The sequence below is a fragment of the Myxocyprinus asiaticus genome, chromosome 3 (assembly GCF_019703515.2).
Source record: "Myxocyprinus asiaticus isolate MX2 ecotype Aquarium Trade chromosome 3, UBuf_Myxa_2, whole genome shotgun sequence".
In the NCBI taxonomy this organism is placed as follows: domain Eukaryota; kingdom Metazoa; phylum Chordata; class Actinopteri; order Cypriniformes; family Catostomidae; genus Myxocyprinus; species Myxocyprinus asiaticus.
Window position 1 is genome coordinate 9,809,959 of NC_059346.1, and position 127,542 is coordinate 9,937,500.

Here is a 127,542-nt window from a genome sequence, read left to right on the forward strand (position 1 = left end):
CATGGATAGATATGCATTAAAATATTTTAATGCATGATTTGGAGTAAAAGAACCACACCTACGCAAAGCTTATAATAAGCAAACAAACAGAACAGTACCTTTTCTGATATTGTGAGAAATCAACTCCCTATCCACCTTTTTCCTGGGGTCTTAGTGGGGAAACGGATGTAGGTGCAATTTCTGCTGGAAGTGGTTCTATAGCATGCACTAGCTTTGGCTGCAGTCATTTTAGACCCTGTTTACAGCAAGTATTAAGACGCGTTTCGGATGATCCAATCGCAAATGGTCGGTGCTAAATATAGTTGTAAACGGGGTGCAAAATGTTTTGGTATTGGATCACATCACATTTGAGGTGTAAACGCCACCCTGAATGTTGCATCCTGGACAGCAGCAAAGTGCCACCAATCACACAACAGCTGCGGCGAACAAAAGTTTAAACTTACGGGTTTAAAAGGAAAAACCGTCCGATCGGACAACTTAAAAAAAGTGATTACATATCCAAGCATGAGTACTTCATGGCTCTTCTTCCGTATGTCTGTCTGATATCAGCATGCATGGTGACAAGAAGACAAGCATACCTGAAGCTGAACTAACAGAGACCCTCCACTAACACAACAGATAATTTTACTCGAAATGTTGCGTTTGTGCTTATATTAAATTTCAACTGCATCTGGGAGAAACAGTGCCCCGGTTTTGTTTGCGCTTCCTTTGTCTTTATAACTTTTTTGCAGTTTATTATTGTTCAGTAACACACTGACATAGTTACTGATGTACGTCATCATGAAATCAGACACCCTCTCGTAGAAGTCCCAACACCGCAACGAAAGAATAGTGAACGTACGCAGCAACAGCAACTGTGTTTGCTTAATTTCTTTAACGAACCAAAGAGAGCGCATGTTATACCACTCCTTGTCTCTCTTCACTGGCTGCCGGTTGCAGCATGTATCAAATTCATGGCTCTGATGCTGGCATACAGAACAGTTATTGAGTCTGCTCCAGCGTAACTAAAATCATTCCAAAATACAGTGGCTGTGATCTTCTGTAAAGCCTATTTTATTGCAATTTTGAGTTATTCCATCACAAAACCCTCGAGAAAAATGTGAAAAACTGGAGAGTGAATTTGAAAGCATGTCTTTTTTGTTCAAAGTACACCTTTTTTAACTGTCCAAAATGTGTGATTAACGTGACAATGTGAAATCTCACCTACAGATCCCAATGTTGCTACTGCACCTTCACAGTCTGAGGTGTGGACAGTTTTCCACATATTTCTGAATGAAAAATTAAGATATCAGTCAGCCTTTGTTCAGTAGTCAGTGCACTGGCCAAGGAGTCAGCCGTTTTTAGGGCTGCCCCATTGTCAAAACCGCTCTGGTGTACTGAAACGTTTGCTTCATTTAAATGACCAATATTTGCAGTCAGCTGCAAATATACTGGAAATGTTGTCATGTCAGATTGCTTGCACATGTGTAAATTTATGAAGAAAAAGCATAAAGTCTTTAAAAGGGATTTAGTTGATTTTGATTCCCTACTGTACACGAAAGGGAACTATTTTGTCTCATAGAAACACGATATACTTACATTTTGCTAAATGATTTTCACGTGGCTCATGGTACATATTGTGGCAGTTTTCTGGTGAAATTAAGATGCTAACGCAACAACTTTTATTCCCTTTCACACAAATCACATATAAAAGGGCAGATTATCAGTTCATAAACACATACTTTTTCTCCCTGTTCCAAACACAATGCTTACGAGATCACAACACTTTTAATATAGCGCATTGCATAGCACTTGTAAGGTGATACATTTTAACATTTGCATTACATAACCAACCACTTTTAAAAACTTGTTTGGGCGCAATTAAATTGTGCAGCTCAACAGCGTTGCACTTGCGAAGCATAGCACCAAGTACAAGTCGTGAACAGCACTTGAGTCTACGTGTAAGTCGAAAATGTCACAGAAGCACGAGAAAATGATGTGGTTGCTTCAACAATTGAGTTTTTCTTGTCACATTTGCTTTTGACACTATCGGTTAGATTTAGGTTTAGGGTAGGGAGGTAGGTTAGATGATTTACAACTCGATAGAGTATTGATCTTAAAAACCTCATCTGTTTGGGAGAAAATTGAACCTACATTTACCACCATTCTGTGGACATTTTACCTTGGAACCGCCTCTGTATACATAACCACGCAATATAATTTTGAAAATATAAATGTTATCTTGAACGTATAAGATGAAAATGCATGATGGCGTCTTACACGGTGATGTTGTTATAAAATACCTGCTACGCTTTAATGTGCAACCTCATAATCGTATTGCAGGTCTTTAGTGTCCTAATTTTAAAGATTTGTGGATCAACGCTCTTGCTAGTTCCTGAATATGTGTTCACGATATAGTGATTCATGCCATAGGAACTAAAAAACCAGATGAGACACCGCCTAAGACTGCATATCTGTGCATGAGGAATCATGGCCTCTGCGAACAGCAGTGTTTTCTGTTCTGTGTGCTCCCTCCATTTCAGAGAACCAGAAAACAACGCAAAGAGCTTCACCCACACTAAATACTTCCATCTCTAACAGTACTCCTCCAGACCCAGACTGTGGTCACTTCAGGAAATTCTTAGATGGGAACATGCTGTGCACAAAGCTAACTTTATCTCCGCAATCCAGGGTTGTTTCAAGGAGAAAATATACCATTATATGAAATATGGGTTTCGCGGCACTCTTTTCGAACTGTTAATCTTGTAAACATTGAATGGAAACTAGGTGAGTCTAGGTTCACAGGAACATGTCAGTGGGGTAGTACATTACACTGGTCATTTCGGAAGAGAAAATACATGCTGTATTTATTGCATCATAGATCCTTTGTTATTGAACCCAAATAACCTTTTTAAAATGTAAGTGTTAGAATAGATTTTTTTTCAATCAAAACAAAGACTATAAAGGTCAGGCTGAAATTGAAAGGTTTAAGCATGACCCTGTCATTTATGATAACAAAAAACCATGTCTAAATAAATATTTAACGATCCCCAAAATGTTGTAAGATGCTTATTTTCATCCTCACTTTATGCTGTTTGGGGGACTGTAGGAAGAATGTTTTACCATGCTGTCCCTCCTAGCAACCCAATTGATAAACAATGCTGCAGCACTAGCATTTGTGCTACAGATGTACGATTATCAAAAGAGAGTATATTTCACCATGTTTTGAACACCTGTCTCTGCAAATGTTTGCTAACCAAGCTTTAATATAATGTAATGTATGAACTCATTTATCAATATTAATTAAAGGGTCATGAACTGAGAAATCAAAATTCACTTGATCTTTTGACATATAAAAGGTCATTGTACTATAAAAACATCCTGTAAGTTTCAGAACTCAAAACTTTCTCGTTAGTCTAAAAACAGCTTATATCGAAGCCAATCTGGCAAAACAACAGTATGTTGAATGTGCCACTTTATTACGTAATAGTGTGGCTAAACACCACCTCCACAGAAGAAGATCAACGCCTGCTTCTACGTCACTGCCTGTTTAGCCCCACCCACCGATTTACGCATGTAGTAGGTAAATAACGAGAGAGGCAAACGCAGGTCTACGCAGAAACTAAATGATAAAGATGGCTCCGAAGACAACAAGATGCTGTGCATTGCCAAGTTGTGGAAAAACACAGTCTTTGCATTGCCTTCCTTCTGATCCCAACATTAAGAAAGAGTGGATGAACTTTATTTTTAATGAAGTTCCAGACCACGTCAGTAAGAACTTGGTCCTTTGTTCACTTCATTTTACCACGGATTCGTTTACAAACAAGGCACAATTCGACGCAGGATTTTCAGAAAGATTGAAACTAAAAGATGATGCTGTGCCGACTATATTGGACCCGACAGTAATGTCGCACCACACAAGTGTGAGTAACTGTTTTTATTACGTGGTCACTATTGCTTTATCTGTTATTACAGATTGTTTGATATGTACTGAGTATTTATGCATTTTTAACCTAAATCACAGCAATGTCCATCTATGAAGGATGTAGGCTGTCAAACATACATGCAGAAGTTTACATTGGTGGGCGCACAGCTGTCCTTTGAAACTTTGGGACCTAATCATAGAAGCAAAGGTTTTTTAAATATGCAAAACTGTTAGCCAATCATACCAGTGGGCGTTTACTTCCACGTCTACAATCCGCCACGCCTATTCAAATGGTGTGTTACGATGAGGGGGGTCAAAACAGGACAGAACATAGCCTATTACTTCTAAATTATGTTTTTTGACATAAAAATCTTGATAACATTATAAATGGACCTCAGAGAACAGTACAAAATAAAAAAAGGCAGTTCATGACCCCTTTAATTAAAGTGATTGTTTATTACTTACTTTGTATAACTCCCTGGGTGCCAACAAGTCACGCACCTGCATCCCGGCGAAATCGGAGTTGAACATTTTCACATGAGTTTCCAAGTTGGAATTATGACTTCAAGAAGCATTCCATTGCACTTTACCTAGTAGGAAGTTGGAAAATCCAACTTTCCGAGTTGAATGAAATGCAGCATTATGGCTATTTAAAATGTAAGTAATGAGTCATTGAGTGATGGCACGTGAACTGCTCTTTATGTGTGCAATGAGAGCATTAAAGATGCAAGTTTCTTCATTCCTGAATTGGTGTTGTTGACTCTTTATTTATGTCCTCTGTTAGTCAAAGTTACTCGGAAACATAACAAAGTGGAGATGAGGGTTTTAAAAAGGACCTGTGTGTGAATTGCTGAAAATCAGCGTAAAAAGGGGGTGTTTGAAATCTTCATGAACTCTATGCTGTGTGACTCAACATGGGAAGAAAACATGGCTGCCGTCATAGGAAATATCGGACAAATGTGGGTGTGAAAATCACGCAGACATTGTGGCAGTGTTGAGCATGCACTTCTCGCCCAAACCATCAGTGATAATGGAAAGATTCCGGTTTCACAAGATAAATCAGGAGGAGGCAGAAAGTGTAACAATGTTTGTGGCTGCTCTTCAGAAACTTTCATAATATTGTGAATTTGGGGATGTGTTGAATGATACAATCAGGGACAGGCTCGTGTTTGGATTTAGAACGTCCTGGTTACTTTCATAACCTCCATTCCCTGATGGAGGGAACGAGACGTTGTGTCGATGTAGTGACACTAGGGGTCACTCTTGGGAGCCCCAAACACCTCTGCTTTTTTGAAAAAAGGCCAATGAGAATTTGCATGCCACTCCCCTGGACATACGGGTATAAAAGGAGCTGGTATGCAACCACTCATTCAGGTTTTGTGCTGAGGAGCCGAGACCAGGTCCCGGCCATTTCAGCGGGTAGTTCAGTGTTGTGGCAAGAGGGACACAACATCTCATTCCCTCCATCAGGGAATGGAGGTTACGAAAGTAACCAGGACTTTCCCTATCTGTCACTCACTCGATGTTGTGTCGATGTAGTGACACTAGGGGTCCCTATACAAAATGCCACAACTAGCTGAACTGTGTTACGTGAACTGGTGGTGTGTGACAGGCAGACTGCTGTGTGCCTCGAAGCCAGCACACCAGGCCATCACGTAACCTCCCCCAATGCTTTTATGAGCGTCGAATGGTCCATCAGGAACAAGTCGACTGCCCAACTTTTAGGGACAGGCTAGCCCAGCCGAGGCCTCCTTTCCCTCTCTTTTCTCCCCAAAAAGAGTGGAATTTGTTAACTGACTGGGAGCCATAAGTGTCTGCGTCGGGGGGTGTCCCTACCAAGGGGAAGACACCACGGAGACCAAACCCCGCCCAAAAAGAGGGGGGGGTATTCTGAGTGGAATACGTCACATGGCCTTACCGAGTCTTGTCAGAAGTATGTCATGTGGAGAGGTCCCATGGTAGGTCCTACCCGAAGGGGGAGGAGTTTCTACAGAGCATGGCAACCGGGGGCAGAGGGGCCTCTGCCCAAGGAAGACGCAGTTTGCCATCAGGGAAACAATTTTGTGGAAAATATCACATGGGGTCGCCTTTGGGGAACCAACATATGTGGAGCACCTACCTCAGTACAGGGGCTCATTAGCGCACGTACTGGGCCGGTCAGTGAGTTTCTCTGCAAACTCAGCTGCCAGAGGGCTAAGGAGGAATGTCATCCAGGGATCACAATCTGTGAACACGACTGGGAGTCAAGAGCGCACATCTTCACCTCAAGGGAGGGGAAAGGCGCTATGCACAAACGGTACACCCGGCCAGTTGTCCCGGAACTTACCTGCTCGTGCCTGCCAATACACGTGACGAGACCGGTTCAACATGGAGATTGTAGAACCTCGCAAAGGTGTTGGGTGTTGCCCAGCCCGCTGCTCTGCAGATGTCTGCCAAAGAGGTGCCACTGGCCAGGGCCCAGGAGGCCGCCACACTCCTGGTGGAGTGGGCTCATAACCTTGCACAGGGTCTGTGAAAGTAGGCTCACTGGGGGAAACGCGTATTTGCATAGTCCAGGGTGCCAGCTGTGTGCCAGCGCATCTATACCGAGGGGTGCCTCGGTCAGGGCATACCAAAGCGGGCAGTGGTAGGATTCCCGGGAAGCAAACAGGTCTACCTGTGCTCGACCGAATTGACTCCAAATCAGCTGGACCACCTGAGGGTGGAGTCTCCACTCTCCCCTGAGGGTAACCTGACATGACAGCGCGTCCACTGCGGTGTTGAGGTCGCCCGAGGTGTGAGTGACTCATAGCGACTTGTGGCGCTGCTGACTCCAGAGGAGGAGACGGCGGGCGAGTTGTGACATGCAATGGGAGCATAGACTGCCTTGGCAGTTGATGTATGCTACTGATGCTGTGTTGTCCGTCCGGACCAACAAGTGCTTGCCCTGGATCAACAGCCGAAACCTCTCTTGGCAGTTGATGTGCCAACACAGCTGCAGGCCAGTCCAGGAGCCAGCAGCTGTGTGCCTGTTGCATACGGTGCCCCAGCCCGTCTTGGAGGCGTCTGTTGTAAACACGATGCGCCTAGAGACCTGCTCTAGGGGAACCCCTGCTCGTAGAAATGTGAGGTCGGTCCAAGGGCTGAAGAGGCGGCGACAGATCGGTGTGATGGCCACGCAATGTGTCCCGCGGTGCCATGCCCATCTCGGGACTTGAGTCTGAAGCCAGTGCTGAAGTGGTCTCATATGCATCAACCAGAGCGGTGTGGCCGCCGCTGAGGATGCCATATGCCCCAGGAGCCTCTGAAAATGTTTCAGTGGAACCGCTGTTCTCCGTCTGAATGCTTTCAGACAGTTCAGCACCGACTGTGCGCGCTCGTCCGTGAGGCGGGGAGAGCTTGCTCTTTTCCCAGTTGACCCGAGGCCCCAGTCGGCTGAGGTGCCGGAGCACGAGGTCCCTGTGTGCGCACATCAACTCTTGAGAGTGAGCTAGGATTAGCCAGTCATCGAGATAGTTGAGGATGCGGACGCCACTTCCCTTAGCGGGGCAAGGGCAGCCTCTGCGACCTTCGTGAAGATGCGAGGGGACAGGGACATGGTACGCCTGGCCTTTGAAGGCAAACCACAGGAAGGGTCTGTGTTGAGGTAAGACTAAGACGTGAAAGTACGCGTCCTTCAGGTCTACCGCCGTGAACCAATCTTGATGTCGGATGCTCACTAGAATGCGTTTTTGCATCAGCATCTTGAACGGGAGTCTGTGCAAAGCCCGGTTCAGTACTCTCAGGTCCAGGATTGGTCGTAACCCACCGTCTTTCTTCGGTATGATGAAGTAAGGGCTGTAGAACCCTTTCTTCATCACGGCTGGAGGGACAGGCTCTATCGCGCCCTTGCACAGAAGGGTAGCAAGGTAGCGGCGTTTTCGCCCTTCACCGAGGTGAAGCGGACGCCGCTGAACCTGGGCAGGCGCCTGGCGAACTGAATCGCATAGACGAGTCGGACGGTCTGGGTCAGCCACAGCGACGGGTTGGAAAGCGAGAGCCAAACTCTGGGCGAGGGGGACCAAGGGAATGATCACGTCGGACGTACCGGCAGGTGGAGCCTCGTGGCGGGACGGAGCTCGAGGTGCCATGTCAAGGGAATTCGAGCCCCGTGGCTGTGCTGAGTCCAGGGACATCGAAGCACTTACCTGGCTCCTGCCGCCCACCATAAGATTGGCCGAGGAGGGGGGAGGAGGAGTCTCATCCCCGTAGTCCACTGGACCCAATCCCGTGTGGGCTGTGACCTTCGTTGCCCGGAGAGTGAGGTCGGTCGCTGAGCGCAGTTCCTGCATCAATCCTGGGTCAGAACTACCCTTGTGCAGTTCTTTTAGCTACGTAGGTTCTAGCCATCAGTGATGACGTAAACCTACAGGCCCTGAACAGGAGTTTCGGGCACCCATGCCAGGTGGCGGCGCTCTGCAGACACAAGTGCACCGCGAGCGCTTCATCCACCTGGGGGATCACCGAATACCCCCTGGCCGCTCCGCCATCGAGGGTAGCGAGAGCGGGGGAGCTGAAAGACCAGGACCGGGCAGTAAAAGGTGCCTCCCACGATCTTGTCAGCTCCTCATGCACTTCCGGGAAGAAAGAAACGGGGGTGGGGCGTGGCTGTGGCCGGCGCCCCGAGCCCAGGAACCAATCGTCGAGCCACGAGGGTTCAGGGGAGAGCGGAGGGTTCCATCTAGCCCGATGCTCGTGACCGCCCGGGAAAGTATGTCCATTATTTCCACGTCGGCCTGGGACTGGGCGACCATTCCCGAAGGAGGAAGCCCAGTCGAAGCCTCTGCGCCCGACAGGACGAGCCCACTCTCCGATGCTGCGCTCGATACCTCGTCTTGTTCCTGGGCTCTGAACGAGATGTCGAACTCACCCTGATACGAGCCGGCGATCTCGTCCAAGTGCCTGACCGGGGCAAGCAAGCGTGCTGGGGAATGGGAGGTCCGTGGGGGGATACCCGGCGGAGGTGGTCCCATTGAGGTCCCCAAATCGCCCCCAGTGCTAACCAGCATGGCCTCATACCCGTAGGTAGAAGGACCGAGGCGGGGAGCCGCTGGGGTGGCTTGCTTTCTTACGAATGCAAGCCGTGACCGCAATGTTGCCAAGGTCATGTTCTCGCAATGAGGACAAGACCCATCCACGAACGATGTCTCCGCGTTGGCAGCACCCAGACACGTAAGTCAGCGATTGTGATTGTCAGAAGCGGAGAGATATCGACCGCAACCAGGAATAACACACAGACGGAAAGGCATCTTTAAAAAGACGTTCCGTGTGTGCCTCTCTTTTAGAAAGAAAATATACTCTTTTTAGAATATACTCTTTTAGTTGTTTCTGCCGAAGCACTCAGGGGTGTTCTCTGCACTCCATGGGTGCAGAGGGGGAGAAGCCGCTGAAATGCCCCGTAGAATCCAGCAGATGAGGTGAATGAACTTCGCAGATGAATTCAGCTTTAATGAATAGAACCGTTCTGCTCCGAAAAGAAAATCTGAATGAGTGGTTGCATACCAGCTCCTTTTATACCCATATGTCCAGGGGAGTGGCATGCAAATTCCACTCACCAATTCTCATAGGCCTTTTAAAAAAAAAAGCAGAGGTGTTTGGGGCTCCCAAGAGTGACCCCTAGTGTCACTACATCGACACAACGTCGAGTGAGTGACAGATAGGTAAGCAAAGCCATTAAAAAAAATTACTGTTAAGTAAAAGTAAATTCACAGTGCAGAAAGCCACAGAAAGTGTAAACATGGATCTTGTTGCAAAAAAAGCACAACACTTTAGCTCAGAAAAAGGGCATAAACCATTAAGTGTCTTGAAAATGCCCCAAAATTCCACTTGTAAATCACCCAAGAATGCAACATGTTATAGATGTGGCAAAGTTGGACATCTTACATCTGAGTGTTGGTGTAAAGATTTACAATGTTGTTGCTGCGGAAAAAAGGTGATGTGGAATGCGCTTGCCAAAAATTCAGCAAAGTTCCATACACATCAAAGCAGAAAAAAGGGCATGCAATGCAGACAAATAAGAGGAACCAATGACACAGACTCCTCATCAGAGGAAGTGAAATTAAAAATTCTTGCCTTGGAAGAGGATTCCAAAGGCTACTGGGTGACACCGGTCATTGAAGGACAGTCTGTGCGAATGGAATAGACACTGGCACTGCCATTTTCATCGTGTCAGATAATGTGTACCTTAAAACATTCAAGCATGTCTGTCTAAAGCCTGCCAATATAGTGTTGAAAACATACTGGAGAGCTGGTGGCTATGAGAGGAATAAAGGATGTGGAGGTTGAACTAAATTAAGGGAATTACCCAGCTTTACTCAGACGAGCATGGCTGGACAAAATAAAACTTGACTGGCCAGCAGTGGGAATGGTTCCAAAAGGAAACACAGAGCTTAGTATTGTTGTGGACAAGTACTCTGTTATATTAAAAGACGAACTGGGTACAATGAAAGATACATATCACTGCCAAACTTGACATCATGCCTGATAGTAAGCCTAAGTTTTGTAGAGCCCACTCTGTGCCATATGACCTCAGACCAAAAGTTCAGACTGCTCTGGAAGATCTAATAAACACTGGAGTGGTTGAGCCAGTGAGTAACATTGACTGGGCTACATCTATAGATCCAGTGCTTAAAAAGGATGGGTCCATTCAAATTTGTGGTGACTTCAAAGTGACAGTGAACCCTACTCTATGTCCTGAACAGTATCCACTCCTTCTGATTGATGACCTGTTTGCTGGTTTAGCAGGGAGCCAGTGTTTCAGTAAAACTGATTTGAGTCAAGGCTACCTACAAATAAAAGTGGATGGGAACTCTACGGAGTTACCTAACATTGTCACCCACAAAGGACTTTTGAGATCCCATTGTCTTCGGAATCACTTTGGCATCTTCACTGTTCCAGAGAGCCATGGATCAGGTGCTAAGTGGCCTGTCTGTGGTGCAGTGATACCTAGATGACATCTTGTTAACAGGAAAGACAGAAATGGAGCACCTGAGTAATCTAGAAGCAACCCTCCAGCGCCTAAAGGAGTATGACCTGAGATTTCAGAAAGATAAATGTGAGTTCTCCAAACAGTTAGTGGAGGACACTCACTGAGCACTTTATTAGGAACACTATTGTCCTATTAAAGTGCATAACGTGGTGTTCTGCTGTTGTAGCCCATATGCCTCAAGCAGTGGCGGTTCTATCTTGTATGGCGCCCTGTGCAAAACCCGCTTCAACACGCCCCCAAAGTTGTTGACCGGGGGGGGATTGAATAAAATTTGTTGTTGACCGGGGGGTGGGAGATTGGTGGCTGTATGGCGCCTTGGGCAAAACCCGCTTCAACATGGCCTCGAAGTTGTTGACCGGGGGGGTGGGGGTGTCTGTATGGGTGCCTCGTGCCGCCCCCCCGCAAAATCGCCCATGCCTAAATCCACCCATGCCTAAATCTGCTACTGGCCTCAAGGTTCGATGAGTTGTGAATTCTGAGATGCTATACTGCTCACTATAGTGCTCGAGTTACCATAGCCTTTTTGTCAGCTCGCACTACTCCATTGACCTCTCTCATCAACAAGGTGTTTTCATCTGGAGAACTGCCGCTCACTGGATATTTTTTATTGTTGGCACCATTCTGAGTAAACACATTGACAACCATTTTCAGACCATATATGGGTGTTCCCTCTCTGGCAGAAGGCTGAATGCAAAGATGGGCTCTGCTGTTATCAGCACACACATATGAAATAAGATCTCGGAAGTCGGAGTTGCATGGAAACGAAGATGGTCTATCAAGACTACCCTTACCAGTGACATGTCCTCCGAACAAGTGGAGATGGCTCCTGTGACTTCAACACAGGTGCGAAGGTGCAGAAGAAACAATCCAATTGTGTCCAAAGTCTTGGAAATAGTTATAAAAGGGCATGTTCCTAAAGACACAACCAACCTGAAACTCTACCTGTCCAGGTGAAATTAACTGTCAGTCCATTCAGGGTGTCTTCTCTGGGGATGAAGGGTAATCATTCCTCTTCTTTGAGAAAGATGATTCTACAGCAGCTCCAAGTGGGCCTTTATGGTATAATCCGAATGAAGGAAATAGCATTTTTTTATTTTTGGTGGCCAGGACTAAAGGAGGACAATGAAGGGAAAGCAAGGTCGTGTCACTCTTGCCAGAAAGTGAGAAATGAACCTCAGTTGGCCCCATTAGACCCGTGGGACTGGCCAAAGACCCCTTGGCAGCGTGAACACATTGACTTTGCTGGTCCGACCGAAGGGAAAATGCTTTGAGTGGTGGTAGACGCACGTAGCAAGTGGCTGGAAGTTACTGTCATGCATTCTACAACTCCTGAGAAAACAATAGTAAAGCTTGGAGAAATATTGGAGAAATATTCAGCTGTTTTGGCTACACTGAACATCAGCTCATCAGTGACAGTGGACCACAGTTCAAAACACAAGAGTTTGCTGCTTTTTTACAAGTTTGTGGTGTACAGTTTGTTAAGTCAGCTATCAGCCACCATGATTGCTCAGTATGGCCCAGTGTCATATACTGTTCAAACATCCAACAATTTTGTCTGGAAAAGACACTTGGATCAAATGTTGCTGGGATCTCACAATGAGGCTGAGTCTTCTGTTGCCTCAACCACATCTTGTTCTGAACCTCCAGAGTTCCCAGAAGTGAGTGTGGACACACTAGGGAGAGAAGTCCTCCCACAAGACTTGATTTATAGTCAGTTCTTGACTGACAAAAAGGAAGAAGTTCTGACTGACTTGTTTTAGGGGCCATTTACACGAAAACATTTTCAACTAAAAACGGAAAACTTTTTATGTGTTTTGGCTGTTCGTTTACACGACAATGGCATTTTGGGGCCTGAAAATGCAAACTTTTGAAAACGGGTTTCAAAGTGCAAGTTTTTGAAAATGATGCCGTTATCGTCTCCGTGTAAACATACAAAAACGCGAATTTGTGAAAACGATGACGTCATACGCACATGTATTATGTGTTCAGTCTATAGGCATGAACTTCGAGAACTTCGTCCTTACCTGCAGGGCAAACAGACCAGCATGAGATCACCAGTTGGAGTCCTTAAAAAGGTGCCGTGCTTTATAGTCCAAGATCACTTGTAGTAATAAAGCAACCTCATCGTACGTCCAGACAAAATTGCTCGTTGCTTTCGCCATCTCCATTGTTTGTATTCACTGCTCTGTGGAAAAATGCTTATGTGTGCAGGTGCACAGTGTTTCTTAACAAAGTGACATCACCAACTACTGGCCTGGCATGCATAATACAACGTTTTTAGTCGTTTTTGCGGATCCATGTGAACGGGGATCATTTTGACAACGTTGTCGTCTGTATGCGAAACTTTTCAAAAACGCAAAGGAAAAACTTTTCCATTTTTATTAAATCGTTGTCATGTAAATGTACCCTTAGAGTTTCAGTTCTTTCTTTCAATTCAGTTAAGTGATTGATTGGCAGTTTACTTGACTTGTGAATTTTTTTTTTTTTTTTTTTTTGACAGTTAATACAGTGGCATGTGAGAATACTGGTTTCTGAACTGTTTGGTGTTATTTCTTACAGTCAACCTGAAAAAAAAGAGAATAGACATTCTGTTTAAGGGGGAGGAGTGTTATGTATGGGTAAACACTGATGGCTACTTAATATGTAAGTAGTGGGTGGATTCATTGAGTGATTACACATGAACTGCTATGTGAGTATGTGTGCAATGTAAGCATTAAAAATGCAAGTTTCTTTGTTACTGAATTGGTGTTGTCGACTCTTCATTTATGTCCTCTGTTATCAAAGTTACTTGAAGACATAACAGGATCTATCTGTCCGTCCGTCCATCCGTCCGTCCGCCCATCCGTCTAAATTAGTGACACTGGTAATAGATAAAGGTGGAGAGATTAATGCAAGACACATTGGTTAATGCAAATGTATTATTGTATGTTTCATCTGTGTTTCAGTGGTGGTTCTAGACCATTTTGACTGAGAGGGCCATGGTGGGTCCCAGTGTGCTTGTAGGGGGCCATCTGTATTATACCTTAAATGTCCCTTGTACACACATAAAACATAATTTGCGGTTTTAATATTTGCGTACATTATTTATTTATTTATTTTTATTTGAAAATATATAAACAAACAGGCAGTACACCCTAACATTCTGGTTTTACCCACAAACTTTAAGCCATGTTGCCATGCTGTTCTTTAGAATGATTAATGCAATAAAATTCTTGGGTAAAATGAATGATAGGCTACATCAAGATTTTAGGCATGTGGTCTTGTAAATGGTCACCATTTCCTTTAAGATTCTTTTAAGAATTTTTAAGCACATTTTTTATTTAACTAGTTCATTTTAAATGGTCCAGTGTAACAAGTGCATTTTTAAATGTATCTATCTCAATTACTATGAGTTTAAAAAGGTTGCATACATCATATTTTAAGTGACCAATAAGATGGCTTAAATGTGTGTGGTTTTTTTTTATTTATTATTATCATGTCTGTCAGTGTCTATATGCATTCCCTATTGAGCGAGCTTGGTGTGCGCCTCTTATTAGAGAATGCAGTTGCTAATATTAAACTCAATTCTCCATTATTGAGCACACGTATGCCTCTCCCTTGTGATTGGTGTGCGTTAAGTATTTGATTAATAAATGATTTTTATAAAGAGGACGTTCTGTTTGTTATTTTCTCTATAAACTATTTAGTGCTTCTCTTGCATTTCATTTGTAAGGATCAATCCTGCAGCTTTGTTTTCTCACTCCTGGTGAGTTGCGCATTTGCTTTTTATTCTTGTTCCTGTACCCAACTGTAATACCTCAGCCCATGAACAGTTCATCCCTCCACCAGAGGGAGCCGTCACCTGAGTTTTAGTGGCACTTTCTGTTTGTAGCTTTATAAGCCATGTGCTTCACTGAACACGTTGCGAAGTATTGCCAGCTAACCCCTGTCTTACCAAGCGTTTTCCATTGCCTGCTGTTTATGTCTCACGTTATGACCATTGTGCCTGTTTATCTGGATATCGTCTTTTGGATCACTGTTTTGCTTTGTTTGCTTTGTTGGACTGCTTGCCTTTTATTGAATCACTGCCTGTTATATCGACTACATCTCTCTGCTCAGCGATTTGGATTTGTTTGCCTGATTTGTTTAATAAACTTCCTGCATATGGATTCTAAATCTGCCTCCATGTCAAGTTCATCACAGAATACTTGCCAGACCAGAATCCAGCGGAGGTTACACAGCTCAGAGCCACGATCGCTTATCAAATTGATGTACTACAGGGATTTCAAGAACAACTTGTGAATCTTTGAGCTGCTAATGAACATTTGACACGCTATATCCAGTCAATGCCTTCCCCATGCCCCGACACGGTAAGACTGGCACTGCCTGAAAAGTTTGATGGATCTGCTGAAAAATGCAAGGGATTTCTGAGGCAATGTTCAATATATTTCACTCACCAACCCGACTCCTTTAATCAAGAGACAGCTAAATGTGCTTTAATGTTGAGTTTGCTTACCAGAAAAGCATTAGAGTGTGCTTCGGCAGTTTGGGATAATGATGAACAAAAGTCCTTCACATATTTCTCACAACAGATTAAGGAAGTTTTTGTATACCCTGCAGGGGGAAGAGACATTTCTGTGCAGTTATTTCATCTACGCCAGGAGAAATTATGTTCAGCCGATTTTGCAGTACAATTTCGTACTTTAGCAGTGCAGAGCGGTTGGAACGATATTGCTCTCAAATCAGTATTCTGAGAAGGTTTAAATCCCACACTGCAAGCTGAGCTGGCATGCAAGGATGAATCATTAACTTTGTCTGAGTACATTAACTTGACCGTTAAAATCGTCGATCTCATGTGCAATCAGCCATGATCCAGTGCACTCAAGCATTTATTTGCCACTGCCTCATCTTCTGTTACTTCATCAGCCGAATCGAATTAACCCATGCAAATCGGGCATGTGAGGGTGCCCGAGGAGGAACGCCAGTGAAGATGAGATGAGGGGTTATGTTTCTACTGTGGCCAACCAGGACATTGTTTTAACACATGCCCACATAGAGCCAGAGCCTCAGCTGGATCTTCTCTAAGGGTGAGCATCACATTTGATTCAGTTTCCAGTCAGAATTTTACTTTTCCTGTGACCATTTTTATTGAAGATAAGCAATTAAGTGTTACAGCGCTAGTGGATTCAGGAGCTGCATTGAACCTCATTCATCATAAGATAGTTACCAAATTCAATATCCCTACAATACCATGTAATCCTCCCATCCGAATCACTGCAGTAGATAATGCACCCATAGGCACGGGGCAGATAACCCATAAACCATCCCTATCCAGATTCAATTAGGAATTTTCCATGTCGAAACCTTAACACTCTATGTCATCACATCTCCTCGCCACCCCATTATACTAGGATACCCATGGCTATCACTCTATGATCCCATTGATCTCCTGGAGAAAAGGGGAATTGCTGCATTGGTCTCCATTCTGTCAAGAGCATTGTCTAACCACCGAGTTAATAGTACCATGCCTGACCACAAGTGTGGAGAGCCCCCAGACTAACATCCATGCTCACATCCCCAAGGAATATTCTGAACTCATAGAGGTATTTAGCAAAGACAAGGCCACCCGATTACCACCCCACAGACCTTGGGACTGTGCCACAGATTTGCTACACAATTCATCTCCCCCTAGAAGCAAGGCAATTCATCTCCCCTCTATCCCTCCCTGAAACGCAGGCTATGGAGGATTACATCGAGGAGGCACTAGCATCGGGCTTCATCCGTCCCTCTACGTCACCAGCCGCAGCTGGATTTTTCTTTGTGGAAAAGAAGGATGGTGGACTCCCGCCATGTATAGACTACAGGGGTCTGAATGCCATCACAGTTAAATACCGCTATCCCCTGCCATTAGTCCCATCTGCTTTAGAACAACTAAGAGAAGCCAAGATTGTTACTAAGCTGGATCTCAGAAGTGCCTACATCTTGGTCCGTATCAAAGAAGGGGATGAGTGGAAGACTGCATTTATTACCACTAGGGGGCACTATGAATACTTGGTCATGCCCTATGGCCTTGCCAATGCACCTTCAGTTTTCCAGTCATTTGTCAATTAAATTTTCAGAGACCTTCTCAACAGCTGTGTAAAAGTTTACATTGATGATATCCTTGTTTACTTGAAGACCAGGGATGAACATATTCAACAAGTCAAGACAGTGCTCAACCGTCTACTCCACCATCAGCTATATGTGAAAACAGAAAAATGTGAGTTTCACACCACCACCACAACCTTCTTAGGATATAACATCAGCCCCAAAGGAGTAGAGATGGATGATTCCAAAATCAAGACAGTCATGGAGTGGCCAGCCCCCACAACCATCAAGGAACTACAAAGATTTCTTGGGTTTGCAAACCTTTACAGGCGATTCATTAGGAACTACAGCATCGTTGCAGCCCCTCGCACTGCATTACTCAGAGGAAAACCTAGGAGGTTGACTTGGCCTGAGAGTGCACAAGATGCTTTTAAAAGACTCAAGTCTATTTTCACCACTGCTCCCATCTTGAAACACCCAGATCCAGACCTCCCCTTCATAGTGGAACTGGATTCTTCAGACTGTGGCATCAGAGCTGTACTCTCCCAGCGTCATGGTTATCAGGGTAAACTGCCATGTGCCTTTTTCTCCAAAAAACTCACCTCTGCAGAGACTAATTACAATGTAGGCAACAAGGAACTGCTGTCCATCAAATCTGCCCTAGAGGAGTGGAGGCACTGGTTGGAGGGATCCAGGCACCCATTTCAAGTCATTACTGACCACAAGAACTTGGAATATATTAAGAACGCCAAGAGAATGAATCCACGACAGGCCAGGTGGGCGCTCTTCTTCACCTGATTCAATTTCACTGTTACTTATCATCCAGGCAGCAAGAATGGCAAAGCAGATGCCCTGTCACGAAGACATGATCCTGTTCATTCATCACCTCTCCCAGAACCCATTCTGCCACAGTCTGTCGTCATTGCACCCATACGTTGGTATATTATGGAGGAGATCCATTGTGGACAACAAGATGAACCACCACCATCGGAATGTCCTTCCAATAGGCAGTACGTTCCCCAAAATCTCAGACAGAGGGTCTTACGGTGGGTTCACACTTCCCTAGGCTCTGGTCACCTAGGAATTAAAAGAATGGCAACGTTGGTATGTAACTTTTTCTGGTGGCCCACTCTTCTCCATGATGTGACTAATTATGTTACTGCCTGCCATGTCTGTGCACAAGTTAGAACCCCCCATCAACTCCCTGCAGGGCTGCTGGAACCTCTGCCCATCCCTCAACAACCAGGGTCAAACCTAGCAGTAGACTTTATCACCGATCTCCCTAATTCCAATGGTTTCACTGCCATCTGTGTCATTGTTGATTGTTTTTCTAAATCATGTCATCTGATCCCCATGAAAGGTCTACCCACAGCTATGGAGACTCCAGAGGCCCTGTTCAACCAGGTTTTCAGGGTGTATGGACTCCCAGACGACATTGTCACAGACCAGGGACCACAGTTCACATCACGGGTATGGAAGGCCTTTTGTCATCATTTAAATATCAATGTCAGTTTAACCTCTGGCTATCACCCTCAGGCTAACGGTCAAGTGGAGAGAGTAAACCAAGAAATTGGATGCTAGTTACGCTCCTATTGTAGTCGTGAACAGCACCATTGGGGCACTTTCCTGCCATGGGCTGAGTACGCGCAGAAATCCCTCAAACATTCATCCACAGGACTAACCCCTTTCCAGTGTGTTCTGGGTTATCAACTACCACTGTTCCCTTGGTCTGGAGAACCATCAGAGGTGCCGGTGGTGGACAACTGGATTAGGAGGATGTGAGAGGGTGTGGGACAGCACCCATGTCCGGCTTCATCGAACCATCAGGAGACAGAAGATTCAGGCCGACCGCCGGAGGCGTCCCCACCCTAATTACCAGCCTGGCCAGATGGTATGGCTTTCTATGAGGGATCTATGTCTGAGGCTACCTAGCAGAAAGCTCAATCCAAGGCACGTAGGTCCCTTTAAGATACTAAGACAAATCAACCCGGTGACCTATAGACTAGAGCTTCCTGCTGATTATCGTATCTCTCCTTCCTTCCATGTATCCCTCCTGAAACCTGCACACCCTGCACTGGAACCTATAACCACTGAATCAATGCCACCTCCACCACTGGAGATCGATGGATCCCCTGCCTAACTCGTCCGGGAGATCCTAGATTCCCGAAGGAGGGCTAATCGACTACATTACCTTGTGGACTGGCAGGAATACAGTCCTGAAGAGAGATCCTGGGTAGCAGCCTCAGACATTTTGGATCCCTCAATCATCAGGGACTTCCACCATGATCATCCAGACTGACCGGCACCCAGACCAAGGGGACGGCCCAGGAGGAGAACACCTGGGGGTGTTCCTAGAGGGGGGGAATCTGTAATACCTCAGCCCATGAACAGTTCATCCCTCCACCAGAGGAAGCGGTCACCTGAGTTTTAGTGGCACTTCCTGTTTGTATTCTCACTTTTTGTTTGTAGCTTTATAAGCCATGTGATTAACTGAGCAAAGTATTGCCAGCTAACCCCTATCTTACCAAGCGTTTTCCATTGCCTGCTGTTTATGTCTCACATTATGCCTGTTTATCTGGATATCGTCTTTTGGATCACTGTTTTGCTTTGTTTGCCTTGTTGGACTGCTTGCCTTTTATTGAATCACTGCCTGTTATATCGACTACGTCTCTCTGCTCAGCGATTTGGATTTGTTTGCCTGATTTGTTTAATAAACTTCCTGCATATGGATTCTAAAGCTGCCTCCATTTCAAGTTCATCACACCAACAGCACCAATATTAATCTATATATATTATTAGGTTGAAGTGCATTGATGTGGTGAGCCTAGTGTATAAGAGCCTTTCTCACTGAAGGAAACGCATTTATTTGGGCTTTGGTGGGGTGGTTTATAAAGGGTTCCAGTATTATCTTTTAAGTGTATTCATAATAAATTTGCCATTGCAGATGGCCCTGTATAACGCTAGCTGCAGTTTCTTCATATCGGTTTCTTTACATCTGTTCCAGCATGCTGCTTCGTCAGTGTCACTTCATTTGTTTGTTGCATTACATTTGTCTTGCTTCTGCATTGTACAGTGCAAAACATGAAATTAAAGATGGTGAAAATACCTCACTATAAATAACATAAGTGTGTACTGTATGATGTTTGAGAAATGAAAACCCAACAGATACACATACAAACATTTTATATAATGAATGCTTGCCAAATCGGGTTTCGTGATAATAATAACTTGGGAAAATTGCGCTATAAAAGTAATTTAAACTTACATTTACACCAGCATGTAAAATACACATTTAAGTTGAATTGAAAATGGAGCAGGCATGTCCAAAGATGCGAAACTAACACTGAAACTTCTACCTTATCTCCAGAAGTTGGTTGTTGGCTCATTCGTTTGATATTCAGTTTCTCCTACACATGCTTTCTGGAGCCGAACATTTTTACAATGGCATCATTAGCACATTTAGGTTAAAGAATATATGACTATATCATACAGACATAAAACATTGAACTCTTTCATTGACTAGCGCTTGTAATGGGCCATCTGAATATTCACACTAAAACGTCAGAGGTGTCCAAGTATACATTCATTAATTCAATTAAAAAGTAATTTATGCATACAATTTACAACATTTTGAATGTGTAAATGTGGCCCCTCACTATAACCGCCCTTGCTGTTTACAAATAAAAAAAATATTACAATGACAGAAATAATTATCTGATTTTGGAAGAATAAAGAAAATGTGGTAACCCCTTTACTATAAGTTCCATTAGTTAACATTAGATATTGTATTAGGTATCATGAACTAACAATGAACAATATATTTTTTACACCATTTATTAATCTTTGGTAATGTTAGTTTACAAAAATATAATTGTTCATTGTTAGTTCATAGTGCATTAACTAATGTTAACATACATTTTAACAGTGTATTATTATATGCTGAAATTAACTTTTACAGCAATTTGTCATCTTGGTTAAAGTATTGTTTTTTTTTTTTCCTTTTTCACCCAATTTGGAATGCCCAATTCCCAGTCGCGTAGTGATTCGCCTCAATCTGGGTGGCGGAGGATGAATCCCAGTTGCCTCCATGTCTGAGACCATCAACCCGTGCATCTTATCATGTGGCTTGTTGAGCGTGTTGCCACGGAGACAGCACGTGTGGAGGCTTCACGCCATCCACCGCGGCATCCGCGCTCAACTCACCACGCACCCCACTGAGAACGAACCACATTATAGCGACCATGAGGAGGTTACCCCATGTGACTCTACCCTCCCTAGCAACCGGGCCAATTTGGCTGCTTAGGAGACCTGGCTGGAGTCACTCAGCACACCCTGGGATTCGGACTAGTGAACTCCAGGGGTGGTAGCCAGCATCTTTTACCACTGAGCTACCCAGGCCCCTTTGGTTAAAGTATTGTTCATTGTTAGTTCAAGTTAATTAATGAAGTTAATTTTAACAAATGGAACCTTATTGTAAAATGTTATACATTTTTTTACTATGCCCCGTGTAATATTGAAAGCACCATTTCAAAGAATGTGGTTGCTGATGCTTCTAACTGTGGTTAGGACACATGAATAGCTGACAATGTCAAGAGTATTATGAGTTCTCGATAAATTGGTCAAATGTTCGGGAGATGACCCATCAACCAATATCATTTCAGTGGAGGTTTCAGTTTATCAATTGTAGCATGTAAACAGCAGATTAAAGAGTCAACTGCATCTTTGTTCCATACAATGAAAGTCAATGGTGACTGAGGCTATCATTCTACCTAACATCTCCTTTTGCACTATTTGCATAATTATATATTAATGATCACAATATGATTTTGTTAAGAGCAATATGGTGCTGAAATGTAAACTGTACTGTTAAGTTCAAGTGAGTGCTTCACTCTTCTTTCTTCCTCTGTTGATTGAGCCATCTCCGTGAGTGAGCAATGTAGCCATGTAGATTAATCATTAGGAGAAGTTAATGACCAGGAATGCCATGCTTCATGGTAACCCTCTTTTTCAACATTATTGTGGTTGGTATGTGGACAGTCTTAGCTCTCCTTACACTTCCTATGAGTCTTCGCTTGATAATTACACTCTCTCTGTTCACAATGTGCTGATGAACATTTTCTAATGAATGCCTTTCTTAAAGAGAAAGAAGCTCATCTGCTTGCATAATCAGAGGAATGTGTTGTTCTTACACTGTTTCTAAGCATGACTTGCACATCTCTGTCTTTTGTTGACAGAGGAGCAAGGTCCTTTGAGTAGAATGTGCATATTCATGTGAAAGTAGATGAAATATGAAAATAAAGCTATCATCCTAAGTACAGTTTCTTTTTTGTGTGGGGAACAATGTTTCTCAGCTATGTGAATAGAAAAGAAAAACTATTCAACAGAAACTGAATAGGAGTAATTCTCTGGAAAACTAGTTTTCAACCAATTATACACATTAGACTAAAAAGTGATACAAGAAAAGCAAGTTATCCATCGCTGACAATCAGAAAAAAACTATGATTGAAATCAATATTGAATATTCACATGCCTCATCCGCTATGATTTTTCCTCTGGCATGAAACTCCAGTACGCTGTGATCCTACCATGTAGGAACCCAGATGGGACTTGTGACAAAATCAAAGTACTTTGTGGTCTTTGACATAGAATTTAATTACCACAAAAGCATGTTGAATCTTAAATGCCAAACACATGATACATGGAACTGATTAGAGACCACTGCACAGGTTGTTGGAGTTCTCCCGTGCAAGCAAGTTCTGTCAACGCTCAACTCAAAGTTCAAACTTTGAGACTACTGTAGCTGACCATTCGAAACATCAGCTAATGATTACCGGACAATTCAGATGAAGTATCATTACATGGGAAATACCAGCGCTAAAAGGCAGAACAAGACATTGGTAGTGTTTGAAATGGCAAAGTACCATACTACTTTTACTATTTCTGCCATACAGTAAATAGATATGCCAGAAGCAGTAGGAGTAGTATGGGTAGAATGCCATTCTGAACTCGGATGTTCTCTGCAGTGCTTCTCATGTGAATTTCAATCTTAAAAGCTAGCTTGACACTGGCAAGGTGGATACCCACAGCCTGCTGACCCATTAATATTGTGTATGATGAGGGTTTAAGAGATTTTGAATGTGCATTTGTATCGATAGCCAGCTGGTAGCTAGCTGTGCAGTGTGTAAACCTCACTCGGGGCGAAGCAAGAACAAGGGAACTGAGCTCGGGGAAAACAGGGAATGTGGACCCAGTTGCAAAGAATGCAAGGAAGTCAGGGATAAAACAAAAAAAAGTCTTTAAATCCAAAGGAGAACTCAGCAGCAATGCCAAAAAGTAAATCCAGTTAAACAAAGTTCATGGCAGTAAAAATCCACAGGGTTTCAAAGAACATAAATCCAGAAAACAAAAAATATTTCCAAACAAAAGCAGTCGGTAATCCACAGAGTATCAGGAGCAACAGAGAACAGGTCAGGGAAACTCAAAAACTGAGCAACAAATGAACAAATACAGCCAGCTTAAATACAATCACAGAAACACGAGGCACAGGTGAATGATCAACAACAAGCGTGGGAAACACAAAACAACACTGGGACATTCAAAACAAGAACTGACCAGATCAAAACACTGACAAGACCACCCAGGAACATCTCCTGATGTTCCCTCCCAGACGATCTGGTTGACGAGAGTGGAATTGTCTGATCAGTTCTGGATCCAAGATGTCTCGAGAAGGGACCAAGGAAGATGATCAGGTGGCCAGGGAGGTGACCACAGGGCAGGGACTGGATCAGGAGGTCTGGGGGGCAGCCTCAGGGCTGGGATTAAATCAGGAGGCCTGGGAGGCAGCCACAGGGCAGGAACAGGGTCAGGAGGGCCTGGGAGGTGGCCACAGAGCAGGGACAGAAGGCCTGGGAGGTGGCCACAGAGCAGGGACAGAAGGCCTGGGAGGCAGCTCTAGGAAGGGAACGGGGCCGCAGGAGGTGGAAACTTAGGGAGCGGAGCTATAGGCGGATCCAGAGGTGGAGCAGCAGGAGTAGGGACTTGAGATCCCAATGGCAGAGCTGGAGATGGGTCCAGAGACAGAGCCACAGGAGGATGGAGGATTTGGGTCTCAAGAGGAGAAACCGGAGGAGGAGCAGGCGGAGCCACAGGAGGATCAGGGCTTGAGACTTAGATGGTGGAGATAGTGGCGGAGCGGGCTGAACCGTAGGAGGTGGAGTTTCAAGAGGTGAGGGCAGAGCCGAGGGAGGCTCGACGAAGGCAGACAGAGCCGAGGGTGGCTCGATGGGCGGAGCCGTGGGAGGCGGAGCTGTGGAAGGCTCAAAAGACAGAGCCGTGGAAGGTGGAGCCAGGAGATGCCTGAGGGGCAGAGCCAAGGAAGGCAGAGCCACGGGATGCTCGAGAGGCGGAGCCATGGAAGGCAGAGCCACGGGAGGTTCAAGGAGCAGAGCTGGGGAACTTGGTTTCCGGAGAGTAGCCAAAGGCTCGGAGGTCCAGGGTGGAGTTGGAGGCTCGGAGGACCAAGGTAGTGCCAAAGGCTTGGAGGACCAAGGCAGAGCTGGGGGATTGGAGGACAGAGGCGGAGCCATAGGGACTGAGGACCAAGGCGGAGCCGTAGGGGAGGAGGTCCCTGGTGGAGCAGAAGGATCGGAGAGCCAAGGCAAAGCTGGAGGATTGGAGAGCCAAGGCAGAGCCATGGGCAGCTCAAGGGGCGGAGCCATGGAAGGCTCGAGGGACGAAGCCATGGAAGGCAGAGCCGTGGGGGCTCGATGATAGCCTTGGGGAACTGAACAGGTTTGTCGACAACCACAGTGTTCAGGAGTGCTGGCAGCGACAGGGAAATGGCCTTCATGGCCGTGGGCACTGGCGATGATAGGGGAACGGCCTCCGTGGTCATGGTCACTGGCAGTGACAGGGGAACAGGAGCCCTCCTCCTCTTTCAGATGGCTGGAGACACTGCTGTGGAAATGGCCTCAGTGGCTGAGGATGTTGGCACTAGGATGGGCGAGGCTTTAGGCGCTGGCTCTGGGACGGATGAGGCTTCAGGTCAGTTCTTTGCTGGGTCCATGAAGTGGCTCAGTTTTTCTGTCATAAACTCGAGGCGAAGCAAGGTCAAGGGAACTGAGCTTGGGGAAAACGGGGAATGTGGACCCAGTTACAAAGAACGCAAGGAAGTCAGGGATAAAACAAAAACAAGTCTTTAATAATCCAAAGGAGAACTCGGGAGCAATGCCAAAAAGAAAATCCAGTTAAACATAAAGTCCATGGCAGTAAAAATCCACAGGGTTTCAAAGAACATAAATCCAGAAAACAAAAAGTATTTCCAAACAAAAGCAGCCGGTAATCCACAGAGTCTCAGGAGCAACAGAGAACAGGTCAGGAAAACTCAAAAACTGAGCAACAAATGAACAAAAACAGCCAACTTAAATACATCACAGAAAACGAGGTACAGGTGAAATGAATGATCAACAACAAGCATGGGAAACACAGGGAAAGCACAATGGGGACATCTAGTGAACAAAAAAAGAATTGGCCAGATCAAAACACTGACAGGTTCGAGCAGGACCAGTTACACATTGCAACTAAACGTAACCTTTGGGGACTTGTTCTTTCAATTAGTCAACCTCCTACTTTGACTTTAGGCAATGTTTAAAGGGGTCATGACATGAGGAATCAAATTTTCCTTGATCTTTTGACATATAAGAGGTCATTCTACTATAAAAACATACTGTAAGTTTGAGAACTCAAAACTTCCTCCTCAATAGAAAAAGAGCATTTATTTAAACCAAGCTGCAAAAACAGCTCGTTTGGAATTTGTGGATTTGGTGATGTCACAAGGACCAATACGTCAGCAAAAGACTGCCTCGACAGCAAGACATCGACACCCACTTTTACAACGTTGCATCCTTGGCCCTGCTCACAGGCATATAGTAGCTGCTTTTCCACTATTGGGCCAGTGCGAGCCAGGACTATCAATTGGCCAGGGGACCTCGATCCACAAGACCAAAATCGATCTGCCTTCCCACCATGGGGCCAATAGTCCAGCAGCGTTGCCCTAAAACCCACCCTTAATATGCCACCTTGATACCAATGTCACACACCCCTCCCATTTCATAAGCAAGAGGGAAGATCAAGCTGAGGTATGCTATCTAGTTATGTAGAATATCGAGTTTATATTTTATGTAAACATTAGCTAGCTTGCAAGATAAGTTAGCGTTGACAACTCACCGACTCTAACTGCCATGGTCTCCGGAATGGTTTCTCCACCAACAGTGGGATGATATCCCAGCACAACTTCCATAATATCAAACCATGGAAAGTTCTTGCTTTGAGCACCGTTTTGTCCATTTTTTTTTGTACTGTGCATGCAATTGTTATTTTTTTCCTGAACCTGCACCATTGTGCGCTGGATACACAACTTGGCAAGTTTGCCAATCTTGGTAATCTTCTGACCCTCAGACCTGACTCAGCGAAACTCCGTCTTTGACATGGACCATGCCTCAATCCCCAGTTGGGCTTTTTTGGCCCAAGGGTAATCGGCAGGCCAAGGGTGCTTGTCCGTTGGCCCCAAGGAAGCCCCGAGGAGGCATGATGAAGCCCCGGAAGTGACAGTGTGAACACAACTGGCCCTGGCCCTAGTATGCCCTCATTTGGCCCGATAGTGGAAATGCGTCAAGTCACACAGATATCAGAAACGAGTCATATCTTCAGTGAATGTAAACAGGCGGGACAAAAAATAAAATAAAATAAAAAATAAAAAATAAAATAACTTTTATTGTCACACAACCATATGCACAAGTGCAACAGTGGGTGAAAGTCTTGGGTGCAGTTCCGAGCAACACAGCAGTCAGTGATGACAGTGATGAGACATATACCAATTTACAATAAACATCAGATTTACACTACACAATTTACATATCTAATATACACATAATTACACAACACAATAATAATATACAGTGTACAGTATACAATACACACAATATAGAATATACATAATATAGAATATATACTATTTTTATTGTATGTGTAAAGTATATATAAAATATACAGTGGGTTGTATTGTACTGTATCGACATTCAGGCTGTCGGTTGATAGTCAGTTGCCAGTGTGTTGTTAAGAGATAATATAATTTGTGACAGTCCAGTGTGAGATAATAAGATTACAAAAGTGCAGTGCTGATGTATATTGATTGTGAGAGATCAAGAGTTAAAAAGTCTGATTGCTTGGGGGAAGAAGCTTTCATTGAGTCGGCTGGTGTGGGTCCTGATGCTGCGATACCGCCTGCCTGATGGTAGCAGTGAGAGCAGCCCAAGGCTTAGGTGGCTGGAGTCTCTGATGATCCTCTGAGCTTTTTTTCACACATCGTCTGGTATATATGTCCTGGAGGGAGGGAAGCTCCCCTCCGATGATGTGTCTGGCAGTTCGCACTACCCTTTGCAGGGCTTTGTGGTTGTGGGCGGTGCTATTGCCGTACCAGGCAGTGATGCAGCCAGTCAGGATGCTCTCTACAGTGCTGGTGTAGAACCATGTGAGCATGTGGTGTCTCAGGAAGAAGAGGCGCTGATGAGCCTTCTTCACAATGGCCTCAGTATGGACGGACCATGTGAGTTCCTCTGTGATGTGGACACCGAGGAACTTGAAGCTGCTGACTCTCTCCATCGGTGCTCCATTGATGTTGATGGGGTGGTGTTCTCTGTCTTTTCTCCTGAAGTCCACCACAAGCTCCTTAGTCTTGCTGATGTTGAGGGAGAGGTTGTGCTCCTGACACCAGCGTGTCAGAGTGTGCACCTCCTCTCTGTAGGCTGTTTCATCATTGACAGTAATCAGACCTACCACCGTCGTATCATCAGCAAACTTAATGATGGCATTGGAGCTGTGTGTTGCCACACAGTCATGTGTATACAAGGAATACAAGAGTGGGCTGAGAACACAGCCCTGTGGGCTCCAGTGTTGAGGGTCAGTGATGAGGAGATGTTGCTGCCCATTCTAACCACCTGGTGTCTGCTTGACAGGAAGTCCAGGATCCAGCTGCACAGTGAGCTGTTTAAGCCCATAGCCCGGAGTTTCACATAAAGCTTGTAGGGCACTATGTTGTTGAATGCTGAGCTGTAGTCTACAAACAGCATTCTCACATAAGTGTTCCTTTTTTCCAGGTGGGAGAGAGCAGTGTGGATTGTAGATGTAATGGCATCATCAGTGGAGCGGTGGGTACAGTGAGGCAGGCAGCACAGAGCAGATGTAATCTCTGATTAGCCTCTCAAAGCATTTGCTGATGATGGGGGTCAGAGCAACAGGATGCCAGTCATTTAAGCAAGTGATTTTGGATTGCTTTGGTACAGGCACAATGGTGGACGTTTTGAAGCATGTGGGGACTACAGAAAAGGAGAGTGAAAGGTTGAAAATGTCCGTAAAAACACCAGCCAGTTGGTTCGTGCACGCTCTGGTGACGCGGCCCAGAATGCCGTCTGGACCCGCAGCTTTACGGATATTCACCTGTTGGAAGGATCGGGTTACATCTGCTACAGAGACGGAGAGTGAACTAACCTCTGTAGCTTCGGCCGTGAGAGCTCTCTCCGCGAGGGCGGTGTTATTTCCCTCGAAACGAGCATAAAAATTATTTTGCTCATCCGGGAGAGAGGCAGCGGTGTTCACAGCGGAGTTTTTATTCCTTTTGTAGTCCGTGATGAAATTAATTCCCTGCCACATGCTTCAAGAGTCGGTGGTGTTGAACTGTCCTTCAATCTTGTCCCTGTACTGGCGTTTGGCTGCTCTGATAGTTTTGCGGAGGGCATAACTGGCTTGTTTATGCTCCTCGGCGTTCCCGGAATTAAAAGCGATCCACACTTCTGTCTTTTGTTACTTAACTTCCGATTTGTATGGAAGCTACTGAGAAGAGTCGAACAAAAGTCGAACAAAATGGATTATGTGTGGGTGCACAGAAAGTATTTTTTACCAAGAGATGATGTTGTGAGTCTTCACCACCCCTTTACTACGTGAAAATGCTAGTGTGGTGTTTTGCTGTCACTGTAAATGTTCATTATTCCAACACCAATGGAGGTAAATTGGACTTGGCAGATCACATTCAGACAGCTATGACACACTGCACTTTTTTATGAAATAAGCGTTTGATTATTATATGTATACATTTGTTTAATTTCTTAGGATTTAATTTGTGTTAAAATGTGTAGTTGACATGTAATTTCAAACAGTGACAGCTCTAATTATTTCACAGGCAAGTTCATAACATTAAAGGAAATTACATTAGTACTTCTTAAAATGTATTTGTCACCCCACATTTTTAAAAGGCTTAAATGTTATAAAAATAGTTGTAAACGGATTATAAAATAAAATGTACACTTTCACATGTATGTAGTGTGTGTATGTGTGTTTCTCTGGCGCATAAGGTGAATAACCTTGGGGTTATTCCAGAAAGCAGGTTAAGCAACTTACCCGGGTAAGTTTACTCCAAGTAATTGGATAACCTCAACTTTCGGTTCCAAAAACTGAAGTAACTTTCAGGGTATGTTAGTAGCAATATGTAGCAGGTGTGCATTTAGATGAGAATATTTTGTGATTCCACTTGCCATGACCATATTTGGGTTTCCTCTTTCTCTCTTGCCACCACACTGATTTGGGGAGTTTGTGCACTTTACTCCTTCCCAGTCTGCATGAGTTTTCACTGTGCGCGTTAAGCATTGCTGCTGCACACTGTTTAATTGCTGCATGAGTCCTCAAATGCCTGTTTATGTGTTGCCCAGATTCAATAAATGAGGCCTTGATGGCAAGGACTTTGGAGTTCTGAGAGTTTATGGTCAACAAAACACAACGCAGATAACACACCACTACAACTGGTGCCGTGATCGTCGCTTCACTCCTTGAGGGACTGGCTGGGCAGTGGAGGAGTGACTGGGGTTATATGTATATGAGTGTGTGCTGCTGCAACGTGACTGAGTGGATGAGAGTTTCGACATTTGAGCATGATATGAATTGTGAACTGAAATATCTTTGAGATAGAGGTGAATAATTGTTAGTTAAGGATCTTAAACACTGTTTTCAGAGAACTTCTAAAGTGTTTAATGGACTGAAATATCTTCTTAATTTAATTGAATTAATTCTCACGAGAACTTCAAATACTGTTTTGGGATATTCTAAAGTGTTGACTTTTTCTTGGAATTTTGAATTATATTGTTGATTTTATTTTACAGATTTTTTTTTTTTTCTCTGCAAATAGTGCAGTGGTATTTTGCTTTTTGAAACACTGATACTGATATGGAGGTTCTGATAGTCAGATGAATATAGGTTGAGGGAGAGGTGTACTAAGATTTATGCAGGTGCATCAGTAAGGTGGGGCTGATAAAAATGGTCCACTTTCTTCAACCCCCATCCACACAAGAAGTGTTAATGTGCAGACACCTACTATGTCTCAGTCTTGTGCTATTTCTGATGATTCTGTATAATTCCCTGATCTAAATGCTGTGCCAGTGAACATGATTAATGACATAGTGAAACAGATAGTCAGCAGTATTGGCCAGAACATTGTCACCTGTCTTGAGTCTGGGATTTTTGGTCAAAACAAGCAAAATGATTTGACTGTTAATATGAGTGAACTGTCAAAAGTTAGCTTAATTGTTAAGCAAAATGTTACTGATCCTCCATACTTCAGAGGTGATGGGGAAGATACATTTCTGTTGATGAGTGGGTGAAGACAGTAAAGTGTATTTAAGAAAGCAAGAAATGCCTTTAAAAGACCAAGCTGATGAAGTACTGATAAAGTTGCAGGGCAAAGCACATGATGTAGTGAAGGTGGGACTGAGAAGTAACCCAGTGATTAACCTCAGTGAGGGTCCAACTGACCTGCACAAACAACACTGTAGTGACACTGTGTATTAGTGCATGCCTTTGGCAGATTTCTATGCCACTTTGCCCTTATGAAATAAGAAGCCATTCGACTACTGGATTTGGCTGTACAAAGCTATTGATATTGCTGAGGAAGAATTGAAAAGACAGGGAAAAACTCTTGATGACCCTTTTCGTGAAGTTACTGTAATGTTCATTCAAAACTGTCCTGATCCAGAGCTGGCTCTTACATTCAAGTGTAAGCCATTGGATTAATGGACTGCAGCTGATGTGCAGTATAGACTGGATGAGTATCAGAGGGAGAATAAGCTCCAACAATGCCTGTCTAATGCACATTACATGTCATGCTCAGTCCACAGAGATTTTGTGTGCTCATGGCCGGGGCTTTGAGAAAGCTACTGCTGTAGCGCCACCTCAGGTTACTGAACAGTGTACTCCGAACCAGTCTTTGAGTCGTATGACCCATCTTTTGGAACAAGCTTCTTGTCAGCATTCAACATGATCGTACAGACCTCAGCAGAATGTAAGGGGTGGTGGAACTAAACAAAATGTAATATGTGAAGTATGTGGTGATGTGAGTCATGATACTGTTTCACACTGTTGTATAAGCTTTCTGAGCTTTAACTGTCATTCCTCAGCTTGTTCTGCTGGGACTGCCCAGAAAGCACATGTCCAGCAAAGCAGTGCTGGCTCTGGTCAGCAGGAAAACTAGATGGCCCACATGAGGAGGGGACTAGTGGAGGGTTGTGATGATATTTATTCAAAACTCTGTGGTGAATCAACTATTATTGTGCTGCATTCCGTTTTGCAATGAAACACCCTGGCATTATATCTTTAAAGCATCCTTTATTAAAGTTCAAATAATAAGGAAGCGGATTATGAAAATAAACTCTGAAACTGGCATTTCACTGCGCGGTCAGCGGCGTGTCTGAGTTGCGTGAAGTGACCGGGGAAGAGATTTAATCTTCTCCCGTCTGATACACACTCTGGCGAGGGGACGCTCGTCACTCACGTGCGTTTGTTGCAGCTAGATTATAACATGAATCATAATATACAATGATCAGCCACAACATTAAAACCACCTGCCTAATATTGTGAAGGTTGTCCCCCTCGTGCTGCCAAAACAGCGCCAACCCGCATCTCAGAATAGCATTCAATAGCATAGCTAGTCTTCTCACCACAATTGTACAGAGCGGTTATCTGAGTTACCGTAGACTTTGTTTGTTCGAACCAGTCTGGCCATTCTCTGTTGACCTCTCTCATCAACAAGGCATTTCCGTCCACAGAACTGCCGCTCACTAGATGTTTTTTGTTTTTGGCACCATTCAGAGACGTTGAGTGTGAAAATCCCAGGAGATCAGCAGTTACAGAAATACTCAAACCAGCCTGTCTGGCACCAACAATCATGCCACGGTCCAAATCAGTGAGATCACATTTTTTCCCCCATTCTGATGGTCGATGTGAACATTAAGCTCCTGACCTGTATCTGCTTGATTTTATGCACTGCACTGCTGCCACATGATTGGCTGATTAGATAATCACATGGATGATTGTTAGTGTCAGATTGTTGTGGCTGATCGGTGTATGTGTCACATTCACTGTGTGTACCTTATCATGAAGAAAATCGGCAATACAAATCTTTATTGGCTTGTTTTCCAAAATAATATCTAAAACTCCTTTAAAGCAACATACATTTACTTTAGGAGCTATACTGCAGAAGAAAATGTTTTTATCGGAGAATGTTGAATATTTAATCAGGGCTCAACATTAATGCTTGACAAGTGGATTTTTGAAAGGGCAAGTGAAAGAGAATTTTAACTACTCGACTGGACAAGCAGACTGATTAAAACATCAAAAACGAAAAAATATCCAGCTATATTTGTGATAGCTAGGCATGTGTCACTTATTAAAAAGTTAATATTCTTTTTCTGCTGTTGGAAGTAATCCAGAGCATGTCATTTTATAATTCGCTAGTGATCTACTATCAGCTGTGCCCTGTTTGATTGACAGGCGGCATGTGTGTGTGCTGAACATGCGTGTGTGTTCCCAGAATGCTCGTGCTAACGTGCACCTGAACGGTCAAATACATTTCAAAATTCTGCCAAAATGCCCGTCTTGGTGAAGTATTCATGTAAACACAATGAGTTATATCTAAAGTGAGCATAAACAGCAGAGAAAAAAGCGGATTTGTATTAAAATGTTGGACTTGTAAGTGTAAATGTAAGCTAATAGACCTGCTGCTGTTTAGTGTGTCATTATAATACTCAAACAACCATAACAAGAAAATGAGAAAACACTCACTGCTCTTGACTGAGTAACTTTAGTAGCTTTAAAAATTATTCATGTTTTCTAATCATACAGTGAAGACAAGTAATAGTTTTATGTTGTATTTCATTCTGAATGTTTCCTTGAATACTTGATAGCCTATTGCTGTTAAAAGCTGTTAAAAAAGCCCTTAATTTTCTTAATTTGTATTTTTGGTTCTATTATTTTTAATCTATTTCTATTCATTGCTGATTTTTTTATTGTTATTTTATTACTGACTGTTTACTAGTCTTGAATAATTACTTTAGAACTTTAAACCACTACCTTCTACAGAAATTTTGGTATCGGGATAATGTATTTGTCACATCATCTGCTGTCTCTTCTCCTAGCCAGTTCACACGGTCCTCATCCCCTGAATACTAATCCCTCAATGGACTACAACCCCCATCATGCATTGCCTCCCGCCAATAACTCTCACACCTGTTCATTATTGCTCATTATCTGTGTATTTAAGCCCTGGGGTTCTACCATTCTGTGTGAAGTCTTGTCAGTTCTTTCTTAGTCTGCAGTTCTCCAAAATTATTCCTGTTTTGGATTTTTACCTGTGCCTGTTTATTGTGGATTTTTGCCTCTGTTCCCCATTTTGGATTTGTCTGCCTCGCTGGACTGTTTTCTGGTTTTGACCTAATGCCTGCTTGATCACTCTATTAAACCTACATATGGATTCTACGTCTGCTTCTCAGTCTGGTTCGTTACAGTATTGCCTTTTAATGTACATGGTAGATCTTGCTGCAATAAACATGATGAAAAGTAGATCTCATTCCATAGAACTATGAGCATCCCTGCTGTAAATGATGGCAATGGAGGCTTTTCTTTATTTGACTACCATACGTAACATAAATAATTATCATATGACAATAGCCACCTCCCTTACCCAGTGCAGTTTACATTTCAAGTTCAAGGAACAGTTAAAAAGACATGTTTTTTTTTAAAGTTCAATAAATGCATGATGTTTCCAAAGTCAATGAGTAATCATGCTAAATAACTGTGATCTCAATATTGACCAAAATAATTGTGGTTATGATTTTTGCCATAATCGAGCAGCCCTAATTCTGAGCAGCAGTAGACAACAAGAAAATCATGTTCAACCATATATTTACCTGCTTCTGCAGTTAATTGAGTCGATGATTCCATCTCAGTTGTTGGATGCTCCAGTGCTGTCAAGGCAGGAGCTGAGGGTGTTATAACATGCTGATCCTTGTCTGAGCAGAGTACATTCTTTCATAGAGTGCAAACGGAGGCCTTCTAGGAGAGAGCGGACAAAGGAATCACCTAATTTGCTTCATTTTCTGAGACACTGGGACAAACTATCAGTGAGAATGGGCTTACTGTATCATGTCTCCAAAGATGCCATCACAAAGAAGACCTTTCAGTTTGTTGTGCCTGCTGCCCTTTGAGATACAGTGCTTAAGGGAGTGCATGACAAAGCTGGACACCAGGGTCAGCACAGAACACTTTACCTCACCAGACATCGGTTCTACTGGCAAGGGATGAAAAAGGATGTGAAGGCGTATGTGTGATGTTGCAGAAGGTGTGTTGTCAGTAAATCACCAGAGCCTGAGGCAAGAGCTCCGCTTAAGAGTATCAAAATATCAAGACCACTTGATCTGGTTTGTGTGGATTTCTGGTCTGTTGAAGACTCCTCAAACAAGTCTCTGGATGTACTGGTCATAACGGACCATTTTACCAAGGTGGCACAGGCTTACCTTTGTCCTAATCAATCTGCAAAAGTGGTTGTGAAGCAGCTATGGGACAACTTCTGCATCTACAACTTTCAAGAGCGAGTGCATTTTTATCAGGGAGCCAGTTTTGAAAGCAGCCTGATTTCTGAGATGCTTCAGCTTGCAGCATAGGTAATGGGAATGTTTAGAGATTCAACCGCATGCTGGGCAACATGATTCATGCCTTACCAAGTGAAGCACAGATGGCCACAAATGTTAATGTCTCTCAATGTCTGTTATAATGCGACAATTCATGAGACAACCAGTTTTCCTCCATTCCAGTTGATGTTTGGTAAGACTCCCAGGTTGCCCATTGACATTATGTTTGACTTTGTACTCCTTAATGATCAGGTGGTTGACTATGATGAGTATATGTGTTCCTTCAAAGATTATCTAGCAAAGGCTATGAAAATTGCCCAGTGCTCAGTTTCCAAACAACAGAAGAGACAAGCAAACCTCTACAACAAAAAGCTCAAAGGGTCTTCGGTGAACATTGGCGACAGGGTGTTGTTGGCCAATAGGAGGGAGCGTGGTAAGATTACTGATAGATGGGAGGGTCACATCTACATTGGACTCAAGATGGCGCCGAGTATGGCTGCTGCATTGCGAGCTCCGACACAACATTGTAGTGTTTTGTTTTTGTTTACAGTTCTTATGTTTTTTTTTTTTTTGTCTTGGATATTGTCTGCCTTATTGTCTACGACAGACAAACACTTTTGGACGTTGGTTCTGCAATTACACACCGTAAACCAGACTTCAAATTCCTCAATGCCGACCCGCTGTTTACAAACACGCCAGCGGAGCCCTTTGTCTGGGCAGCCCGGCCGCGGAAACACAAAAGGAAAAGGGGAAACGGAGCCGGCGTTCTCATCAGAGTAAGATGTCGTGCAAATCGACCCCCGCTACCCAGTATTCTACTGGCAAATGTTCAGTCTCTGGACAACAAGTGAGCTGAGAGTGTGGATCTCTTTCCAACGAGAGACGAGGGACTGCTGCATTTTCTGCCTTACAGAAACTTGGATGTCTGCGGAGATTCCAGACTCAGCCATTGAACCTGTGGGGTTCTCTGTGCACTGAGCGGACAGAGCGAAAGACCTCTCAGGTAAAAGCAGAGGTGGTGGTGTATGTTTTATGATCAACAAATCCTGGTGTGATCAGAGGAACGTACATTCTATCAAGTCTTTCTGCTCTCCTGATCTGGAATTTCTCATGCTTCTGTGTCGACAAGTCTGGCTACCGAGGGAATTCACAGTGGTCATTATCACTGCTGTGTACATCCCGCCACAAGCCGACACAGACCGGGCACTCAAGGAACTGTATGGGATTATAAACAAGCAGGAAACCGCACACCCTGAGGCTGCGTTCATTGTGACCGGGGACTTTAACAAAGCCAATCTCAAATCAGTCGCACCAAAATACCACCAACATATTAGTTTTAACACACGAGGGGACCGGGTTTTGGACCATTGCTACTCTCCCTTCTGGGATGGCTACAAATCCCTCCCCCACCCACCATTTGACAAATCGGACCACTCTTCCACTCTGCTTCTGCCCGCTTACAGGCAGAAACTGAAATAGGAAGCACCCACCCTCAGAACGATCCAGTGCTGGTCAGACCAATCAGACTCTATGCTACAAGACTGTTTTGATCACGCAGACTGGGAGACGACATCGAGCTTTACACTGATAGCGTAACCTGTTTCATCAGAAAGTGTGTAGAGGACGTTGTTCTGAGCAAAACAATACGGATCTATCCGAACCAGAAACCTTGGATTAGTAGCGATTGTTCGTGCGGCACTTGATGCATCTCCGCTTTTAATTCCGGGATCACGGAGGAGCATAAACAAGCCAGTTATGCCCTCTGAAAACTGGAGAACAGCAAAACATAAGTACAGGAACAAGATTGAAGGACAGTTTAGCACCACCAACTCTAGAAGCATGTGGCAGGGAATTAACATCATCACGGACTTTAAAGGGAATAAAAACTCCGCCATGAACACCGGTGCCTCTCTCCCAGATGAGCTAAATACATTTTATGCTCGTTTTGAGGGAAATAACACCGCCCTCGCGGAGAGAGCTCTCGCGGCCGAAGCTACAGAGGTTAGTTCACTCTCCAACTCTGTAGCGGATGTAACCCGATCCTTCCGACGGGTGAATATCTGCAAAGCCGCGGGTCCAAACGGCATTCCGGGCTGCGTCATCAGAGCGTGTGCGAACCAACTGGCTGGTGTTTTTACGGACATTTTCAACTTTTCCCTCTCTTTGTCTGTAGTCCCCACATGCTTTAAAATGTCTACCATTGTGCCTGTTCCAAAGCAATCCAAAATCACTTGTTTAAATGACTGACATCCTGTTGCTCTGACCCCCATCATCAGCAAATGCTTTGAGAGACTAATCAGAGATTACATCTGTTCTGTGCTGCCTCCATCACTGGACCCATTGCAGTTTGCTTACCGCAACAACCGCTCCACTGATGATGCCATTGCATCTGCAATACACACTGCTCTCTCCCACCTGGAAAAAAAGAACACCTATGTGAGAATTTTGTTTGTAGACTACAGCTCAGCATTCAACACCATAGTGCCCTACAAGCTTGATGAGAAACTCCAGGCTCTTGGCTTAAACAGCTCACTGTGCAGCTGGATCCTGGACTTCCTGTCAAGCAGACGCCAGGTGGTTAGAATGAGCAGCAACATCTCCTCATCACTGACCCTCAACACTGGAGCCCCACAGGGCTGTGTTCGCAGCCCACTCCTGTATTCCCTGTACACACATGACTGTGTGGCAACACACAGCTCCAATGCCATCATTAAGTTTGCTGATGATATGACGGTGGTAGGTCTGATCACTGACAATGATGAAACAGCCTACAGAGAGGAGATGCACACTCTGACACACTGGTGTCAGGAGCACAACCTCTCCCTCAACGCCAGTAAGACAAAGGAGCTTGTGGTGGACTTCAGGAGAAGAGATAGAAAACACAGCCCCATCACCATCAATGGAGCACCAGCGGAGAGAGTCAGCAGCTTCAAGTTCCTTGGTGTCCACATCACTGAGGAACTCAGTGGTCCGTCCACACTAAGGCCGTCGTGAAGAAGGCTCATCAGCGCCTCTTCTTCCTGAGATGGCTGAGGAAGTTTGGAATGAACCGCCACATCCTCACACGGTTCTACACCTGCACTGCAGAGAGCATCCTGACTGGCTGCATCTCCACCTGGTACGGCAATAGCACCGCCCACAACCACAAAGCCCTGCAAAGTGTGGTGCGAACTGCCAGACACATCATCGGAGGTGAGCTTCACTCCCTCCAGGACATATATACCTGGCAGTGTGTGAAGAAAGCTCGGAGGATCATCAGAGATTCCAGCCACCCGAGCCATGGGCTGCTCTCACTGCTACCATCAGGCAGGCGGTATCGCAGCATCAGGACCCGCACCAGCCGACTCCATGACAGCTTCTTCCCCCAAGCAATCAGACTTCTGAACTCTTGATCTCTCACGATCAAAATACATCAGCACTGCACTTTATTACTCTTATATCTCACAACGGACTGTCATAAATTATATTCTCTCTTAACAACACACTGGCAACTTACTATCAACCGACAGCCTGAAAGTCAATACAGTACAATACAACCTACTGTACATTTTATATATACTATATATACTATTTTTATTTTATAATGTGTATTCTATATTGTGTGTATTGTATAATGTACATTGTATGTTATTATTTGTATATTGTGTTGTGTAAATGTTATGTGTAATGTGTATATTAGATTTTAAATTATGTTGTGTAAATCTGATGTTTATTGTAAATTGGTATATGTCTCATCACTATCATGACTACTATGTTCCTTGGAACTGCACCCAAGAATTTCACACACTATTGCACTTGTGTATATGGTTTTGTGACAATAAAAGTGATTTGATGTGATTTGATTTGATTGACATAGTGACAGGGATGAATGATGCAGTTCATACACTAATGGTCAAAAGTTTTGAAACACTTGACCGAAATGTTTCACATGACTTTAAAAATCTTTTGATCTGAAGGCGTGTGCTTAAATGTTTGAAATTAGTTTTGTAGACAAAAATATTGTGCTACCATATTAATTTATTTCATTATAAATCTAAAATTTAATTAAAAAAAAAAGTTTGTGAAATTGATGACTTGGACCAAATAATAAAGAAAAGCAGCCACTAAGTGCCCAGCATATAGATGGGAACTCTTTCAATACTGTTTAAAAAGCATCCCAGGGTGATACCTCAAGAAGTTGGTTGAGAAAATGTCAAGAGTACATTTCTGCAAATTCTAGGCAAAGGGTGACTACTTTTCCCATAGTTCCATTTATGTTATTCCATAGTTTTAATGACTTTACTATTATTCTAAAATGTGAAAAAAAAAAAATTATAATAAAGGATGAGTAAGTGTTTCAAAACTTTCGACTGGTAGTGTACATACCGCATCAGAAAGTCGTTCTTAGGAATCTCATAATGCCGGTTAACTTCCTGCCTCTTCAGAATGAGGTTTCTGAAGTTAATTCTTGAGAGGGTATTGTCTCTAGTGGGTCAAGTCAGTCTGTGAGTGAAAATGCAGAGCTGAGATTGCCTGTCAATGAACCAAATGACAGAACTGTGGCATGGATGTCTAAACTTCTAGTTTCTGAGGAAGTAAGTCTGTTTGAATCTGTGACTACCACATATTACAAGCCTCAATGGACAGAACTTTGAGACAGAATGCAGATCTTTGACTTGTGAATCAAAAACAGACACGGACATGAACAATGATGTTAACGGCATGGACATTCCAACTAACCCTGATCCTACTAATACAGATGTACATGCTGACACAGTGTTCTAGAGCTCCTTCTACTCAGGGTGGTTCATTAACTGCCAAAACCAGATGTGGGAGTGTGGTTAAGCCAGTTATTAGATTGATCCAGAATATGCACCAGAAGGTCTTGTTTGGGTTGTAGTGTTATTTTGTGATACAAATAATCAAATTCAGTTATTGATGTCTGTGAATGTGGTACCTTGAAGGAAAGGAGTATAAGAGTGATCTACCAGAATTAATTGAAAAAAGAGTGAGTTATGAAATGCTGTGTAAAAATGACCACTAAATGAATGTAATTTGTAACAGGCATGTTATTCCTACGAGTGTTTAGAGGCTTTGCAACCCTCTTTCATTTCTAATTCTGAAAAGAGTAGTCTTGTGACTGGAATGTTTGGTGTTTCATGTAACACACGGTATTGTACCTTGGTACTATAATACAGATTTTTTTCTTCTTTTTCTATTACAAATGTGGTTATTTATGCCTGGTTATTTTGTTCTTTTGAGTGACTTTTTGATTTTTATTTGTTTATTTGTGTTTTATTTTGTCATGTGTAAGTGGAAGTCAGCAGGGGAGAGTGTAGCAGGTGTGCATTTAGATGAGAATATTTTGTGATTCCATTTGCCATGACCATATTTGGGGTTCCTCATTCATTCTCGCCACCACGCTGATTTGGGGAGTTTGCGCACTTTGCTCCTTCCCAGTCTGCGTGAGCTTTTGCAGTGCATGTCATGCATTGCTGCCACACGCTGTTTAATTGTTGCACAAGTCCTCAAATGCCTGTTTATGTGTTGTCCAGATTCAATAACTGAGGACCTGATGGCAAGGATTTTGGAGTTCTGAGAGTTTGTCAACAAAACACAACGCAGATAACACACTGCTACACGTAGCAACTTACTCTAGACATAACCTGCTCCAGAGTAGGTTATGTTCCAGAGTTAGTTTATTTCAGGTACATGTCAGTAAGTTTCAGAGGTTGTCAGTGCATGCGTGCCCTTTTGGTAGCAACAGAGTGGGCGTGAAAGATCAGATTACGCACATGATTATACTTTTAAAGCATTATTATGGTAAAACGCAGTCTTTACTTTACCTCCCAAAACTACTTCTCCCCGGCATTTCCAGTCTCACACACCGCAGATTTGCATTCAAAAGTTAACAAATTGTGTACATTGTGCTTTTTCTTTTAATGAGAAGTTTTTAATACTGTAATATTTTTAAAAGTAGAACACATTGGAAAGGCCTCAACACTCTTCACTGTAAAGAAAGGGCTTTTTGTACAGTATTTATATTTAGCTTTTCTAATAAATAATTGTATTTCATGATATTAATTTAATGAATATATCTATAAATATCAAAGAATAAAATTATTATAGCACCCACATTCATTTGCAGTTCATTCAGTCAATGAATATTCATGTTATTTATAACATTCCATTCCATAGTATCAATATGCAGGTAATGTCTGCCAATTCAAAGCTTAAGCAATTAATCATTATACTTCTTCTTTAACTAGATAATATGTGATCATTTCATAGACCACAGAAATAGCATAGAGGTTAGAGATTTGATTCCTTATCACTTTAATCCATGTACTGTACATATAAATACAACATTTCCAGACTTGTTCATTGTAGTCTCTTTATTACCTGAAAATATAAATGAGGCATGCTGTCATTTAGAGTAAAACAGCTAACAGTTATTCTGTCGGCTGTTCTGAGTCAGAACTAGTGATGCCCGATTCGCAAATGAACAACTCCTTTGAGCCAGTTCTTTTCAATGAAAATGTAAAGCAATAACGGTATGATCATTCTGACTGTTCACTTACAGACTGAATCGTTTGAAGCGATGATTTCTCACTATTTTAGAACCCAGACAACAAATAGAGCGCAGGATGAAGTGGAGTATTTACCTACAGCCCATTGAAATGAAACCTGCAAATGCATTGTTTTCCAGTTATGAAGAAGGCCTTTATTGAGTTCTACATTTGCATGTGCAACTTGTGAACGACTCTTTACTGCAGGTAAAGACATTTTCCAATCGAGAGAGTATCAGTACACTAACAGTACAATTAAAAATGACTTAAAGCCACAAATTGTTAGGTACCATATTGTTACCATGTTTTTTTGGACAGGAACCTTGAAGATCTATGTAAATATTATGGTACATGAATACGGTAATCACTTAGAATGGCATTACAGTACCATGGTATTCCTATATGATATCATGGTACTGTTACAATGATTAAATAGCTAGAGAGGTAAGTCTGGTTCCTCCCAAAGGTTTCTTCATTGTCCTGACTTACCATCTTAGGGATTTTTCTTTTTGTCTCAGTCACCTTGGCTTGCTCATTAGTCACCGTGCTCATTAGCATTATGTTCTAAAGCTGCTTTAGAGCATTATTTATTGTGAAACATGCTATACAAAATAATTTACAAACAAAGGAACGAAATGTCATACCTCACAGGACCACGGTGCTACATATATAGATATACACATATCTAGCCTATATAAAAGAGTAATTTAACTAAACATATACTTTTACTTAAATGTAACTACACATAGTGCAACAATACAAACCGTGCAAATAGGGCAAACATTGCAAAGGACATTAAGGGCCATAAATACACAATGTATACAACACAATAACAGAAAGGGCAATAGATTTTTCAGGAAGAAGCTGTTGAGCAGTCTGGCAGAGCTGGCTTGGATTCTCCAGTACCATCTTCTGGAGCTGGAAGAGACTGTGGGAGGGATGGGTAGGGTCCTTCACAATGCTGGTGGCTTTGCTAGAGCACCGTGCAAGGAAAATGTCCATGATGGAGGGGAGAGGGACACCGATGATCTTTGCAGCTGTATTCACTGTCCGCTGCAGGGTCTTGCGGTCTGCGGTGCTGCAGTTTCCTTACCAGTTGGTGATGCAGCTGGTCAACACACTGTCAGTGGTGCCCCTGTAGAATTTGGTGAGGATGGGTAGAGGGAGACTTGCTCTTTTCAGCCGGCGCAGGAAGTAAAGGCAATGCTGGGCCCTCTTGGAGATTGATGTGGTGCTGGTGGTCCAGGTGAGGTCCTCTATGATGTGCACTCAAAGGAATTTAATGCTGCTGACTCTCTCCACGGTCGAGCCATTGATGGTCAGTGGGAGGTGGTCAACGGAGTCTCTCCTGAAGTCCATCACAACCTCTTTTGTCTTCTCCACATTGAGGGACAGGTTGTTAGCACTACACCATACAGCCAGTTGTGCCACTTCTTCTCTGTAGAGTGTTTCATCATTGTTACTGATGAGGTCTACCACTGTTGTTTCATCCACAAACTTGATGATGTGGTTGGAGCTGGGCTTGGCTGTACAGTCATGTGTCAGCAGTGTGAAGCCAATGAAATACAGAGAGAGCGCAAGAGGGGGGCAAGTTATTAGGAAGCAGAAGAGAAAAAATAAAATAAAACTTCACCCACATCTCTCTAATTGCCGTCTTTATTATTTTCAGCTTATTAAACATATTTATTATGTTTCTTTTTGCAAATTAGTGCAAATACACAAGGGCAAGAGCCATTCTTTAATGTTTTTTGAAAGAGCAGAGTAAGGTATTGGGTAGCAGGGGACAAAATAATAAGAAAATTAAATAAAACCTCATGCACATCTCCCTATACTCGCTGTTTTTATTATTATCAGCTGTTTTTATTTTTCCTTTGCAAATGGTGGCAATAAGCACAAAATCAGATGAGAGCCGTTCTTTCATGTTTGCTGACATAATCAAGAATAAACTGCGAAAGACTGTAAATTAATTTCATTATCTTAATTTTACGATGCATTTTGGGTGATCCTTTAGAAATGTGATGATGCTAAAGGCAGCTGAAATGGCCGGTTTTTCACCGGTTACGTGTGGATTTAAGGGAAATAAGCATACGATGTGAAAATTTAAAAAAGCGGATACATGAACATGCACAATAGGGACACAGACAGGTACGAACAGCACGCACATTAGAAATGTCTTTTACTTTTTTGTGCTTTATTATTTAGTAAAACACAGACATAATGATTGATGTATGTCCTCTTGAAATCAGAGACTCTCTCCTTGAAATCCGAACACAAATGGTCAAAAAGAGATGACCAGATGTTATGGTGATGTCTTGCTTGCACCTTTGTGATTGGAACTACCAAACGCATCTTAATACCAGTGTATACATGGTCTCAGTCGGGGACGAATGGTCGTGTAGTTGATACACTACAGTCCTGAAGTTTTCACACCAGCACAACAAAAACCGGACTGTGAGTTGCAGAGTGCAGTCTGAAAGTTGTGTAGTTTAAGCTTGGCTTTAGTCTCAGTCACCATTCACTTTCATTGCATCTTTTTTATATAGTGAGAGTGAATGTAAAGTGAGTGAGGCTGTCATTCTGCCTCATTTCCATTCTGCAAACTGTTCTGTGTTCCACAGAAGAAAGAAAGTCATATGGGTTTGGAACAACATGAGGGAGTGTAAAAGATGACAGAATGTTCATTTTTGGGTGACCTATTCTTAAAGCCCTGAGGACTGTTGCACAAAGCTACTTGAACAAACTCAGTTTCAGAGTAAGTTTCAGGTTGAAAAAACTAGATAGAGCCAAACCGGTTTAGATCAGGTTCAGTGATCTCAAGACGCTCGCTATAAATGTTCTCTGTCAACTTTGATCTTGATCCCGGCATGATTTACTTCTCAAAAGAAATTCAGCATGATTTACGCCTCGGCTGTTTATCAAGAGATCATTGTGAATATAAAAGTTTGAAGAATTTTAACATTTACACTGCATGAAGAAACACCACAGCTGCAGTGGAAATTTGAGGTGACTGCTGGAAAAAATATCTGAATATAATGTGTAATTGAATATATTTAGGTTCACAAAAAGAACAGTACAGGTTTATTCATTTTAAAGGCATAAAAATCTATATAGTTCTCTAAAATGTAATATTAATATTCATTAAAATAATGAAGTGCAAGTCATGTCATTTTACAACTGTGGTTCTCGACCTTTTTTAAGCTTTGGACCCTCCATCATATTTCTAACCATTCTCTTGGACCCCCTCCCTTCCCCTCACTACCCCACCATAACAGACATTTTACCTAAACATAATTAGCTACATACAGGTTGCTAATTAATTATATTGTTATTAGATTTATACTGATTAATGGATTTACTAATGGATTTACTTACATTTACCATTTACAACATGAATAACTTTAATATTATATTAATAGTAGGCCTCAATTAATTTCAAAATGTAATTGTCATTTAGCCTTGCGAGTCCAGACACTTTTCCCAGCTTTTTTTTTTAAATAAAATTGTTTAATTTGCACATTTTATGACCATTGATTGCTATACATTTTTTCCATTATCTACTAACCATTACATCAAAGCCAGCTTGTGATGTTTTGGGTCTGTAGCCTATTATTTTAAGTCATCTTTTGTTTTTAAAGCACACAGTTATACCAATAGTATTATTGTTCTAAAATGTTTTAAAAATAGCCAATGCAAGTTCAGTTTTAATAGGCCTACCAACTGATTTCTGTTGAAAATAAGGTGGGAAACTTTTTACTGTCTGTTGCTGATTTTTAGCCTCCTGTTGGTGAATAATCTGAGGTGATGTGCTGCTTCTATTGTAGACTAAGTGTTACTTAAATACAGATTTTGCAGTATGCATAGGGCACCAATCCCCAAGGGGGCACCAAAAAGTCCACCGCAGTTGCAAACACTAACCCATCGAACGATAGCCTCACATGGATGCCCTATTATTTTTTACGCATTAAAGAAGAAATTCCAGCCATTTTATTATCCTGTGTGTCTCAAATAAATGTTTTGATTTATCTTACAAATATCTTATGCATCAATTATCTTTCCATAAATTTACTTTTTATGTTTAAATAACTGCTGACTATTACATTATAGCCAGCTCGTTATGTTATAATGGATTTCCCATTTAAAGTAATATTCCGGGATCAGTACAAATATGAGCTGTATAGTTGTTTAAATCATTATTTTTACAGTCATTTTTGGGATATAGGGTTTGTTAACATTACACTGTCATGGCAACTAAGTTGTAAATTGGTTAATAACTTTACACAGAAAAGGTTAGTAAATGATTTGATCACACTAAAATCATGTTAACGCACATATTGTTTGTCTTGTGGCTATACTTTTGAAATTGTAAGTATTTTAATGTTTACGAATTGACCCCATTCATTTCCATTGTAAGTTCTTCACTGGAACCCACATTTATTTTTATTTTTTTTAAAGAAAATGAGGGGCAAGTCAAAATGTATTTTTGTGGTAATCAATATTATGCCACAAATGCTGCGATTGAGCTTAACTTGTATTAAATCTGGAATATTCCTTTAACTGTTGCTGAATTCAAGCATCAAGCTCACTGCTGACTGTTCAGTTGTTGGATAATGTTGTAAGATGAAGTGCAGTTTTGACATACAATTTTATAGACAGCATCCCATGTCCAGTGTTGATAGGGTGTTTTATACAAACCCCCTGCAATTATGGTTCAGAGACATTTGTCTACAATATACACTGATGAGCCAAAAGCCTAATATGCTGTTGGTCCTCTGCGTGCTGCTAAAACAGCGCCGACCTGCCGAGGCATGGACTCTACAAGACCCCTGAAGGTGTTCTGTGGTATCCGGCACCAAGACATTAGCAGCAGATCCTTCAAGTCCTGTAAGATACCAGGTGGAGCCGCCATAGATTGGACTTGTTGGTCCAGCACATCCCACAGATGCTCAATCGGATTGAGATCTGGGGAATTTGGAGGCCAGGGCAACACCTTGAACTCTTCATTATGTTCCTCAAACCATTCTCAAAAAATGTGTGCAGTGTGGCAGGTAGCATTATCCTGCTGAAAGAGGCCACTGCCATCAGGGAATACCACTGCCATGATGAGGTGTACCTGGTCTGCAATGACGTTTAGGTTGTTGGCACGTGCCAAATTGACATCCACATGAATGGCCGGACCCAGGGTTTCCCAGCAGGACAATGCCCAGAGCATCATACTCCATCCACCGGCTTGTTGTCTTCCCACAGTGGATCCTGGTGCCATCTCTTCCCCAAGTAAACAGCGTACATGTACATGGCCATCCACGTGATGTAAAAAAAAAAAACTAATCCACTGCTCCAAAGTCCAGTTCTGACACTCAGGTGCCCATTGTAGGTGCTTTCGACGGTGGACAGGGGTCATTATGGGCACTCTGACTGGTCTGTGGCTACGCAGCCCCATACACAGCAGGGTGCGATGCACTGTGTGTTGTGACACATTCCTCCTATAAACATCATTAACATTTTCTGTGACTTGTGCCACAGTTGCGCTTCTGTCGGTTCAGACCAGACGGGTTAGCCTTTGTTACCCTCATGTATCGATGAGCCTTGGGCGCCCTACACCCTGTTGTCGGTTTGTGGTTTGTCCCTCCTTGGATCATTGTTGGTAGGAACTCACCACTGCTGACTGAGAGCACCCCACAAGCCATGCCATTTCAGAGATGCTCTGACTCAGTCGTCTGGCCATAACAATTTCAAAGTAGCTCAGGTCTTTACTCCTACCCATTTCTCCTGTATTCAACATGTTGACTATGAGAACTGATTGTCGCTTACCATCTAATTTACCCAGACCTTGATATGTGGCATTGTTAGGAGAGAATCAACGTTATTCGCTTCACCTGTGAGTGGACATTATGTTTTAGCTCATCTGTGTAATTTTAACAAGTGTATTTGTTCAAGTGGAAAGACTCATCACACAATAAATGCGTCTTTAAATTGTGAGAATCACCTTACAAAAGTTTCTACAAACAGTATTTTTTCCGAGGTTCTCAGCATCATGTAAGATGTGAAAATTGTAAAGAATGCAAAGAAACTCGATAATTTTTTTTTAATGTGCTGCTCAAAAGATACAAAGCTCCTGATCTCTCAAATAAACAATCTTATAATATCTTAATATATAGGTCTAATATATTAAATCTTAATATATAAATCAGCATTTATTAAATATATACATTTCCCTGTGAAGTGTGCTTTAATTTGGAGTGAGAAATACAGGGGGAGTGACTTTATTGCATCAGAGATGTCACTTTACTCACAGCTGATTGGTTCAGTATCTGTTTGTGATCTGTCACCCAGAATAAAACCAGCTCTGTAGCAGGTTAGCCATGTAGCGTAAGTTGCTGTGGCGATGACATCCAGTAAAAACCGATCTGCCTTCTTGAGACTGAAAAAACAAGAGTTTGCTCAAACTAAACTCAGACTTACCTGATGTAATGAACGTATCCAGCTTGCATACCAAAGGAAAAATGGATTACAGAAAATAACGATATAGAGAGAGAAGAACAAATTATTATAAGTATAATTTTATTCTAAATGTATACATGTCTTGCACAACAACAACAAAAATAAAATAACAATAATAATTTTCAGTGGCACATTCAGCTGCAGGATCGGATGTGTTAAGGTCTTTCGTTGACCTCTTTTAAGATGAGTGCTATCCAAACCTGTCTAGCAGTTGATTATCTACCAAAACAACAATATAGAAAGCATTCGTTATCTCTCTGTGTGGCTTTAAAAAGGGTGTCAAATATGAACCGCACACTCTGTATCCATGGTTATCCATATAAAAAAGGTGTGCGGTGATCATTTGGCTTAAATGCACCACAGAGCACCAATTTCTGTCATGTGTTTGGAAACGTGTGACTTTGTGTGATTGAAAGTTCTTGTGGAGACCAGGGAATTTTCACTGATGAGATTTTAAATGGGTGCCATTGTTCTTTCCACTAAGCTTGAGACAAAGCTGAAATAGGTAGTTTTTACAAACATTGTATAGGTAACTGATTACATACAGAATAAATGGCTGGCTCCATATCATATATGAAATTCATATTTTGCCTAAATTACAAATGTTACTTGTGTCTTAATATTTGCAAACAGTTCTTCCATTGCCAGTGCCATAGTGGGGTATTGTAAGAAAGCTTTTAAAAAAAAAATAAGCATAAGGTGGGCAACCTCACTTTTTAGATGGGCTAAATATCATCTACAGAATTGCATTCTGATGGCATTTTTTTTTTTATTTTATTATTATTTAAGCTTGTGTATTATTGTAGTGGATGAGACAGAGAGAACATTATACTTTCCTTTAATCTGTACACTCTTAAAAATATATAATACCCCACAGTGCTGTAATTAAAATTAATAAAAAAAAAGATAAAGGAATTTTCACAAAAAAGCACAAATCTGGGTTACAGTGAGTCACTTACAATGGAAGTGAATGGGGCCAATCTGTAAACGTTAAAATAATCACTGTTTCAAAAGTATAGCAACAAGGTGTAAAAATACGTGTGATAACATGATTTTAGTGTGATATAGCCAGTTTTACAACTTTGTTGCCATGATGTCAACAAACCCTAAAATGACAACTTTACAGCTAAAATAATAAATGAGTTTTAACAGAAGAATTAATGTAAGTGCTTTAAAAAAATTACAAGCTTCACATTTCTGCCTTTATATGCTCCAAAAATTTGCCCCATTCACCTCCATTGGTGCTTCATTGTATCTTCTATTTTTGCTTTTAAAGAAAAGGTGGGACGAGTCGAAAATATTTTTTGTGGTAATCAACATTATGAAACAAATGCTGTTGATTGAGCTAATCTTGTAGTTAAATTGGTATATTCCTTTAAGCTTTAGATTAATAATATTAGATAAATACTTAATCACAAAAATATGTGTTGCTTTTGTCACAAAACCAATAAAACCTAATTCCCAATTCTTAAACTCTAAGAAGGTGAAATCCAATAAGCCAATGTTTGAATGATCTTATGAATGATTTTATGCACTGCACTGCTGCCACACGATTGGCTTATTAGATACTCGCATGAATAAGTATGTGTACAGTAGGCATGTAACGATACACAAATTTCACGATACGATACGATACGATGCAAAACCTCACGATACGATACAATAAGATACAAGAAGTTATTCAAGGATTCAATATAAATGTCTTTTAAATCATAAATGCCACAAAAGTGTCTGACATTGGCAACAAAAAGCAGAATTCTAAGTAACTTAAACAACAGCACTGCATTTATTTTGTTTGATTGTTGAGAAAAACGAATACAAGCTCACAATTTTCATTTTTTCTTGAGAAAATAAGTTTGTCTACACCAGTGGCAGGCCATGTATTTAAAGTCTAGGCCTTCGGTGTGATTAATGCCATTAAGAAAAGTTTCACAGTTTCACAATGAATAAGACACCCTATGCCTTTTGGCATTATACATTACGTTGCAGCTAACTAGTAATACCAATTGACATTTTAAAAACACATCCACGCACGAAAGCCAGAACTTGAAACGACACTTAATGCTCAAGCAAGCCTAATTTTAACTGCAGCATGACTGAACAGACATTCAAAAATCATAATTTTTATATGAATCTACCAAGGAGGTCTATAATACCTGGTAAATCTATCTAATAATATCTGCGATTTAAATGTTGCTTGCAATAAATTTCGTTTCATCAGGGTACACAGTTATGCTGCGTTCCATTCAAGTTGAATGTGGGATATTCCTACTTGATATCTCATAAATGCATTCCATTCCCCAATATTTGGAACTGCAACGCTCCCGTTAGCTTAGCAGGGGTTTGACTCTCATTAGAGATGTCTCCAAGCAACCCATCTGATAAACAATGCTGCAGCGCTAGCATTTGTGCTTCAGGTGTACGATTATCTAAAGAGATTATAATTTACCATGTTTTATACACCTGTTTCTGCAGGCGTTTTTTAAACAAGCTTTAATATCATGTAATGTGGAAACGAAATCATTTATCAATATTACTTAATAAAGTGAATGTTTATCACTAACGTTGTATATCTCCCTGAGTGTCGACATGTTTGTGTGACATCATGCCTCTGCATCTCGGCGAAATCGGAGTTGAGAATTTCTGCACGAGCCTACAAGTTGTAATTCTGACTTCAAGATGCATTCCATTGCACTTGTCCTAGTAGGAAGTTGTAAAATCTGACTTTCATAGTTGAATGGAATGCAGCACTACTTTTCAAAACTTGATCCGACACTGAATGCTCCAGCAGCCTAATTTACACTTAGAAAACTCCTGATGTTGCTATAACAATGCAAAAAGCACTTACCAATTTACTTGAAGTGAAAATCAGTCCTCCTTTCCTGTTTAATAAATTAAGCAATCACACGGTCATGCAGAGCATCTCGTGTTTTTAAATCCATAAGGATCTCTTTCTCAACGGCAATACCAGCAGTGATAACAGCCAACTCGTCAGACAGCTTGATCTTACGCTTTTCGCTCTTGAATTACTTGCATAACTTAAAGCATGATTGTGTCACTCAAGGCCAGCTAGAAGGCTTCGACAGGGACATATCCTAAAGATCACACCCACCAAGAACAAATAAATCAATCTGATTGGCTGATGAATCTGACAATCTGCCTTTGTTGCTCATTCATTTGCACTGTTGAGGGATTCTGTGGAAATTCTGAAGGCCTGACGGGTGGAGCTCAGACTCACACACTGCTTCGGGCATGCGATTTGTGAATCAGCTGTCACACTTTGCTTGTAAACATCAAGGAATAAATTCTGCCTGGATAAACTTTTTGTTTTTCTCTGTTTGTTTGAAGATTAATTAAGAGTGGAAAGTGATTAAAAATACATAGGCAAAAAGGTGATTGAGAATGAAAGGATGAAAAATATTTATTTATTTGACATGTTAGGCCAGCAGAGAAGGCTTTGCTGGCCCTGAGAATTCGCCATTTATATTTGTATAGCACTTTTCACAATACACATCGTTTCAAAGCAGCTTTATAGAAAATCATGCCTTGTTGTATGAAAGCCCCCTGTGAACAAGCTGAAGTGACTGTTGCAAGGAAAAAACTCACTTCAATGTAATTTAGTGGTGAAAAAAAAATGGGAGGAACCTGACCTCTGGTTTTACGATCTACGTACATAATCCAATATTATTTAGCGGCTTGAGCAAAAACCAATCAGCACATGTACTTTTTTTTGCCCTCTTCCCCCTGTTTCACTTAGCAGATCATTATAAGTCTCATGTAATCACTGGTTTCTTACATTGTCAGTTTTTTTGAATAAGCTGTTTTTTGATAGTTATGACTGATAACTTATGAGTGTCTTGCTATGCATGTCATGCTCAGTGATGGCTGTTAAACTTACTGCTGCTGTTTCTGCCTCACAAATCCAATTGCACGGTGATGCCAGCGTAAATAAAGCTAAATGTTTGATGTAATGTAGCACCAAGACATGTCAACATTGTTTGTCAAATTCAACAAGCTGTACCGCTACAGTGCAATCTACTTATCGGTATCCATCGATCTTCTTGCCTATGTACTGTAAGTGTGTTGTTCTATTTTCCTGTGAGCGCTCAGCTCCACCTCTCTGGGGAGTAGACTGTTCCGCAGCTCTCAAAATTGTGCTGCTTGGTTTTAATGACACTATAATATGTTTGTATAGTGAGCGTCATAATGTACAATACAACATGATATGATTTTGTTTTTACACTCCTAGTGTACAGGTGTTCCTAATAAAGTGCTCAGTGACTGTATGGCCAAGTGCAAAAAGGACAAACAAGCATCGACTTACGTTACTCCAAGTCTTCTGAAGACATATGGTAACTTTACAGAAATATAACAGTAACAGTAATATAACGGTAACAGACAGAAATATAAGTCACAATTATCTGAAGATTATCAATTAATATGCCTTAAATTTTGGTCTGTTCCTCATTCAAAACTGTCAACATGATTTCACAGAAACTCAAAATTGTATTAATATTGATACCGATTATACCATACCCCTGAAATCGACACCATTCTGCCGAGTTACTGACAAGCGCTGTCTTTCATCAGACATCTTTGCATCAATTAAAATGTGTATACCTCTTCCAGTGGTACGACTGATTGCGTGTCATTCTAGCAACTTTAAAGACGGATTCTGGTCTTCACAGAAACTAGGAAGTAATCGCATCCAGATAATCAAAGATGAGCGCAATTCAGATTGCATTTTCCCTCTAATATTACATTTTTACTCCACTGACAGTTAGGTTTAGGGTTGGGGTTTGGGTAAGGGCATATGGTTAAATATGAATTCCTTCTGGCTGTATTTCACCATTTACAACTAAAAAGCAACTCGCTTTAAAACTTGTTTTTGGCGCTAGTCTATAGACAATTTCATGCTGAAACTGGAGCTTTCACAATCCCAAATGTTCAACAACACTTTCAGCTTCGGCCACTGGGGGCATTGGTTTGAATTTCGGTAAGCACAGACCATTTTCAGTTGAAGAACTTTTGACTCGAATTCACAGTGAGTTCAGTCTGAAGCTATCAGATGACTTCAAAATGCTTAAAAGTTCACTTATATTTTTTTCCAATTTAAAAATTTTTACTTCTAAAGAAATGAATAATAATTTTAAAACATATGTATAAAATCATGACCACTCATGTAAGATAAAGAGTTCAGTCATATCAGTAACCTAATAAAAGCTCTTTTATTCTACATTGGACAGGGGCACCTCATGTGGTCAGCCATGTTAGCATCACATGACCAGCTGAATAATACTTGCTTAATCTGAGTAACTACCCTGTTATTGGACACTTTCATTCATGGATTAAATTAATCCTGGTTTACTGTGCATAGTGAATTTCTAGAATGGCATTTGTAACTGAAAACAACTGTGTTTGAATGATGCAGTATCCAGGCCACTAGGTGTCAGTGTAAGCCATTGTAAGCCACTTTGACATACTTCAAAAATTACGGTGTGCATCTTTAAGTATTACTTTATGGTGCATTTTTGTCAGTATAAATCACCATCCACTTTTGTTGTATGGAAAAGAGCAGCTCGGACATTCTGCCTATCATCTCACTTTGTGTTTCACTGAAGAAAGAAAATAATACAGGGTCAGAATGACATGAGGGTGATGACAAAATGAACATTTTTGGGTGAACTAATCTTTTAGCTACAGTTTCTCTCTCTCTCTCTCTATCACACACACACACACACACACACACACACACACACACACACACACACACACGTTAGTGTGGCTATCCTTATGAGGACTCTCCATAGACATAAAGATATTTTTATACTGTGCGAACTATAGATTATATCCCTAACCCTAAACCTACCCCTAAACCTAACCCTCACAAAAAACGTACATTACATCAAAAAAACATTGTTTTGTATGTTTTTTAAGCGATTTGAATTATGGGGACATTAGAAATGCCTTCATAAACCACATTTATAGCATACCACCCTTGTAATTACCAGTTTGTAACCTAAACAAATTTCCTCATAAACCACCCAAACCCGTACACACACACACACACAATTATAAAAAATGTATGGGATGACAGAGAGCTACAACAGAAGACAGACAAGCTCAGACAAATTACTAATAACTCAAGAGGCTTTCTGAGTATATGATTCAATGGTAGAGCATCCTTCCGTCATTAGCCAATCAGTCCGTGTTTGATTTGAGCAATCATCTTAATGGGCATATTTGTGTTGTTTCTGTAGGAGACTCTTTTGCTATCAAGTCTATTGTGATTTAGGGTGCTGTACTCCATAATCTGGAGGTGCCAAGTTGCCATACAGGTACATCAAAGTTGTTGAGATAAGGGTCTGACAGATGAGTCACTGCTGAAGGTGTATCAAAGCTATTGTCCTGGGGTATACATCTGTACACTGCTGTCTTATTTGTCTTTCTCTATCCCTCTCTTTCTTGCTTGCTTGTAGAGATTTGTGCCACATTTTCACATATTTAACATATTTAAGCAATATCATCAAGACTGTATAGAATGAGATGGGTCACTGGTGTACTTGCAGTATGGCCAGTTGTTTAGTCTCTTTTTGCTCAGCTGAAAAAATATAGTTAACAACAAAGCCAAAACATCAACTGTTGTGTGTGGCTGAGCAATGCACAGAGTGACAGACTGTGAATATGTGCAGTGATACAAACAGTGAAGCATCCCTGTGCTGTTATAATAAATAGGGGTCAGCTAAGGGGTCCTCTGACTACCAGGGGCCTCAAGATGAGAGAAACCAAGAAACAAGCTACAACTTGTGAAACTGAGATGACAAATAGATGAACAGTGCATACCAGTGACTATTGGCACAATGAATGACCCAAGGAAATGAGAAATGTTATCTGTTTCTGGCCACTCCTCATCACTTACTTCTTCTGAACATTTGTTATTGCAGCTTTGATATCAGATACTATTCATGTAAATTGTTGAATATTTTGCTATGTATGACACAGATGTGTATTCTCATTACATCTTTCAGTCTTCAGTTTTCAGTTGTCTCCTCCAAGGAGGCTGGCGCCCCGGGGCCTCACAGAACCATAATCCTTCCTTGACTAACCTTTTTTGAATACCTTATTGCAGTTTTGATGTTGCTAATCGTGATACATTGTCACATTTGCACATTTCATTCTCGTAATTGCAACTTTATTTCTTGTATTTATGACATCTGTACTGTACATCTCCCAAATTACTTTTCGTATGTGCACATCAGTGGATTTTATGTCCGACAGTGATTGTCTTTAAATGTATTGTTGATGTAGCGATTTGCTGTAACAACAGAACATAAAAAGACTGAAACCTATAGCATTAAATAGACAAAACATCTTGGAGAGGGTTTTACTGTGCTGACTGTTATTCACTGTTATCATCCTGCATAAATGCTCTCTAAGACCCAGTTTCCACCTGATATTAAGATGCGTTTCCAGCAAGGGCATCACTTTGTTAAAAAAAGTGGTGAGGACAGTTGTCATTTTGCTTTGCGATTTAACTGGACAGCAGAGCAAGTAGAGCACACGTTTGAATGCATGAGAGAACATCGCCACCCGCAGTCACTCAATGCCACTGATAACAGCCATAATGAGCACTCATTATAACATTAAAAATAACAAACTCCAGTGCTTGATTGCCATTTATTATAACACACATTAACAAATGGAAACTACTGCTCTTACTGGAGATGTTCCTTCTGCATTAGACACTTACCTAATGAACGATATTTCAAAAAGCGGTGGGAACTAAATTCGCAAAGGCAAAAAGTGGTAGGGACATGTCCCACCATTAAATAATGCCTATGGTTTCCGGTGATCCAATCACATGGTCAGCCCTAAATACATGTTTAAATGGGGTCTAAAACATTTTGTGATTGGATTACAAATACCACATACGAATGTGGTAAAAAAAAAAGCATGTGACCAAATCCCATCTGAGGTGTAAACGCTAATCGTCCTGTATATGTCCCGGCAGCAGTGAAGCGCCACCACTCACTTGTCAATCAACCAGTGAAATCAATAAAAAACAATAAACTCAATTCAGAGATCTATAAAAGGACACTTGATGGTCCATGCCTATGTAATATACAGTATATCTACAGTATAAATAAGATAAGGGATTAACGCAAGAAGCTCATTGGTGCAATACATCTTAAATATTACACTCATATGCAAAATACAATATTAATATTAGGGATGTGCCAGGGTGGTCCATCCAACAAGTTCCACTGCTTGAGACTAGACGTCAAAAGCTTGGCATTGGACTTGGTGAGACCAAGATCTCTAATCAAGTCGTTGAGGTCTTTTTGGTTGGGGTAGTGTGGGTTTCTCTCCTCAGCTCCACCTCTGAAATCCCTCAAAGTCCATATCCTTGATGCTCATCTTGATAAATTCAAGGAGGACATGGGAGCGTACTCGGAGGAACAAGGCGAGCGCTTCCATCAGGATATACTGGACTTTGAACGCCGCTACCAAGGACAGTATAACGAGAACATGATGGGAGACTACATTTGGGGGCTGATTCGTGAAAGTGATTTACAGTATATCATAAATCTCGAAAAACTACTCACTTCTAAATCTTTTGTAGTAATTTTTTATTACTTTAGTATAAATACATGTTAATTTGGATTCATATGTTGTTTTTTTCTGACTTTATGTGAACGAAAAGACACAAATTTGCCCGTTTTCTCATTGGAAATAGGTCAATTTCAAAATATCACTGTCCTGGTCACAAAAGCAAAGTTTGTGGGGAATAATAGCCATTTTCTATACTTTTGAGGCATAAGCAATTAGGAAATAACACTTACTACCCAGGAACCAAAAAAAAAAATAAAAAAATACAAAAATAAATGTTACACAGTGTAATCTTCCACTCTGCCGAAGTTCTGACATTTCATCCATGCTTGAATAGTTGTATTCAGATTTTTAAAAAACAACGTGCTAATGCATCATGCCAGATTTGGCATCATTGATATCATACACTTTAGAAATATAGAATATTTAGAACATTTAGAAACATACAGAATATTTTTAATAGAATTTCTGTTTTAAACATTAATCCATAGACCCCCTGGAGTATCTTTGTGGACCCCACTGAGTAAAGACATTTTGCTGTGAGTAAAGACTGTACTTTCAGAGAAAGTCTTTGTATATGAATAATATTTTATGCACCAAGAAGTGTGTTAGTTCCATAGATGTCCAGCAAAAAATCTGTTAAAATCTAAAGAAAAAATATGTACACTGAAGGAATTTTTTTTAATTTATTTTTTTGCAGCTTTAAAGCAAAGAGACTTATTTTCACCACTGCACACCCTTGTATTGTTCAGGCTTCAGATGTTTGAATAATTTTGGTTGTTTGTCTATTTGTCTGCTTGGCATAGTTGTTAAAGGAACTGTTCACCCAAAAATTTATGCAATCAGCAAAGAAACTTTTTTAAATAAGTATCCACCTTCTGCCTGACTTCTCCATGGGTGGCGTCATTGCAGCAAGAAACTTCCTCTCATGCTCCACACTTCTACTTAGTTGTTGTCATCAGCTAGACTAATGTTATATTCCAGAAAGCAGGTTATGCGACATACCTGGGTACGTTTACGGATAAGTTAACGGATAATCTCAGCTTTCCGTTCCAAAAACGGAAGTAACTTTCAGGGTATGTTATTAGCCATAGCAACTTACTATCTAAACATAACCTGCTCCGGAGTATGTTATGTTCCAGAGTTAGTTTATTTCAGGTAGATGTTAGTAAGTTGCAGAGGCTGTCAGCACTTGCGTGCCCTTTTAATAGCGGCACAGTGGGCGAGAAAATTCAGATTACGCACAATATTATACTTTTAAAGCAATATTACGGTAAACTGCAATCTTTACCTCACAAATCTTCTTTACTCCAGCATTTCCAGTCTCACACCGCAGATTTGCATTCAAAAGTGAACAAACTGTGTACATTGTGCTTTAACTTTTAATGGGAAGGTTTTAATACTGTAATTTATTTTTACACACAACACATTGGAAAGTCCCCCACACACTTCACTGTGAAGACAGGGCTTTAAGTATTTATATTTAGCCCTTCTAATAAATAATTTGTATTCTATACATTTCATAGAATAAAATGACTATAGCACCCACATTCTATTTACAGTTCCTTCAGTCAATGAATATTAATGTTATTTATAAAATGGCATTCTATAGTATCAATATGCAGGTAATGTCTGCCAATTAAAAGCTTAAGCAATTCATCAATCGTTATTCTTCTTCACTAACTAGATAATATGTGATAATTTCACAGACCACAGATATAGAGGTTAGAGATTTTATTTCTTATCACTCTTAATTCATGTAGGACACAACATGACAACTTTAAATGCCACATCAAATGTGAAAAGAACACAATGGACATGTAACTCCTATCACTGTCCACCTCTGTTACAGCAGATCTTCATCTTATAATGCACATGAATAATTATGTGTGGCCTACTAAAAAACATTACATTAAATCTATGGAAAATTATGACAACTGTGGGAGATCCTACAATTGAAAGAGGGTCTATTAATACAATGAGACCATCAGCAACTGTGGGAAATTAAAGGTGATTTGATTCTAAGTTTTTAGAAACCCCAACTGGGTACATCAAATGGTATTAAAAATAAAAGAAATACATTCATTTCACATGACAGTAAAATAAAATTAGCATGCACAGATCATGGTAAATACCTGTGGCAGCGGGGGCATGGTCAAGCGTCCGTCCGGAGAGAGAGAAAGGGGTAAGGGCGCTTGCACCTGAGCTAGATTATGTGTAACACCTGTCTCTAATTCCAGTGAGCATGGGGAGAGCAGCATATAAGCAGCCACGCCACCAGGAGAGAGAGAGAGAGAGAGAGTGTGAGTGTGTGTGTGTGTGTGTGTGTGTGTGTGTGTGTGTGTGTGTGTGTGTGTGTGTGTGTGTGTGTGGCTGTGGCGGTGGCTGTGGCTGGCTGGCTGGCTGGCTGGCTCAAGGAAGGCCACGGTGCTCCTGAAGCTGCTACGTTTAAGCTGTTATGTTTGTGAAGCTGATGTGTTTAAGATATTACGTGCCTGTGAAGCTAATGAGTTTAAGTCTATGTGCCTGTGAAGCTGACGAGTTTGTGAAGTTGTAAAGCACCGAAGTGGCTGATTAAAGGTCTTACCTGAGCCTGGAAAATCCTGCTTCCCTGTGTTCTCCTTCCCTTCTGTTTGTGAGCTGTTACAATACCATTAAAATTAACCTTAAAATAAAATATATAGTAAACCTATAGCCTCTTTTTTATTAATTAAAAAATTCACGCAATGATTCAGTATAATTTCTGTCAAGCAAACTCTCAGTCCCAAACCAATGTAGCTCCTATCGCTATTATGAGTGAAGATGAAATAATGCTCGTTTGCAGTCATTAAAACTTCATGTTCTGCTTCACTGAAATATGGCGCACCTTTCTTCTTAGCATCTGTTTCCATGGTGACTCGTGGAATTGGTGATCTGCTGAGAATGCCTTTCTGAGTTCACAGAGAAATCGCACAAACTCTGAGTTTCAAACTCATGGTTGAGTGAACTGTCCCCGCTCAGGTGTTCTGGAACCCACATACCGCGAGTAAGCAAGTTTTGGGTTAATCAACCAAGAGTTCAGGGTTTATTTCACGGTATGTTAACCTTGCTTTCTGGAATACCCCTCTGAAAATTTAAGTCAGAATGGCTTTACGAACGATTTACACAACAATTCTTTCTGCCCGTGTTTCATGAATGAGGCCCAGTGCTAAGAAGTTGCTTGCTTTTAACATTATGTAGGCCTACTTTAAAACATGATAAAAAATGTAAAAAAACTATATTTTTTAACCCTTGCGGCAAAAAAAAAAAAAAATAGTTGCTCGATTTGCCAAAGTTTGCGAGATTCGTGGCATGTTTCTTAATAAAAGGGTTTTGCAAATGTCCTGGGCCTTGTTTCCCAAAAGCATAAAAATCGTAAAAATGATTGTACGAATCATCTTAGAATTGCGTGATGTTTCCCAAAGGCATCGTAACTTAAGTAGTACTTGAAAATTGCCATAGATCTATGAGTGCTCTGGAGTATTCGCAGAGAGCTTAAGAGCATCGTAAGGACATAGGGTTATGCAGACACCTGCAGGACAATTGCAAAATTTCACTTTATACTTTTTAATGCAGTTAATGTTGAGATTATTACACTTTATGCATTTATGCAGTGTGACCAAGATACTTTACATTTTGTATATTTTTATCTATATAGTATATAATTATACAGTATAGGTATAGTTTCATATCAATTTGCTTATATATTTTTTAATTAGGCTATCTAATGTATAATGATATATAATTATATAGTTTAAAATAAATGCATAGAATAGATAAGTAAATTACTGAATTAATAATTAGGTCTAAATCAGTAAATTACCTATACGGATTTGTGTACAAATTGGCAGCACAATTGTTTTACAAATTAAATTCAGAGGGAATGGGTATGTTGTATTTAAGGGTAAAATTGTCTTGGCTTGTCAAAACATCTTCCCACCTTCCTCCTCTTTTACAATCTCCTCTTCTTTCTCTCAGATACTCAAGGGCGCTCTTGCACGCACCACAGTGTGCAACATTGTCCGTTATCACTTTGGGGATCAAAGAGCAGACCTCCACTTGATTTGTGAATGTTCCTAAAGCGCAGCCTCCAGCTCTCTACTTTGCACTCCGCTGACGACACGGTGAATCTCGTTATATTCAATGTGTGCTTGGCAGGATCATTCACAGGGACTCAGTAGCTAACCGCAGTCATTAACATATTCTTCACTGATCACTGAAGCAATTGCACCTCGACCCACAGAATTTGTGAAAACAAAACATTGCAAACCCACATCTGATAAATGAAGCAGTTATAGTCTAAAGGTAATAGATTGTTAATTCTGCACAAAACTACATTTAATTATGTTAATTAGGTTGACTATTTAAGGAAATACTCTTTAAACTGTCATATTTTAGCACTTCACATATTAGGACAGCGACTCTCTTAAAGGTGCACTCAGTAACTGAAAATGAAAAATGTTTAACTCATAAAAACATGAATTGTAATTTTGTAATACATATATGTAGGAAATCTTGACCACTCACATTAAAATGAAGACTCCAGTCATATAAGTAACCTTATAAAAGCTGTTTTATTCTACATGGAGAGGGTCCACACATGGGGGCTGCCATGTTAGAATCACATGACCAGCCGAATACGACTCGCATAGACTGTCCTGTTATTTGACACTTTCACTCACTGATTAAAGCAATCATGGCTGACTGTGAATACTAAATTTCTACAATGGCATCTGAAACTGACAAATTTTTCTTTTAAATGATGCTGCATCCAAGTCGCTAGGTGTCAGTGTAAGTCCAAGATGACACAAAGACAAAAGTTACTGAGTGCACCTTTAAGTAGCACTTAAAGTGCACACACACAGATACCCACGTGCAGGGCAAAGTCACTTTGGATCGAATAATAAATCACATCTATTAAATTTGTTCTGCATTCAGAAAAATCTCGGAAGAAAACTCTGTTTTATTTGCAGATTGCACAAGAATTGAAGATGGGATTAATATCCATTTAGCAGAGACACCTTGGTGTGGCCAAGTGTAAATACCCCCTAAGATATGAGCAGGGCTGGGCAGAATACATAAAGAAATGATTTTGGGCTGAATACTAAATACTTTCTCTTAAATGTATTCAGTAACGTATTCTGATACATCACATAAGAAAAGTAATGTATTCAGAATACTTTTAGATTGCATATTTATAAAGGCAAGGCACAATTGGAAGAATTTTGTGTGATATGTCATTATTATCTTATCAGAATTGCTAAATCTCCACTATTAACATCTAAGTGAGTCTAAACAGCTAGCTAGCTATTTGTCAGCAAATTTCATGAACTTCACACTATCTTGAGATGTTTCTTTAAACTAGATGTGGCGCTGGATGCTAATGTTTTTCTTCATGGAAGGCAGAAGGCAAACAGAAGGCAGTTTGCAGTCTACTACAATATCTCGTCCACTTTCAAACATAGAAGATAAATGCTGCCTGTTCTTCCAAGACTCAAAAGCTTGGATCTTAGCTACCAAGCAGGGTTGTTTATGAATGTTCAGAATGGTTATTTTTAACATTTGTAACTATTTGTTTAGATTTGAATCTTCTCAACCCATGTTTTGATTGGACTGACAAAGTTAAAACATTTTGAAAATAATTGGATATAAAATGCAAATTAACCACATTTTTGAGATTATAACTGGGTGCCAATTGCAGAACATTAAAACATGCAACATAGAGGGGTCGTGAGACAACAATGTAGTATATGCTTTTAACTAGGCTTACTTCCATATTTAGGCCTATTTATTCCTTGTATTTTCTACTTATTTTATTTCTAACACTTATTTTTGTGTGATTTTAATTCTTTTATTCCTCTTTTGTTTTTAATTGTCAACTTTAGATCCTTTTGTGAATCGCTTTGAATGAGATGTTAAATACAATTACAATCACGAGAAACAATGTATCATGCGCTCGAGTGTAATATTTGTGTCAATGCTGGCTATGTTGCTGGCTATGTTGATTCTGGTGCACAGCTGACAGTGCGCAAAAGCTGTTTCAGTTTCTCACTTGAAAAAAAGTTTCTTGACAAGAGAAGTATTCTAAAAGTATTCTAACAAAATTTTATAAAGTAACTGTATTCTAAATACAGGTGCTTGAAAACGTAATGAGTGCTGAATAGTCACTTCCTTTTTATATTCATATTTGAAAGCGTAACACCATAATATGTTTTCCATTACAGCCCAACCCCAGATTTGAGTCTAATAACTTTAAATTGTTGAAAACATACCTCTTTAAGATACAACAGGAAAGGAAGTAGAAAAGTGGATGTTTGTTTTTAGATATTTGTCTTGCCGAAAAGTGGTTTATCTCTTCTATTACAACTCCTAATTAATCATTTATTTACATTATTTGTATTGATTTGATGGCTTTAAGTTTTATTTGAAAATAGGTATTGTAAATATTATTTTAGTCACATCAAGCTCATATATTGTATCATTCTTCCTCTTTTTTTAACATAAAAAATGGACGAAAGAGAAACTTATTAAAAAATGCTTAATTATCATGCTGTGGTAGGCTGGCATAAATTGTCTCTGCCTATTTTTGAGCATGCCCCTTAAGACAGCCTGCCAATCAGATAATCATTCAGTCAAACAGAAAGAAGTCAATGTGAAGGTGAAAAACAATGTGATTTTTTTCATAAGCAACACAGTTCTATCAGGAAGACTCGCCGAATTGAGTAAAATTTAAGATTACATTTATTTGGTGAATATAATAAACAGAATTGTAATGTCTCTCTTTGGCGTGAGCCCTGTCTGGCTCTCTGAAGCAGTTGTACTCGGAACCATCATATCTTGCCGGAGATAGGAGGCAGGGGGCAAGGAGCCTACCCCTGTGCAGGATGGGAATCAACTGATGGCAGTGGAGTGGTGGAGGTTGCCGTGTTGGCACACTGAATCAGCAATGTGATAAATTGTGAGCAGGCTTATAAAGTGATGGCTGACACATGATAATTAATAATTTTCTTTATTTATCACACATTATACATTTGCACATATACAGTGAAATTCCTCTTTTTCACATATCCCAGCTAGGCTGGGGTCAGAGTGCAGGGTCAGCCATGATACAGTGCCCCTGGAGCAGATAGGGTCAAGGGCCTTGGTGGTGCTGGGGCTTGAACCCCTGACCTTCTGATCAGTAACCCAGAGCCTTAACTGCTGAGCTACCACTGCCCCATGATTGGCTAGGAGTAACTTAGCTAATGGTGCGATGATGTTCAGTTGTGAGTCTTCCCGCTAGAACTACGCTGCACTTACATCTCCATTCTGTGTGACGTGAAAGCAATAACCAGACGCAGCATATTTTAAATACTTTTATTTGAAACACTGCTTTAGTTTTGGGTTTAGTTGAATGTTTACTTTGATTCTGTAAATGGACTTATTTTCTGACATTCTGTGAGCCAAAAGATGGGCTTGATGGATATTCAAGTTACTGTGCCTCATGCATTGGAATCTTTTTATGGACATTTTTGTATTTATTGACTGATGTTTTGAAGAGTAACTTTCGCGTTTATTTGCCATTTAGTTAGTCAGGAAGTTAAAGATTAAAATATACATGTTTGTTGATAGATTTCACCTTTTTAAGGCAGTTCTTAAACTAACATTTTCTAAGTAAAAAAATGTAATATGTTTCCCTCGTCTCGTTCAACAAAAATTATTTTCCTACTAAATTCATGGTTAGGTTTAGAGTTTGGAGTTTTGGAGGTTAGACTTTATGGTTGGGTTTAGGTTTGGGTTAGGTGTTAAACACGCAGGGTTAGGGGCCAACTTGATTTCATCTCTTTATGAAATTGGTGACTTTGTGACATCACACAGTACATTAATGCATGACTGCCCACATTTACTGTACATGTCATCAGTGCTTATTCTTGCCCCTTCCAGTCATGGTGAAATAATCAGGAAGTAATCAGACAAAATTTAATCAGAATCATCTTCTTCTGGAGTTTAGGTAGTGTTTTGGCGAGCATTATTTTTTTCTAACATTGTAAGTGGACCTCAGGAAGAAATAAGGGTGAAGAACCACCTTATTATTGTCTCAAAGTTGGGAGAAGAAAAGCGCAGATCTGAAAGTTGGGTTTTGAAGAACAAATCCTAATGACATTCACGTCATTTTTGCACTACCATGACATCTGTGTGAACAGGATTCACTGGGATTTAACAGGACACCTCTGGTCAGCTGGTTCCACTTTAATGAGATGCTATGTCTATATATGTCTTATAGTGTAATATACAGAGCGGAAAGTATATGTAGCAACAGGGTTACATTCAGAAATTGTTCAGTGTAGGGGAGATGTATGGTATACAACCATACAAATAGTTTTCTATTGCTTCCAATTATTTCTACATCTAATTTGGTACATTTTACTTTTTTAGATTTATTTTTTTTCTGTAACTGTAAAAACTCTTTACTGACCTTGCTGCTCAAAACCTATTCAAAAATAGCAAAACTACAACAAGGCATTTCTTTCACCACAAATATGTAATGATGTAAACATTGAATAAATCATATTACACACATTCAGTTCTGCAGGGCTAAAAGCATGTTCAGTCAAAGCTCACTAAAGAAACTTTTTCTAAGCCTTAAAGCAGAACAACATTAGGCAAATTAGCCACAAGCTTGTAATAATTAATATCAACAACATGGAGTTTTTACATTTGCATGGACTACTGCAACTTTATAATGAGCACTTTCCCCTTGAATAGTTCCTCTTTTGTATACACAACAATATGACACTCAATATGTTTACAAAACAAGAACTCGTCTTTTTAAAATGTCATGTAAGGACTTTTGTCCGACTGAAATCATTCCAGTCTGATTTTGCAAAGTCCAACTAACAGACCTAGATAATGCAACTCCATTTTAAACACCTTGTGCACATGCTCCAAAAGACTGAGGTGACACATATTTAACAATTTCGATTGTATCATTTAAACTTGGAAAAAAAAAAAATATGAAGACTGCAGCTCAACTATGCAAAAACCCTCTGTGGTACAATTATAACTGCACATGTAAACGTGCTGACTGAGGTGTGATGTCATAGCACATTTTGTTCACACTGAACCCAATTCCAATTTTTTCTTTAGGATTGACTGTCCACACTGTCATTTTACAAGTGATGAAGTCAGATTTGTTTAATCAAAATGTAGTCAATAGCCAGTATATCTACATTGGTTGCCATAGAAATGACTTAAGAATCAGCACAATGCCAAGAGACTGTGTTTTACAATAATTGAAAGTTGCTGTCAGTGTGGAAAGAGAGGACAATAAACTGGAAATTTGTCCTCTGGTCATGTCTGCCATAAGGCACATGAGACAACATAAGCAACTTAAGTATTTTACACATTCATCCATATGCTGTCTCCGAAACCAGTCTCTCGTTCACTCATTCACTACATGGTGAATACCTAGTTTAATATATCAGGAAAGAGTGAGCGAAAATGACTGCATTCGGACACAGATGTTTTTTTTTCTTTTGTATGTTCAGACTACAAATGCCTACACAGATTTGTCAGATGCACCAGCAAATCAGATTTTTGCAAAAAAGAAAAAAATTCTGTAATACAAATACAAAACAAAGCATTTTTTTTTTTTTTTTTGCCAATGTAAGACATCTAAAGATGAAGCATATTCCAAACAGACACACCCTTTTCAATGTGAACCATTGATTGCCTCACATTTTAATTAAATACACAAAAGACATCAAACAGAAGTAACAGACATCTTATAAATTAACTAACATAATCCATAGTTCCCTATCTGTCACTCACTCGACACTGTGTCGATGTAGTGACACTAGGGGTCACTCTTGGGAGCCCAAAACACCTCTGCTTTTTTTTAAAAAGGCCAATGAGAATTGGCGAGTGGAATTTGCATGCCACTCCCCCGGACATATGGGTATAAAAGGTGCTGGTATGCAACCACTCATTCTGATTTTCTCTTCGGAGCCAAGTGGTTGTATTCAGTGCACTGAATTCAATTCCCTCCAAAGACGCACCTCAAAACTGCTGAATTTATGGCGCATTTCAGCGGCTTCTCCCCCTCTGCACCCATGGAGTGCAGAGAATGCCCCTGGGCGCTTCGGCAGAGCGAAAATAAGAGGGTATATTCTAAAAGAGTATATTTTCATTCACAAAAAGAGCGGCACACACAGAACGTCTTTTTAAAGATGACTTTCCGTTTGTGTGTTATTCCTGGTTGCGGTCATTATCTCTCTGCTTCTGTCGGCCACGATCGCTGTTTTACGTGTCTGGGCACTGCCCACGTGGAGACATTGTTCATGGATGAGTCATGTCCTCATTGCGAGAACATGACCATGGCAACGTTGCGGTCGCGGCTTGCTTTCTTAAGACCTCTGTCAGGTATACCCCCATGGAGCTCCCATTCCCCAGCACGCTCGCTTGCCCCGATCGGGCTCTCGCACGAGACCGCTGGCTCATCTCAGCGCGAGTTCGACTTCTCGTTCGGAGCTCGGGAAGACGATGAGTTATCGAGCGCAGCATCGGAGAGCGGGCTCGTCCAGTCTGACACAGAGGCTTCAGCTGGGCTTCCTCCTTCGGGAATGGTCGCCCACTCTCACGCTGACGCGGAAATGACAGACATGCTTTCCCGGGCGGCCGCGAGCGTTGGGCTAGAGTGGAACCCTCCACTCTTCCCTGAACCCTTGCGGCTCGATGATTGGTTCCTGGGCTTGGGGCGCCGCCCACGGCCGCACCCCGGCCCCGATCCTTTCTTCCTGGAAGTGCATGAGAAGCTGACAAGATCGTGGGAGTCTTTCAGCTCCCCCGCTCTCACTACCCTCGATGATGGAGCGGCCAGGGGGTATTCGGTGATCCCCCAAGTGGATAAGGCGCTCGCAGTGCACTTGTGTCTGCAGAGCGCCGTCACCTGATGCGGGTGCCCCAAGCTCCCGTCCAGGGCCTGTAGGTTTACGTCATCCCTGATGACTGTGGCATGCGGTGCCGCTGGACAAGCCGCCTCCGCCCTGCACGCCATGGCTCTCCTGCAAGTACACCAAGCTAAGGTGCTAAAAGAACTGCATGAGGGTAGTTCTGACCCAGGATTGATGCAGGAACTGCGCTCGGCAACCGACCTCGCTCTCCGGGCAACGAAGGTCACGGTGCGGTCTCTCGGGCAGGCGATGTCCATCCTGGTGGTCCAGGAGTGCCACCTTTGGCTCAGCTTGGTCGAGATGGGAGAGGCGGACAAGGCACAGTTCCTTGATGCCCCCATTTCCCAGGTTGGCCTGTTTGGTGACGCCGTCGAGGACTTTGCCCAGCAGTTCTCGGTGGTGAAGAAGCAGACGGAGGCCTTACAACATATCCTGCCCCGGTGTGGCTTAAGGCCCCGCACCCTGTCTGCTCATCACCAAGGGCATATGCCTGCAGCAACAACACCGGCTCCGCCGCAGTCCGCCCCCATGGCCAGCTGCTAAGAACCCGAGGAAGGCTTCGAAGCCCCCCCGAGACGGGCGACCCAGGGGCGAGGAGACTCGCTTCTCTGGAGCTGGTCGACAGACCACTCCATCCCCCGGTGGTGGGCCGGGAGGACAATATGGAGGCTGCGGCACCCCAAAGCCTGACAAAAGAATGGTTTCCTCGTCTCCTGGGTCACATGTCCGGTGCACACGGCTGTCGTCACGACCACTGTCCCATTTTGGCAGGCATAGTGCTCAGTGGTGGACCCCCTGCCCCTGTGCACCCAGCTGTGGCACAAACACGCCCACACGGGGCAGCGTTGGCACATCAACTGCCTAGAGTTGTTGGCAGTACTGCTCGCCCTGCGGAGGTTCCAGCTGTTGATCCAGGGCAAGCACGTGTTGGTCCGGACAGACAACACAGCGACGGTAGCGTACATCAACCGTCAAGGCGGTCTACACTCCCGTTGCATGTCACAACTCGCCCGCTGTCTTCTCCTCTGGAGTCCTGGGTGGGCACATCCCGGGCGACCTCAACACCACAGCGGATGCGCTGTCATGTCAGGTTACCCTCAGGGGAGAGTGGAGAGTCCACCCTCAGGTGGTCCAGCTGATTTGAATTCGGTCGAGCACAATTAGACCTGTTTGCTTCCTGGGAATCCTCCCACTGCCCACTTTGGTACACCCTGACTGAGGCACCCCTCGGTATAGATGTGCTGGCACACAGCTGGCCCCCTGGACTACGCAAATATGCGTTTCCCCCAGTGAGCCTACTTGCAAGGTCAGGGAGGACGAGGAGCAGGTTGTCCAACCTACTGGCACACCCAGATGTGGTTCTCGGATCTCACGATCCTCACGACAGCCCCCCCCCCGACGAAATTCCCCTAAGGAAGGACCTTCTTTCTCAGTGACGGGGCACCATCTGGCACCCACGACCAGACCTCTGGAATCTACATGTCTGGCCCCTGGATGGTACGTGGAAGACCTAAGTGGCCTACCACCCGCAGTGGTAGACACGATTACTCAGGCTAGGGCTCCCTCTACAAGGTGCCTGTATACATTGAAGTGGCGTCTGTTCCCAACGCGACGACCCCCAGAGATGCGCAGTCATATTGGTGCTTTCCGTCCTGCAGGAGAGGCTGGAGGGGTGGCTGTCCCCCTCCACCTTGAAGGTGTATGTAGCCGCTATTTCGGCTCATCACGATGCAATAGATTGTAAGTACTTGGGGAAGCAGGACTTGATCATCAGGTTCCTGAGAGGTGCTAGGAGGTTGAATCCCTCCAGACTGCACCTTGTCCTCTTGTGGGACTTCTCTGTAGTCCTTCGGGGTCTACAGGGAGCTCCCTTTGAGCCCTTGGAGTTAGCTGAGCTTAAGGTACTCTCTTTGAAGACTGCCCTCCTGACTGCGCTCACTTCCATCAAAAGGGTAGGGGACCTGCAGGCATTCTCTGTCAGCGAATCGTGCCTGGAGTTCGGTCCGGGTTACTCTCACATGATCCTGAGGCCCCGACCGGGCTATGTGCCCAAGGTTCCCACGACCCCTTTTAGAGATCAGGTGGTGAACCTGCAAGTGCTGCCCCAGGAGGAGGCAGACCCAGCCTTGGTGTTGCTGTGTCCGGTGCGAGCTTTACGCATTTATTTGGATCGCACACAGAGCCTTAGGAGCTCCGAGCAGCTCTTTGTCTGCTTTGGTGGACAGCGGAAAGGAAGAGCTGTCTCCAAACAGAGGATCGCCCACTGGGTCATTGACGCCATCACGATGGCATATCAGGCTCAGGACGTGCCACCCCCTGCGGGATTAAGAGCCCACTCTACCAGGAGTACCAGGCCCTGGCCAGTGGCGCCTCTTGGGCAGACATCTGCAGAGCAGTGGGCTGGGCAACACCCAACACCTTTGCAAAGTTCTACAATCTCCAGGTTGAGCCGGTCTCGTCCCTTGTATTGGCAGGCATGAGCAGGTAAGTTCCGGGACAGCTGGCTGGGTGTACCGCTTGCACATAGCGCCTTTCCCCTCCCTTGAGGGGAAGACGTGCGCTCTTGACACCCAGTCGTGTTCACAGACTGTGATCCCTGGATGACTTTCCTCCTTAGCCCACTGGCAGTTGAGTTTGTGGAGAAACTCACTGACTGGCCCAGTATGTGCGCTAATGAGCCCCTGTACTGAGGTAGGTGCTCCACATGTGCTGGTTCCCCGAAGGCGACCTCATATGATATCTTCCGCAAAATCATTTCCCTGTCAGTAAACTGCATCTTCCTTGGGCAGAGGACCCTCTGCCCCAGGTCACCATGATCTGTAGAAACTCCTCCCCCTTCGGGTAGGACCTACCATGGGACCTCTCCACATGACATACTTCCGACAAGACTCGGTAAGACCATGTGACGTATTCCACTCAAAATACCCCCCCCCCCCCCCCACGGTGTCTTCCCCTTGGGAGGGACACCCCCTGACGCAGACACTTATGGCTCCCAGTCAGTTAACAAATTCCACTCTTTTTGGGGAGAAAAGAGATTGAAAGAGTCCTTGGCTGGGCTAGCCTGTCCCTATAGTTGGGCAGTCGACTTGTTCCTGATGGACCGTTCGACGCTCATAAGAGCATTGGGGGAGGTTACGTGATGGCCTGGTGTGCTGGCTACGAGGCACACAGTGGTCAGCCCGTCACACACCACCAATTCATGTAACACAGTTCAGATAGTTGTGGCGTTTTGTATAGGGACCCCTAGTGTCACTACATCGACACAACGTCGAGTGAGTGACAGATAGGGAACGTCCTGGTTACTTTCGTAACCTCCGTTCCCTGATGGAGGGAACGAGACGTTGTGTCCCTCTTGCCACAACGCTGAACTACCCGCTGAAATAGCTGGGACCTGGTCTCGGCTCCTCAGCACAAAACCTGAATGAGTGGTTGCATACCAGCTCCTTTTATACCCATATGTCCAGGGAAGTGGCATGCAAATTCCACTCGCCAATTCTCATTGGCCTTTTTTCAAAAAAGCAGAGGTGTTTGGGGCTACCAAGAGTGACCACTAGTGTCACTACATCGACACAACGTCTCATTCCCTCCATCAGGGAACGGAGGTTACGAAAGTAACCAGGACGACATACCGATTTTGATTTTGAAAATGTTCTATTGTTGTTCACAACAATGGTTGATTATTGAATACATTTCCAGGTGATTGGTCCATTAAAAAACAGCAATAAGTGAGGGCCTTGTAACTTTACCACTCAAGACTTAGTTCACATGTCCATCTAATCCTTTGAAATTTTAAAGGCAAACAGATTGGTGGGGTAAACGTAGTTGGCTGTTTACAGTGGCAAGAAAAATTATGTGAACCCTTTGGAACTAGCTGGTTTTCTGCATTAATTGGTCATAAAATGTGATCTCATCTTCATCAAAGTCACAGGTATAGACGAAACACAATGTGCTTAAGCTAACAACACACAAACAATTATAGTCTTTCATGTCTTCATTGAACACATTCCTTTAAAATTTCACAGTGTTGTGGAAAAAGGAAGTAAACCCTTGGAATTAATAACTGGTCGATCCTCCTTTGGCAGCAATAACCTCAACCAAGAATTTCCAGTAGCTTAGAAGGATTTTTTTTTTAACCATTCTTAACTCCTTCAGCTCAGCCATATTCTTAGAATGTCTTGTGTAAATCACTCTTTTGAGGTCATTCCACAGCATCTCTATTGGGTTATAGTCTGGGCTCTGACTAGGCCACTCCAAAATGTGGATTTTCTTTTTTTGATGCCATTCTGTAGTGTATTTACTTTGATGTTTATGGTCATTGTGCTGCTGCATCACCCAACTTCTACTTAGCTTCAGTTGGCGCACAGCCACCCTGACATTATCCTGTAGGATATCTTGATAAACTTGGGAATTAATTTTTCTCTCGATGATGGCAAGTGGTCCAGGCCCCAAAGCAGCAAAGCAGCCCCAAATCATGATTCTCCTTCCACCGTACTTCACCGCTGGGATGATGTTTTCATGTAGGTAACTTTTCCCCAGTAGCATTGTGGAGTGTCAAAGTGGTCTTTGGCAAACTTCAGGCACACAGCAATGCTTTTGTTGAAAAGCAGCGGCTTCCTTCATGGTGTTGTGCCATTGACACCATGCCTGTTTAATATTTTCTGTATAGCAGACTCATGAACAGAGATGTTAACCAGTTCCAATGCTTCCTTCAAGTATTTAGCTGTCACTCTAGGGTGTACAATTTGTCTAACTGTGGACAGATGAATATCTAAACTCTTTGAGTAAACTTTGTTACCCTTTCCTTATTTATGCAAAGCAACAATTCTTGATCATAGGTCTTCTGAAATCTCTTTTTTTTTTTTTTTTGCAAGACATGGTCTGCATCAGCAGATTCTTCTTGTAAGTAGCAAACTCAAAATGCCTGAGTGGTTTTTATAAGTCAAAGTATCTCTAACCCACACCCCCAGTCTCGTTTGCCAACTCCTGACTATAATTGGCTTTTGTTGATGTCTTTAGCCTAGGGGTTCACTTACTTTTTCCACAGCACTGTGAATGTTTAATGGAATGTGTTAAATAAAGACATGAAAGATTATAATTATTTGTGTGTTGTTAGCTTAAGCACATTGTGATTTGTCTATACTTGTGACTTTGATGAAGATGAGATCATATTTTATGATGAATTAATGCAGAAAACCAGCTAATTCCAAAGGGTACACATACTTATCTCACTGTACAGTATATGCCCTTGTGTAGTGACTGACAGGACTAAACGAACGAGCTCCTACCAAACTTTCATTAAGAACTCCATTGAGTTTATCCCTCATGGTCACTTAGTACTTAATGTACTATATATGAATATCTGCTGGTTATTATGTACCAAGCCTTCTAAGAAATACTGACAATTTATAATAGTGTGTAATTTGAAGTGCTGGCAGAAACTAAAGGATAAACATTTTCCAGCTTCATGAATGTCATCGCCGTGTTAGCTCCAGCTGAAGGGAGACCCATTTGATAGTTATATCAAGACACTGATACAAATATACATTCCCCAGCTCACAACAGGGATTTGGTTTTTATTCTCTGTATGCCCATAGAGAGGGTCGACTTTCATTCTTCTTGTTGTATTAGGTTTTCTTGTGATGTATTATTGAGTGCCTTTGTTACGGCAGTAGAGATGGCAAGAAAGGTGAAAACTAAAATGAGATAGATCCAGTTTGTGAACATTTCAGACTCCAATCCCATTTGACAGACTCCAATCCCATCTGAAATCTTGTTTTGAATTAATGTAAAAAAAAAATAAAAAAATGCATTGACAAATTCACTTACTGTGAAAGTCTAAAATGTTAAGTTTGCCGCCTAGACGTCCATTGTAAGACTTTTTTTGTTTTATTTTACAAACTGAGAGAAGAGTTGAAATTATTTTAAGTGGTAATAGAGCTGTCTATAGAGTTTAAGTTGTTTATAACAAGGAAACATTTTTCAGCACTCTTTAAATAAGACTTCATATTCTATTAAAGCCTCACTTATTTGCACTTTATAGGAAACAAAATTGGGCTCTTGGAAGGTTAATTTGTGGAGAAGAACTAGTTCATTTAGATTCTGAGAAGGGAATTATTTCATCTTTGGTGACACCAGTGTTTTCACAGAAACTGTCTGAAAAGATGCTCTTGATACTGAAAAACATGTCGTTCTGATCATTATGACTTGTCCTGCTTAATTTCTCATACCATAAATAATCCACCTATTGGTCCCAGGCTTGATTTTTGCCCACTTGCATGGGACTTACTTTCTCTGGCTCTTCCATCTGAAAGACTTTTTGGTTTGTGACCCCAGATCCTACACCGGATCCTGTTTCATTCGTGCAGACAGAGTTACAAAGCCGCCCAGTTCTTCTCTGATCTATCTCCAGACGTGTACCAGAGTACTTTAGGTCGCCATCAGTGTACACACGGTTCCTTGCACCAAAGTTCACCGCAGGCTCCCTGACTTCTCCTCTGTTGGCTTTCCGTCGCGCTCCATTGCCTGCCAACATCCTCCCACAGCAGCATGAATGTGTCCTGCACACTGCCTGGAACCCTCTCTTGAAGTTCTCATTGTAGTACCCATAGATGATGGGGTTGACACTAGAGTTTGAGAAGGCTAACCAGTGAGCAAATGGGAATATGTAGCCGGTCAGCAGTTCCAACTTGTCCTCATTCAGACCACCATAGTCCGTGAGGAGCATCAGGGTCCAGAGAGGCAGCCAGGACAGTGTGAATAATAGGGCCACAACACTCAACATCTTAATCACCTTGATCTTCTTGTGGGAAATGAGGGACCGGCCTTCCTGTTGAGCCCTGGGGGCCGGAGGAGAAGCGTGAGGCTGGCCACCATCATGCTGATCATTCCCGGAGATCACAGTGGTGGTGTAGAGTTTGATCCCAATACGTCCATACATAAGCGTAATTAGGGCGAGGGGAATAAGATAGATGTGTGCAAACAGGACGGTGGTGTAGACTTTTCTCATCTGTGGATTTGCCCAGTTCTCAAAGCAAGAGAACAGTGGGTATGTGTGGTTGTAGTCTTCATTGTAGACCATGTAATGATGCTCTACTCTCTCCACCATTAACGTCACAGCTGATGGACACATAATTACCACAGCAAGCACCCAGATCATCACTATGGTCACCTTGGCAACCAGCAAGGTGAGTTTGGGTTGGAAGGGGTACACAATGCAACGGAACCTGGAAGAGATTGGAACGGAATACATATTTCTCAGCAACATCACAGCAGGAAGAACAGTCAGACATCAACTTCATGCCAATAACAATTAATCCTCTCTCCCTTTCTATTATTATTTCCATCCTCTCACACTAGAAATGTTTTCTTCTTAATTTATACTATTTTTCTCACTGTTATTTCTATATATCAGATAGTTCACAAGTTATATTATCTAATTTTTTAATCTTCCTTCACATTAAACTAGTGAACCACTCACTGGATTAATCTCACAAAAATTAATTAAATAAAAAAGTGACCTGTCTCCAATTGTCTTTTCCCAAATGAAAGAATTGATATTATGCAAAATGAAAATAAAACCAATTTTAGTAAAAAAAAAAAAAAAGAAAATGCATTGTGACATCCTTTTTGCAAAATTATATTACGTGTTTCCTTACACGTATCGCTGCAGTTCCGTGGTGAAATGTCAACTGTGTGGCGCTAAAAGTGAGTTAAAGCTTCTACCAAACAGATGATGTTTTTACGGTTAATGTTCTTATCAAGTTTTTAAATCAACAAAACTTTTCTCCCTAGTCTGTATCCTAAACCTTAATCCTAAACAGAAAGCATCATAAAAAGCAAATGTGAGATGAAAAATGCGATTGCTGAAGCAACCATGTCATTCTGTGATGCTTCTGACACTTTTGGCTTACGTGTTGACTTGTGTTCTCTTCAGTACTCGTACCTTGGTCTTTTGCATTGCAAGTGCAACACTCTATCAGTTGAGCTACAGTACTGCACAGTAAGTTTTACACAGTTTTTTGTTTTAGTCATAGTTTCAGTCTTTTGATGAAAATGTCCATAATTTGTCATGAAAATAATATATTTTACAGTAGTTGTTAATGATAATGTGAAGCAGCCCATTGACCAATGAAAGATCTTTCACAAGTTTTCCTTTTGAGTGTAAACATGACCAGACTGTTTACACAAGATGACGTATTCGTATTGGTCATTCCAGACTTACTCGTATGTTTTTATTGAAAGGGGAAGTGCCACCAACATGTGATTTTTATCAGACACCACTGTCTACAAAACAAAATTTACTGGAATGTGCTACTTTTAATGCCACTAGGCAATGTTTTTACTCAAAGTTTTTCAGTGGATGTTTTCAAAAATGTTTCAACAGGGAAAATTTAAAATTTTAATCAAATATTGAAAGATTTATATAGTGTTCATTGTGTATATTCCTGTATTATATATTGTGTATATTGCCTTTTAAAACTACCTTGATCTTGCCATGAAAATAGCCAGTGATGCTGACATGGCAATAAAAATAAATAAATAGATGATAATGTGCAAATTATATATATAAAAAAAATTATAAACATTTTCTTAATTTAAACATGTATCGAACATATAAAAGACAAGCTACATACAAAATACACTACAACTGTCCTTGTGAAAACCTTAGCTCCTTAAATAATAGAATATAATGGAAATACTGAAGTATTAGATACTCTTTAGATGTTAGCCTACTGTATTCTGAATTATTAATGCTTTAGAAATGTATAGATATTCCGTGTTTAGTCAGTTTAGAATATTGCATTGCGCATAATGTTTTTTTACAGAAATGGTGTATTCACAATGCAAGTTACGAATATTATGACTAGGCGTGTAAATTATTTCAAGTTTCAAGTTTTATTGGTCACATACATAACCATACACAGTACGACATATAGCGAAATTCTTGGTACGACTTTTCTCCCCACAGTTTACGATAAAATTATATATATATATAGATAACAAGTAGAAATAGAAGTAAAAAAAAAAATAAAAAGAATAAAAAATAAATTTTAAAAACACAATTTACAACACAATAAAATACACAATAAAATAGGAGAAAGAAGAAATATACTGTATGTACAAAGTATGCATATGAATATGAACTATTGCATAATGACAGATGTAGAGGTGGTAGCAGCAACAATTGACTGGCAATATGTACATTGTGCAAGGTAAAGTGCAATTGTGCAGTAATGTTGACCTGCAACAGGCTGTTCATTTGCTTCATTGTCTTTGCAGATGTAAGTTGTAATATAACATACACTCACTGAGCACTTTATTAGGAACACTATGTTTCTAATAAAGTGCCAGATGTGGTCTTCTGTTGTTGTAGCCTATCCGCCTTGAGGTTTGACGTGTTGTGCATTCTGAGATGCTATTCTGCTCACTACAATTGTACAAATTGGTTATCTAAGTTACTGAGCATTTCTGTCAGCTCGAACCAGTCTGGCCATTCTCTGTTGACCTCTCCAATCAACAAGGCATTCCCGTCCACAGAACTGCCACTCATGGGATGTTTTTTGCACCATTCTGAGTAAACTCTAAAGCAGGGGTCGGCAACCTTTTTGATATGGAGTGCCATTTTTTATTTTCCTGGTCAATGGCTGTGCTGAATAACACGATTAACCGAAAGTGACGCCCTGCCGGCTCATGATGCGTGAATGGCTTGCATGCGCAGCGCGAGTCTCATCACATTTTTACTTTTTGTTTAGCCTCCCATTCATCTCATGAAAACAAGCTGCGTGATCATGAGAAAGGATTACTTCAAGATGTAGATTGGAATGCAGGTGCGGAATTTATATAAATAAAATTGTCTGCTCCTCTCTCACCGTTACTGGTGTGCCAGTGATTACCCCTCCGCGTGCGAATGCTGGCACGCATGCCATAGGTTGCCGACCCTTGCTCTAGAGACTGTTGTGCATGAAAATCCCAGGAGATCAGCAGTTATAGGAATACTCGAACCAGCCCGTCTGGCACCAAAAATCATGCCACTGTCGAAATCACTGAGACCACATTTTTTCCCCATTCTGATGGTTGATGTGAACATTAACTGAAGGTCCTGACCCATATCTGCATGATTTTATGCACTACACATGATTGGCTGATTAGATAATCGCATGAATAAGTAGGCGTACAGGTATTCCTAATAAAGTGTTCAGTGAGTATGTGTTGTGGACATAGGGATTAATCTCATGTAGTAATAAGATTCATTTGAGTGAAGTAATTAACTTGTTTTAAAGCGGTTCATTTTGCCGGTGTTCAGCGCGTTCAACTCATGCAGCTTAAGCGGGGAAATTCCCAACATACTGGATTATTGGGAAAGATAAATCTTAGATATTTCTTCTGTTAATATCGTGCATTATTACTTTTTTATCGTCATATCTTTGTCAACAGTATGTTTTAATAGAAACATTTAATTATCGACATGATGTGTCTTTTTCTTCTCGTATTCATTATCGTTCACAAAATCTAAAAATCCTTTGTCAACTAACGTTTTTGTCAGTGATTTCGTTGACAAGGTTAACACTGACTGCACAATATGATTTCACTCTTAAGCTTGTAAATGTGGTAGATTAGGTAATGGAGCTCCAATGGGGTTAAAATGTTTCGCCTAACAATCATGCGTTATTGTAAAAGTGTTTTGATGACATAAGATAGCATTTTGTGAGGAACAGGGCGAAAAGTGTTTAAGCTGATAATCGGCCATTTCACCTGTGATAAAAGGAACCAAAGTCAATATGCGCTTTTCCAACATTGGGACGAATGGTTCTGAGCACTGTGAGTAACAGTTCCAGTGGCATTTCCACTTCAGCGTAGGGCTTTACTGGTTGTTTAGATCAGTGTTACTATCAGAAATAATTAATAATTTCTTTAGTTATTAATTAATATTTAAATTAATTAATTGAATCTAACTCATTAAAACCTCATATGGGGCTCCAGTAAATGTAGTGCGCTATGTTTAGGAGCGGGTTTGGTTATTAGCAATAATTAATAATTATCAAAGACAATTATTAAAATCAATAGAACATTGATGAGAATTAATGTTAGCTTTTTTTTTTTTTAATCCTTTAAATCAACAATTATCAAAGATAATCACCAATCATTAACATCGATGAAACATTAATTAAAATTAACACTAGCTTATTGATCCTTCAAATTCAACAATCATCAAAGATAATTGTGAATTATCAAAAATCAATAGAATATTAATAAGGATTAATATTGATGGGGCACCACCCTGGAATCAGGGACTAATAACCAGATAGTATAATAGTCTCAATATTAGATTGTTTTCTTAGGAAAATCGACATCCGAAGAATATCGATTTTCGGAAAAAAAAAACAATGAATGAAGGCTTGAATCCTAGCACTGACATCCCGTCAGCATGTGACACAGGTGTATGCAAAACAAACCAAAACACTTCTCTTTGAAATATAACAAAGTTTATTTATGCAGTAATATCAATTAATAATTAATACAATGCAGTCAATAAACTTCCGAATTACAACTACAAACTAAACAGTGATATGATTAGATATGGAAACCACAATAATCCTATAACACATAAGGTGTGTGTGTGTGTGTAAGGAGGGACGCGCAAAAAATGGCGGACGTGACTCTCATGGAGAGTATGTCACACGAGACTTCCGACCAGAGAATATGGCCGTGAATGTGGGTGGAGAGAAACCAGTCAATGGTGTCTACCAGTTTACCGCGTGTATCCGCTTGTACGATAGCTTAGGGACAAAGCTGAGCTTTATCACGAAGCTATCTACTAGCCAAAAATGTGTGCGAGAATGTTTGTGAGGGGTCGCGTGTATGTGTGTGGTTAGTACGAGAGAGAGAGAGAATTAAGTGACGGCCCCAAAGCCAGTTTCACGATCGTGGGAGAGAAAGCAGTTGTTAGTTTATCGCTCAGAGACGCAGTGGACGGCTCATAAACCGTCCCGTGGTCTTTGATTCTTCAATGGATAAACTCAGTGTGCCGGTCTCACCCGCGATGGCGGAAATGCATAACAGTCCAATGTGGTTGGACTACAACACAGCAAATCTCATTCGTGATAATTAATACCTTGATACACAAAAACAACACACTATAATAGTCTATCTCTGCCCAGACATAAACCTCTTACTTGAATCATATGAGGACACAGGTAGAATGTGTGTTCATCCATCCTTTCACTCAGACTCGGTTCCTCGAGGCTCAGGTGATGACGGGAGGCCATTTCCTCGCTCTGTCGGCGGGCGGTACAGCTGCCGATTCTCGGCGGGCTGGCGGAGAAATCAGCGACGTCGACTTGATTGGAGATGGAAGAGAAATCTTTTATCTCTTCACTTCTGCAGGCAAACGGATGAAGATGCGGATTGCTCGGCGGTCTCCTTCGGATCCGTTAGAGTGTTCGGTGGAACACAGAGTAATCTCAACTCATCCAGCGAGATGGAGATTGTATGGTCACAGTTTCAAGTCGGACGTTACTTCCTTGTGCCACGAGGCTACACCTGAGAGCATCGATGAGCTGCGTCTACGCACAGCGAGCAAAGTTGCTGGAAGCAAATCCCGGAAGCATTTCAGAGGTATTTCTACTCCTGATGATGTCATGGTTGAGGTGCATTCTGTTGTGTGCCTCATCCAATAGGAGTTGAGAGTTCGATCCTTTAGTGAGCAAGGCTTCATGGGATTTGTAGTCTGTTTTGGACTCCCTTTGTTTGATTTTGGCGCAATTTTTATCAGTAAGATTTATGACTTGGTATGTGGGCCTGAGTTAGGTTTTACGACTGTGTTAGGCCTGCCTTTGTCTTTTATCTGAATACATGAGGCCCAACATCAGTATGGTTTGTTACGGTTCAATTAAAAACCATTCACAGCCCAGAATTCTGAAAACTGGTGGAACACCTGTTGTGATGTGGCGACTCACGACTGGTCACTTGCCCAGTCAGTTCATTCTAATTCTAATCCTGATATCACAGCACCACAGTGGAAAAAGAAACCATTACCGTACCAGCGAACTGATCGGTACGGAGTGGCACAGTACCACTACGAGAATTGTGGAAATGCGCCTATTGTTTTTGTAGCACCTCTAGTGTTCATTTCTCCAGAAAACTGTTGCGATACGTACAACGAGGCGCATAAAAATCATTCTGCATAAATGTGGAAATAGTAATGTGTTTCCATGAGACCAGGTTGTATTTTCCGTTGCACACCCATCTGACTGATGTTACCACTAACCTGTCAACAGCGATGGCCACCAGCGTGAACACAGAGGCAGAGACGGACATGCCCTGCACCAGGCCACTCATCTTACAGACAGTGTTTGTGAATGGCCAACCTTGGGGGGAAGATAAAGTACATCATAACAGAATAAGTCAACTGTGGTATAAGCAACCTCCCAACAACCCCACAAACACACACCTTTCAGGTGAAAAGAAAAAGCCATTTAGAGTGACGGAGAGTGACATAGAAATAGTTAAAGAATGAATCTAGTTTGACAAGCAGGTTGTCTGAGCTGCATGCTGGAGCTGTAATATAATGGGATTTGCAGAAGAATTACTTCAATCTTTTCTGTGTCCACAGGATGCCTGCAATGAGTTGTCTAGGTGGCAGAAAGACCTAACAATACCAACATATTGCAAATGACTCACTGAGCATGAATCAAGGCATTTAGTATGTTTATACAGTGTGAAACACTTTAATGTTCCTTTGGAAATTGGAAAAATTGAATTGAAGAAATAATGTCAATGCTACAATGACTATAGACAAAATCCGGTAAGGTTTTGAGTGACATACAGTAGAGTGTTTGTGTTTTTTACTACCAGTACATTAAAACCTAGTAACACAAGGAAAAAACATGAAGAATACTGCTTTGAGATGCCAACAAAACTAGAACAAGCTGAACAAAGTAAATAAGTGTGCTCAAAGGTATACATCAGCTAGACAAAAAAGCCAGCTAGCTAGCCAAATAGTCAGATAAAATATCACACAGAAAGTTAGATGAACTGCCATATAGATAGTCAGATATTGACCTGTTTCAGTGACATCACTTTTTCTTCGCAGTAGCCATATTTGTGACTATCAGCAGGGGCAAGCAATGGCAGTAAATTGAGAAATATCTGTGAAACGATACCAAGAAATCAAACATCAAAATATTGCTTTTCATCCATGCGAAGTCCCAGGAAAAGTGTATATAGGTCTGAAGGCACCACATATATTGCCAAATTTGACTTTCGCAGATATTTATATATATTTTATCCACGATTCATCTCCATACACTGGTGAGTCTGTGTGACCAACAAGTACACACTGGTACATCACCGTAAACATCTCTTTTTCAATAGTTACAAATGTTTTCCTGTTGTATACACAGAGCAACCGAGGCATATTACTGTACAGTGGTATGCAAAAGTTTTGGCACCCCTGACCAGAAGAGTAGAAGATGAATTGATCTCCAAAAGGCATAAAGTTAAAGATGAAACATTCTTTTCAACATTTTAAGCAAGATAAGTGTATTATTTTTGTTTTGCACAATTTTAGAGTGAAAAAAAAAGAAAGGAGCACCATGCAAAAGTCTGGGCACCCCAAGAGATTTTTGCTCTCAGATAACTTTTACCAAGGTCTCAGACCTTAATTAGCTTGTTAAGGCTATGGCTGGTTCACAATCATCGTTTGGAAAGGACAGGTGATGCAAATTTCAAAGCTTTACAAATACTCTGACTCCTCAAACCTAGTCCCAACAATCAGCAGCCATGGGCTCCTCTAAGCAGCTGCCTATCACTCTGAAAATGTAAATAATTGATGCCCACAAAGCAGGAGAATGCTATAAGATGATATCAAAGCATTTTCAGGTAGCCGTTTCCTCAGTTCGTAATGTAATTAAGAAATGGTAGTTAACAGGAATGGTGGAGATCAAGTTGAGGTCTGGAAGACCAAGAAAACTTTCAGAGAAAACTGCTCGTAGGATTGCTAGAAAGGCAAATCAAAACCCCTGTTTGACTCCAATAGACCTTAAGGAAGATTTAGCAGACTCTGGAGTAGTGGTGCACTGTTCTACTGTGCAGTGACACCTGCACAAATATGACCTTCATGGAAGAGTCATGAGAAGAAAACCTTTCCTGCATCCTCGCCGCAAAATTCAGTGTCAGAAGTTTGCAAATGAACATCTAAACAGGCCTGATGCATTCTGGAAACAAGTCCTGTGGACTGATGAATTTAAAATCTAACTTTTTGGCCGAAATGAGCAAAGGTATGCAGCATTTCATGAAAGAACACCTCTCCAACTGTTAAGCACAGGGGTGGATCGATCATGCTTTGGGCTTGTGTTGCAGCTAGCGGCATGGGGAACATTTCACTGGTAGACGGAAGAACGGATTAAATACCAGCAAATTATGGAAGCAAACATCACACCATCCGTAAAAAATCTGAAGATGAAAAAAGATGGCTTCTACTACAGTATAAGGATCCTAAACATACCTCAAAATCCACAATGGATGACCTCAAGAGGTGCAAGCTGAAGGTTTTGCCATGGCCCTCACAGTCCCCTGACCTAAACATCGAAAATCTGTGGATAGACCTCAAAAGAGCAGTGCATGCAAGACGGCCCAAGAATCACAGAACTAGATGCCTTTTGCAAGGAAGAATGGGTGAAAATCCCCCAAACAAGGGACTCTTAGCTGGCCGCGAAAAGCGTTTACAAGCTGTGATACTTGCCAAAGGGGGTGTTAATAAATACTGACCATGCAGGGTGCCCAAACTTTTGCTTCGGGCCCTTTTCCTTTTTTGTTTTTATGAAACTGTAAAAGATGGGAATAAAAAAGTACAATTGCTTAAAATATTAAAGAAATGTGTCATCTTTAACTTTATGCCTTTTGGAAATCAGGCCATTTTTTGCTTGCTTAGCTATTCACAGCAACAGAAATTTTGATCAGGGGTGCCCAAACCTTTGCATGCCACTGTGTATGGTGGTGTGAATAAAGTCTGTGTGTTTCATAATTTTATGATTTGTTGTTTATTGACTAACATGTGTATGAACCAGTCTCGCCATTCTCCATTGACCTCACTCATCAACAAGGCGTTTCCATCTGCAGAACTGCCTTTCACTGGATGTTTTTGTTTTTGGCACCATTCTGAGTAAACTCTAGAGACTGTTGTGCATGAAAATCCCTGGAGATCAGCAGTTACAGAAATACTCAAGCCAGCCTGTCTGGCACCAACAATCATGCCACTGTCCAAATCACTGAGATCACATTTTTTCCCCATTCTGATGGTTGTTGTGAACATTAACTGAAGCTCCTGAGCTGTATCTGCATGATTTTATGCACTGCTGCCACTCAATTGGCTGATTAGATAATCGCATGAATAAGTAGATGTACAGGTGTACCTAATAAAGTGCTCAGTGAGTGTATATGACTGTATATGGACATTACAGTGCTTTTTATTTATTTCATGAATTTTGAAGCCGTATCGAATTGCATGTTTTTTGGGTTTTTTTTAAAGAAAAACACAGCATCTTAAAAATTCCCGTTTACATTTCCATTTAGATTTTTCCATTTGGCAGATGCTTTTATCAAAAGCGACTTTCAAAAGAGGAATAACACATCATAAGCGATTCATTTTAAGGAGACAAAAATGTCCAAACAAAACAAAACATCCACGTATCATCAAGTGTTGTTTACCTCTGACCTTATTTTACTCATAAGTTGAAAAACCCCATTATAAAAAACCTATGGGAAAATCCAGAGTGAACCCATGTCGAATTAAACTTCCGAGCCTACAAATTGATGTCACGACTGAACAGCTCTATAGAAGCAAAAGTATTACATTATTTTTATTAGCATATTCTTTCACAACTCTTACATAAATCTAGAGTTCATGGCAAATTTGCTGCAAACTTGCCGCTGATTATTTATCACATGCAAATTAGTTTTGTAACAACTTGCGGCAAATTGTCAATTTTTGCCAAAGGTTTGCTGAAAGTTCACCACTGCCAGTGAAGAGCTGCAAATTTCTGGCAAACATTTGCGGCAGATCACAAGCTCATTTGCATGTGAAAATAATGAGTGGCAAATTTTGCAGCAAATTTCTGGCTAGTTTGCAGTTAGTTCCCTGTCTGTCACTCACTCGATGTTGTGTCGATGTAATGACACTAGGGGTTCGATCTTGAGAGCCCCAATCACCTTTGCTTAAAATAGAAAAGGCCAATGAGAATTGCCGAGTGGAATTTGCATGCCACTCTCTACCCTGGACATACGGGTATAAAAGGTGATGGCGTGCACCACTCATTCAGATTTTTTCTTCGGAGCCGAATGCATGCTTGTGTTCATCCTCTCACCTTTTGCTTACGCTGCTGGATTTTACTGCGCATATCAGCATGGTCGAGTGTTGTGTTTCCCCTGGGTGCTTCAGGAGCTGAGTCCAGGGGTGCTAAAAGAGTATATTCAAAAGAGTATTTTTCCTTCTAAAAGAGCTCGCGCAAATGCTTGCCGTCTTTTTAAAGATGTTCTTCCACGTTTGCGCTACTGGATGTGGCCGTTATCTCTCCCCTCCGGACAGCCATGTAATCTGCCTCGAGTGCTTGGGGCCCCAGCACACCGGGGCAGCTTTCGTGGAAGGGACATGTTCTCATTGCAGTCGCGGCCCACTTACGCGACTGACCACCAACCTGCTCAGCCGGCCGGGTTGGCAAACACCGCGGGCGATCTGGATGTGCACATGGGAGCGTTTCAGCCGGCTCAGCACCTCAGACCTCCCATCCCCCAGCACGCTTGTTCTATCCGGAAGAGCTGTCGAGCGATACAGACGGTCCGCCTCAGGGCGGATTTAATGTGTCATTCGCGGCTCGTGACGAGGATGAGCTTTCAGTCGCAGCATCGGAAGTGGACGAATCTTCTGAGATTCCGCCCATGGGCGATAGAGCACAGGATGAGGCAGACGCTGAGATGGCAGCCGTGCTTGCCTGGGCGGCTGCGAACATCGGGCTAAGTGGAACCCTCCACCCTGCCCTGAGCGTTCGCGGCTAGATAATGGGCTTCTGGGCTCGGAGCATGACTCACGGCCGCACCCCGCCTTTCTTCCCAGAAGTGCACAAGGAGCTAACGAAGTCGTGGAAGGCACCTTTTTCTGTCCGTACACACTTTGTGGGCTCGTCCACCCTGACTACCCTAGACGGCGGAGCGACTAAGGGATATGTTGAGCTCCCCCAGGTAGAGCGCGCTGTAGCGGTGCATTTATGCCTGCAGGGTGCAGCCATCTGGCGTGACCGACCAAGGCTCCCTTCCAAGGCCTGTAAGTTCTCCTCCTCATTAATGACGAAGGCTTACAAGGCCACGGGTCAAGCCGCTTCCACCCTGCACGCCATGGCCGTCCTGCAGGTCCACCGGGCCAAGGCACTGAAAGATCTGCATGAGGGTAGAACCGACCCAGGGCTGATGCAGGAACTGTGTACTGCGACCGACCTTACGGGCGACGAAAGTCACGGCACGCGACAATGTCCACTCTTGTGGTCCAAGAGCGGCACCTATGGCTCAGCCTTGTGGAGATGTGTGACGCCGAGGAAGTCCGCTTTCTCAGTGTGCCCATCTCCCAAGGGGTGCTTTTTGGCAACACCGTCGAGGATTTTACCCATCAATTCTCGATGGTGAGAAAGCAGACCGAGGTGATTAAGCACATCTTGCCCGTCAGTCGGCCCCCAAGAACCCCAGATGGGCTTCGAAGCAGCCCTGATATGGGCAGCCCAGGGATAAGACGACTGCCTTCGACCGGTCTCTCCAGCCCCACCATCGCCCCTGGGCCAGTGCGTGGTGAGTATTCTATCCCCAAGTACCCCATGGGCCTCGGCACCCACATGGTAAAAGGGCAGTCCCCTCATTTCCTGGGCCAGTGCACTTGCAATGTCCTGGCGCTGGAAGTCTTTCTGGTCAATCAGGCAAACGCGAGTCCCTCCCGTTCCCTTGTTCTCCGTCGAGAGACAGCCGGCAAACAGGTAAGTATGCTGGTCTCTGGGGTCGCTCGCCCGCCCCAGTCACCGGCCACCGTTGCAGGCTTGTGGAGCAGCACGTCCCCCCTGGGCTGTCTTCCAGGTTGGGCGCCTGCTCTGCCAGCCCTTATTTTATTATACCCAAGAGAGGGGGAGGGTTGTGCCCAATCTTTGATCTGCATGCCTTGAACAAATCCTTAGAGGATGTTAATGTCGAAGCGCATCCTGGCATTGGTACAACATCAGGTTTGTTTCACGGCCATCGACATCCTTCCTCGACACAAACCCTTTCTTTGGTTTGCCTTTGAGGGACGAGCATACCAGTACAAGGTCCTCCCCTTCAGTCTGTCCCTGTCCCCTCACATCTTTACCAAGTTTTCAGAGGTTGCCCTGGCCCCGCTGAGGGAGATGCGTATGCATTCTCAATTATCTCGACGACTGGCTATTCCTAGCTCACTCGCAAAACCTACTGTGTGCACACAGGGACCTCGTGCTTCAGCACCTCGACTGACTCGGGCTGCAGGTCAACTGGGAGAAGAGAAAGCTCTCCCCCGTGTGGAGCATCTCTTTTCCCGGTGTGGATTTGGACTCGGACACTCTCAAGGCACGTCTTTTGACTGGACGTGCTCAGTCAATGCTGACCTGCCTGAAAACCTTCAGGCAGAAGGTGGCGGTGCCAGTGAAATAATTTCAGAGGCTCCTGGGACACATGGCATCCTCGGTGGTGGTTCTCCCCCTCGGGTTGATGCATATGAGACCGCTTCAGCACTGGCTACAGACTCGAGTTCTGAGGTGGGCATGGCGCCAAGGCACCCGGCGTGTGACCATCATGCCGCAGTGCCATCAGACTTTCAGCCCTTGGTCGGACCTGGCATTTCTACAGGCAGGTGTTCCCCTAGAGCAGGTCTCAAGGCGCGTCGTGGTCATGACAGATGCCTCAAACTCGGGCTGGGGTGCCGTGTGCAATGGACAGGCATCGACTGCTTAGAGTTTCTGGCGGTGTTGCTGGCCCTGAGGAGGCTTCGGCCATTTATTCAGGGCAAGCATGTGTTGGTCCGGACCGACAACACAGCAACCATATCATACATAAACCACCGAGGTGGTGTATGCTCGTGTTGCATGTCACAACTCTCCCGCTGCCTCCTCCTTTGGAGTCAGCATACATTGAAGTCTGCAAGCCACTCACCTTCCGCGCGTCCTCAACCATGCAGCGGACGTGCTCTCATGGCAGGTAATGCTCCACGGGGAGTGGGGACTCCACCCCAACGTAGTCAGCTGGTTTTGGAGAGATTCGGGGAGGTGCAATTAGACCTGTTCGCCTCCCAAGAGTCCTCTCACTGCCTCCTTTGGTACTCCCTGTCCGAGGCCCCCCTTGGCACGGATGCCTTGGCACACAGCTGGCCTCGGTGGCTGCGCAAGTTTGTGTCTCCTCCAGTGAGCCTCATTGCACATACTCTGTGCAAAGTCAGGGAGGATGATCAGCAAGTCCTGTTCATTGTGCCATACTGGCCCAACCGGACTTGGTTCACGGGTCTGATGCTCTTGGCAGTAGCACCTCCCTGGTGCATTCCACTGAGGCAGGACCTTCTCAGGGGCAGGGAACGCTCCAGCACCCGTGGCCAGACCTCTGGAATCTCCACGTCTGGCTCCTGGACAGGACATGGAAGACCAAGCAGGGTTTTGACCAGAGTGTTACGCGGTAACAGCAGGTAGACCGGGTGGCCGGTTAGGTGTAATCGCTTGCATTGCACCTTTCCCCTTTTTCAAAAGGTGATAATGTGCGCCTTTTTGTCAAAAACAGTTCCCCGTATCCGGTGAACCCCTGATGCCTCTTTAATTCTTAAGCACTGTTCGGTGACGAACTCGGCGGAGGAGTAACGGCACCAGGCTCAGTACTCGTGGTATTCCCCTTTTCAGGTGAGCCCGTGTGCTTGGGCTCAGTGCTCCATGCGTGGTGATTCCCCCTTGGTAATCACATATGATGAGTTTCCACTGTTCAGGTTTCTCCTTAGGTGAACCCTGTGTTTCCCCTCACCAGAGCTTTCTCTGCCTCGGCCACTGTTGCTGCATACCCTCTCTGTAGATAGGGTCCTCCGGTGGTATCATTCCATATGTTAACTTCCCCATTGGTAAGTCCATGTGAGATATTCTCCACATGTTAACCTCCCTCCAGTAGGATGTGGTCTCCATAGTGCTCCCCCTTCTGGAGGGGGAAGAGCACTTCCCAGCGTTATTCTAGATAATGCTCGGCGGGAAATTGCTTAACAGCAATCAGGTAAGGCTCCGCCGGTAGCCTCCTTGGGTAAGTGCCTCCTCCCCCCTTAACGGTACTAGGGAGATGCCTTACCTAACTCGCTGGAAGGTGTAGAATATTTGTATCAAGTATAATCATTGTAAATATAGCCATTTTATTCAACAGTTATTTCTGAAGGTTAAGCATGAATTTTAGTGTGTGTGTATGAAGCAGCCTGTATAGGAATGGAATGTGCTCACATAGGGTAAAACTGCTCTCACGACTGCTGAGAAAATATATGGTGAAGTTCCTTCACAGGTGGCTCCTGTCCACTTCTTAAAATAAACGGACTGGAGTCAAAGAATAGGACGATGTATAATGGTGACATGTATGGAATGTATTGGTCATGCCTTGGTAGATCATATATAAGTGGGAAGGAACCCATTTACTGGAGTTACTCTGCTATCTCTGATAATAAAGTCTATCTTCTGGCATCAAAACCTTAAGACTTTGAGAGTGATTCTTCATAAAGGCGGCAGAAGCCACAACAAAGGTCACGACGTGGTTGAGAGCTTGCTGCGAGGTATCCAGCAGCTTGCCCATGTCCACTCTTCCGTACCTCGTGACACGGTTCAGTGCCCGCGGCGTTTCCTATAGGAACCCCTAGTTTCAATACATTGACACAATGTCGAGTGAGTGACAGACAGGGAACGTCTTGGTTTCTGATGTAACCTCTGTTCCCTGACAGAGGGAACGAGACGTTGTGTCCCTCCTGCCGCAGCTCTGAACTGGCCGCTGACATGGCCGGGACTCTCTATTAGCTCCTCAGCATTAATCTGAATGAGTGGTGCACGCCATCTCCTTTTATACCCATAAGCAAGAGTGGCATGCAAATTCCACTCACCAATTCTCATTGGCCTTTCTATTTTAAGCAAAGGTGATTGGGGCTATCAAGATCGAACCCCTAGTGTCACTACATCGACATAACGTCTCGTTCCCTCCATCAGGGAACAGAGGTTACATCAGTAACAAAGACGTTTGCCAGAACTCTAGAGTTTTTGTGAGGGGAAACAGCCAGTACTCGCTGTGGTGGTGGAGGGTCCGGTTCACCTGTAAGATGGTTTGAATTCAGCATTAGATCATGTTTGGCCTCATATCTGTCACAGCAGTTGAAAATTGGAAATTTGGAATTAAAGAAAGTCATTTGCGATCATTTGTGTGATTCTTTTGTGAAAAGTTCAAATCCACCAACACAAACTGCTGGGAAATTGGGCCTTATTAATGCTGAGGAGATTACAATGATTGTGAGCTGTGAAATACCAGAATTTGTCAAATCCTAAGTTTGTCCAGATTTCGCCTTGAGTTAAAAGAAGACCAACTCTACAATAATATATGGGAAATGGGGTATTTCAACCCCACAAACAGCACTTTTTGGGCATTTACATTGTTTTTTGAATGGAGCACCTATTTAAAGCTTTTATTTCCTTGGGTGCAAATAGATCCTGGAAATGCCCCCAAGGAGTGTTTTGTTTGTAAACAGTAACTTCATCTATAATATTATAGCTCTATTCTCTTACTCTGTGTAAACAGTTTGTCTCATTGTTTGTTTCCAGAAATTTCTGAGACAAAGTTGATACTTTAGTTAAACATAACTAAGAACTCCATTAAAGTAATACTGTAGTTCAGCCATAAATGATAATTCTCTCATCATTTCCTCATCCTTATGCATTCTCAAACTACTATGACCTTTTTTCTGCAGAACACAAACTGAGATATTTTGATGGAGATATGAAATGTTTTTGTCTATACAATGCAAGTCAATGCTGTATATTGTCAAAAGTTTACAAAGATTAAAATTAAGTGTAATCAAGCTTTAAATCATGATCACTAAGGAGACTGCACATGTCAAGATTTACAGTGAAAATGAAGATACATTTTAGTCAGTTTCTCACCCAAAACCGATTGCATCACTTCAGAAGACATGGAATAAACCACTTAAATTGTTTGGATTACTTTTATGCTGCCTTTATGTCCTTTTTGGAGGTTGAAAATGTTGGACCCCATTGATTTGCATTGTGTAGGAATTTGTTATGCTATTTAAATTCAATAGAAATCGAGAGAGCTTTCATTGAAAATCGATTCTACATGGCATATTCAACCAAAATAATGTACTGTGTAATGTTTTGGACCGAGAGGACTGGTGGTTTGTAAAAGATCTACAGACTCACTTTCATTGCATTTTTTTTTTCTTCATACATTGAAAGGGAATGGTGACTGAGAGTCTCATTATGCCTAACCTCTCATTTTGTGTTCCATGGAAGAAAAAAAGGTTTGGAAAAACATGAGGGTGAGTGAATGATGGCAGGGGCCAACACAGCTATATTGTTCAAGAAAGGCCAGAGCAGATAACCACTTGTGAAAACTCAGGTCTTTCAACATGTGCAGCAGGCTGCTAGTTATGTTCTACCAGTCTATAGTGGCCAATGAGCACTTCTGCTTTGTATTCTCCCAGAGGAGTAACACAAGCTCACAGCGATTCCAAACACAAGAAGAGATCAAGAACCTCAGCTCTATTTTATGGTCTTGCTTTGGACTCACTGGAGACAGTAAAAAGTAAGAATGGGACAATTAAGGTGTCTTGCACAACATAAGGATTAATCTTTAATTTAGAATGACTCAAGGTTTATCTGATAATTCTGTTGCACCCAACTTTAAACCTTGTTTAAAATAATCAGGGTTACATTTAAACCATCATTTTGATCCTGATTTAAATTTCACAGTAAATCTAGATTAATTTTAATCCTGTTGCTCCACTACTTTAAACTCTTGATTTAAATCTCAGTTAGGGATTTGGTACAGGGATGGTTCAGAATCCATCATGGCAAACTAAATTAATCATTGGTGCAATCCACCCTCAAGCCCACGTTAACATTGTCAGCAACTTTGTCTCTGAATGTCGTTAGTCTCTGTACTCTGTGTCGCCAGTGGACGTACCAACTGCTGACACTCTAACGTTATTGGTCAGCTGCACAACTGGCCATAGCTTACAAAAAAATCTGATCACAGATAAGATACAATGCCGGATAAACTAAGATTTAAGATGGTTTTCCGTGCATCATTGTTTTATTATATCCATGTATGTGGTTACAGACAAATGATATAGAATAGTAAAATCAATGACTAGATTCACTTTTCATTTTGCCTGCAACTGACTCCAGTCTCACAGGAGATGGATGTCATGAGCTTCACCGTCTTCACTCCTATTGGTTGTCACTGCACGTTATTGCTCCACATTTGCATAAAGTTAAACTTTTCTCAACTTTGTCGCATCTCTTTACATGCCCACATCCTGTCACCAATGGTCACTGTCACTCCTGTTGTCGGAAGTCACCAGCTCTCATTGAAAATTAATGGTCTCCTGTTGCTTTGTGACTGTGAGTCGCTGACAATGTGAATGGGGCTTTAAAGTCATCATAAACAATTCTGCACATCTTCTACAATAGGGATCTTCAACTATCTTTTCGGGAGCCAGAACCCTCATGTTGTTCCAAACCCATTATTCCATGGAACACAAGTCATCTTTTTCTTGCATTGTATGGTGAAAAAATGCAATGAAAATGAATGGTGACTGAGGCTAACATTCTGCCTAACATCTAACCTTGTGTTTCATGGAGGAAAAAAGGTCATGTGGGTTTGGAACAATATGAGAGTTAGTAAATGATGACATAATTTTCATTTTCATTTCATACATTTTCAGTTTTTTAAGGTTTAGTCATAAAAAATAAAACTGCTAGAGAATAAACATGACTTTACATCCTCAGTTAACAAATAGGTTTTGATACACTTTTCTTAAACACTGATTGTTTGTAATATTTTTGAGATTTTCTTTTTTACAAAATTAGAGAAAACTGAAAAAAAGTCAGTACTTTGTTTAAAATCTGTTTTAAAAAAACTGTTTAAAATCCTCCCATTCAGAAAGGAAAAGTTAGTTTTTCCTTGTCCTGCAAATATTGTACATTTGCACACTGGTTAATGTACCCGCAGGGCTTGATTAAACTCTCCACTGAGTGCCATAAAACTCACCAACTGATCATTGTCCAACTCACTTTTGAGAGTTGTTAAACTCACTGCTGAGCACTGTTAAATTCACAGCGAAGAGTTGTTAAATCCACCACTGAGTTTTGTGCAGAGAGTGCTCTATCGTGCAGGGAGCACAACAATTTTATCAAAATCAATTGGAGGGCCAGATAAAAAATAATTGATGGACCTGAATTGACATCTTTTATAGTCTGGGAACATAACTCACAGAGTCTCACAGAATGATTGTGTAGCAATTCACTAATAGAGAGCCACAATGCCCAGGGCACTAATTGCTAACGAGATGAGTAGAACCTTGTGTTTGTGTTTCAGTTTTCCTTTTGCAACTGTGTACTTCCTGAGGAAAATACAGCAGCAAAATCAGTGTTTTTTAAAATATCCATTGCAATAAGAAAGCTCTTTGTTCTCATAAGGAGTAAATACACTTGGAGTATCTTTACGTGTTAAGAGAGAGGGCTGATGGAAGAAACACCCATTGTACGGTACTTTATACTGGAAACCGAATAGAACAGCAGGAGGGAGAACATAATATTCTGCTCAAGAAAATTTGCCTGGTGTGGCCAAAATAACAGTAAAGCACGTGAACAAACTAAATACCATTAGTTTCAAATCTTTCAGAGCAAAACCAGGCTACAGTAAAAAAGTGTTGATAAGACCAAATAGAATGGTTTCATTAGAAAGACACGTTACCAACTTTGCTCCACAGTAAGTAACTCAAGCTTTTTTCAGCCATTAAGTGCAATATTTTTAGTCACTGCACTACTGGCTAAAGCCAACTCTTTCTACTGTAAATATAGTTTGAACAACATAGCTGCACACAACAGGAAAAAATAGACATGATCAGAACTTACATTACTGCCATATGTTTTTTTTTTTTCCTTTATATTTATGGGCTCTTAATGTTTTAGGACCATTATAGATCATAAGGGGAAATGCTAGTTGTGGAGAGGGATGTGGTCATGTGTCTGTCACTGGGGAGAGAGGAAGCAGAAAGGGCCATCACCTGGTGATTAATGATGCGTAACACCTGTTTCTTGTTAGTGACAACAGAGATGGGCTTGAAAAGGCTGCTGAGAACACCAGTGAGAGAGAGAGAGAGAGTCCCAGTCACACAGACCTGCTAGATCGTGAAGCTAAATAATTTACAAGTTTATGTTTCCTCTTATGACTAAAGCTGAAGAGTAAATGCACTGCTGTGAAGCTGAAAAGCCAAAGACTGTTTGTTAGACTGGGAAACCATTAAAGCTTGATTTACCTGGACTGCCACCCCGCTTCCCACTTCCTTATTGTTGATACTTCTACACTTGTATCCCCACCAAGCTTGCTTAACCAGCAAGACTTCCTCAGTCAAACAGCTTGATGCTGGTAGACCAGCATTACAAGCTAAGTTTTGCTAGTTAAAAACATAGCTTTGCTGGTCCACCACCTAGACAAGCACCAAACTAGCCTAAAATTCATGCTGGTCCAATTTGGTCATTTTTGGATCATGATCTAGACTGGATTCGGACCTGCATCCCTATGCGGCAATGATTATTCATGCAGAGTGACAGCACATGCACCATCCAAATTGCCATAGCTCTGCCACCTGTGCTGTTTTTGTTTCATTTAAAAGTACTGTAAGTCCAGCAAAATGTTTATGCTGTCATTTCTTCCTGTTGCTCAGAATGAGCAAGGATATGCAAATCAGCAATAAAGTGTTAGGATGAAAGTTAACAATATAAGAAAATATAAGTATGGACATACAGTTGTGCTCAAAAGTTTGCATACCCTGGCAGAAATTGTGAAATTTTGGCATTGATTTTGAAAATATGACTGATCATGAAAAAAAAACAAAAAACTGTCTTTTATTTAAGGATAGTGATCATATTTTACAGATACAGATCATACATCACATTTATTATCACATAGTTGTTTGGCTCCTTTTTAAATCATAATGATAACAGAAATCACCCAAATGGCCCTGATCAAAAGTTTACATTCCCTTGAATGTTTGGCCTTGTTACAGACACACAAGGTGACACACACAGGTTTAAATGGCAATTAAAGGTTAATTTCCCACACCTGTGGCTTTTTATATTGCAATTAGAGTATAAATAGTCAGTGAGTTTGTTAGCTCTCATGTGGATGCACTGAGCAGGCTAGATACTGAGCCATGGGGAGCAGAAAAGAACTGTCAAAAGACCTGTGTTACAAGGTAATGGAACTTTATAAAGATGGAAAAGGATATAAAAATATATCCAAAGCATTGAAAATGCCAGTCAGTAGTGTTCAGTCACTTATTAAGAAGTGGAAAATTCGGGGATCTCTTGATACCAAGCCAAAGTCAGGTAGACCAAGAAAGATTTCAGCCGCAACTGCCAGAAGAATTGTTCGGGATACAAAGAAAAACCCACAGGTAACCTCAGGAGTAATACAGGCTGCTCTGGAAAAAGACGGTGTAGTTGTTTCAAGGAGCACAATACGACGATACTTGAATAAAAATGAGCTGCATGGTCGAGTTGCCAGAAAGAAGCCTTTACTGCGCCAATGCCACAAAAAATCCCGGTTACAATATGCCCGACAACACCGTGAAATGCCTCACAGCTTCTGGCACACTGTAATTTGGAGTGATGAGACCAAAATAGAGCTTTATGGTCACAAGTATATGTGCTATGTTTGGAGAGGGGTCAACAAGGCCTATAGGGAAAAGAATACCATCCCCACTGTGAAGCATGGTGGTGGCTCACTGATGTATTAGGGGTGTGTGAGCTCTAAATGCATGGAGAATCTTGTGAAAATTGATGGCAAGATGAATGCAGCATGTTATCAGAAAATACTGGCAGACAATTTGCATTCTTCTGCACGAAAGCTGCGCATGGTACGCTCTTGGACTTTCCAGCACGACAATGACCCTAAGCACAAGGCCAAGTTGACCCTCCAGTGGTTTCAGCAGAAAAAGGTGAAGGTTCTGGAGTGGCCATCACAGTCTCCTGACCATAATATCATCGAGCCACTCTGAGGAGATCTCAAATATGCGGTTCATGCAAGACGACCAAAGAATTTGCGTGACCTGGAGGCATTTTGCCAAGACGAATGGGCAGCTATACCACCTGCAAGAATTTGGGGCCTCATAGATAACTATTACAAAAGATTGCACGCTATCATTGATGCTAAAGGGGGCAATACACAGTATTAAGAACTAAGGGTATGCAGACTTTTGAACAGGGGTCATTTCATTTTTTTCTTTGTTGCCATGTTTTGTTTTATGATTGTGCCATTCTGTTATAACCTACAGTTGAATATGAATTCCATAAGAAATAAAAGAAATGTGTTTTGCCTGCTCACTCATGTTTTCTTTAAAAATGGTACATATATTACCAATTCCCCAAGGGTATGCAAACTTTTGTGCACTGTATGTGCTGCAGTCAGTTAATGTCAGAGTAGGTTAGTGCTGCATTAGTATTAGCACCTGACTGCGAATGGTGGGATTGAGCTATAAGCCTCTGTAATTTAGTAAATAAGAGCAAATTGGCCTCAGGTTAACTGCAATCATAAGAGAGACTTGCTTTACTGAGAGATTCTCAAAGGTATGCTTTTTATCTTTAGCCATTAATGGTGGTTAAAAATTTTTTAGCTTAAGGAAGTGGCTAAAGGTAAAAGACAGGATTAGGTATTTTCCCCTTTCTCTCTCATTCATATTCACTCACTCTCTCTCTTATGACGTAAAGCAAGAGCATGAATTTTTTATATGTGTGTGCCTAGACAAGTGCCTGCCTCTACGTTAAAGGAAGTAAATAATAAAAAAAAATTATTCTGTCATTATTTACTCACCCTCATTTAGTTTTAAACCTGTATGACTTTCTTCTATGGAACAAAAAATGATATATTTAAGAATCTTTATGCAGTATTTTTATATTTTATTATGTGCAGGATATGCATTGTTATAATCTACAGTTCAATTTTCAGTAGTTTAAATGCTAATTCTTGATAACCGTAAAAAAGCAAAAGCACACACATCCATTGGCAAAAACATTTAGTGCAGGTGCTTGACCAAAAAGTCGATAAAGAAAAAAATTTGGCACACAACCGCTCCAAAAATAGATAATTAATTGTATTCCCACCTTGGTGACGTTTCGAGTAGGGATGTGCACAGATAGTCGACATACAGTTAATCGTTCAACGCACTTGTATTTGAATACCATAATCACTATTCGGTTATTCTACACGTGCAATTCAGGTCTTCAACCCATTCCGAGCCCGACGGTACCCGACAAACTGTTGGGTTTTGGGCCAGGTTCAAGTACGTTTTTTTTTTTCTCCCCTTTTTTCTCCCCAATTTGGAATGCCCAATTCCCTAAGTCCTTGTGGTGGCATAGTGACTCGCCTCAATCCGGGTGGCGGAGGATGAATCTCAGTTGCCTCCACGTCTGAGACCATCAATCCACACATCTTATCATGTGTCTTGTTGAGCACGTTACCACGGAGACGTAGTGCACGGAGGGCCACGCTATTCTCCGCGGCATCCACGCACAACTCACCACGTGCCCCACCGAGAGCGAGAACCACATTATAGCGACCACGAGGAAGTTACCCCATGTAATTCTACTCTCCCTAGCAACCGGACCAATTTGGTTGCTTAGGAGACCTGGCTGGAGTCACTCAGCATGCCCTGGATTCGAACTCGCGACTCCAGGGGTGGTAGTCAGCGTCAATACTCGCTGAGCTACCCAGGTCCCCCAAACCAGCACTGCTTTAAAAAATTGATATGATAGTGTAATGTGGCTAAATGAATGCCTTTTATAAGTACATAAAACATATTGCTGTAAACACACATGATAAATCTAAAGATTGCTGAGCCTGTGCTGGAATCATCCAAACTGAGGTGAGTACAATTTTTTCATGATGCAGGTAGAAATGTCGTTACGGTGATGTCTTCGTCATTACACTGCCCTGTCTTATATAGAAAAGACCTGTGTGAAGATACTTCAAAATATCTAATTTTGTGTTCCACAGAAGAAAGAAATTCATACAGGTTTGGAACGACATAAGGGTGAGTACATAATGCCAGAATGTAAAAAATGTTTGAACTATTCCTTAAAATAAGAGTACAATTGTGAAAAAGTGACTGAAATGAGCTATGTATTGTGTGTTACCTGTAATTAGGTTGTCCACCAGGGTTGTCGGAATACAGAAAACCCCCACCAGAAGGTCGCTCATGGCCAGATTGAGGATAAAGAGGTTTGTGACCGTTCTCATATGCCGGTTCTCCAGCACGATGAGACATACCAAACCATTTCCCACCATGCATAGTAGGAAGATGAAGAGGTAGGCCAGAGTCAGGGCAGTAGCCACAGGCAGAGAGTGCTGGTAGTACGGGTAGTAGGTAATACTGGTAAGGTTGGTCACATTACTGTTGTTTGCGAAGGAATTTGTGAGGCTGGCGTTCAAATAGAGCGCAGTAAGTTCTGGTGACATATCCATTTCGGTTGGCTCCTCCGCCTTGCTGTCCTGGAGTTTAAACGTTCCTCTTGTTAGGCCGGTTGCAGACAGAACCTGAGGATGAACACAAGCGCACACACGCACACCACAGTAGACCCAATTCAGATATCAATAATGTCAAAACTGAGTGCAAAATGTGTTTGTGCAAAGAATTTGAGCACCAGAGAGCAGACACTAATGAGATGGTTAGTGTCAGGCTAATGGGAATATGCAGTCAATTTCAACAGGACACATCAGATGCATGCCTTATGAGCATTTTCAAACTACACAACTGTAAGTGAACAGATACAGCATTCACTGCTAAAGTTTTCTGTGAAATATATGCATACAACACATGCATCGGTATCATAAATATTTACTAGAAGACAAAAGCGACAAACATTGAGTGAAGCAGTTTGAAATACAGTGGTCATGTAAACAGCATTAGCTGAAAAACTAATTTGCGTGAAATAGCTCATTTAGGAATTATGATGGGGAAAATGAGTGATTCTTTGTGGTTGCGCAAGGAAACCGGTTCTGTTTAAAAAGAAAAGAAAAATACTGAAAGAAATACTGTAACCAAATGTTTTTAGGAAGTTTGTAAATGTTAATGGTTTAAACTTCTGATGACAAAGGCTTACATAATACAAAGTCAATAAATATACAACACATCTCTCTATGTTGTCTTGGCTGGTTTCACACAACAACAAACACCACAACATGACTCACTCCCCCAATGAATCGGTTTTTGACTTGCTCACTGAACCGCAAGTCATTAATTTTGTCATGTCCAATTTGAAAAGAACTAAGAAATGTTCCTACTGCTCATTAAACTCAAATCTTTGTAATATTGACTGGTTGTTCATATGACAACGTGTACAGTAGTGTACAAACATTTGGAACAGGGTTTTGTCATAAATAGTATTTTAATAAATTAAAAAACAAAATATATTAATGTTTTATTAAATATTAATCATTAATATTTAAAAATATTAATTATAAGAATTGTTATATTATGTATACTGTTAAAGCAAAAAGCTACTCAAAGCCCCATATATTGAAGTGATTTGACTACTGTCTATGAACACCCCTAACCTGTGGTAAAATCACTGCGTGGCCTCAGGTGGCTAATTGTTGTAGGTTTGAGATCTTTTCCAAATGATTTAAACTAAAAAACACTGTACTGAAAACAGGAAGAGCAGTTCAAGGACATCTCAAAGCAGATGATTATCTGTTTTGAATATATATTTATAGGGATAACTTGGTCTCCTTGGAGAGCTTAAAATGTTTAATTACAAACAATTATTTAAAATACCCCCCCCCCCCCACCCCCCAAGGCAATGTTTTGCTTTTCTATAATTTTGAGTGAACTATCCCTCTTCGGAACCGTAATCATAATTGGAATTCTTCACGATTCATATCCCTATCTCCTCCTTTTTCACAGGGATGGAAAAATAAAGACTGTAATTTCATATCGAACACAAAGAACATCATTTGGAGGGAATGTTAATTGGAGAGATGATATTGAAATCCATGACCTTACACACTAATGTTTCTCTGTTCCCACTGCTCTGAAACGGACGCTTTAATAGGAGTTCTAATCAGGGCATAGATCAAATCAATTAAACATTACATTACAACAATTATATAACTAAAGAACTGTTTTAAATTGTTACCAAAAGGAAATAGAGTTCAAAGACTTTATGAACATAAAGTTTTGTGTGTGTGTGTGTGTATATATATATATATATATAAAATGAGTAGTTCACCCAAAATTGGAATTTTCTCCCTTTCAAAACGTATACAAAAGGTTCTTTTTTTTTTTTAAAGAGGAGATAGCTCTTCACATACCTGTCTGTTTTATACAATTGACAGTTTATAGTGACCAAGTCTGAGAAGCTCCAAAAAGGATGGAAAAGCACTAGAAGAAGAATTTAAGTAGTCCAAATGACTATATTCCACGTCTTCTCAAGTCATCCAATAACTTGTGTGATTAACAGCCATAAATTTAGATTGATATTCACTCTCAAATCAAATAATTTATGCAAATTATGGTAACACTTTACAATAAGGTTCCATTTGTTAACATTAGTTAACAACATTAGTTAATATTAGTTAACAATGAACAACACTTATTAAGCATTTATAAATCTTAGTTAATGTTACTTTCAACATATACTAATACATGTTAAAATCAAAGATTGTATTAGTTAACATTAGTTAATGCACTATGAACTAACATGAACTAACAATGAACAATTGTATTTTTATTAACTAACATTAACAAAGATTAACAAAGGATGTAACAAATATATTGTTAATTGTTTTTTTCGTGTTACCTAATGCATTTAGTAATGTTAACAAATGGAACCTTATTGTAAAGTGTTACCCAAATTATTATGTAGCTCTCAAATCAAATGTGGTGCCTATTACACAGATAACACGTCAAATAATAAATAAAGAGAAGTATTCTTTTAAATAATTAAATTTGAATAAAAAGTGACTGAAACCACCCATGTAGTCTCAATTCTCCAACTATTAAGGTCCCAGCAACTGCCTATTCTAGCTGCAACTATGTCCTGTGGAGCTAAAGCAGTAGACTTTGAGCCAAGAAATAAAACAGACCACAGAGACCTGCTGAGCTGCGACAGAGTAAAAATGCTCTGTGTTTTCTATCAATCTCTTTCTCAGTGACAACTGATGACTTGCATGTGTGTGGTTAAAGACACTTAGTCTGCAAGGCCAAGGTAAAGGTAAAGGTAAATGATAAGATAGCCAGATACTTGTTCTTTCAGTTGAAATTGCCCCATTATTCTGTCCTAACCACACAACACATCAATTATAATAAAACCCCTCATGGCAGGCTGTGATTGTGCTCGAGTAATTAATGAAAATCATAACTGAATAGCTTAATTCAATGGAAGTATCTTATTTAACTGAATCTGGAAATATAAACAGTTGTGCCCAAAGTTTGCATACCCTGGCAGAAATTGTGAAATTTTGGCATTGATATTTAAAATATGACTGATCATGCAAAAAAACTGTCTTTTATTTAAGGATTGTGATCATCTGAAGCCATTTATTATCACATAGTTGTTTGGCTCCTTTTTAAATCATAATGATAACAGAAATCACCCAAATGGTGATACAGTCTGCTCTGGAAAAAGACGGTGTGGTTGTTTCAAGGAGCACAATACTTGTTGACCCCTCTCCAAACATAGCGCTTATGGTTGTGACCATAAAGCTCTATATTGGTCTCGTCACTCCAAATTACAGTGTGCCAGAAGCTGTGAGGCATGTCAAGGTGTTGTCAGGCATATTGTAACCGGGCTTTTTTGTGGCATTGGTTTCTTTCTGGCAAATCGACCATGCAGCTCATTTTTGTTCAAGTATCGTTGTATTGTGCTCCTTGAAACAACCACACCGTCTTTTTCCAGAGCAGCCTGTATTTCTCCTGAGGTTACCTGTGGGTTTTTCTTTGTATCCCGAACAATTCTTCTGGCAGTTGTGGCTGAAATCTTTCTTGGTCTACCTGACCTTGGCTTGGTATCAAGAGATCCCTGAATTTTCCACTTCTTAATAAGTGATTGAACAGTACTGACTGGGATTTTCATGGCTTTGGATATCTTTTTATATCCTCTTCCATCTTTATAAAGTTCCATTACCTTGTTACGCAGGTCTTTTGAGAGTTCTTTTCTGCTCCCCATGGCTCAGTATCTAGCCTGCTCAGTGCATCCATGTGAGAGCTAACAAACTCATTGTCTATTTATACACAGACACTAATTGCAATTTTAAAAGCCACAGGTGTGGGAAATTAACCTTTAATTGCCATTTAAACCTGTGTGTGTCACCTTGTGTGTCTGTAACAAGGCCAAACATTCAAGGGAATGTAAACTTTTGATCAGGGCCATGTGCGTGATTTCTGTTATCATTATGATTTTAAAAAGGAGTCAAACAACTATGTGATAATAAATGGCTTCAGATGATCGCTATACTTAAATAAAAGACAGTTTTTTTGCATGATCAGTCATATTTTAAAAATCAATGCCAAAATTTCACAATTTCTGCCAGGGTATGCAAACTTTTGAGCACAACTGTATGTCAATACACTGATATTCCATTTTATGAGGAAGAATAGACAACCAATTCAATCAAAATTGATTCAGATTCAACCGACTTGCTACATCTGGCCTTGTCCAAAGAACTTTAATAGTTTTTCTTTGGTGACCTTTATTAAATATGAGCAAAGTAGGAGGTCTGAGTCACTCAGAATGAAAGCTGACAGCTAAAAGTGTGATCCATGTACGTCAGCCACTGCTGATTTATTTTTAAACATACAGTTACAGTACAGTATAAACTTGAAAGTCTGCCATTGGTCTATCATTGGCATTTCCCATTCTTTAAATCAACAATTAATTTAATTTCAAACCACATTAATTAATCATGCCAATTTCTCAAAAGAGTAATCAGGAATGCAAATACAGTACAGAGGATGCAACAGAATTACTGTAACAAATGAAGAATGTGAAATGTGTTACATTTTTAGCAGAAGGACAGAAGATGCATACCAGTTGCAATTCAAATAGCATTTCAGTTTCTTAAGAAGTCATAATAATTTGTCCTGTTAACTTTACTTAATACCCATTTTAAGGAATATTCCAGGTTAAATACAATTTAATGGGAAGTTCATCCAAAAATGACAATTATATCATAATTTACTCACCCTCATGTTGTTCCAAATCTTTCTTTTGTGGAACACATAAGGCAAATCTTTGAAGAATGTCTTGGCTGCTCTTTTGTCTTATAGTGAAAGGGGGCTGGAGCACCAATAACCCCTAAACACATACCTTTGGTCTTTAGTGACCTGGGACCTCGTTTCTGCCCCTGTACCTCATCCATTTTTTGGAATTGTGCCCACACCTATTTAGTATTCCTCAATCTATTTCTTATAAATAGTGTAACACAAAACTGCAAAAAATATTTGAATGGTTTAAGTACCAAAAGTGTATAGGGTCATTAGGTGTAATAGTGTCATTTTTTATTTTTATTTTATTTATTTTTTGCACTTCCATAAATTATATATATTTTTTATTATCTATATAAGTTTACAATTACAAGATATCTATTTCTTTGTTTATTACAACATAAATGAGTACTATATTTAAACAAATAAATACAGTACACCTTGAATTTCTGTGCAACAGTGATGAATTATCTGTATAGTGTCTAATAATGCATTAGCAACGTTCTCTTGAAGGTGCTGTAAGTGATTTAAACCATTCTAACTTCCAGGAGACTGAGCTGTTGATTTAGCCACGCCCCCTCTTTTCAAAACACCACTGTTGAAACTGACACAAACCATGTTCCCAGGGTTGTCAAACACAACAGTAGCGAAACAGTGCCCTCAACTGACAAATCCTAAATCAGAATATGGCATTAAGCCTCAATAATTCGCTGCAACGACAACAAAATGAGAATGCGTAAAATGATTGACAGGCAGAAATGTCAGAGACCGTGGCCCACCGACACATTTTTGTTTGCTGTTTACAAAGTCTAGAGCAGTCACAGAGACTGGTGAGATATCTCATGACATTTATTTCAGTGAGTATAATTTCTTTTTTTTTTTTTTTTTTTTGCATGCCTTTCCATGAAAAGGTGCTTATAGCACCTTTAAGTTTATTTTTCCAATAAAGCTTGATATGAATTGAATCTGCCCATTTGATCCTATTATAAAAGTCCACCGGAAAATGCCAGAAGATTTTGCCAAACTTTTAATTAGGCTACAGCATGTCCACTGATTTCATGGCATGTATACTGTACATATATGTGCCAATTAGACATATGTGTCAAAAAAAATATATAAATTATACAAATATATGATGACTAACCAATTTCCTGCAAGTTCTTTGAGACAAAGTTTAAAGTAAATATATTTATTATTATATTTTAATGTTTGTTTTAATGAATCCTGTTCCATGATAATTCACGATTAATCACTGAAAACTGTGCTATTAATAACATTTAAAAAATTTAATCAATTCACAGCCCTAGTTTTTACATTTGTGCCAAAGAGATACCCTTTTCTTTTAATTTATTCTTAACACGCACTGTATACACCAAGTATACACAAGAGAATGACGTGTGCTTGAGGAAAGTATGCTTTTCACACATGTTTACCGGTACTGCAAAATAAAGTCTTAAAATAAAACAAGACCGTTAAACCTCTTGAAATTCCCAAAAAGCGAGGTGGATTTTCAAGTCAATTTAAAAGTACACATTGTGCTCAAAAGTGTGAAAAGCAGTACTTGAAAAGAAAGCATTACAACATTGCTTTCATCTGCCTTTAGTCACAGAGGATTTAAAGGTTCAACTAGGTTCATTTCAGTTATGTGGCATGAATGAAAGCATATTACACAAACATAGCAATTTGAATTCTGCCTTTTAAGTGTCTTCTTAAAAACAATCTAAGCAGTCTTTATATGGAAGGTCTTTGCTATACATTCATTTTGATTGCCATACATTTGAAGAACACTTGACTTGTCTTACACCACCAATGTTGGCACAGTCAGTAGCGGATTTAGGCATGGGCAACATGTGCCGTTGCCCAAGGCGGCATCTTGCGGGGGGCGGCACGAGGCACCCACACAGGTGCACCCACTCAAGCTCCATCAGGTTGGATGGGGAAAATGGCACAGCCCTTTTCAGATCTCTCCAGAGATGTTCAATCAGGTTAAAGTCTGGCCTCTGGCTGGGCCACTCAAGGACATTCACAGAGTTGTCCCGAAGCCACTCCTTTGTTATCTTGGCTGTGTGCTTAGGGTCGTTGTCCTGTTGGAAGATGAACCTTCGCCCCAGTCTGAGGTCCAGAGTGCTCTGGAGCAGGTTTTCATCAAGGATGTCTCTGTACATTGCTGCATTCATCTTCCCCTCGATCCTGACTAGTCTCCCAGTTCCTGCTGCTGAAAAACATCCCCACAGCATGATACTGCCACCACCATGCTTCACTGTAGGGATGGTATTGGCCAGGTGATGAGCAGTGCCTGGTTTCCTCCAGACATGACACTTGCCATTCAGGCCAAAGAGTTCAATCTTTGTTTCATCAGACCAGAGAATTTTGTTTCTCATGGTCTGAGAGTCCTTCAGGTGCCTTTTGGCAAACTCCAGGCGGGCTGTCATGTGCCTTTTACTGAGGAGTGGCTTCCGTCTGGCCACTCTACCATACAGGCCTGATTGGTGGAGTGCTGCAGAGATGGTTGTTCTTCTGGAAAGTTCTCCTATCTCCACAGAGAAATGCTGGAGCTCTGTCAGAGTGACCATCGGGTTCTTGGTCACCTCCCTGACTAAGGCCCTTCTCCCCCGATCGCTCAGTTTGGCCGGGCGGCCAGATCTAGGAAGAGTCCTGGTGGTTCCAAACTTCTTCCATTTACGGATGATGGAGGCCACTGTGCTCATTGGGACCTTCAATGCTGCAGACATTTTTCTGGACCCTTCCCCAGATCTGTGCCTCGATACAATCCTGTCTCGGAGGTCTACAGACAATTCCTTGGACTTCATGGCTTGGTTTGTGCTTTGACATGCATTGTTAACTGTGGGACCTTATATAGACAGGTGTGTGCCTTTCCAAATCATGTCCAATCAACTGAATTTACCACAGGTGGACTCCAGTCAATTTGTAGAAACATCTCAAGGATGATCAGTGGAAACAGGATGCACCTGAGCTCAATTTTGAGTGTCATGTACTTACGTACATGTGACTTTTTTTTTTCGTTTTTTATTTTTAATAAATTTGCAAAGATTTCAAACAAACTTCTTTGTATATGGGGTATTGTTTGTAGAATTTTGAGGAAAATAATGAATTTAATCCATTTTGGAATAAGGCTGTAACATAACAAAATGTTGAAAAAGTGAAGCGCTGTGAATACTTTCCGGATGCACTGTACTATACCATTTTGTGTCTCTACATTTAAGGTCTTGTCCTCATATGGGCTTAATGTTTGGTGATCTAGTCATTTGATTTTTTTCTTGTTTTTCCCCATTCAGATTCAAATGTTAGTAAAATATGTTAATAACTTTCCACATTCTCTTTGACCCTTATAATTATTATTATTATTAAGAATTAAACAGGCTGTTCTTTTCTGCCTTTTATGTAAATTGCCTCTTCATTTTCACATGTGAAATGAGATATAGTGCTTTGCTGTACTTTTTCTTGTGAGCTGTGGGTTTGTGAGTCCAGTATAGTGTTTTTTCCTTCAACAACAACCTCTTTGCACAGCCAGCATTACATTTAGGGCTGGGCGATATGACTACAAAAATTATATTTAATCTCAGTATTTTTCATCCTATTGAAGATATTCAATATACTGTATATCTTGATAATTATGTTTTTGCTCTGAAATGGCTTAAAGTGTTCTGATCAGAGGAACCATCATTTCATCCATACAGCTTTTGTAGTAGATTCAAAATGTTTAATTCATGAAGTAAAAATCTAGTTACAAATAATGATGGCATGTTTTCCACAGTTTACAACCATTAAATATCATAAAACTATATTATATTTAATTGTTTTCATTTATGTGCACCCATATACAATGATACATAGCAGTATAATAAAAAAAACATTATTTACCTACATATATTTTTACTAATACAATTTTTATGAATGAACATTATGTGCAAAAACTATGACTTCATGCACTTATTTTTTGGAGTCGAATATCATATAATACAGAATTATTAATGTGGGACCCAGTCAAGTTATGATATAATAATATACTACAGAATTATTATGATGATCAGATTTTTTTTTTTTTTTACAGTGGTAATATATTTCTGTCGGATTTATTTAACCATGACCTTTTATTTTGGCAGAACACTGAAACTGCACTGCAGTGTCCATGTGTATTTGACAGTTTACAGTGTTCCTCATTACAAATCTGGTGAAATGCAGTCATCTTCTCCTTTTCTGTGATACTGTGTATAGTTTTTAGATTTGGATAATAACTTGTAGCAGTTACAATTATTTGGAATTGCACAAATGTGTGAACCAGCAGCACTTTGCTTTCATAATGCACATGAACTGATCTGAGAGCACTGAAAATAGTGCATCATGATCCCTACGCATGCACACACAACATCCTACCACCAACGCACACAGACCATGTGTTTATTTAATTAAATTGCAGCCTTTTGTAGTTTAATAATCACTTATGACTATATCGCAATTCTGATGTTATGATTAACTGTGCAGCTCTGAAGGATCGTGAAATTTGTCTAATGACATGCTCTTTAGGAAACACAGTGGCCAAATAAAAGTGCATTAAAATAATTTTATATCGCAAGCCAAATCATCACGTGAATATTCCATATGTTAATGATGCAAACTCGCCCACAAAATCTGTGCTGAGTAAATCTGTGCGGCGCAATTGTGGTCTTGCGGGCTGGTTCTGAGCACTATACAGTGTATAGCTGTTCAGTATCAGTTCACTACTGTGATCCAGAGATCTGAATCTTCTCTTTAACATGCCGAAAGTGCTTTTGACTATGAATGTCTGGATATACACAGATGAGCCAAAACATTTTGACCACCTGCGTCTGCTTTTGAACACCAGCTGTTGGTCCTCCGCATGCCGCCAAAACAGCGCCGACCCGCCGAGGCATGGACTCTACAAGACCCCTGAAGGTGTCCTGTGGTATCTGGCACCAAGACATTAACAGCAGATCCTTCAAGTAATGTAAATTGCAAGATGGAGTCACCATGGATTGGACTTGTTAGTCTAGCCCATCCCACAGATACTCAATCAGACTGAGATCTGGGAAATTTGGAGGCTAGGGCAGCACCTTGGACTCTTCATCATGTTCCTCAAACCATTCCCGAACAATGTGTGCATTGTGGCAGTGTGCATTATCCTGCTGAAAGTGGCCACTGCCATCAAGGAATACCATTGCCATGAAGAGGTGTACCTGGTCTGCAACGATGTTTAGGTAGGTGGCACGTTTCAAATTGAAGTCCATGAGAATGGCCGGACCCAGGGTTTTCCAGCAGAACATTGCCCAGAGCATCACACTCCCCCCACCGGGATGTCATCTTCCCACAGCCCCAGTTAAACGGTGCACACATACATGGCCATCCATGTGATGTAAAAGAAAATGGGACTCATCAGACCAGGCGACCTTTTCCACTGATCCAATGTCCAGTTCTGACACTCACGTGCCAGTTGTAGATGCTTTCGACGATAGACAGGGGTCATCATGGGCACTATGACCGGTCTGCGGCTACGCAGCCCCATACACAGCAGGATGCGATACACAGTGTGTTGTGACACATTCCTCCTGTAACCATAATTAAAATTTTCTGTGACTTGTGCCACAGTAGACATTCTGTTGGTTCGGACCAGACGGGATAGTCTTCATTGCCCTCATGCATTGATGAGCCTTGGGCGCCCAACATCCTGTTGCCGGTTTGTGGTTTGTCACTCCGGTTTGTGGTTTGTCCCTCCTCGGACCACTGTCAGTAGGTTGTCAGGTCACTACTGCTGACCGGGAGCACCCCACAAGCCTTGCCATTTCAGAGATGCTCTGACCCAGTCGTCTGGCCATAACAATTTGGCCCTTGTCAAAGTCATTCAGTTCTTTACTCCTGCCCATTTATCCTGAAATCAACACATTGTCTATGAGAACTGATTGTTCGCTTACCATCTAATCTAAACAGACCTTGACACGTGGCCTTGTTAGGAGTTGAACAACGTTATTCGCACCACCTATGACTGGTCATAATGTTTTGGATCATCAGCGTATATGCCAGGTAAAAACACTCTTTAACATAATTTGATTATTATTTGATGTATTACTGCTGATATGATCGATAAAAAAGGAACACAAACATTTCTTTTAAATCAAATACATTTTACAGCCTGCTTTCATCTGTTTGCGTGGAAAGGAATGACAATGACTCAGCGCTATATTAGGGCTGATTGTGTCTACTTAATCTAGATTGCAGGTGGTTGGAAAATAAGATGCAGCTTTTTGCTCTGAAATACAGTATCATGTGCAAAAGTGGTGCAACATTTGAGTGAATTCGCCTCATGGTCTTTTTTCACTGGAGAGGAAGTTTTGAGGTCGGAAAAGTGTATGTGTTTATAGTTTAATGAATTTTTGTATATAAAATCTAAGAAAATTGTATTCCTCATGTTATCACCCCATTCATTTCTCTGAGAAAGAGAGGGACCAACTATTTTAACCTTCTACATTTCCATTGCAAATTGGTACTGTGTATTCCATGAAAATTAGGTCTGCCAAAGTTAAACATTATCTTTTAGGCATTAAATGAAATGAAATTTAATACAGTTAATGTATTTACATCATTTAAAGTTAAAACTTCTTCATTCTTAAGAGTGGTCAGAATAGTCACAAACTTTTAGTCATACACTGTAAAAAACATTGAGTAAACTAAAAAGGGCAACCAGCTGCAAAGCATTTTTGAGTTAACTTATTTGCACCAACTTAACAATTCAAGTTCCAAGTTCCATATTCCACTCAATACAATAAGTTCAGCAAACTCAATAATATCAATGATTATTAAGTTTGTTAAATTTGTTTTTTTTAATTGCAGTTATTCAAATTTTCAATATTCTTAAAAATAATATAAGCAGATCTACATTTCAACATAAGATCATGTGACAGCCCCACCAAGATGAAAAAAGTTCAACTTAAAAGGTGGTTTAGGTAACAAGTACTTCAAGCTTATAAACTTAATCAAAGCGAACACTAATCACCCTGTTGGATTGAGCATTAGAGATCAAACTGTTCTAACTTCACCACTAATCTTGACATTGTATGTTTTTACTGTTTAAAAATTTAAGTTGCTCTGACTTAAATGGCATAAAAGTTGACTTTATTGATTTTTTTAAGTAATCTCAACTTTTTCTACATTACATAGTTCAATCAATTTTTAAAAATGATTTTATCTGACAAAATTGAATTTGGATTTGTTTACAGTGAGTCATTTATTAATACCTGTTGAAAGTAAATTAATTTGAGTTCTTCACAATTTTAGCAATTATAATAAAACTCAAGTACCAGTATTAAATATTTCCTACAGAGTGAAACAAACTGAGTGGCCAAATCATGAGAAGGCCATCGGTATGGGCTATTGGCAAAAACTGAAAAACATCTGAAAAAAACAGGCACTTGATTTTGAATGAAATATATGTAAATTTACATTCATTCAGCCTCCTGTAATTATTTGCTTGTCCTTAGTTTATTTCTGAATCACACTGTATTCCCCACAGCAACATGATTTCCCTGGTAATGCATCTGTATACAGTTTTCCGCTGTGCCTCTGAATGTGTGATACTCATGATGTGAATACTCATCTATTGCAATCTAAGAACTCGAAGACAAGATGACACTTAAAAAGCTTGGAGGAGAAGAACTATGTTGGACCAAACCCTGTTTCGGCTCTCATTTTCTAATTTTTAAGACTCCATAAGGAGAACAGTTGGTGTTATGTTAATGACCACACTATCTAAATAATCACGTCAGACAGTGAACTTTTTTATTAGTTCATTTGATTTTAAATTCTAACTTGGACCACTTGAAGAAAAACTGGACTGATCTATGTATCTCTCAGCGGCTCTCTCATCTTTTGATTAGTCTGGCAGTTACTAACCGTGATATCAATTGCTTGAAATATAAAAAAAAATTCAATTCAAGAGTTCATCTGCTCCCTCAATCTGAATATCCAGCATATCCTGATGTAATTGACTCTAATCATGAACCAGGTTTCAATTATAGGAACCCTATATGGTTCTTTGTAGCCATTTGAGAAGGTAAAGAAGCGCACAAAACATCTTTCTAAGATAGCAAGCAGCGCAAATACACACATGAATGATCCAAACATGAAATAATAGTGGCTGCATTCTTTTCATGGTACAAAATGTTGCAGATCTGCCGTGTTGCCTAGCAGACTTTAACCAAACGTCTTTTGAATTCTTACAGTAGCCCCTGGAAATGGAATGTGAAATACTAATTAACGTGGTATGAGAGCCATGTTATGTCAGTCACTCTAATATCTAAATTGCATATTTCATATTAGGGATGGGTGATACCACTTATTTTCTTTTTGATCCGATTCCAAGTACTTTTAGGCCAATATCGTCGATATCAATACCAATACCGATACCACTATTAAACTGAATTTGTACGAATTCTTTGGATAAAATTAGTAATTTAAATTATTACTTAAATCTTTTATAGATGTATAGGCCTAAACAGAAAATTATTTTGGCTGCTTTGTTTACCCTTTAAAAATGTGTACGTTTAAGCCACATATAAAACCTTAAAAATTAACCATAGATATTATTATATTGTTACTATTACTAAAACCAAGTTACCATATGGATACTACAGTAATGCTGTAGTAAAACCATGGTTAACTGTATCAAAACCTTGCTTTCTGCCAAAAAGAGGAAAAATAAAAACATTTAAAAAAAAACAACAAAAAAAAAACATGGTTACTATGGTCATGGTTAATACAATATTACTACAGTAAATCCATGGTAAGTTTTCATATGTGTATCATTTATTAACGAGGATTACAGATCATTATCAATGTTTTAACAACTCTGAATTTATATAACCCTGTAAAAATGGTCACACAAGTCAATTATAATACATGTCACGTCTAGGTTTGTCATTACTTAGTGTGAATAACTCCAGATGCTGTTTTTCTGTCATTATCTCAGGAAAGCACTACTCCCTCTTTGAACGAGCGCCATAAGGGTGAGCGCTGTCCATGACTGATAGTGTATTTTAGCATTTCTGGTGCGTCAAGATGAGCGGAAGAATAAATAGATCCGGTGCCATGCAACAATTCGCTGATATAATTATTTTTCTCCACTTCGAAGCTTATGAGATGCATTCATATTCATGTGATCTAAATAATAAGATCACTAGTTAAAAAAAAAAAACTTCAGAATCTATATTTTTATGTGAGGATTGATATTCTTGATACCACATCAGTATCGGAAGTATCGATAGTTTAGTATCGATCCGCACATCCGTATTTCATATAGGAGCTTGCATGCATGATGATCAGACTGACACAACATGTGCGTAGAAAGAGCTGTAATGCAAAAAAAAAATAAAAAAAAAATGCCCAAAAATATTCCCCAGGTTCAAGAGAGCATCCACTGCAACCTGGGAAACCAGCGTACCCCACTATCTGTCATCTGTCATTTTCGTTCAGATTTAAATAGCCTTTTATACAAATATTCCTAAAACTGCAGGTTATAAAATTGCATGCCTTCTACAATATTCTTCTTATTCAAACAAAATTCGATTAAATCCTCATTCAAAAATGCGTTTTCAGATCTCCCAGGCATGCAAGAGAGATAAGAAACAAGGGGAGAATTCTTGAAAAGATACCATTGAAATACATAATCTGGCTCAGTTTTTTATTAAATGTGTACTTTCTGAGATAATTACTTCAAACATTAAAGTGCTCTTTGACCCAATCGTACACCAGCGGAAGCTGTTAAGTAAATTCAAACCCAAACGCAGCTGTTTTCAATGCATTATAAATAATGCTATTTATATGTATTTTAGAAACTTGCGGTAATGCTGATGTTAAAAGATAAACTCATATCAACCAGTCATGTAATATGCAAGCTTTGAGAGTAAAAAGCGTATTTGCAACTTTTTTTTTTATTTTTTTTTTTAAATTAGAGACAAAAAGGGGGTTGGGAGACAAACCCAGTAAATCTTCATCTTTTCATCTTCATTTCTCAGTTGTAATCGCTCTTCAAACGACAATGAGCAAACATATTAATCCGTTGTCACTGACGTGACCCAAAAAAAAAAAAAAAAAAAAAAAAATCATGTATAGAAACTCACCTGTAAATGAGGACTAAACGCTTTTTCTTCTGCTATATGTCCTGACGTCTCCCTTCAAGTCAATGTCTTTAAGCTACTTTTTTACTATATCTTAAACACACACAAACGCTTTTCAATATGCAATGAATTTACGGTAAGGTGCCTTCGACTCGCGCGGCTATAAAATAACTAGTTGGTTTGAGAAAGCTAAAAAGGTCGACTGGTGATTGCGTGGAGTTAATTGGCATCTCTGATGATCAGCTCTGCGCTCCGCGTGAAGCTCTGTGAGTCACAAATTGAGCGCGCAGAAGAACCCTCTCGATCACATTCACAGCCTCTCACAACCCTCCGCGCGCTGTCTCATCCACGCCACGTCTCACAACACAGAGACAGCGCTGTGTACTCTACAAACACATTCTTTTTCAGCCTTTTAATTAGCCGTTAAATCTGGATCTTTCAACTATACAGTACCCTGACAGCACACGTACATCACCCAGAGGTATATCTGATATGCGAGTTTTCATCTGTAAGACATTTTTTTAGGTTGTTTGCTCATCTGAATTAGGTCTATAAGACGTTTTCACGTTTAGAATGTTTGTAAATCTGATCTTTTCAAGATGTTTAGCAGATGTTAATTAGAGTGCAATGCTTTCCAGATTAAATGCTCTTCAATAGACATCTCGGAGATGTAAATGTGCTATCTGGGTAGATTTACATGTCTCCATCATGTATAGGGGTGTAACGGTTCAAATTTCTCATGGTTTGGTTGGTATCACAGTTTTAGGGTCATGGTACGGTACTTACTATGTTCAGGAAAAAAAAAACGGAAAAATCCAAAGTAAGAATACTGTAGCTACTCAGTTTGGTAACAAACACTTAAAATGGTCTGCCCTTACGAATAATCACCACAGTTTTACTATACACTGTAAACCCTAAAGTTGTCATTACTGTAAATATCAAGTTGTCTTAATTAAGTATTACTAGAAAATTTCAGGTTTTGGGCTCATAACTCAAATATTTAAGTTCATTGAATTTATTTATCTTAAAAATGCATAGACTTAAGATTTTAAGTGTTAAAATAACTTTTGAGTACAAAATTGAAGCTATTGGGAATACCCATAATGCTTTGCGCTATGTTTCCTTGGTCAAAGGGAAGTTATTGGGGCATTTAAATAGTTGTGATTAAGAATTAATAGAGGTTTTAGCTCTTTTGTAGTATTGTTTATGTTGTTTTGTTGCAAATAGTTGTTTCGTGTCACCATCTGGGTGATCGGTGTTCCATTTGGGTGAAGTTGACTAGTTCTATTTGTGCATGCACAGGTATATAGAGCTGTTAATTGGAGGTCCAATTCGCCATGGGTTCCCTCTGGATTTTCCTATGGGATTTTATAATTTTTTTTTTTTATTTATTATTATTATTTACAGTTGAAGTCAGAAGTTTACATACACCTTAGCCAAATACATTTCAACTCAGTTTTTCACAATTCCTGACATTTAATCTTAGAAAACATTCCCTGTCAGTTAGGATCACTACTTTTTAAGTTTACATACACTTTGTTAGTATTTGGTAGCATTGCTTTTAAATTGATTAACTTGGGTCAAACATTTCGGGTAGCCTTCCATAAGCTTCTCACAATAAGTTGCTGGAATTTTGGCCCATTCCTTTGGACAGAACTAGTGTAACTGAGTCAGGTTTGTAGGTCTCTTTGCTTGCACATGCTTTTTCAGTTCTGCCCACAAATTTTCTATCGGATTTAGGTCAAGGTCAAGGTCAATTTATTTATATAGCACATTTAAGAACAACTAGTGTATACCAAAGTACTGTACATATGCAAATAAATCAATAACAGGATACAGAGGAATAAAAGAAAAAAAAAAAAAAACAATTACCCATAAAATCCACAATATACATTCATGTAAAAGCCAAGGAATACAGATTCGTCTTCAAGCATGATTTAAAAACAGGAAGGGAAGGGGCAGACTTAACGTCCAGAGGTATACTGTTCCATAGTCTAGGGCCAGCAATAGAAAAAGCACGATCCCCTTTAAACATTAGGCGAGAGCGAGGTATTTGCAGGAGAAATTTGTCTGAGGATCTAAGGGCTCTAGAGGATTGTTGATAACTCAGAAGTTCTGACAGATAAGAAGGGGCCACACCATTTAAAGTTTTGAAAACAAATAACAAGATCTTAAAATGGATCCTATATTGCACCGGTAACCAGTGGAGAGATGCTAAAACCGGTGAAATGTTTTCCCTCTTCCTAGCACAAGTAAGCAACCTTGCAGCTGTGTTTTGAACCAACTGCAAGCGATACAGAGATGAGTGATTTAGACCCATATACAGTCCATTAGAATAGTCAAGTCTAGATGAGATGAAGGCATGGATAAATATGTCCAGATCCTTAAATGAGAGCAGAGGTTTTAATTTGGCTATTTGTCTTAGTTGAAAAAAGCTACTCCTCACCACAGCATTTATCTGTTTTCCAAAATTTAGCTCTGAGTCAAAAATCACACCTAGGTTTTTTTGCAAAAGGATGAACATTTGAAGACAATAGTTTAGGTCAGGGCTTTGTGATGGCCACTCCAATACCTTGACTTTGTTGTCCTTAAGCCATTTTGCCACAACTTTGGAGGTATGCTTGGGGTCATTGTCCATTTGGAAGACCCATTTGCAACCAAGCTTTAACTTCCTGGCTGATGTTTTGAGATGTGGCTTCAATATATCCACATAAATTTCCTTCCTCATGATGCCATCTATTTTGTGAAGTGCACCAGTCCCTCCTGCAGCAAAGCACCCCCACATCATGATGCTGCCACCCTCATGCTTCAAAGTTGGGATGGTGTTCTTCGGCTTGCAAGCATCACCCTTTTTCCTCCAAACATAACAATGGTCATTATGGCCAAACAGTTCAATTTTTGTTTCATTAGACCAGAGGACATTTCTCCAAAAGTAAGATCTTTGTCCCCATGTGCACTTGCAAACTGTAGTCTGGCTTTTTTATGGCAGTTTTGGAGCAGTGGCTTCTTCCTTGCTGAGCAGCCTTTCAGGTTATGTCAATATATGACTTGTTTTACTGTGGATATAGATACATGTCTACCTGTTTCCTCCAGCATCTTCACAAGGTCCTTTGCTGTGGAGATCCTGTTTGCAATCTGGGATTGATTTGCACTTTTCGCACCAAACTACATTCATCTCTAGGAGACAGAATGCGTCTCCTTCCTGAGCGGTATGATGGCTGCGTGGTCCCATGGTGTTTATATTTGCGTACTATTGTTTATACAGATGAACATGGTACCTTCAGGCATTTGGAAATTGCTCCCAAGGATGAACCAGACTTGTGGAGGTCTTGGCTGATTTATTCTGATTTTCCCATGATGTCAAGCAAAGAGGGACTGAGTTTGAAGGTAGGCCTTAAAATACATCCACAGGTACACCTCCAGTTGACTCCAATTAGCCAATTATCTATCAGAAGCTAATTGGCTAATTGCCTAAAGGCTTGACATCTATGAAAACTGGAATTGTGATATAGTCAATTAAAAGTGAAACAATCTGTCTGTAAACAATTGTTGGAAAAATTACTCATGTCTTGCACAAAGTAGATGTCTTAAAAACTTGCCAAATCTATAGTTTGCTAATATGAAATCTGTGGAGTGGTTAAAAAAATAAGTTTGACTGATTTCAACTTAAGTGTATGTAAACTTCTGACTTCAACTGTATGTGTAAAATAAGGTCTATGGTAAACATTACTTGACGATACGTGGATGGTTTGTTTTACAACATAAATGACACACTTCCAACATCAAACGTGAAATTTAAGAAAAGTATGTTATAAAAGTAAAATGATTAACAACAGTAGAAACAACATTTAAAATCGCAAATCTGAGTTAAATGCGCTTGCCATCTACTTAACCTAAGTAGTTAAGTTCCTTCTATATGAACACCAAGTTTATTAAACTTAATTACATATGTTTTGGAGACACCATTACTCAATTCAATTGAGGGAACGAGTTTACTCAATCTAGTGAGTAAGGTCAAGGTATTAGGGTTTTAAACATCTAAAGCATGGTTTCTGCCAATAAAACCATGGTTACAGTAGTTATGGTTACTTCAGTCATGATCATTACAATATTACTATAATAAAACCAATATAATTTTTGTTAGGTTTCGTATTTTTTTGTTTTTTTTCTCTAATTACAAAATCAACATTTTAACTTAATAACTGCATTATTATGCTTAAAGCGATTTGTTTTTTCATGGAAAGGTATTCAAAAAATGTCCTACTCCCTGAAAGATATTAATTAAATAAGTGTCATGAGATATCTCACCTGTCTCTGTGACAGCTCTAGACTCTGCAAACAGTAAACAAAAATTTCCGTGGGCCACAGCCTCTGTCACGTTCTGCCTGTCAATCATTTTTCGCGATCTCATAGTGTTGTCGTTACAGCAAAGTATTGAGGCTTAATTCCATTTTTATGGCATGTTGCTCGTTACAGTTGTCAGTTGAGGGTGCTGCTGTTGTTTTTTTACAACCGTTTCTGCTTGATATCAGTCTCAATAAAACTCATTTGGTATTTTTGGAGTGCGGGTTTTGGAAAGAGGGGGCCTGGCTAATCCAGCGGCTCATTTTGTGGAAATTCTAGAATGGCTAAAATCGCTTACAGCACTCAGTAAGTTTTTGTTGAAGTTGTCTTGGACTTACACTGACACCTAGTGATGTGGATGCAGCATCATTCAAACACAATAGTTTTCAGTTACTGATGTCATTGTAGAAATTTGCTATACACAACCAGCCATGATTATTAAATCCCTGAGTAAAAGTGTCCAATAACAGGGCAGTTACTGAGATTAAGCGAGTAGTATTTGGCTGGTCATGTGATTCTAACATGGCAGCCCCCATGAGGGGACCCTCTCCATATAGAATAAAACAGCTTTTATAAGGTTACTGATATGACTGGAGTCATCATTTAATGTTAGTCATGATTTTAGATGTATGTTTCAAAATAGCAATTCATTTCTGTTGAAGTAAAACTTTTTAAATGAGGAAAAAATCACTGAGTGCACCTTTAATGCATCGACATAGAGAGCTCAACATAGCCTATGTTCAACATTCAAAAAACTATACATCACTTTAGAAAGAATAACCTTGCTATTGAAATGGATATGAGAAGAGATGTTGCAATTCAGCTCAATACTTTTAAACTGGAGCTGGCCTGAAGAAAAATAATTTCACTAACTATGCCTGTGTCTATATGTGTGTTACAAATAAAAGACTTTGACTATGACTTTGACTCAACCTACTCTGATCTCAGCCTGGACTCGAACTCGGATGAGTTGGCCTAGACTACAACACTGGCAGCCGCAAAGATAATTTCAGCAAATGTCCTTTAGCCAGTGACCTTGCTTCTTCTGTTTGATAGATTTGCACAATTAATCCCTCAATCTAATTAATCTTGAATCCCTACAGCTAATTCAAGTCTTTCAGCAGGAAATGTTGGAAAATAATGTTGTTGTTTTTTTTGTTTTTTACCCTAGAATGCAGAGCTACAACAGGGGCCATGAGCCCAACAGGGGCCATCACACCCTCCTCCAAAAAAAAAAAAAAAAAAATGGAATCCATGGGAGGCCTGCTTTAAAAAATCAAACAAACAACAAAACAACCAATCACGCCTTTGGATAGCTCCAACCCGTACACCATGCCAACTCCGGCCTTCAGCAACCACGGGCCTTGCAGAAGCAAATTAAGAAGACAAGACAAGCAGGATAGACAGTAGGGCAACCCAACTAGGGCTATTACAAAGACTTAGGGCAAGGAGGCTCCACATAAGGTGTCAGCCAACACGTTATCAAAGCCTTTAATGTGTCTTATGTCTAGTGCATAAGACTGTAGGGATAAACATCACCGGGTAATGCATTGATTTGGGCACCACAAAGAATGTAAATATGTGAGGGGGTTGTGATCAGTGTACACCACCAATGGAACAACCACTGACCCAACATAGACCTCAAAATGTTGCAAGGCCCAAATCAAAGCTAATGCCTCCTCAATCACAGAATAGTTTAGCTAGTAAAAACATAACTTTTTTAAGTAGCTCACCGGTCGATCTATACCCTCACCATGCTCCTGAAGTAGCACCGCTGCTGCACCTGCTTTGCTGGCGTGCACACACAGCTTGAAAGTTTTATCAAACTGTGGTGCCACCAACACAGGGGCAGAAATGAGAAGTGATTTATGTGACCGGCCTTCGTTTAGCTCTGCGTTGTGTGGATAAATGAACAAGACCGGGCAACAGGAATTACTCTGGCCAGATTTTATTCTGCATGAATAAAGAAACAAATTAATCAAAATAAGCTCGAATCTGTGGCCTTCTCTCACAACTGGAACACCAGCCTCTCTTCAGTCGCGCTTACCGCGAACTGAACACATTTTACACTTTTCATGTAAATCAAAATCAATTGTGTTCAACATATTTCATTCAAAAATAGAAAAATAAAACTAAATAAAATAAAGCATTTTACATAAATTCAAAACAATATTATCAGAAGCATGAAAGAGAACATACCTGCATGAATAAAGAAACAAATTAATCAAAATACGCTCGAATCTGTGGCCTTCTCTCACAACTGGAACACCAGCCTGTCCGTGAAAAGCATTATTTTAGCCACAGAGCTTGCACACTCATGCTTAATGAACTCTCTCCAAAAATACATGCTCCATATCATTCACACAAACTTCATACATGTTTGAATAAGATTAAAGTGAATTTAAGAACAAAATTACATGTTTTATTACAATAAACAAAACTCATATCAAACTTTTTAGACGGAGCTTCAGCACAACTAACCTCTCTTCAGTCGCGCTTACCGCGAACTGAAGGAGAGCAACCGGAACCGGAACATAAGTCTTAAAGGAGCCACGCGCCATTTTTAACAATGCTGAAAAAGTACCATATAACCATAGAAACATGACATCTCAAATAAAAGAAATCAATATTAAAAGAATAAATTAAATGAAATATTAAAAGAATTTCCAGAATACAAAATAATTATATAAATATAACAAATGATAATAACAAAAAGAGAGATTTTGTGTGAAATTAATAAATAAATATAACACCTGTTACATTTAGCTGCCTCAAAAGCTTGCTGACAGGCAGGTGTCCAGTAGCAAATCAGTAGGAGGGGCCACTACAGTGTAGAAGTTCACACAAAAACAACGATAGGAGCCTAACATTCCTAAAAACGCATCAACTCTTTCTTGGTGGTAGGATAGGGGTGGCGATCAATTGTTTCAATATTGGCATACACTGGTCGCACACAACCCTACCCAACCACCTTTCTGAGGTACGTCACTGTTGCCCTAGCAAACTCACGCTTGGTCGGGCTGACAGTGAGATGCACCTCCTCTAGGTGACTGAACAGGGCTGTGATGTGACACAAGTGCTGCTCCCAGGAACACTAAGAATGACAACATCGTACAAATAAATGGCCACTCTCTCCAACCTGAAAACAACTCTGTTTATTAATCGCTGAAACGTAGTTGGGGCATTACGTAAACCAAAACTCATAACGTTATACGAGAATAATCCCGCAGGTCTAATAAAGCATTAATATCTTGAGCACGTGGTGTCAGAGGGACTTGCCAATTGCACTTCAGTAGATTGAATTTGCTCACAAATTTAGCAGCCCCAACTTGATCGACGCAATCCTCCATTCGAGGGAGAGGGAAGGAATTGTGTTTAGTCACTTTATTTACCCAGCTTGAAAATGATGGCTGTGCAATGGCATGATCAAGCATATACTGAACCTCGGCATTGAGATGCTTATGCTTTTCTTGGGAAACACAATAGAAACGCTGGTGGATGGGCTCAGCATCGCCAATGTCAATATCATGTTCCACCCAGTGTGTACAAGACAGAACATCAACAAACAGGGTGGCGTATCGTTTGAGGCAAATAAATTCAGCCCGTCTAAAGTCAGTCAGATGTGCCAGTAAAACATCCAGATTATTCATACACTCAGAGTTCTTTAAATGACCCAGCAATATAGCATTATCTGGTGGTGAGACCCCCTCATCCAACTCATTCCCCAAAGGAGAGTCTCAACCTCCAGAGCAGGTTTAACATTAGTAGTGCCCCCATCCCACAACCTAGATGAATGGCAATAGTAAGGCTTTAACAGATTAATATGACATAATTGTGTGGATTTCTCTGCTTAGGAATAGCAATCAAATAATTCAGATCAGAAATATGCTTCACTACAGTAAAAGGGCTAGAATACTGGGTTTGAAAGGGGAACCGTCTATTGGAAAAAGTGCCAAAACCTGATCGCCAGGGAAAAACTAACGGTGTTCAGCTCACTGATCAAAAAGAGACTTAATTTTTGACTGAGAGGTGAGCAGCTTTTCTTTAGCTAACTTACCCGCTTCATAAAGTCTGTGCCTAAAATCATTCACGTAATTTATCAGATTTTGAGGAGGCTCTCATTCGGACAGAAACCTATATTCTCCTCACCAGCCTCTCGGGCTGCCAACATCAGCCACGGCAATCCCTTTGCCCAATCGCCATCCATCTCCGTACAGTAAACATGCAATAAAGACTTAAGTGTCTGGTGAAAATGTTCCAAAGCACCTTGGCTTTGGGGATGATAGGTGCTCGCTTTATTGTGTTAAACTCGCAACTGCCATAACACCTGTGAAAAAAAGTGAGAAGTTAGATACCTGATCACTCTGTATGATCTTGGGAATGCCAAAAATGGACATAAAATGGGTTAAAGCCTTCACTATGGAATTTGCCGTAATAGTACGAAGAGGATATGCCGCAGGGTACCATGTCGAAGCACTCATAATGGTGAGTAAATAAGTACTGCCAGACTTTGATCTAGGCAGTGGACCTACACAGTCAATAATCAAGTGTTCAAATGGCTGACTTATCACAGGAATAGGAAACAATGGGACCGGCTTAATTTTTTTATTTGGCTTCCCAGTTATTTGACAAGTTTGACAAGTTATAATGTACTGAAATTTACTTTTTTATTTTTCAATTTTGGCTAAAAGAAATGGTGTAGAATGCAGTCATATGTATTTTTTTTATTTTCTCCCCTTTTCTCCCCAGTGTTGAATGCCCAATTCCCAATGTGCACTAAGTCCTCGTGGTGGCATAGTGACTCTCCTCAATCCGGGTGGCGGAGGACGAATCTCAGTTGCCTCCATGTCTGAGACCATCAATCCGCGCATCTTATCACGTGGCTTGTTGAGCACGTTACCGCGGAGATGTAGTGTTTGTGGAGGCCCACACTATTCTCCGCGGCATCCACGCACAACTCACCATGCACCCCACCAAGAGTGAGAACCACACATTATAGCGACCACGAGGAGGTTACCTCATGTGACTCTACCCTCCCTAGCAACTGGGCCAGTTTGGTTGCTTGGAGACCTGGCTGGAGTCACTCAGCATGCCCTGGATTGGAACTCATGACTCCTGGGGTGGTAGTCAGTGTCAATACTCACTGAGCTACCCAGGCCACCAGTCATATATATTTTTAACACCCACATGTCCAGCAATAGCATCATGGGAAATCTGCAGTACTAAAGAATGGAACTTGGTTGGAACAACCACTTGCATAGTAGGGTCACTTGTAAAACTGCTGCCATGATTAATCCATTTTCTCATCAACATTCCATCCTGCAAAAAATAGTCATGAGCAACATCTCTGACTTGATCAAAAGGTAAAACATAATCAAACAGTTCTGTGCGAGTAGAATCAGCTCACTTTTCAGCTATCATCTCAGGGCAGGACACAGAAAGAGACTCAGGTAGAGAGAACTTTGTCTCCACACATATTTCACTGTTGTCAGTCCTAGGTACACAGGGAGAAGGTTGGTTAGCACTCATAACTCGAGTTACAGCACAAGCTGTAAATACTTCGGGATACTCTCATCAGACTCCTCCGGTGACAGTGGAACAGAAGAAACCACAAGAGGTGGAGGAACATCAGGCCAAATCCATCCACCTGCCAAGTTTTTCCCCAGGATTACTTCAACCCCTTCAACTGGCAGTAAGGGAAGCACACCAACAAAGACTTCCCCATTCACCAAATCAGAAGATACACTACTTTGTGTAAAGGAAAAGACAAAGTGGTTAACCCAATTTCCAGAATAAGGACACTGGTCCCAGTATCACTTACCCAGGAAAATGGCAGTACAGACCATAAGACAAAAGACTCTGAAGCCCCCGTATCACTCAACATTTTGACTGGAATCTTTTCATCAATTCCAGTCAAAGACACATAACCATTTGTAATAAATGGAGCATACTCCAAGTCTCTAACAGCATTCACGGCATTAGACTGTTCTTCACAGGCAGACTTAACAGAACTAATAGTTACGGGCACCACGAGCACAGCTGACTTAATGCATGTAGAAGTATTTGAATATTTACCTTTAGACTTAAGCACAGGACAGTCGTTTTTCCAATGTCCTTTACCAAGGCAGTAGTTACAAACCAAATCAGCATTCTTAGGTGTCATATGATCAGTTTTAAGATCAGACAGCTCCTTAATTTTATGAGACACACCAAAACTAGGCTTATGGGTGAAAACATACTCATCAGCGAGCACAGCAGCTTCCGCAGCAGTGTTAAATTTATGCTCAATTAAATAAGTAGCGATTCGAGCGGGCATGGAATATTCGAAATGTTCAAGCACAATTAAATCACACAAATACTCAAAGGCTTGTACCACAAATGCAACACACCAGTGATTGAACAGGATGGTGAGCTCTTTGGCAAACTCAACGTGAGATTTATTCACCCCTTTGGACAAAGTTCTAAACTTTTGGTGGTATGCTTCTGGTACCAGTTCATAAGCTTTTATAACAGCGTCTTTAACCGTAGTGTAATTTTCACTCTCTGATACAGGCAGAGCGGAGTAAATCTCTTGAGCCTTACCGTAAAAACACATTGCAATAGCAGTGTTCGCTCTTTATCAGGCCAACCTTTTGCATCAGCCACATGCTCAAACAATGTGAAAAATATATTAGGATCTTTCTCATAAAATTTCGGTAACAACCGCAAATTTCCAACGGTGTCGATTGAAGGATCATGCTGAGAACAATCAGCAGGACTCTCATTAACAAGTTTACCCTCTCTTATCAGATCTAAACAATATCTCTGGAGAACGAGGTTTGTTTGCTCCTGTTCAAGCTGTAACATTAAAACTCTCTCTTGCTGCTCAAACGTTAAAGAACACATCAAACTTCCAGAAGAAGTTATTTTAGTAGCTGTTTGCCCTGACTCTACAGCTAAAAGTACACCAATATCCATTAAATTAGCTTTGAGTATTTCTTTAACAGTCTCTTTCAATTGCTTGTTGCCTACTTCAATTTCATAATGCTCCGTGATCTTCAATAACTGATCTTTTGTACACGACTCAAGCGATGCTTTAGATAGCAAACAAATAAAATCTTGTACTAAGTTAGCCATAATATGAAAACAATGAACAGATTATACTTAATCGATAAATAACGTGATCACAAAGGCCAAACAGGAGGGATTTAAGTAGAGCAAATTTCCCCACTCCTGTCTAAACACACAAGATGCTAACTATCTTCACCCTAGTCTTTGTGCAGTTACTGGTGGGGGGTATTTATGCACTAAAGCCCGCTGGCACAGTACAAGCAACCAGCAAGCTGGCGACTCTCCCATGCCACGTATGTGCCCCCGAAACAACCACTCTACCCACGGTCACCACAAAAAAATAACAAACAAATTACGATGAACTCAACTTGTCCCAAAAGGGAAAAAGTCACTAAGACCTAACAAGGGAAAAGAACGGCAACAGCCGCAATAAAGCTGCTACTAAAATCCCCCACAAAACAAACAGATTGAATATTCTTAAATCCAACACGTATCTCCCACCAAAACGGCAAGTACAAATCTTCAAAAAAATAGCACTACAAACAATGTTTGTATTCAATCAGCTGAAGAAACAATGTGGGTGACACCCACCAACCAAATAGCCAATGAACACAAACAAACAAAGCGCCTCAATCACTGAAACTAAATGTACAAACCACGGGGAGACACCAAAATGACAAAAATCCCATATGAGCCCCCACTTGTCACGGCTGGCTCGTAAGCCGCAACAATAAGGGAGACTACACATTTGATACAGGCTCAAAGAATATAATTTAATAAAGGGAAAGAATATATACAGGAAATGAAATAATAAAAAATCAACAATAAAGCCAAACAACACAAGTCTGGAACAGGGAGAGGCACTCCAGGAATGATGTTTCTTAAAAACCCTCACCGCCCTTTAAAACCCTTGCCGCCCTCCGCACAGGTGAATCCAGGTAGGCTTAACGAGCAGGGCTCATAAACTCAAAATGAAGCACCAGCCCACAAACACCAGGGAGAAGAAAAACCACGAGCCCAGCAGGGGTTGTCACATAATAAATAAAGAAAATACTGTTTTTTTTGTTTGTTTTTCTTTTTCATTCTTTAGTCATTATAATTATATAAAATTCATCTAAAATACATATCGTATTTTATACAATACAAATCTGCGGTATGTTGCAACCTTATGATAAAATGCTTTAAATTATTTATTTTTTCACATCAGTCTACACTCCATACCCCATAATGACAAAGCAAAAAACTGATTTTTGATAACTTTTTTAAAATTTATTAAAAAGAAAAAACTAAAATATCACACTGACACAAGTATTCAGACCTTTAACTCAGTACTTAGTTGAAGCACCTTTGGCAGCAATTACAGCCTCAAGTCTTTTTAGGTATGATGCAACAAGCTTTGCACACCTGAATTTGGGGATTTTCTGCCATTCTTCTCTGCAGATCCTTTCAAGCTCTGTCAGGTTGGATGAGGACCGTCGGTGGACAGCCATTTTCAGGTCTCTCCAGAGATGTTCGATTGGGTTCAAGTCCGGGCTCTGGCTGGTTTCTCACAGTCTAAGAGTCCTTTAGGTGCTTTTTTATGTGTCTTGCATTGAGGAGAGGCTTCTGTCTGCCCACTCTGCCATAAAGCCCAGATCGGTGGAGTGTTGCAGTGATGGTTGTCTTTCTGCAGTTTTCTCCCATCTCCACACATGATCTCTGGAGCTCAACAAGAGTGACCATCGGGTTCTTGGTCACCTCTCTCACCAAGGCCCTTCTTCCCTGATTGTTCAGTTTGGCCAGGCGGCCAGCTCTAGGAAGAGTCCTGGTTGTTCCAAACTTCTTCCATTTAAGAATTGCCACTGTGCTATTGGGAACCTTCAATGCAGCCAAAAAAAACTTGTAGCCTTCCCCAGATCTGTACCTTGAAACAATCCTGTCTCTGAGCTCTGCAGGCAGTTTCTTTGACCTCATGGCTTGGTTTTTGCTCTGATATGCATTTTCAGATGTGAGACCTTATATAGACAGGTGTGTGCCTTTCCAAATCATGTTCAATCAATTGAATTTGCCACAGGTGGAATTAAAGCGTAGAAACATCAAAAAGATGATCCAGAGGAATGGGATGCATCTGAGCTAAATTTCAAGTGTCATAGCAAAGGTTCTGAATACTTTGTCAATATGAAATTTCAGTTTTTTTCTTTTTAATACATTTGCAAATTTATCAAAAATCTGTTTTTTTGGGGGGCCTAGGTAGCTCAGCATGTATTGATGCTGACTACCATACCTGGAGTTGCGAGTTCTAATCCAGGGTGTGCTGAGTGACTCCAGCCAGGTCTCCTAAGCAACCAAATTGGCCCCGTTGCTAGGGAGGGTAGAGTCACATGGGGTAATCCATGTGATACATCATGATGGCGCCGCCATGTTTGTTTGTCCTGTGTATAGTAATCTTTTTACAGTCAGTTTTACCAGAGACAAACTGCTGAACATTCGACAGCATATACCAGTCAATCTTTTCCCGGTTTTTGAATATTCAGACGTTTTGCTGGACATTTTGGTTGGAGGCATGGCTGTGTTGTTCAAGAGACGCAGCGAGGGAGATGAGCACGCGCGCTGGTCAAGCTCCGTCGGCGCGGCTTTCGAACAGCACTGCAGAGTATTCATCTAGCAAATCTCCACTCTCTTCCTAACAAAATGGACGAACTACATCTCCTCACCCGCACAAACAAGGACTTTTCAACCTCTGCTGCCTTGTGCTTCACAGAAACCTGGCTGAGTGAAGCCATTCTGGACAGCGCGTTACATCTGCCGGGCTTTCAGCTGTTCAGAGCGGATCGCATCACGGAGTTAACGGGGAAAACGAGAGGTGGTGGAACATGATTTTACATCAATGAAAGTTGGTGTA

At 41.0% G+C, this 127,542-nt stretch overlaps 1 protein-coding gene across 1 annotated transcript; it reads right to left on the reverse strand.

Moving 5' to 3' along the window:
* Nucleotides 1-72,761: 72,761 nt before the first annotated feature.
* Nucleotides 72,762-113,617, reverse strand: LOC127425395 (neuropeptide FF receptor 1-like). Its single transcript, XM_051671377.1, has 4 exons — nucleotides 113,271-113,617; nucleotides 98,054-98,453; nucleotides 80,851-80,950; nucleotides 72,762-74,806 (listed from the first exon to the last, which is right to left on the reverse strand). The coding sequence occupies exons 2-4, from the start codon at nucleotides 98,379-98,381 to the stop codon at nucleotides 73,825-73,827; spliced, it is 1,410 nt and encodes a 469-aa protein (XP_051527337.1). The 5' UTR covers nucleotides 98,382-98,453; nucleotides 113,271-113,617; the 3' UTR covers nucleotides 72,762-73,824.
* Between the last annotated feature and the right edge of the window lie 13,925 nt (nucleotides 113,618-127,542).

Bases quoted from the DNA above. Each gene is read 5' to 3' on its own strand.
- LOC127425395 (XM_051671377.1), bottom strand. From the start codon at position 98,381: ATGGATATGTCACCAGAACTTACTGCGCTCTATTTGAACGCCAGCCTC. The intron at 80,951-98,053 runs GTAACACACAAT...CTTCCCCCCAAG, and splicing joins GGTGGACAACCTAATTACAG to GTTGGCCATTCACAAACACT. The intron at 74,807-80,850 runs GTTAGTGGTAAC...AATCTCTTCCAG, and splicing joins GTGGCCATCGCTGTTGACAG to GTTCCGTTGCATTGTGTACC.